The sequence below is a fragment of the Neoarius graeffei genome, chromosome 10 (assembly GCF_027579695.1).
Source record: "Neoarius graeffei isolate fNeoGra1 chromosome 10, fNeoGra1.pri, whole genome shotgun sequence".
Classification (NCBI taxonomy): Eukaryota; Metazoa; Chordata; class Actinopteri; order Siluriformes; family Ariidae; genus Neoarius; species Neoarius graeffei.
This window is the reverse complement of record NC_083578.1, coordinates 71,154,985-71,276,880: the sequence shown is the minus strand read 5'-3', so window position 1 is coordinate 71,276,880 and position 121,896 is coordinate 71,154,985. Positions and strand designations below refer to the sequence as shown.

General features: G+C 41.8%; 1 protein-coding gene across 1 annotated transcript; it reads right to left on the bottom strand.

Moving 5' to 3' along the window:
* Positions 1-661: 661 nt before the first annotated feature.
* Positions 662-95,735, bottom strand: sema3b (sema domain, immunoglobulin domain (Ig), short basic domain, secreted, (semaphorin) 3B). Its single transcript, XM_060930873.1, has 18 exons — positions 95,223-95,735; positions 35,522-35,793; positions 35,167-35,324; positions 31,534-31,596; positions 14,355-14,474; positions 14,063-14,156; positions 12,519-12,638; positions 12,246-12,388; positions 12,023-12,137; positions 11,845-11,914; positions 9,923-10,067; positions 9,557-9,776; positions 6,552-6,640; positions 6,213-6,254; positions 3,968-4,125; positions 3,764-3,819; positions 2,413-2,552; positions 662-1,446 (listed from the first exon to the last, which is right to left on the bottom strand). The coding sequence occupies exons 2-18, from the start codon at positions 35,649-35,651 to the stop codon at positions 970-972; spliced, it is 2,340 nt and encodes a 779-aa protein (XP_060786856.1). The 5' UTR covers positions 35,652-35,793; positions 95,223-95,735; the 3' UTR covers positions 662-969.
* Between the last annotated feature and the right edge of the window lie 26,161 nt (positions 95,736-121,896).

The window sequence follows — 121,896 nt, the reverse complement described above, 5'->3', positions numbered from 1 at the left end:
GGGAGTGTATAGAGCGTGTAAAGAGAGCAGTGAGAGTATGAAGGGAGTGTATAGAGCGTGTAAGGAGAGCAGTGAGGGTATGAAGGGAGTGTATAGAGCGTGTAAGGAGAGCAGTGAGGGTATGAAGGGAGTGTATAGAGCGTGTAAAGAGAGCAGTGAGAGTATGAAGGGAGTGTATAGAGTGTGTAGGATTAGCAGTGAGAGTATGAAGGGAGTGTATAGAGTGTGTAGGGATACTGAGAGTATGAAGGGAGTGTATAGAGCGTGTAAAGAGAACAGTGAGAGTATGAAGGGAGTGTATAGAGTGTGTAGGATTAGCAGTGAGAGTATGAAGGGAGTGTATAGAGTGTGTAGGGATACTGAGAGTATGAAGGGAGTGTATAAAGCGTGTAAAGAGAACAGTGAGGGTATTAAGGAGTGTACAGAGTGTGTATGGATAGTGAGATTATGAAGGGAGTGTATCCTGTGTGCATGGACATCAGTGAGTGTATCTATAGGCACATCCTCTTATATCCTTTATATATAATGAGAATAAAATTGATATATACTTTATGCTTTCTTCCAAGCAACAAAGGATAATTTAGTCGAAAGATTCTAAAGCGTGGAGATTAGGGTTGAAAATTCAAATTGAAATAATATTTGAGCTGTGAAATTGCTCCTGAGCACACGACTGTGTATGGGCCATAAAGGAATGTAACAGGGCAGTAGAGACTGATTTAGGGAGGTGTGTAACGGGCAGTGAGAATTGTATTTGGGATTATTAAGATACTAGAATGCTCTACTGATGGGGCAGCAGTGCAGTAAGGCAATGGTGTGTGGTAAATTGTACAATATGGGAAGAATGTTGTGAATTTGTAGTGTATAGCTCGTTTGTGTTGCTTGATAATTGTCACTAAATGCAATGCTGTGTGGTTTTGTCCAACTCCAGTGATCTCTCTTTCTTACTCTGTCTCTCTCTTCCATCCCTTGTTACTCTCCTGCACTCCGAGGCGCTCGAGGTGCAGGTTTTCCGTCGTGTGTTCTGCGGTTCCTCCCCTTCCTCACTTCCTTCAGATGCTTCCACTTTTTGTGGGTGGAGTGCAGAGGACTGATAGGCAGAGACACGTTGGCTGCGTCTGCCATGGCTTTGTCTGATTGGCTGTGCTTGCGTGACCAAATCTGCTCACAGATCTGGTCAGCGGTGCTCAGGTTGGGGTGATCAACCAACTGCATGAAGTCTCTGTACCACAGTTTCTGATTAGTGGACTGTGCTTGGCTTTGGGTGAGCCTGTGTCCTTGGCTATGGGCTGGGCCTCGAGTGGGGACGATCTCAAGCGTGATGCTGAGCAGCGTTTGGGTGAATCCATGCTCCATCGCGTGACACTGGTATACACCGCCATCCCTGCGCAACACTCGCCGCAGCAACAAGCCCCGATTCGTCTGAAGCACGCGATCATCCAGATGGACCTGAGAACACACACACACACACTGGAAAATTAGACTACCTTCTTTTATAAGTGTAATCACACTGATTATATGAAAGATCATTAATTAAAACAAAAGCATATTCAGAATTTTTAGCTCATCTGGCCAACAGGCGATGAGCTTATGCCTTCATGTGTTGTCTGTCTGGCGTTGTCCACATTTCATGAAAATCACTTCTTCTCTCTCAGTTCTTCACCGATTTTTATTCTTTTTGGCAGGAAGGTAGGTCTGCCTGGGGTGTATATAGCTTCTACCCAAATTTGCATAATTGCAATTAATAATGAAGATATGGAGTAATTAAGTCCTAACGAGCAGTTTCCACACAAATCGCTTCTTGTCCCTCAATTCTTCACCGATTTTGATTCTTTCTGACATGAAGGTCACCTAGGGTACATATAACTTCCACCCAGATTTGCTTAATTACAATTATTAATGAAGTTATGGACTAATTAAGCCTTCATGAGCAGTTCAACAAAAATCACTTCTTCTCGGTCAATTCCTTGCCATTTTGGATTCTTTCTGGCAAATAGGTCGGTATTCCTAGGGTGTGTGTAGCTTCTATATATAGCTTGTATATAGTGTATATAGCTTGCAACATTTATTGCGCAAGGTGGCCCACTTTAGATCGTTCCTTCTGGACTAGACGGGGCCGGAGTGAGCCACACTATCATTGACAGTGTCATTTATTAACACCGTCACATCTCTCCACCTATTCTTCCCCTTCCCATCTGTTTTTTTTTATCTCCCACATCTAATATCCTTCTTTCTTTTTTTGGCTTTGCATTCCCACCCATTTTTTTTTTTTTTTTGCTCTTTTCACATATATTCTACCATAGTCATTTGTTTCCCTGTTAGTTTTTTTTCTTCTGAAATTTCTCCTTTAACCACCACTTTCCACCATCTCTAAAGCCCCTCTCTCTATACTCCTCTTTATTTTCCCTTGCTCACCTCTTCTCGAGCATTGTTGGGGTGTCTCTGAGAAGTCCACGTGACTTGAGCCTGTAGTGATTTGGGGATGCACTCCAGGAAAGAACTGCTGCCCTCCACTCCATACAGCTTTTTCTCCAGAATGCGCTGCTTCTGGTGGTCTAAATGGCACAATATAATGTAGTAGTGTTAAACTCAATTTCTGTCTCAAATGGGCCACAGAGTTTAAAGTTAATTCATTCAATTATTATAATATTGTAATTAGATCTGTTCTAATGTAGAACATAGGATAAAGAAGGACTCTAGGACAATACTAAGAAACTACACTATTGATTGATTTTGAGGGTTTCAGTTTACCAAATTTCAAGAAGATTGTTATTTTTTATTGCTATTTTTATTGTTTGGAATTAATAAGACTGCTTCATTCTGGCTGGTCTTTCTGTGCTTTGTGCATTTTTTAAAAAAAGTTTTCTCCAACTTGAACCCATTTTTGATCATTAGTGCAGTGTAAATTGTATTCTTTACCGGCTGTAACGGCTTCTTGTGCTGGCTTATCTCCATTCAAAACAACCATTTCCTCCAAGAAAACTCAACTGCCTTTCCTCTCCACTAACTTTATTTTCTTTCTTTTCCAGGATGAATGAAATGAGCCAGCAGGTCAGACAGTATGTGAGTTATATTTCCACCTATAGTTGAAGTTGGAAAAGCACTTCAAATGAATTGGCATCAATCACTTCATTGTGTTTGGCCAGTAGAGATGAGTGAATGAATGGGGGTGAAAACCGGTGGGAGCTCTGACATCATGTCTCACACCCATTTTGTCAAACATGTTTATCACAGAAAGTGTTTCCCAGAGCTAGGTAGAAGTGTTGCTCCTTTTAAAGCAAGCAATTCCTAAATAGTGAAACTATTTCGACTGAGTAGCAAAGACAAACATTAGATCGTTTCATGTTCTGTAATTTTATCAGAAATGTCACACCTTGATGCTTATGATCCGCCCATTGGTTTGACTGACAGGCAAGGTCCTCCTACACTGTCAGAAATAAGGGTACAGTAGGAGTCCATTTCATGTCCCCAAGGCACAATCTACACCATTGTACCCTCCATCCTCCACCCACTGGGGCTCATTATTGGATATATTTTCCCAAGCAGTGTATAATGGGAACAAATAAGTACCTTTGAGCATACTACCCCAGTCACAAGCCGTTGTACCACTAAAAGTACAATAATGTACTTTATTTTCAAAGAGTACTTAAAAACAATGAAACTCGGAACTTTCATAAGTTCAATATAGGCGCTGTGTTTGTTTGACACGAACACTGAAAGATAATGATCTGTGGTGTTACACTGCTCCCTAGTGGTGCAAACTAACCTCCTGAACAAAGTGTATTAGGATCACCATTCCTCACGTCCTGGCGACGGAAGCGCCTACATGTCCACACATACACACACATGCACAAAAGAATAGAGAGAATCGCATAGAATCAGATAGTTAGTCTTAAACCACTGGATTGATATCATGAATAATCAGGATATGATGCAGGAAAAGTACAACATTGGTAATGAGTGTGTGTACCGTTTGGTGTTATGCAGGTAGCGTGTGCAGGTGTGTCCATCCCAGGCACAGTAGGGATCTCGAGCCAGGCAGCACTCAGCACATGCTTTACCATACATGTTGCAGCGATGCAGTGGCACCTGCGCCACACCTGTATCAGAGCCTACATACAGCTGTTGCTGCAGAGCGAGGTAAGAGAGAGAGAGAGAGTCAAATGAACTGCTAAGTTACAAAGACACGCAAGGACACACTGGTCTGGAAATCTAATAATCTGCACATATTATTAGATTTTAACTCCATGTTTTATCTCAAATCTTAAGCAATGTCATTTTCTGCACTGTTTATTAAATGATATAGCGTTATGAATTAAATTAGGAATTTTGCTGATGATATCATGTTGCTGTCAGTGTGAAAAATGAGACAGTGGACTCGGAGTTCATAGCTCCATCTAAACCAACACTACTCATACACTTCACACCATGCAAGTACAACCCCGATTCCAAAAAAGTTGGGACACAGTACAAATTGTAAATAAAAACGGAATGCAATAATTTACAAATCTCAAAAACTGATATTGTATTCACAATAGAACATAGACAACATATCAAATGTCGAAAGTGAGACATTTTGAAATTTCATGCCAAATATTGGCTCATTTGAAATTTCATGACAGCAACACATCTCAAAAAAGTTGGGACAGGGGCAATAAGAGGCTGGAAAAGTTAAAGGTACAAAAAAGGAACAGCTGGAGGACCAAATTGCAACTCATTAGGTCAGTTGGCAATAGGTCACTAACATGACTGGGTATAAAAAGAGCATCTTGGAGTGGCAGCGGCTCTCAGAAGTAAAGATGGGAAGAGGATCACCAATCCCCCTAATTCTGCGCCGACAAATAGTGGAGCAATATCAGAAAGGAGTTTGACAGTGTAAAATTGCAAAGAGTTTGAACATATCATCATCTACAGTGCATAATATCATCAAAAGATTCAGAGAATCTGGAAGAATCTCTGTGCGTAAGGGTCAAGGCCGGAAAACTATACTGGGTGCCCGTGATCTTCGGGCCCTTAGAGGGCACTGCATCACATACAGGCATGCTTCTGTATTGGAAATCACAAAATGGGCTCAGGAATATTTCCAGAGAACATTATCTGTGAACACAATTCACTGTGCCATCCGCCGTTGCCAGCTAAAACTCTATAGTTCAAAGAAGAAGCCGTATTTAAACATGATCCAGAAGTGCAGACATCTTCTCTGGGCCAAGGCTCATTTAAAATGGACTGTGGCAAAGTGGAAAACTGTTCTGTGGTCAGACGAATCAAAATTTGAAGTTCTTTATGGAAATCAGGGACGCCGTGTCATTCGGACTAAAGAGGAGAAGGTTGTTATCAGCGCTCAGTTCAGAAGCCTGCATCTCTGATGGTATGGGGTTGCATTAGTGCGTGTGGCATGGGCAGCTTACACATCTGGAAAGACACCATCAATGCTGAAAGGTATATCCAGGTTCTAGAGCAACATATGCTCCCATCCAGATGACGTCTCTTTCAGGGAAGACCTTGCATTTTCCAACATGACAATGCCAAACCACATACTGCATCAATTACAGCATCATGGCTGCGTAGAAGAAGGGTCCGGGTACTGAACTGGCCAGCCAGTCAAGATCTTTCACCCATAGAAAACATTTGGCGCATCATAAAATGGAAGATACGACAAAAAAAGACCTAAGGCAGTTGAACAACTAGAATCCTACATTAGACAAGAATGGGTTAACATTCCTATCCCTAAACTTGAGCAACTTGTCTCCTCAGTCCCCAGACGTTTACAGACTGTTGTAAAGAGAAAAGGGGATGTCTCACAGTGGTAAACATGGCCTTGTCCCAACTTTTTTGAGATGTGTTGTTGTCATGAAATTTAAAATCACCTAATTTTTCTCTTTCAATGATACATTTTCTCAGTTTAAACATTTGTTATGTCATCTATGTTCTATTCTGAATAAAATATGGAATTTTGAAACTTCCACATCATTGCATTCCATTTTTATTTACAATTTGTACTTTGTCCCAACTTTTTTGGAATTGGGGTTGTATTTCAGCACAGCCATTGAGTAGCCAGTAGGTGAATATGACTTTCATTATGAAGTATCACTCTAGAAACCTGAGCTTAGACACCTCGATTAGGGTCAGAGGTCAACCACAGAACATCTCAGCAGGCACCCAGAAAGCTGCTGTAACTAATTTCAGAGTTGTTGGAACAGAAAAGCGTGACTTACTCGTTTGGACGAGATCTGCATATTGATGATGGATGAAGAGTCCTGCAGAGCAAAGAACATACCGTACATTTGTGTTTGTTCACACATTACTTTGATATTTGAGAATTCACCTTGCTTTTGATTTTTTTGAAAAGTAGATACACAACTTTTGCAGTCTCTCTCTCTTTTGCACACACACACACACACACACACACACACACACACACACACACACACACTCCAATCTAATTGTCAGAGAGACTTTGATTTAGTAAATCAACATAATCGACTCACTCATTCAATACAATCAAACCATTAAGACACACACACACACACACACACACACACACACACACACACCTTGAAGACTTGCAGCTCCTCCAGCAGCAGCTCTGTGTTGCTCCAGCTTCCTTTGGGGAAAGAGATCACCTTCAGAACGCTGCCAACATCTATAAAGGATTAAAGACACACAAAATAGTACAGACACAATGGTATACAAAAGCTCATTTGAATACCATACAACCTTTGCATATTGTCGAAACACACACACAATCTCAAATAAGTAAAATAAAAATATTATATTTACTTACAGACAAAAAAAAACAAAACACCACCACCAACAACAACAACCAGTACAGCACAGAACAGTGAGTTACTGACATGTGTATATATATTATTTATTCTCTCCACATTCACTGGCTATGAGCAATAACAAGCTCTGATTGGCTACACTACTACTAGGATATCAGCTCATATACTGTGAGTAGAGAGAAACAAAATGGTGGCACGTGTTGCTGAACAAACCAAGGATGAAAGTAAAACTTTATTCGAAAGCAAAACCCCCCAAAAAATAAAAAAGCAACAACATATAGAATAAAAGTATTTGATGGTAAGAACGTATCTTTTTATTTTTCAAGAATAATTATTATAGCATTTTTCACAAATTGCTACAGTCATTTCACTGCTTTGTTTACATTCTGTTGGATGTTTTGCATAAAGTTTTTATTTATTGAATTTGCAAAAAATAAAAATGCTCTGTTTCTCAAAATCCAGTGAATGTGGATAGAATAAAACAGTTATTCCACTCAATCTCGACTTGGAGCTATACACCTTGTTGACTATCAGCTCATATATGACTCGATTTCGTGGAATAACTGTTTATATAACAGTTATTTGTTTTATTCCTTTTATTCTTTTAATTAATAAAAATAAAGAAAAAACATTGAACAAGGTATTGTACAGTACTCTATGTACTGTACCACACCTTCTTATTCAGTGGTTTTTCTTTATTTTTATTATTAAAAGACACGTTATGTCTTAAAGTAATGATGGATGTCGTTTCTCTTTACTTAGTTGTTTGGTTCTTGACATAATATGGATTACTACAGTTGTGGAATAGGGACATTTATACTGTATTTTTATTATTTACTGTTTACTGTTTCATCTCAAATGCATTAATAAGGCAAGAAATTACACTAATTAACTTTTGACGAGGAACCTGTTAATTGAAAAGCATTCCAGGTGACTCCTTCATGAAGCTGGTTAAGATAATGCCAATAGTGTGTAAAGCGTCATCAAGGTAAATAGTGTCTACCTTGAAGAATATAAAATATAAAATATGTTGTTTTTTTTTAAACACTTTTTTGTTTGTGACAGTTCTTCCTGCTGCAAGGTTTGTGTTAAAATGCTTGGTCTAGTATTTTATCATTTTTCAAATAACATCTTATAGAAGAACTTGTTTTGTGGACACTCCGTATCTAATTCAAATAATAAACATGTTATTTAAAAAAAATACAGTATATGATGATATGATGAAGTTTTACTTTATTTACTTTATTGAACCTTCATGGAAGGAGTCTCTAGTGTCAGCATTTTTTAAAAGTCAGAGGTAAAGCTGCAACTTTTACATTTTTCACCATTGTAAAATCTACAAATCTTTGCAGTTTCTTGGAAACAAGCTGCATTTTTTTGTCTTATTTACCTCAAGAGATAATAAAAACAGTTAAGTATGATTAAATATGATTTATATCTTTTTAACCAATTCAGTTTATAGCTCTGGCCAAATTGCTGTGGTATCAGAGGAATAAAACACTCCAGGATGTGCTGTCATAGGAACAGAATTCATTTTGCGATGGTAACTGTAATTCCACTTTGTATTGGGTTACATTACACCACCAGGTCATTGATTATTTTCCTATAACAGCACGGACCCATCATGTATTATTCCTTCCTTAACCCTTTGATGCAAAACATGGGTCAAAAGTGACCCGGCTGAGTTTTTATCTTCTATATCTTTGCAATAAATTAATTCCATCATTCAGTATTCAAGGTATTCCTCAATTAACTTGTTTTTGATCATCATACATCCTTATTTTATTTTTTCCTTTCTTACTTTTTGAATAAAAACCCTTTTTGTATCACTACCCTTCTAATGCACAACATGGGTCAAAGACGACCTGCATTCATTTTCCAGCTTATTTCATGTATGGCTGAGTGTTTCTATGATATACTTTTGAAATAAATTCATTTTGTCATTTAGTTTTCCAAATATGCAGTAAATATCTTGTTTTTGTTTAGCACAAATCATCATTTTTATTTTTCCTTTCTTAAGTTATGAACAAGCACAGCTTTTGTAATTCTACATCAAGTTTACACACATGGGTCAGAACCGACCCGCATGCATTTACTCCAGCGTTTGGTGGGAACTGTGAATTGTGCTCGTGTCAGACATTTCACAGCTCAGCACAGCGCCCTTTACCCATCTAATACATGGAAGTAATGTTTTTCAGTTGTTCTAACATTACCTTAGAAAAAATTTATTATGTTTAGTTTACCTTGAGAGTGAGTAGATTACTTGTCAGAAAGTTACAAGTAATTACTATTAGCTACCGAGCTGTTGACATATTCTAATTTAGTTAGCTAATTTTATTGTAGTTGACTTAGCTAACTACATAGTTAATAAATAAATAACTGGCCCCATTCACTGCTAAAGTAATTACTTGAAACAAATTATTATTATAGTATTAAGACATTTAATTTTAAATCACACTTGGATGACCCATGTGTAGTAATATAAAAAGTATTTTTGTTCATAAAGTAGGAAAGAAAAAATTAAATTAATGATTTGTGGTAATTAAAAACAAGTTATTTAAAGAATACTTGGAATATTCAATCATAAAATAAATTGATTTCAAAAGATAGAGCAAAGAAAAACTCAGTCAGCATGAAATAACCTGGAAAATGAATGCGGGTCATTTTTGACCCATGTTGTGCATTAGAAGGGGTGCATATGTTTTGCATCAAAGGGTTAATTTACTCTACTTTATCACGCCATTCTACTCTATAAAGACTGTAAAAGTGCTGACCTGTTCCAATGAACATGACGTCGTAGATGCCATCCGCAGCATTAACCCGATCCACAGCAATCTGTGTGAAACTGTATGGCATTCCTGTGCGTAGGAAGAGCGGACGGCCACCGAGCGGCGTCACTGGGTTATACATCAACGGGTGGTGACGTGCGAACTGGATCACGTTATCGGGGAAGCCTTTAGTGGACTCGAAACTTCCAAACGTCTTACTGGGACACTAAACAAGGGGTAGAGAAATGTATATAAAAGAATCCATTGTCATGTATCGTAGTTTGGCACACCACCCCCAACCACCATTCTGTCTTTCTTAAGAGATTAAAAAAAAACCCTAATAATAATGTCTCGATGAAATGAGGTGCTCACCATGCCTGGTCGAGGGTAAGGGACTTTGCCTTGGAAAGGCACCCATTGGTAATTGGGTCCTTCTTTATGGGCAAACGGCCCCAAAAATGCCCTGCGGATGTCGTTCATAGTGTACAGGCAGACGGCCGAGCCACGGAATACACTACTGCATGGAAGAAATACACACACTATTAATGCAATACACAGAAGCAATTTATAAACCACAGGCCCTGAAAATCTGAATACACTACCCAATCACTGTTCACATTATGTTGGTTGTTTATATTTTGGCTGGTTGTTAGTTCTGATTCCTGAAACCAAACGGCATCATTGTTTGCTGGGATAAGTAGTAAAAATACAGTACTGTTCAAAAGTAAAGAAATGCTGTTGACTAAAAATGGCTTAAAAATAGAAGAAACCTTTATTTGTCAAATGCACACTTCAATTCATCCTCTGCATTTAACCCATTTGAAGCAGTGAACACACACAGAGCACCCAGGGGTTAGGTACCTTGCTCAAGGGCACCTCAGCCCAAGGCCACCCCATGTCAACCGAACTACATGTCTTTGGATTGTGGGGGAAACTGGAGGAAATCCACACAGACAGAACATGCAAACTCCACACAGAAAGGCCCTCACCAGCCGCTGGGTTCGAACCCGGAACCTTCTTGCTGTGAGGCAACCAAGCTAACCACTACACCACCATGCCGCCCCAATTAATGAAATGAAATTTTTCAACATTTTAAAAATTACTATAAGCAGTAAGCCATCACACACATTATCTCTAGCCGCTTTATCCTTCTACAGGGTCGCAGGCAAGCTGGAGCCTATCCCAGCTGACTACGGGCGAAAGGCGGGGTACACCCTGGACAAGTCGCCAGGTCATCACAGGGCTGACACACAGACAACCATTCACACTCACATTCACACCTACGGTCAATTTAGAGTCACCAGTTAACCTAACCTGCATGTCTTTGGACTGTGGGGGAAACCGGAGCACCCCCACGCGGACACGGGGAGAACATGCAAACTCCACACAGAAAGGCCCTCGCCGGCCCCGGGGCTCGAACCCAGGACCTTCTTGCTGTGAGGCGACAGCGCTAACCACTACACCACCGTGCCGCCCGCAGTAAGCCATAATAAATTAAACAAAGTCAATATTTGGTGTGAGACGACCCTTTACTTAAAAAAAAAAAATAGTCTCAGGTACAGTGAGTGCAGTTTTATGCGGAAATGAGCTGTAGGTTTTACTGAGCATCTTGCAGAACCAGCCACAGTTCTTCTGGACACTTTGACTGTCACACTCGCTTTTTTGCACCAAAACCCAGCAGCCTTCATTATGTTTTCTTTTTTAATCTGAAAAGTCGTCTCTTATGTAATATGCTGCTCAGATACAAACTTTTTTTCCCCTGTAACATATTTAATTTTGTGCTGGAAAACGAACGTTTGGACTCTAAAATGTTTTTGTACTGACTCGATAATGTAGAAGTCATACAATAGAAATCTATAACAAAGTTTGTATGAAAAAAATAGGCTGCCTGAGACTTGCACAGCACTGTAGTTTCTAGTTCAATAGTTCCTACTGGTTTAAAAAAGTTGTGCTAATAGTGTAAGACGCAACTTCAAAAGGACAAAAGCAACACCATACTGAGTCAGTATCCAAACAGTTAACACTGCTGACACAGTGTAATAAAGCTGCGGTTTGAGCGGAATATACTGTATGGCAGTATAGCAGTAACACAAAATGTGCATGAAGAGTCGATTCAGGTTTCGCTTTTTATGCAAGGATTTCTCAAACAGACAAGCTACACTAAATTTCTTCAATTACATCAGTACACACTGGTACACCTTTTGACTATCTGGTCCAGTCCAGTGCCAAAATACAAAGCATTCAATTGTTTGACTGATGCATAAACGTCTGCCCAAGACTGCCTGACTTCTCACCTGGAAGTAGAGAAGACTGTGTAGACCAGCGGATTCTTCCTGTCTCGCGTCTGTAGCAGGAAGACGTCCCCTAAAATTGACACAAATGCTAAATAAATCAAACAAAAATAACTTTAAACTGACACTAAGAACACTTGAGTGTTTGAAGGGATTGGTTAACGTGTGTGTGTGTTCTTACTGAGCTCATCAAAGTGTGTTTCACTGCCATCTTTGCCTGGCACAGAGCAGACAAGTCGAGTCTTCAGGAACGTTGTCCACTTATTCACTAAACTACGCTGCCCTCCCATGTCATTCTACAACACACACATATCATATTTACATACTAGTCAAGGACTCACAAACCTTAAAAAAAAATGCTTTTGTTGCTATTAAATCAAATCCACCCTAATCATCCTGCTTACCCGGCACAGCTGGCCAATCCGAGCATAGGTGACCTTGCCAAAGCCTTGAGCTTCGACTGCAGTTTCTCGGAAGAAGAAGAAGACTTTATCATCATCAGGGTTCTCACTCTCCGGAACAGCAAAAGCACAGATGAACTTGGGCTCTGGAAAACATGTGCATCCAAACACACTTATGTCTGAAAACCACAAGCCTTATTGTGTCAACAGCTTTACTCATTTCAAGGTCAAAGTGAGTGAGGAATCCTTGGTTAGAGCTGCGGAATCCAAACATACCATTGAGCCAGCGCGAGTCGTGTTGTTCGGTCCGTATGGAGGGTTTTTGTCCCAGGCTCCGGAAAATCGTGAAATCCCTTCCCATCAGGTCAGTGGCTACACCTGAATACAGCTCATCACCTAGGAACCAAAACAAAATGATTATTTCTGGAAAAGTTGAAGCACATTATTGCAGCATTGCTTAAAAAAAAAAAAAAACAGTCCTGGACATTTCAAAATTCTGTTGTAAAGTGATTACTGCATTATCTATCAACTCCCAATTTAAAAATCCCTAGGTGGAAAAATTGTGTTTTAACTTTAACTGAAGAAAAAACCCCTCCTCCGTGGGGATTTATTTTACTTACAAGTTTTACGAATTATTCAAATTATCAGGCTCCTTATTTAAAATATGAACTATCATTTTATGGCTATTTATTGGACCTGCATAGCTTTTTATTTGATAAATTTCCACTTACAGAACACATTTTATTAAACATGGTATTTAAGTTGAATGGTTTGGATTAAACCCATCCAAATCATGTGACCAGTCAAACAGGCTAACAAGTGTAAGAAGCCACTAGTAAATATAACAACTTTGAAAATGGTGGATTGTGATTTCCAACGATGTAGTCTCATCTCATCTCATTATCTCTAGCCGCTTTATCCTGTTCTACAGGGTCGCAGGCAAGCTGAAGCCTATCCCAGCTGACTATGGGCGAAAGGCGGGGTACACCCTGGACAAGTCGCCAGGTCATCACAGGGCTGACACATAGACACAGACAACCATTCACACTCACATTCACACCTACGGTCAATTTAGAGTCACCAGTTAACCTAACCTGCATGTCTTTGGACTGTGGGGGAAACCGGAGCACCCGGAGGAAACCCACGCGGACACGGGGAGAACATGCAAACTCCACACAGAAAAGCCCTCGCCGGCCACGGGGCTCGAACCCGGACCTTCTTGCTGTGAGGCAACAGTGCTAACCACTACACCACCGTGCCGCCCCAATGATGTACGGTAGTATTGTCTTTAATTACTGACCCCTTGGGTATGCTTCAAAGACCCTAATTAGAGACCCACTGGTCTGGCCAGTCCCATGTTAGTCCATTAACGTTTTGAGAAATATGGTTGACCAAACTGTTGCTTTGACAAACCTGTATTGTGTTTATAAGTTATTACATGGATTAAAATGAACCAGGTAACATAACACGAATGCAATCAACTACTCTCGAGCTGCTGATTTGCTGGCTAATAAGGACAACAGCTTTAGCTAAATAGCTATACTGTATACTGCTGAGGTTGTTTGATAAATAAGCAAATAATAGTGAATAAATAAATGTTGTATGCTGTATCATGACCCTAAACGGTATCCTGAAAGTGATGGATGTGCTCCTTGGATGGATGGATGGATGGTTACATTTCTGCGAAAAAAATAACAGTATTTTTAAAATGATATAGCTACTAAGTCTCCAAAATGGAACACAGTTACTGTCTGTTATGTTTTGAGGTGTAATTGGACTGTTGGTGATTATGCAGTAAGAAGACTGACAGGTGTACTGACCAACCAGAACAGACGCTGCAGTATGCCGTGGGTCATATGGGCTTTTCCCTTTTCCATCTTCAACAAGAGATTGATCAATTCGGAACACATGATCCTACAAGCAGATGGAAAGAGAAAAAAAAAAGATAGGGTGAGAAAAGAAAGTCAGATACACACTGTTATTTTCCAATTCTCAACAATGTATTTTCCAATGGAAAACTGAAGTCCTTCTCATAGCTTGAAGGGTCCAGTTGCTTGCTGTTAGGTTACACAATCTCTCTCTCTCTCTCTCTCTCTCTCTCTCTCCTTTTACCTCCACCTTCTGTCCAACCTCCACGTAGGCACAGGTTGGGTGGAAGGCTCCTGTCCCACAGGCATACAGATGAGTTCGGTTAAAGTGATGTAAAACCTTCACATAATTAACACAATCCATCTGCAAAACACACACAAACACACACACAGTGGCATACAAATCCATCTTCACATAAATTTTTCACATTCTCAACACAGTTCATAGAAGTGAGAGACCCCATCTGATACATCTCACATTTTCTGACAAAGCACACACTCAATCTCGTCATACATGGCTTATAGCCAAGTCGGCGCTCTGTGCCTCGTCGGCTATCAGCTCAGGTACGACTTGATTTAGTGAAATAACTGTAAGTATGCCATTGTAAGCACATCCTAGCTTGTACAGAATACCCATAATGCACTTTTACTGTGGAAATAGGTAGTAGGGGGCCAATTCTCTCACACACACACACACACACACACACACACACACACACACACACACACACACACACACACACACACACACACTCCAATAATCACTTGTGAGTGCACTCACTGGAGCGTGCCATGTTTCCCAGGACTCTCTTAATTGCTATGACAACATGAGGGTATCAGACATCGAGATTGCACAGTGGAGAGGGGACACGATGGAAGGATATGGGGTGGATGGACGGGGGTTTAGAGAAGAGGAGTGTGGGAGAGATTTAGGAAGAAAGAATAGAACATGCACTGTCTCAGAGTTACTCATTAGTTTTAAACACTGCCATAACTCTTTAGTGCTGCAGAAGAGAAGAGAAGAGAAGAGAAGAGAAGAGAAGAGAAGAGAAGAGAAGAAAAGAGAAGAAAAGAGAAGAGAAGAGAAGAGAAGAGGTATCAGGAATCGTAAATTCCTCATCTCCCTCTTGTTTTTGTCGCACCTGTCCAGTCTGTAATTGTCTCTCTTATCTCTCATCATTTTAGACTGTGGCATGCCTCATTCTTCATTTTCGTACAAGGAACATTACCTGTAGCTAATGACCTGAACCCCCAACATCTGTTTAATTGGGGTCAGGACACACCTTCAGACACACATTGAAAACCAAGCGTCTGTCTGAGTACCCTGTGCCTCAGGGGAATAGCAAAGACACAGGATTGACCTTAAAATCTACGTCTTTGGAGTAATCAGGAAAGACGATCAAGACAGAATGAACAGGGACCATTACTTCTTTTTCTTTCTTTCATTAAACTGGGAATAAAGAAAGAAAATTCGTTTATAGTAAAATAAATGAATAGGTGAATTCGCATATCGTAAGATCAACTCTTATAGCTTTCTCCCTCTTTTTCTGTTGTGTCTCTGTGTCTTGTCATATCACTCTCTGCTTGGTTTCTGTTCTGTCTCTAATTTTCTCAAGGTTCTCATGGATAAGATTAAAATGGCCTACTTGGAAATAAATAAATAAATTAAACTATCTCATGGATAAGATTAAACGGGCTGCTCAACAAATTACATCATGATCTTTTCCTGTGTGTTGTGCACAATTTAAGCCAGTTCAGCCGACCTGCTCTGAACATCGCACAATGCCCCCTTACCCATAAAGAGACAGTTAGACAAAACATATTTGCTGTTTAGGTTTGCACTGCAGCTACGAGACATAACAAGCAACAGAAGCTTATAGGAGGCGGTTTAGTGTTGTGTAAACTCCATTTATAAGACATACACTCATCTCAAACCATTGTGATTTGTTCAGTATTTCAATGTTGCTTAGTGGTTTCTGACATTTCACTGTATAACACATGGCACGGAAGCGTATCGCTGCCATGCCAGAAAAAGAAAAATGCATCAGTATCATGTTATAACATGAACAGTTTATTGTCATCACAAAGATTTTTTTTAAACATTTTATCAAGATACATTTTCACTTTATTATGACATACAAACTTATGACGTGATAAATTATTGTTATGACATAAAATGTTTCAGGTTATAATGTGATAATCTCATCTCATTATCTCTAGCCGCTTTATCCTGTTCTACAGGGTCGCAGGCAAGCTGGAGCCTATCCCAGCTGACTACGGGCGAAAGGCGGGGTACACCCTGGACAAGTCGCCAGGTCATCACAGGGCTGACACATAGACACAGACAACCATTCACACCTACAGTCAATTTAGAGTCACCAGTTAACCTAACCTGCATGTCTTTGGACTAGGGGAAACCGGAGCACCCGGAGGAAACCCACACGGACAACATGCAAACTCCGCACAGAAAGGCCCTCGCCGGCCACGGGGCTTGAACCCGGAACTTCTTGCTATGAGGCGACAGCGCTAACCACTACACCACCGTGCCGCCCTAATGTGATAATGTACCTTGTTATAAAGCAAAATGTTTCACGTTATAACAAGATCAATTATATTGTTAACCCCGCCGACAGTAGTCGGAGGGGTTATTTTTTTTTTCACCTGCGTCAGTCTGTGTGTGTGTGTATCTGTCTGTCTGTCTGTGTGTCTGCAAGATATCTCAAGAACCAATGGATCGATTTGGACCAAATTTTGTACATGTGTTGCCAATCATCCAGGAAGGAAACCATTAAATTTTGGAGGTCAAAGGTCAAAGGTCAAGGTCATGGCAGAACTTCGAAATTTTTGCCCAATGTATTTTAATAGGGAAAAGGCGGGGTTTGCACTCGTTAGAGTGTCCCTGTCTAGTTAGACTTTAATGTGAAACTTGTGTGTGTGGAGAACGGATAAACTGAAGAATATGGTTCATTTACACAATTTGATTAAGTCCTACTTTGGCCCAAGACCAACTTATCTCCTTATAACGTAAAACTTTTCATATTGTTACAATACAAGTTATCACAAGAAAATTTTTCACATTATAACACGATACTCCCCCTCCTAGAACTGCCACCTTATTGTGGTGGAGGGGTTTGTGTGCTTGAATGATCCTAGGAGCTATGTTGTCGGGGGCATTATGCCCCTGGTAGGGTTTCCCAAGGCAGACAGGTCCTAGGTGACAGGCCAGACCAAGAGCAGTTCACCAAAAACCCCCTATGGAGAAAAAATCCAGGACCGTGACGTCGCCCGGTAGGACGCAGCCGGGGCCCCACATGCGAGCGCTTGGTGGCCGGGCCTTTGCCCATGGGGCCCAGCCGGGCTCAGCCCGAAGAGGTGACGTGGGCCCGACCTCCTGTGGGTTCACCACCCACAGAGGTAGCAGTAGGGGTTTGGTGCAATGTGGATTGGGTGGCAGTCGAAGGCAGGGGCCTCGACGACCTGATCCCCGGACACAGCGGCTGGCTGTTGGGACATGGAATGTCACTTCGCTGGGGGGGAAGGAGCCTGAGCTTGTGCGGGAGGTTGAGAGGTACCGGCTAGAGATAGTCGGGCTCACCTCCACGCATAGCTTGGGCTCTGGAACCCAGCTCCTCGAGAGGGGCTGGACTTTCCACTTCTCTGGAGTCGCCCATGGTGAGCGGCGGCGGGCTGGTGTGGGCTTGCTTATAGCTCCCCAGCTCAGCCGCCATGTGTTGGAGTTTACCCCAGTGAACGAGAGGGTCGCCTCTCTGCGCCTTCGGATTGGGGAGAGGGCTCTTGCTGTTGTTTGTGCCTACGGGCCAAATAGCAGTATAGAGTATCCGGCCTTCTTGGAGTCCCTGGGAGAGGTACTGAGGGGTGCTCAGACTGGGGACTCCATTGTGCTACTGGGGGACTTCAATGCTCATGTGGGCGACGACAGTGACACCTGGAGGGGCGTGGTTGGGAGGAACGGCCTCCCCGATCTGAACCCGAGTGGTGTTTTGTTATTGGACTTCTGTGCTAGTCACGGTTTGTCCATAACGAACACCATGTTCGAGCATAGGGGTGTCCATAAGTGCACGTGGCACCAGGACACCTTCGGTCGGAGGTCGATGATCGACTTTGTAGTCGTTTCATCTGATCTCCGGCCCTATGTCTTGGACACTCGGGTGAAGAGAGGGGCTGAGCTGTCAACTGATCACCACCTGGTGGTGAGTTGGATCCGCTGGCGGAGGAGGAAGCTGGACAGACCTGGCAGGCCCAAACGTATGGTGAGGGTCTGCTGGGAACGTCTGGCCGAGCACTCTGTTGGGGAGGTCTTTAACTCCCACCTCCGGGAGAGCTTTTCCCAGCTTCCGAGGGAGACGGGGGACATTGAGTCTGAGTGGACCATGTTCTCTACCTCCATTGTGGACGCAGCTGTTCGGAGCTGTGGCCGCAAGGTCTCCGGTGCCTGTCGTGGCGGCAATCCCCGAACCCGGTGGTGGACACCGGAAGTAAGGGATGCCGTCAAGCTGAAGAAGGAGTCCTATCGGGCCATGTTGACCTCCGGGACTCCTGAGGCAGCCGACGGGTATCGGCAGGCCAGGCGTGCTGCAGCTCGGGCAGTTGCGGAGGCAAAAACTCGGAACTGGGAGGAGTTCGGGGAGGCCATGGAGAAGGACTATCGGTTGGCCTCGAAGAAATTCTGGCAAACTGTCCGGCGCCTCAGGAGGGGGAAGCAGTACTCTGCCAACACTGTTTACAGTGCGGGTGGGGAGCTGTTGACCTCGACTGGGGACATTGTCGGGCGGTGGAAGGAATACTTTGAGGATCTCCTCAATCCCACCGTCATGTCTTCCACTGAGGAGACTGAGGCTGATGACTCAGAGGTGGACTCGTCCATTACCCAAGCCGAAGTCACTGAGGTGGTTTGCAAGCTCCTCGGTGGCAAGGCACCGGGGGTGGATGAGATCCGCCCTGAGTATCTCAAGTCTCTGGATGTTGTGGGGCTGTCTTGGTTGACACGCCTCTGCAGCATCGCGTGGCGGTCGGGGACAGTGCCTCTGGAGTGGCAGACTGGGGTGGTGGTCCCTCTTTTTAAGAAAGGGGACCGGAGAGTGTGCTCCAATTATAGGGGAATCACACTTCTCAGCCTCCCAGGGAAAGTTTACTCCAGGGTACTGGAGAGGAGAATTCGACCGATAGTCGAACCTCGGATCCAGGAGGAACAATGCGGTTTTCGTCCTGGTCGCGGAACACTGGACCAGCTCTATACCCTTCATAGGGTGCTCGAGGGTTCATGGGAGTTTGCCCAACCAGTCCACATGTGCTTTGTGGATCTGGAGAAGGCATTCGACCGTGTCCCCCATGGTATTCTGTGGGGGGTGCTTCGGGAGTATGGGGTTCGGGGCTCTTTGCTAAGGGCTGTCTGGTCCCTGTACGAACGGAGCAGGAGTCTGGTTCGCATTGCTGGCAGTAAGTCAGACCTGTTCCCAGTGCATGTTGGACTCCGGCAGGGCTGCCCTTTGTCACCGGTTCTGTTCATAATTTTTATGGACAGAATTTCTAGGCGCAGCCAGGGGCCGGAAGGAATCCTGTTTGGGAACCACAGGATTTCATCTCTGCTTTTTGCGGATGATGTTGTCCTGTTGGCTTCTTCAAACCAGGACCTTCAGCATGCACTGGGGCGGTTTGCAGTCGAGCGTGAAGCGGCTGGGATGAGAATCAGCACCTCCAAGTCCGAGGCCATGGTTCTCGACCGGAAAAGGGTGGCTTGCCCTCTCCAGGTTGGTGGAGAAGTCCTGCCTCAAGTGGAGGAGTTTAAGTATCTCGGGATCTTGTTCACGAGTGAGGGAAGGATGGAGCGTGAGATCGACAGGCAGATCGGTGCAGCCTCCGCAGTGATGCGGTCGCTTTACCGGTCCGTCGTGGTGAAGAAGGAGCTGAGCCAAAAGGCGAAGCTCTCAATTTACCGGTCGATCTACGTTCCGACTCTCACCTACGGTCATGAGCTTTGGGTAATGACAGAAAGAACAAGATCGCGGATACAAGCGGCTGAAATGAGTTTCCTTCGCAGGGTGGCTGGGCGCTCCCTTAGAGATAGGGTGAGAAGCACAGTCACTCGGGAGGAGCTCGGAGTAGAGCCGCTGCTCCTCCACATCGAGAGGAACCAGCTGAGGTGGCTCGGGCATCTTTTTCGGATGCCTCCTGGACGCCTCCCTGGGGAGGTGTTCCAGGCATGTCCCCCCGGGAGGAGGCCCCGGGGAAGACCCAGGACATGCTGGAGGGACTATGTCTCTCGGCTGGCCTGGGAACGCCTCGGTGTTCTTCCCGAGGAGCTGGCCGAGGTGTCTGGGGAAAGGGAAGTTTGGGCTTCCATGCTTAGACTGCTGCCTCCGCGACCCGGTCCCGGATAAGCGGAAGAAGACGAGACGAGACGAAACACGATACTCATCTTTACCGATTTCTCTGGTGTGGTATTAATATGGCAATCTTTAAAAATTGACAAAAATGTCAGAGAGCTGAATGCCGTCAAAGCAGCCATTGTGAAGCTTGATTTATTTTCTTCCCCAGAACATAGTTTAATGGTGGAATTGTGTGACAGAACTGTATTGGATGATTAATATATTATAATTATTATCGCATTATAAGGTTATAAAGTTCTCGCTGGCTTAAGAATGAATACACACACACACACATGCTTACTGCTCCCTATGCAGTGTGTGTGTGTGTGTGTGTGTGTGTGTGTGTGCACGTGTGTGTGTAAGGGTTTTGACACATCGTCAGCCAATTAAGTTAAAGACAAACTGTCTCTATAAAAGGGTCCCTCTCCTTTTCTCTCTGCTTTTCTTCTTTCTGTGTCCTCCCACTTTTCTATTTGATAGGTTTATAGCTTGCAATTAGCAAGGGGTAAGAGGTTGGGAAAACTCTGTGTCATGTCTGTCTGTCTGTCTGTAGGGCACAGCTGACTAGAAGACTGGAGCTTTTGAAGTGAGGCAATTAAACAAAGAGTGGGAGAGGAAAAAGAACACAACAAAAGAAACGAGGAAAGAGTCAGTCACTGATTTACACAGAGAGATAATGGGTGTGCCTCTGAGCTCTACTAAATTAGATACATGAACTTTAACCTCTGACCTTTATATTATACCGAGCATTACATCCTCGTGTGAATGTGCACATGTAGCTAATATAGCTTAGTCGAGCAGAGACTGCATGTTTTACGAAGCCATGAAACACTAAACGTAAACCAGTATAATGGTGATATAACATGGAGATACTGTACAGTAAAATATTAATTTGGAATAGCAATATCAGTCATGATAATAATATCTCTCAGTGGTTTTACAGTCAAATGATTAGGGCTGTACAATGCATTATATTATCATAATAAGGATAATGTGCGCAAATTATTACACAGAAAAACAGACAGGCAGCTGCATTTTTAATTACAAATTTAAAAAAACAACAATGTTTCAAGTCTATAATGACCTACAGGGTACCGAATTTAAACCAAAAGGTTCTAACCTTTCCATTCATTATCCATAACTGCTTATCCTGTGCAGGGTCACGGGCAAGCTGGAGCCTATGCCATCTGACTATGGACGAGAGGCGGCGTACACCCTGGAAAAGTTGCCAGATTTTTGTAGGGCTAACACATAGAGACAAAGAACAATTCACACCTACGGTCAATTTAGAGCCACCAGTTAGCCTAACCTGCATGTTTTTGGACTGTGGGGGAAACTGGAGCACCCGGAAGAAACCCACGCAGACACAGGGGAGACTCAGTGCAAACTCCACACAAAAAGGCCCCCACTGGGCTCGAACCCAGGACCTTCTTGCTGTGAGGTGACAGTGCTAACCACTACACTACTGTGCCGCCTCCTCTTCATGCAAGTGAAAATGAATGAATAAATAAATATATAGATAGGTAGGGGTTCTCTGTCCTTTTGTGTAACATGGATTTTGTTTGGACAATGTGTGTTGAACCTATTTATTTTCAGTTTCCCCACCAAATGCATTTTAGGAAAAATGATGAGTCAACAACTCCATTCACATTTATTACACCTGTGACTTTTGCTACTACTACTACTAATAATAATAATAACCTGAGGGTGGCACGGAGGTGTAGTGGTTAACGCTGTCGCCTCACAGCAAGAAGGTCTGGGTTTGTGGCCGGTGAGGGCCTTTCTGTGTGGAGTTTGCATGTTGTCCGTGTGGGTTTCCCCCTCACAGTCCAAAGACATGCAGGTTAGGTTAACTGGTGACTCTAAATTGACCATGAATAATTGTCTATGTGTCAGCCCTGTGATGACCTGGCAACTTGTCCAGGGTGTACCCCGCCTTTCGCCCATAGTCAGCTGGGATAGGCTCCAGCTTGCCTGCGACCCTGTAGAACAGGATAAAGCGGCTAGAGATAATGAGATGAGATGAATAATAATCTGATGTGGATGGCAAAATAAAAACTCATATTGATGTGGTTTATCTGTGAAACACAGGTGGATTTGGCCCTCCTAGTACATTTATACCAGTCACCCCATGGGCAATTTGATGGTATAATATTGTAATCATGATAACTTTTTTTTGGCATTAGGGAATATTTTCCTTACCTCGCTCATAATGACTTAAGCCCAGAGATTTAAACTGATTAAAACCAATTGCAAAATCAGTTACTGGGGCATCATATCTCTGCACATGTGTGTTTTGTGACTTAGTACTGTATGTGTGGGGAAGTATGGGTGTGGTCAGATAAAAAAAATTAGCATAATATACTATATTAAAACCTATTAGAAGTATGGAGAGAACTGTGCATGTAACATCATTGCAGTTAGTGCAAGTGTTAACACTGGGCCTTGTTTATCAAGGATAGGAATAAATTAATTTGTAAATTTCTTATGGGAGCATTTTCATGTGAGATATGGTATTCATAAAAGCCTGTTAGTCTGAGAAAAAAAAAAGTTCATATCCTACTTGAGCTTTGGGAAAATTTACATATAAGTAAACTCACTAACATGAACCTGAACAGATCATCTAATACCCCTTTTCCACCAACAGGGAATGGGTTCCATTCTGGTTCACTCCAGCTTCCCCAACAATTCAAAGATATGCAGATTAGGTACAAAGGGGACCACTGTAACTGGCGCAAGCTGTAATGGTTTCCCAGCCATAATATATATCACATCACAAAATTAATGGTGAAAATGTAGGCTGGCACAAAGGTTCAAAGAATCCTGAACGGAACCAGTTCAAGAACTCATTTCCTGTTTGTGAAAAGGGGTATAATTGTCATTGAGTTAATTAGCAATTTTTTTATACAGTTCTACACCGTTAAGTTTAAATAGCGCTTTCATTTTAATTGCACAAAGTAGAGTGTGCACAGTGCAGATTTGTATCAAGCCAGTGAAACACACACACACATCTATATTTGGGAAGTAATTCAATCATCTTCATTCCAACTGAGCCGTTTAGGATGAGTCACCTTACAGTGCTAATAGGATATCAGAATAATGAATGACTGTGCGTGCATGCGATTTCTAACTTTGTAATGTCACCCTTTGATATCCCAGAGTCCCAGAGAGAGACTACACACTTCCTTCTGTGTTTGGAAGCATGAGTAATTGCACTATCAGAGAAGAAAGAGAAAAGGGCAAGAAAGAAAGAAAAGAAGGCTCACAAAGTTGAGACAAAACAGGGATTTTGGGGATTGAAAGGAGAGAGAGAGAGAGAGAGAGAAGCCAGTTAGATTCTTAGCGTAAGATTCAGCAAAAGAAAAATAATAAAATAAACTGAGATGTAGCTGCACTCTCAGAAAACAAAGTACATTATTGTACCTTTAGGGGTACAACGGCTTGTCGCTGGGGCAGGACCCTCTAAGGTACTCATTTGTACCATTTATATACTGATTGGGAACATATACAGTATGTACGTTTTTGGCCCTATAAAGGTATGCATAGAAGTCCAATATTGAGCCCTGTGGGGTACATTAGTGTAGATCACGGGCGATTGCTCTAAGACAATGAGGGAGGCTCAGCCTCCTCTAAAAATGACAAACATCGTGTAGGATGAATTGCGCTAGGCTTACTGGTATGTTATAGCCGACCTTATAACATTGCTATTTCAGATCCAGAATCATAGAAATATATGTGCTCAACCCACTACATTGCGAAATCATTCCCTTATAACTTTAATGTGTGCGTGAGTTTTTCCCCCTTGTGACAGCGCGATGCAGCCCAGCCTCAGTGCACTTCAATGGCATTTGAGAGCTATGCGCTTTTCAATCTCAAAATGCAAGATGATTATTGGACAAATACTGCGAAACCGCCCGCCCACGGAGTCTCACGGACTCCCAGCCTCAGTGCACTTCAATGGCATTTGGGAGCTATGCGCTTTTCAATATCAAAATGTAAGATGGTTATTGGACAAATACTGTGAAAATGCCCGCCCACGGACTCCGAGCCTCACATGGGAGGGACATGGCAGTTTCCGCGAGGAGACTGGTGATTGGTGAAAGCGGCCGGATATTTTCTTTGATTGACAGCTCGTTTCAACTATAGACAGGCAGCGGTGAATCTCAGTTCAGTCCCATGCAGATTCGCAAGTGCTGTGGTGTATTGTAAGAGGTCAGCTTACATTTCGATTTCATTCATTACATACGGTTTCTACCAGCTTTTTTAGTTTGTATATATTTTCATTGTAAATATAGTGTTGTCAAGTTTGCTATCTTAGTTCCAGAAATGTCGTTTATTTGAGTGACTGAACTTGAACTTGAGGGGGCTAGTCAGCTAGCAAGAAAGCTGCGCATGGATGCCAAGCGTTGCTGATTTAATTTTGGCGAAGCCATTTGCCAGTCTTCCTTTCGAGGAAAAAATTAAAATTAAAGAGCAGGGTAGACCAACGCCTCAAATTGACTTGGTGAAAAAGGTAGGGAATAATACTCGTTCCTTTCAGCTCTCCTGGTACGAGAAAGTGAATTGGCTAACAGCAAGTGACCCACATCAACAACAGTAAATAGGCTACTTTAGTAATATGTCATGGATGGACCAAAAATATAGAATCTATTTAAAATGTTTATGCTGAGTATATTATATTGGAATATATATTTTTCTGGATATGAATTAAACACAGCTACAATTTGGAAAACATTTTTAAACAAAAACACAGCCGAGAACATTTCACACTACAGACCTGGATTAAAAGTGAAGGGTTATCAAAATTGTCAATAAAACATTTCTCAGTCAAAATAAGTAAAATATAGGGAAAGTGTCATTGAATGAAATGTATGGCACCCAGCTCTACTGCTGAGGTTCCTGACAAAGAGCTGCTTTCAATAATGATCAATTTTTAAACAACATGCCACAATTTTAAAATATAAAATGTTAAAATATACACACACACCCCAACACCACCATCATGTATATTGGACAGTAGGCTAATGGGCCAAAAGAACCTGTTATTTCACAGTTTGTGATGCTGCCAACAATCAGCCAGATCAGAGGCAAGAGTATGGGCAAAATTGATGTTTTTTCTTTTAAAATCTGGAAATATCGTAACCGACCAGCTTCCCCTGTTTGAAAGACTACCAGCCGCCACTGGTGTAGATTATACCTTGGGGAACAGAAATACACTCCTACCGTACTGTACCCCTATTTTTGATAGTGTGGGAAGTTTAAGACAGGAGGAGTGTGTAAAAGGAAAGTCTATTCTCCATGGTGGTCCAAATCTCTCTCTTGTCACCTGACACACACATCTACTTATAATGCAGGTCAAATCATGGGTCAGCTCACTGAATATGGACCCTGTGTGTGTGTGTGTGAGAGTGTGTGTAATTGCCAAGTCAAACTCCATTTGGATCTCATCATCAGCTGATTTTTGTCAGAAAACCCTTGCAGCATACATCCCGGACACACACACACACACACACACTCAAATACGTTCACATAAACACTGGATGACCTGAAACACACCCGTAACACGAAGGGGAGGTGAACACTCTCTAACATTCTCACACCCAACCCAAACACATCCATATTATACATATTCAATAATCAGTCTTTTTTTCCATCAGAACAATCAGGCCATGACTTTACTAGAATTTTTGCGTATAATACGATGATAAAAAGTTTGACTTGGCTGGAGGTTGGTGTTGAAATAAAGTCTGCTGATACACTGAAACAACATTAGATGGAATCAGCAAAAGAACATTGAGACAAATCGGATTAGACCAAGAGTCATCAATCCCAATCCTGTGGAGCTAGTGTTGACAATTTGGTGATTTCCCTCATCTAACACATCTAATAATGGCCAGTTTGAGCACAATTAGTTTCACTTGGGGAAATGCTGTCATTAAATTGAGTGATTAATCTGCGAATTTTGCAAATGCATTTATGTTCTCTGGAAGTCAAAAAAGTAACTGCAGAGCAGTACTTATATTTGATCAATGAGTTTAATTTTTTTTAATAAAAATCTAAACAAGGATGGGGCGGCACGGTGGTGTAGTGGTTAGCGCTGTCACCTCACAGCAAGAAGGTCCGGGTTCGAGCCCCGTGGCCGGCGAGGGCCTTTCTGTGTGGAGTTTGCATGTTGTCCCCGTGTCCGCGTGGGTTTCCTCCGGGTGCTCCGGTTTCCCCCACAGTCCAAAGACATGCAGGTTAGGTTAACTGGTGACTCTAAATTGACCATAGGTGTGAATGTGAGTGTGAATGGTTGTCTGTGTCTATGTGTCAGACCTGTGATGACCTGGCAACTTGTCCAGGGTGTACCCCGCCTTTCGCCCGTAGTCAGCTGGGATAGGCTCCAGTTTGCCTGCGACCCTGTAGAAGGATAAAGCGGCTACAGATAATGAGATGAGATGAAACAAGGATAGGGATCACGTTAACATGGAAATTGTGCATTTTTATGCACAAAAATGGCAAAAAAAAAAAATGCACGATTAGAATTTTAATGTGTCCTAGGACACAGAGCTCCTACTTGAGGAATTTTCCCGATTGCCTTGGTAAATCTGTTAGATTATGTTGTTTAACACGCAAAGCAAAAGTGAACAGAATGAAAAGGTCACATGATGTGACATCATTGCAACTGCAGATTTGTTTATGTGGCCATGTTGCCAGCCAAGCTTTATGCTTCCCAGTGACCGGCACAAGTGTACACGAGTGATTGTAAGCCAAATTCAGCAAACATCTACAGATAAACTTGTATAAATTGCATCTAAAAGAACAATGCCAGAGACCTGTAGTGCTTTTGGATGTAATAACAGATGTGGAGATAAGCCTAGTTTAACTTTTCACTGCTTCCCAGTGAACCCAGAAAGACGAGAAAAATGGTGAGCTGCAGTTAAATGGGAAGACTGGATGATAACCATCCCAGTGTGTGTGGAGAACATTTTATGTCAGGTTAGTGTGAAAGCTCTGTGCAACATTAAAATGTATATCTGGATGTTGGCTTTGGACGCATATTTTATGAGACTTAATGCTTGGCGAGACTAGCAGCATGTTTGTTATGTACTGATAATGTAGATTCGGCTAAACACCATAAAATATGCTATAGGCCCTGACTTCTTTATTACTATTAGAAGTCCACGTTTGAGCTTACCTTTGTCATAATGAGGCATTTTTCTTTATCTGGACTTTCCCATAACATTCCGCCATGCACGAAACCTGCCTCAAATATTAGTAGGCATCTGTACTTTTGTGTGCCTTTAGAAGTCCAAATATTAAATAGTTCAGGAAGTCATAGAATCCCAAATCCGGTAGCTGGTTTGACATATACGATGCTCTCATAGAGTCCATGCAAGAAAAAGATATAGACTGTGGAAGGAAACTTGTGGGATTGGGAAGTGACGGAGCTGCTGTTATGATGGGGCGGCACAGTGGTGTTGGTATACAACTGAAGTCAGTAGCTCCGTTTTTGGTTCATACTCACTATGTTGCTCACAGACTTGCTTTATGTAGTGGACAGGCTGCTAAATCAGTGAAGTTGTTTGATGAGTACCAAACATTGTTGACAAGCATTTTTAACTTCTGTTCAAACTCAGCTGTAAGGTATAATAAGCTACGTGAAATTCAAAGTATTCTAGAATTGAAGCCAATAACCTTGAAGCCTGCTGCCCCGACTCGTTGCCTGTCACTCCACAATGCTGTTGAGGCAATCTACAAATGCTGGTCGGCACTTCTGGACTGTTTGCATAATCAAGCGGCTGAAAATGATGCTGAAAACTCAGCAAAAGCTAAAGGATACCTGAGGCAAGTCAAGCAATACAAATTTGTTGCAGCAACTTGTATGATGAAGGATGTGCTTCCAACATTAATGAAGCTTAGTACGTACTTACAAAGAGAAAATGTTGACTCGTCATCTGTGGAACCCATGGTAACATCTACTTTTGTCACATTACGGACACTTTGCAATGACTTGCAAGGAGATCTTGTAAACCTCCCTAGACTTAAAGAACTTAATCAGCAGGTGGTCGGGGGGCACGGTGGTATAGTCACCTCACAGCAAGAAGGTTCTGGGTTCAAGCCTGGTGGCTGATGGGGGCCTTTCTGTGTGGAATTTGCACGTTCTCCCTGTGTCTGCGTGGGTTTCCTCCAGGTGCTCTGGTTTCCCCCACAGTCCAAAGACATGCAGGTTAGGCTAATTGGTGGCTCTAAATTGACTGTAGGTGTGAATGTGAGTGTGAATTGTGTCTGTATGTGTCAGCCCTGCAATGATCTGGCGACTTGTCCAGGGTGTACCCCGCCTCTCACCCAGCTGGGATAGGCTCCAGCTTTCCTGCGACCCTGCACAGGATAAGCTGTTACGGATAATGGATGGATGGATGGATGGATGGATGGATGGATGGATGGATGGATGGATGGATGGTCACAGGGAGTTTGTATTGTGAGAAAGAACTTCAATAGGCAGGTGATAATGCAATGCAAGTGTTTATTAATAATGGACAAGCATTTCTTCGTTAGTTAATTGAAAACCTTCAGGAGAGGTGTCCAAATGAGACACTAGATATCTGTAAAACTCTTGACCTTGTAGTCAACCCTCAATCACTTCCCCAGAGTGCTGCCGATATAGCTACTGATGGAGTGAATGTTCTGGACAAGCTGGTTGAGCATTATGGTCAGCAAAAGATTGTTGGTAGGGACAGAAATGTTGATCCACTGACCAACCCAGGAGTCACAAGAGCAGACTACCTGCAATTCAAGTACCTTCTTAAAACTCACTGTCTTTTGAACATGCAGGAATTCAGCAAAACTTTTCTAACTGATGAAGGACTCCGTGAACAGTGTCCAACTTTTGCAACTCTTGCTAATATTGCATTGACAAGTCCAGTATCTAGTGTTGCATGTGAACGGGGCTTTTCATGCCAGGACAGAATCAAGACAGGCCTTAGAAACAGACTGAATGAGCAAAACCCAGCCAACCTACTGAAAATCGCAACTGAAGGACCCCCACTTGCAGAATTTGATTTTCAAAGAGCAAAAGAAATCTTTCAACAGCAATGCCGTTGCAGGAAATAATGACGACAACCTGGTGTTCAAGTTTCTTCTGAACACTGACTCACCATATTTTGAACATGCAAGGATTTAGTGAAAAGTTCCAACTTTTCCAACTGTTGCTAAGGTTGAATTGTTATTCTGCTCAAACTTTTTTGAGTGTGTGTTAAAGTTTAAGTTTGTAAAGATGAAAACACCAATAAAGGCAAGTTAATACTGAAGTTTAGTGAGAATAATTTATTTGCCAGTCATTCTTTTGCACTTGAAATCTTACGGAAAGCTGTTAAAATGTTTGGGACCCACAAAAAATGTCAGGGATCACAATTTGGCCATGGGTCCCTGGACCCAGAACAAAAAATCCTAGTGTCATCCCTGAAGTAAATTAGATTTTTTTAAAATTGGAATTAATTTTTATTTACTCTGATGCTGATACTCATATTCTCTTCCTGATCTGAGTAACATCTTGTACATTAGCTCACAATCAGTTTGGAGCAAATTGTCAATTACTGTCACCTCAGGTGGGAAATAACAAAGAACATTGACTTTGATACTGTAATTAACCCCGTATTTTAAGTATCTGCCCTTTCTGTATCTCTTCAAACTGCTGCATCACAAGGCAGTGTAACTCACTGTAAGGAAATCACTATCCACCCTCTTCCACATACATGAGCTCACAGACGCCCGTGATTGGCTGGTAGTCTTTATGCTCATGTAAATTGTCATTTAATTTTTCCTTAACAGGCATCTTTTTCTTTTTCTTCCTTCTATGCTTTTACTTTCATACTAGGAGGTTGTATTTTAACTTGATTGAAGAATTTGAAGCTGTACCTCAACGTTTACCTGGATGAGTAGGTCAGGCCTGTCAGGTAATTCTGACATACAGTATACAGTACGTCCAGACTATCCAATTGAGGGAAATTATATAGATAATTTATTTTATCCTATTCAAATCAGGTGGCTAAATTCCCTTACAAAATCCCATACAAACCTCTTCTGGTAAAACTAATCCATCTTGAATAGTGCTTAATCCTGCTCATTAACTGTTGAGTTGATCCACCAAGCTGTGTTGGAGTCCAGACCCCAAGGGCTGCCATTGATGACTCTTGGATTAAGCAGGTTTTTACACATATACATTCAGAGCCTGAGTGAGACTTTTCACTAATTGATAATCACTAAAAACCACAAAACTGTGCATTTGTAGCTGACTTTCTGTAAGCTTCAGTATAAGTGTAGCCTAGTTCTATATTTCTCTGGTAGAGGAGCATGAGCTTATTAAAAAAAAATATCGTATGAATGTATTTCTAAACTAGTGTGGAATGTCCTACACTTCACATGCAATAGTAAATGGCAAAAAAAAGTTTGGATTTTGTATGATACTGATATAAGAGCTCTGAATGTCAGCCTGATCATGATCTTGAGGGTGGCATGGTGGTGTAGTGGTTAGCACTGTTGCCTCACAGCAAGAAGGTTCTCCCTGCATGTTCTCCCCGTGTCTGCGTGGGTTTCCTCCAGAGTTAGGCTAATTGGTGGCTATAAATTGACCGTGAGTGTGAGTGTGAATGGTAGTTTGTCTCTGTGTGTCAGCCCTGTGATGACGTGGTAACTTGTACCCTGCCTCTTGCCCATAGTCAGCTGGGATAGGCTCCAGCTTGCCTGAGACCCTAAACAGGAAAAGCGGCTACAGATAATGGATGGATGGATGGATGGATGGATGGATGGATGGATGGATGGATGGATGTGTAGTGCCATAGGCGTGACGATGAAATGATTCAACACGATGTGTGCCCTGTTTTCATCTACAGGTTCAGTGTTGTGTCAGTCAGTATCACTCCACTCATGTTTATGCAGTAAAATACCTCAGCTGGTCAGATCTGGTACTGATTCAGTTCATCAGGCTAGTTTGGATAGTTTGGACCATAGCACTGCAGTGGAGAAAGCAAGATGTTGTAACTGATAAAATCTTACATTGATATCCTTTCCTGCCCAGTTGCACTCTTCCCTCCACTCCACAGGTGCTGGCCAGTAAATCTAGAGAGAGAGAGAGAGAGAGAGAAAGGCAGGGGTTAAGGAATAGGTCATGACTTAGGCAGGGTTTGACTTGTCCAGTAGCTAGAGGGACATTCGATCTGGATATCCTGTTGTTAAAAACACAACCAGGGGCTGCGCACGCACACACACACACACACACACACACACACACACACACACACACACACACACACTCTAGACGGCCTAACAATGTCTGTGATAGGAATATCTACCAGATTTGAATTTGTGGGGACATTTGGCTGGTCCCCACAAGCAAAGATGCTTGTTTTTAACAAAAACTGCATCTTTTATTTTCGAAAACTAAAAGAGCAAAAAGCACACTGAGATTATTGCTGGGTTAAATTTTGATATACTGTTAATTAGCTCCATTAATATTACTGCCAATCCAAGGTCCTTACAAGGATAGTAAGAAATCTAAAGTCCTTCCCGTGCCATATGGCGCATCGGGCGGCGCCGATCTCCGTTTCTGCAGCCCTCGGCCTCTCGCCTATTACATAGCTAGGGTTACAGTGGGGGCCAGTCCTCTGGTAACCACGAGAGTTTAACTCCCCTACTCGCATCTGTATTGCAGCGTGCCTTGCTAGATGGTAGTAGGTACCATTTTTATGATGGTCTTTGGTATGACTCGACTGTGAATAGAACTCACGATCAAGAGGCGGACAATCTACCACTAGGCCACTAGCCGGTCATGACTTGTGAAAAAAAATGCATGTATTCTTCCTAGACAGCGATACTCTTGCCCTCAGCAGCGACCTCATCTCTAATGTTTCTTTTTACACTCTAGAGGAGATGAAAATCCCTCGCTCATTCGCCAGCACACTGGCCTTTATTGCCTTTAAGTCATCAGGTATCATCTGGAAGCCCTGCAAAGATTACCTTTAATACCCGTTTAAACCAACACTTATCATCTTTGCACTTTTAAACTAGAACCAGCATTTCTCCCTTGTGGTTAACACAGAACTAAATATGTACACACTGCATTCTGGAAAAGCACAGACAACTTAAAAGCTCATCTATCAGTCAGACATATTTTTGGATAATAATCATAGTTTTCCATTGGATTCCTTTTATCTAAGTCTCCCATCTTGGCTTTTTTCCAGGGCCAGCAGAGCCTCAGGATACAAACACACTGATTAATGGCTATAAGGTAAGTGAAAAGAAAGACACTCAAACATGTCTTTATACATGGTGTACTGTATTTATGCTGTCACATCATTTAGTTATCTCTACATCTCAGACACTGTACTGTCAGTCTCCCATTAAGCTAATATAAGCTGATCTGACTCTGATAGGTCTCAGCTCTTCTAATAAGTATGTAGTTATTCTGCTGCATTTTTACCTTCAAATCCATGCCACAGCCCAAGATTCACTCTCTGGAGTCCATGGCTAAATTTACGCCTTTAAAAACAAGTAGTGCAAATTGCTTTTTTCAACAGCAACATATTTAACTAGCATTAGCAAGCGACCAAACAAGAATCCAATAGTTTCAGTTTTGGAATTGGGCAATTCCAGTGTTATGGATGTGGCATTTGCACTCACACTGGTTAACAAAATGTCTGACAGCAGAGACAAGCTTAGGATCACTGCGCCTGTTTGCATATGTTGTTATTTAACCACTTGAGGACAACACAGACAAATCTCATCTGTAGCCGCTTTATCCTTCTACAGGGTTGCAGGCAAGCTGGAGCCTATCCCAGCTGACTACGGGCGAAAGGCGGGGTACACCCTGGACGAGTCGCCAGGTCATCACAGGGCTGACACATAGACACAGACAACCATTCACACTCACACCTACGGTCAATTTAGAGTCACCAGTTAACCTAACCTGCATGTCTTTGGACTGTGGGGGAAACCGGAGCACCCGGAGGAAACCCACGCGGACACGGGGAGAACATGCAAACTCCACACAGAAAGGCCCTCACCGGCCCCGGGGCTCGAACCCAGGACCTTCTTGCTGTGAGGCGACAGCGCTAACCACTACACCACCGTGCCGCCCACAGACAAATCTTTTTTTTTTTAAAAAGCGATATAAAATGGACAAACTTTTATTAGAGTGTATACATTTTATGCAACCTCAATTTTAAAGACCATCATAGAACACATCACGAACACAAAAATATAGAGTTAAAAAGATTTAATGTTTTGGGAATACGAGCGTAAGTCAAAAAGTTCTAAGACAGATGTTATAATTTCAAAAGGAATTCAAAAGAATTCAAAAAAGGAATACAACGAAGGAATTATCGCTTGCAGAAGTGTTTAGACTTAAATGGAGGATATGTAGAGAAATAGCTTTGTTATTTTCATAAATAACATTTTTTTTCATTTGTCTTAGAACTTTTTGACTTACCCTTGTACATCATTAAGGAACCCCCCCCCATTATAGATGTGATATTTTTGGGTTATAGCTATGACCTGGGTGGCACGGTGGTGTAGTGGTTAGCGCTGTCGCCTCACAGCAAGAAGGTCCGGGTTCGAGCCCTGTGGCCGGCGAGGGCTTTTCTGTCCGGAGTTTGCATGTTCTCCCCGTGTCCGCGTGGGTTTCCTCCGGGTGCTCCGGTTTCCCCCACAGTCCAAAGACATGCAGGTTAGGTTAACTGGTGACTCTAAATTGAGCGTAGGTGTGAATGTGAGTGTGAATGGTTGTCTGTGTCTATGTGTCAGCCCTGTGATGACCTGGCGACTTGTCCAGGGTGTACCCCGCCTTTTCGCCCGTAGTCAGCTGGGATAGGCTCCAGCTTGCCTGCGACCCTGTAGAACAGGATAAAGCGGCTAGAGATAATGAGATGAGATGAGAGCTATGACCTGTTTGAACCAGTACTTGATATTGTATATTTAACAGTTATTCGACGAAATTGAGTCGTCTAACTATTTCTGATTTGGGGTTGTACTTGACTACAGTTTTTGCTTACTCTGCCTACCTCTGACTATAATTTGGCACTCATTCCCAAGCCCCATTATTTTTCTAATCTCTAGAGATCCATCAAGTAAACTTTACAGCCACTGCTAAAAAACATATTCATTAGTCAGATTTTTTAAAAAATGCATTAAGTAGGTAAATGTACATTTGGGATACATTATGTCCACTAACACGTTTTAGTTAATTAGATTTCCAGCCAACCCAAACATGGGACTGGCCAAGAACCCTTGAGCATTCACTTTTCTGATGGTCGAGTTAATGAATTAATGGTTTGTCCAAACCCGCGTGTGTTTGCTGAGGTCATTAGCTAGGTCATGTGGTCATTATTCAGATGTGCAAAATTAAACTATAACCATAAACACATCAAATACTATCACTTGATGGTACCATTTACTGTAATTTTCTTTATCTCTTTTTCTTTTAACATATTTTCTGTTATATTCAGCATTTGTGTTGCACATTAACTCCTAAACCCCCCACCCCCTTTGCCTTCTTTTGTTTTCTTCTCCAGCATGCATTAACCTATTAGCACATTTGCAGAATTTGGTGCTAATAGATCTGATTCAACTCTTCAGCTAATTGTCACGCCTGCTATTCGTGTAATATGTCAGTAGGAGTAGAAGAGTGTTTACCTTTTGTTCTTGCTTGGCAATGTTGTCCAGGCTGAGCGACAACAGGTAGTTTCGTGCTCCTACAAAGAGCCGTCCCCTTTCTTCATCCAGTAGGAGTGATCCAAAACAGCACGAACGGTCCAACTCAAACCGCTTCACTCCATTAAACTGCTGTAGTTCTGAAACATAGATGCATACAATTACTCATAAATATGTACAGATTTCTAAATGAAAGCTAAAATAGGACAGCTGCATGCACAGCAAGTGAGACAAGTTAACAACCATCTCCCTCTCTTTCACTATCTCTTACACACACACACACACACACACACACACACACACACACACACACACACACACACACACACACACACACCTTTATAAGTAAACTTCATCCTTGGTGAAGAAGAGGAAGAGGTAGAAGTTGCAGATCCACCAAACGATGAGCTAACACTGATGAGGCCAAGCATCACAGTCATTACCACCACTATCATAGTCATCATCATCTTCACATGTGCTCAATGGTGATCAGAGATGGGCTTCAAGGTGATGGATGCACTGGAGATTGGTTGGTTGCACTGTTGCTTTGGCAGTGGTTTCCGTGATCGGGTTTCTGAATGTTCCAGATTGGACAATCCGATTGTAGAACTGGAAAAAAAAAGAAAGAGAAAGGTTTTAAGGCATAGCTAACAATGTTGGCTGAAGTTATCTCAATCTATCTGGTTTGAAACTCCAAATGCAAGCATACAAAGCACTCTATATAGTGTTCCATCTAAAGCCACGCCCACAAATCACTCTAAAGCCTGAATGCTAGTGCAAGAGGTGGAGCTTTCTGAACTAACAGGCATGCAGGAACACTTGGTCTGATTGGTTGGATGCTGGTAGTTAACAAAATGCATTGATTCATTCATTTATTTTTAACTCAGTCTGGCATGAAAACAAAAATAGCTTTTTTTTTCAAAGCAGATATTTTATTGACAGCAGTTTAAATGAAATTAAACCAGCATTAAACTGATCAAATTACGGACTCTACCTTGAAAATGAAAACTTTATGGTTCACATTCTTTCCTGTCTAGCATGAGATTCATTCATTCATTCATTCATTCATTCATTTATTTATTTATTAATTAAATAATAATAAATGATTACAAACAAAAGTAGGATGAATTACTGATAATTATTATATCTACAGAACACTTTTTCGATGGAATAAAAACGTGTTCTATTCCCTTCTCACAGGTTTCATTCATTTGGTTTGATAGCATGCAATATTGTTACCATATCGCATATCCTACATGTATTACGCCACTCTATCCAATGTAGAATGAGTGTTGAATATGGTTTACGATATTGCATGGTTGGGGCGGCACGGTGGTGTAGTGGTTAGCACTGCCGCCTCACAGCAAGAAGGTCTTGGGTTTGAGCCCAGCGGCCGGTGAGGGCCTTTCTGTGTGGAGTTTGCATGTTCTCCCCGTGTCCGCGTGGGTTTCCTCCGGGTGCTCCGGTTTCCCCCACAGTCCAAAGACATGCAGGTTAGGTTAACTGGTGACTCTAAATTGACCGTAGGTGTGAATGTGAGTGTGAATGGTTGTCTGTGCCTATGTGTCAGCCCTGTGATGACCTGGCGACTTGTCCAGGGTGTACCCCGCCTTTCGCCCATAGTTAGCTGGGATAGGCTCCAGCTTGCCTGTGACCCTGTAGAACAGGATAAAGTGGCTAGAGATAATGGATGGATATTGCATGGTTGTCAAGACAACATGACGTCACACGTCAGAGATGTAAAACTTCCATGCTAGCAAGCGACTGTGACAGTTTGTAAACAATCATGGCCGCCAGGTTTGCTTCATTAAATACAGAAGATTTTGAGAGGATTTTGAAAGAGAAAGACGTGTTGAACACCCGAAAGGAATGTATAATAATAATAATAATAATAATAATAGTGGCTGGCTTTTTTTGTGGTATATCAGATATATTCCATTCAGCTAGCATCATATTGAACGAATCGAAGACTCAATGCCAGCCAATATTATTTAATTATACCACAGTCCAACTAAATTCTCAAATTTGATTCCCAGGGTGTTCACTTGATATAATCTGAGTCGAATAATAAATGTGTTTTAAGATAAGATAAGATAAGATAAGATAAGATAAGATAAGATAAGATAAGATAAGATAAGATAGCCTTTTATTATCCCACAAGGGGAAATTTACATTGTTACAGCAGCAAAAAAGCACCAAAATATAGAAAGAAAAAAAGATAAGGCAGTGAAGGAGTAGTGCATAAAGTACTAAGTATACAAAAAAGGTACGTATAAAAAGAAATAAACTACAAATTTAAAGATAAAAATGAACAAATTTGCATAAATTAACAGGTTTGCAGATATACAGTTAACATAAGTGTATTACACAGGTGATATTGCACGTATAAGTAGGTATATCGCACATAATAAAATATAATAATGTATATTTAATATAATAAAAAAGGTGTTTTATTTTAACACCTTATTTAAGTGTTTTTTGTTAGAAGATGTTCATATGACAATTAGAGAAGGAGTCCCGAATGTGAGCAGTTTGTAATAGTCACAGTGCTTTGTAAAGATTCCCAGCATGCAGCATGGGAACATGGGAAAGTCTTCTGGACGGAGGAGTTTCTCTGTAAAATGTCAAACTGGGTGGTTGTTTTTTTTTTTTTGTCAAGGAGAAAAAGAGTTGTTGCTGAGTGAATGACTTTTTATCATTGTGATAACATAAGTAATAACAGGAACTAACTTGTCTCATGGATGTTCCACAGCATTTAATCAAACTATAAACAGTTAATCAGTATGACGTGCGGATAATTAATGAAATTTATGGTATAAATTGAATGACACATGTGCTGTTATATGAAAATAATACACTGTCTTGCATCAGGCCATAACACACCACTGTTAATATTAATCTATCTGCTGATGTCCCTTCATTCATCCACCTTGGTGGTGAATCCTAGATATACTGGGCATGACAGAGGAACACACCCTGGACAGGACACCAGTTAATCACAGATCTGCTCATTTTAATGATTACTATTTACTCATATGTTCAGAATTCTCTGCATCATTTTTTTCTGATGATAGTTTTCCAGAATCTTTATTAATTAAGCTTATACGCAGTAGTACAGTATTATTAATATTACACTGTCATTAAAACGCCTCTCAAGCTCACTTTCTCTTCATTCATAACATTCTTTCCCGATGTGTCCAACTAATATTAGGGCAGATTATTTCAGTCATGCACAAATGCTCTCTCTCTCTCTCTCACACACACACACACACACACACACACACACACACACACTTTCAGGAATGCACAAATGGGCTACTGCTGTTGCCTCTTCATTGCCTTCTATTAAACTAGGTGGAGCAATTTGATAATAGCCTTCCAGCACACACACACACACACACACACACACACACACACACACACACACACACACACACACACACACACTAAGCCACCAGTCGTGGACTTCTGCCACAGAATGGCCACTTGAACCACTGAATGGACAGAGTGGCCACAGTGCTGGTGACAGACCTCAGTCTCTCACACACACACACACACACACACACACACACACACACACACACACGCACACAATCCCTCCCTACCTCCATCTTCTTTTGCATATACAGAGAGGTTCCTCCATCCTTCCTTCATCACTCTCTATTCTATCCTTCTCTTGCTTTACCCACCATCTCCATCTCTCCATTTCTCTCTCCATCTTCTGTTTCTCTTTTCATCTCGTTCTCATTCCATTCCTCTGTTTTCCCCATCTCTCCGTTTCTCACTCTATCTCTCTGTATCTCCGTTTCTACCTCATCTCTCTGTTCCTCCCTTCATTAATCTGTTCTCACTCTATCCATATTTCTCTCTCTCCACCTTTCCCCCTCCATCTGTCTGTTTCTCCTGCTATCCATTTTCCTTTTCCTCTACCTTTCTGTCCCATTTCTCTGTTTCTCCCTCCATTCATCTCTTCTCTCTCCATCCATAGTTCTCTTTCTCCATCTTTCTCTCTCCTTTCTCATTCCTCTGTTTCTCCCTCTATACCACTGCTTATCCCTCTATCCCTTTGTATCCTTCATATCCATCCCACCATTCCTAACTTAATTCCCTTTTCTCCATCTTTCACTTCTCTCACTCCCCCAGTCCTCAGCAGCTTCCAAATGATTTCTCCATCCCTTCATTTCACTCTACTCTTCCTCCATTTCTCCAACTACTTTCCATTCCACAGTTTCTGTCACTCCATCCTGTTCTTCTTTGCCCATAGTTCAGTTTTCCTTTGTTCATCCTGGGGTCTCGTTCTCCATCTGTCCATGTCTTTACTTGCATCACTTTTTGTCCATTCTTCAATTGCTCTCCATTCTATCCTTCTTTCACTTCACCCACCACATCCCCCAGTCTCTTTCCCTCCTTCCCTCTATTTCTCTCTTGCCTTTTCCCTTTGGGCTCATTAAAGGAAAAGCAGATGTCCATTTCTTTCTCTTCATTTCTCTTTTCATTAAAGAGAGCTGTATATCAACAGTATTTCACCAGTAACAACATATAAAGTGTGTCTGTGCACCCATGCTTGCAAGGCTAGAAGAGGGGGAATAAATTGCAATCTTTTCATCCATTACAGCAACGACCAAGGCCAAAAGCATTTTGACTCACACACACACACACACACACACACACACACACACACACACACACACACACAGCTGCAGTGATGAATATTAAAGAGGTTTAATCTGCAGGACTGAAGAGGTGAGAGACGACCTACTGACTTAACGGAATATAGATAGCGTGCTCCCTAATGCGGTAGCACACACACACAAAGAGGCTATGCTGCGTACATATGCTGCATATTCAGCACTTCCTAATGCAGTCCTCTTTACACCACTAACACACACACACACACACACACACACACACTTACTTCCACCACTCCTCTATCTGAGTATCCCTCTGAGTCAAGTGTTGTTTCACAATTACTAGCTGCACACACTTTTTAATAAATAATGCATCACACACACACACACACACACACACACACACACACATCAGAACAAATACACTCTGTCACAAACTGTTGGTATCTGAGAGTGTTGTTCTATGTAAAGCACACACACACACACACACACACACACACACACACACACACACACAGAGTGAGAGACAAAGGCAGGTGTGGTTGGGTAAGGCAGAAACATTCCAGTCCTGAGAGAAAAACGAGTGCATCCCTCCGTCCTTCACAGCTCCTTAAACCCTGTGCCACTGCCTTACAATACGTCTTCATTAGAGCCGAGGCTAGAGCCACACACACACACACACACACACATGAAACAATTCATTTCAAACTCCTGGGACGAAACCCCTCCACATCAATATAGCTGTGAAAGTGAGAGAATAAGTATGAGCGAGAACACACCAAAAAGACGTCTTCTGGAAACTTCAGATATAAACTTTTGATGTCTTCTGTTTAATGTCACTTGTCTCTAACTTTACAGGATGTCTCATAAATCCAGGATCATAGGAGGAACACGAAAAGGGCAAAACATAGGAACTTAATATGTCCATCATTTTTCTCAGTCAGCTAATTTAGACATAATATCCAGTTACTCAACACAGATCTCAATAATGCGCTGATGCTGAATGTACAACTGTTCAACATTCGTCACTTTCTCTGTGCATGTGCTTTTAACCTGACTTTGAGTTTCTCTGAATAGAATTATTGTGATATGTCATGGCCTTTAAAACAGGCATGTAACAATTTGTGATATTTTTGAAAAAAAAATAAATGAAGAAAATTTGATTCCTCAAAAAATGCAACATTTATTTTCCTATTTTTTTGTCAACTTAAATATCCTTTTGTTAAATTAAAAAAAACAACAACTTTAGTTTCATTTTCTTAGTAGCCAACAGTAATTATTTTCCCACATTTGGAAAGGTTGGAGTAAAATACAATAGCACATTAACTAAAATATTCCTTTGATTAAAAAAATCAAAAAGTTAATAACAAATAGGCCTTTTCTTAATAAACATTTATGAATATTTGTACTGCCTTCATTTTCCTTCTCTTTTCCTTCTATTTTCTTTAGTTTCAGCAGTCTGTAAAAAGAAAGCTCTGATTTCTTGTTAAATCTGTTTGTCCAATCAATCGAACAACAGCTCTTTCCCATTTTAGATTGATTTTTTTGTATGTTTTTGCAGTATTAGAGCTGTATTACTTCTGCCTAGTGTGAAGTCACATGCATTCCCACTATTTTACGTTATTGTGCCGCCTGCTGTCTAAACAACACAATTACCGCGAGGAAAAACTAAGAGATTATGCAGGCTGATAATCATCATTATTCATTTTTTGTTTCAATGATTTGATTTGTCATAAATTTGTATCATGATTTATCATTGCACAATATATCATTACATGCTTACTGTAAAAAAATAAAAAAAAATATTGATCAACCCTGTAATACTGGACTTACAGGACACCCAGCATAAAGCTAACTGAATTCTTGGCAATTCAATGATATGTCATTTCCATCAGTTATAAAAATAAACAGCATGAGCTGCCCAGCAGCGTTCCGGAAACTTCTCTCAGCAAAATTCCAGGAACTCTCCTGGAAACTCTGGACTTCATAACAGATCCTTTCACAGATGCTCCTCTGAAGGGCTCTTGCAGTGCTGGACCTCTCCTGGACATGTTCTGCGAGGCGTTTTCTCCTGACACTTGTCTGCTGATGATGCAGAAGTTTCTTAATGACCCAAACCTCCTTGATGGTGTAAACATTTATTTTCTAATTCTCTGATTGATTCAGTAAATCACTCAAATCGAGCCTTTTCAGCCTTGTATCTATTCAATACTACTATAGTATTGATATAATGACAATGATGACATACAACATAGTTCCCTGTACTAAACGTTTGAGAAACGTACAAACTTCCACTTCAGTACTGACAGTTACAAAGCACAGACACGGGAGACTCCGTAAACGTTCAATAAATGTCTACTTATAGAAGACATTCACCATATTGATTATACAATCAATATATAATGATTATACAATTTTTCTTTGTTAAATAACAGTGCGTTTTTTTTTTAATTGTGTTATTGTTATTCATAGTATTATTAGTTCTAGTATTCTTAGATTATGTTTAGAACATGCAAGTCCCTCTGAATTAGTGCATTAATATAATCCTGAGATTTGCCTTATAGCTGGCAATATAGTCAGAGCTGCTGTTATCGGAAATTAATCAACACTTTCTGACCAATCAGAGTCAAGAATTCAACCACCCTTTAATCATACATTTTATATAAAATCTATATAATCCTTCCCTTCTAGGATTTATGGATCTATTTACACCATAGCTAGCTGGCATTAGACTTCCATGAAGTGAATTCTGAGACAGCTAGAGAGAGAGAGAGAGAGAGAGAGAGAGAGAGAGAGGTAATTACTGTGTCATAAGCCTCTTTGGGTTAAGCACAGCGACATGTGAAAATAAGGGTCGTGAAAGCATACAGAGCAAGAGGCCAGGGGAGAGAAGGAGTGAGAGACTGAAGGAGAACGAGAGCAGGAGAAAAGAGGTGATTGTTCCCGAGCCTCCTCCCAGCATGCCGAGCCTCCCATCACACAGCGGCGAAGAAAAGAAAGAATGAAAGGAGAAGAAAGCAGAGAGGCAAGGTCTGTGCTCACACAGGGAGGGAGAAAAGATAAAAAGAGCAAGAGACAGCAGGAGATCAGAGGCTTTTGCTCCTAGAGAGGCAGAGGGACACATTCATGGGACAGTCCCAGGAAAAGAGAGAGGGATAGATGTGCAAGCTCTCTCTCTCTCTCTCTCTCTCTCTCTCTCTGTGAGTTGTGGTCTTTCTAAACATCCTTCAGACACTCCTACAGGTCTAATGTTAAATCACCAACACACACTTTCACTTTCCAACCTTTTTAAGTTACTGTTTCTATAGTAACAAATTAGAGTTGTATGGTTGATGCTCCACACATTTAAAAAGTTTTTTTTAACAAAGAAAAAACATACAATCGTTGAACGTTATGAAGCTGATTGCTAGGAAATTGTTTAAGTAACACTTATGGAAGACACAGGAAAGTCTTCAGGACTGAGGACTTTATGTTTTCCAGTTTCTCTGTAATGGCGGGTGCCACTGGACTGTGCAATTTTGGGCCGTCCCAGATGAACACTGGCCAATGGGAAAGAAACATGGCGATGTCTTTAGTAGTGGCTCCAAAATGGTGGTCCTACATTGCACTGTGAAAGAGGTTCAAAGATGGTCATTGGCCTTGCAACCAAAGATAGCCTGGGACAATATTCTAATAAGTGTCAGAAATTTAGGATGACCATCTTACAATGTGACTGCTGCTACGACCTATGTCTACTAGCCAACCAATAGGAATGCAGCATGAAAGGATACACTGATCAATGCGATACTGGTGCCAAAACTAAATGTGATCGATCTCTGCAAAATTAGCATCCAAATTTGTTTCTCAAGCCACGATTGGGTCCATATTCTCCTCCTTGTCCTCCTGTTCGTTGGACTCTTTTCCATACCACTATTGCAAAGGCTCGATTCTTGCTTAGCTTTATTGTTTACCACTATAGCAGCGCAGATGGATGGCGCATGCTGATAATGCTTTATTCTTGTATATTGACCTGCGTCGTAGGTTTTATCATTGTACAGTCTACACAGCAAAATCCCCAGTGTTGAATTAACACCCAGAGTGTTGATTTAACACCCTACTGTGTTTATATAGGTCCAACTGGACACAAATTAACTCTTAAAGTGTTAATTCAACACTGAGGAATTTGCTGTGTACATACATCAAGCATGATGTCATACCCAAGTTTATTAGATCCATACGTGGCTTGGAATAAACTTAGATGATTGCTGAAATCTCATAGTCTGTAAGGCACTATAAAATAGCAAGCTGCAATGCTATAACAGGAGCCATAACAAGAACTAGCATGTCTTGTAGATGTTCCACAACATTAAATGTAATGATAAACTGTTAAAAAAAAAGTGATGTGTCACTCACTAATAAATTACAACTTGAAATAGTTGCCAGAAAATGTTGAAAACCCAGCACAGTGGTGGATGGTGTATATGGTATAATTATAAATTATTTTGTACAGTAATCGTTTTGGGGCGGCACGGTGGTGTAGTGGTTAGCGCTGTCACCTCACAGCAAGAAGGTCCGGGTTCGAGCCCCGTGGCCGGCGAGAGCCTTTCTGTGCGGAGTTTGCATGTTCTCCCCGTGTCCGTGTGGATTTCCTCCGGGTGCTCCGGTTTCCCCCACAGTCCAAAGACATGCAGGTTAGGTTAACTGGTGACTCTAAATTGACCATGAGTGTGAATGGTTGTCTGTGTCTATGTGTCAGCCCTGTGATGACCTGGTGACTTGTCCAGGGTGTACCCCGCCTTTCGCCCATAGTCAGCTGGGATAGGGTCCAGCTTGCCTGCAACCCTGTAGAACAGGATAAAGCGGCTACAGATAATGAGATGAGATGAAACATTTGTTTGAATTTCCCCAGTGATATTTCGTGGGTTTTTGTCCGTTAGCATGTTGGCATTTCTATAATATTGAAATGAATGCTGGCTTTGAGGCTGATCTCAAACTAACTCCTTACAGATACCTTACCTTACCTTGTACCTTGGTCAGGTCTTCGTCCATCTTGTGACAGGTCTGCCTACTCACAATTTCTTAATTGTTGTTTGGCGGAACGTAGAATTCGGTGCCATTTAGCTCAATCCAATGTACAAAGTTTCCCCATCGCAATATCGCAATCCTCTCCTGGATACAGCTCAAGATCGTTAGCCAGTGTCTTCAGGATGTTTAGTCTTGGGCATCCAACACCTCTAGAGCCATGGGTGGGAACCCAATCTAGCAGGAATTTAGGGAGCCTGCCATCTGACCCAAAGTACCAAAGAACCCATCTGAGCCTGCCACATGCCCAAAGTAAAGGAAATGGCAGTAACTTATGCTAATTCCCAGGCTACAGCAACCAGTTCTCCTTATCTCAAGGTTTGAAATGTGATCGTGGAACTGTACATTTAGGATTTTGCGCAGACAAATATAATGGAAGGCATCCAGTCGATGTAACTGTTGTTGTTTAAGTGCCCAGGTGACACAGCCGGAGAGAAGCATTGGAATAACTCCACACTCATATATTTTGATTTTGGTATCAAGCGATATCCCTCTGTTCTTCCAAATGTTATTGAGTGTGTTGAAAGCACTCAATGCTAGACCAAACTTGACATTAAGTTCTTTATCAATGGAGCCATTGCTGGAAATAGTGGATCCTAGGTAGCGTAAATGACTAACTTGTGCTAAGTGTTTTCCATCATTTTCTATGTCCAGCATCTCAGAGAAGTGATAAGGGCACTGGTTATGGAACGTTCCATATGGACAACTTTCTATGGAAGAAAGCCTCTTGAAACAGATTTCTCCTGAATGGCCCGTTGCATTACCCAGCTCAGAACAATGTTGAAGATGTTGGGCGGCACGGTGGTGTAATGGTTAGCACTGTCACCTCACAGCAAGAAGGTTCTGGGTTCGAGCCCAGCAGCCGGTGGGGGCCTTTCTGTGTGGAGTTTGCATGTTCTCCCCGTGTCTGTGTGGGTTTCCTCCGGAGGAATATGCAGTTAGGTTAACATGGGGTGGCCTTGGGCTGAAGTGCCCTTGAGCAAGGTACCTAACCCCCGACTGCTCCCTGGGCGCTGTAGTATGGCTGCCGTTGCTTTGTGTGTGTGTGTGTGTGTGTGTGTGTGTTCACTGCTTCAGATGGGTTAAATCTCACTGTGCTTGAAGTGTGCATGTGACAAATAAAGGCTTCTTCTTAAAAAAGAAGATTGGCAGGGCTTAAAGGCCTTGCCCCATCCCAGTCTTAACCTCAAGCCAGTCTGTTCGCTCATCTCTGACACGCACGGCGCTGACTGTATTGCTATAAAATGCTTTGAAGATATTGATGTACTACTACTACTACTTACAAATACATATCTTCAAATCAATGGAAACTGTCTTCTGAGATACTGATTTATATTACAACAGAAGCATCAAAGCAACAAGGCAGCTGCCTTCTGTTTTGGACACACCCTAATATGTAGGCACTTTTGCAAACACAAAAATAGTTCTAAAAGACCATTAGATTATACCCTATGTAGCAAGCATGTCTAGTGACATGCATAAGGACAAACTCTGTGTATGGTGTTGCCTCCTCATGATTTTTTAATGCAGCATAATTTAATCTGATACACAGCCCGTGTGTACTGTAGCAATATTACTAATACATTCCAGACGCACTTAGAAAAAAAATGAACTAGCCTGGGGATATAAGGTACGAATGCTTGTTACTAATTGTGGTCTCCTCAAGGCTATATCTTTTTTTACTTTAATGAACAGGTTGTCTTTACTTTTATATCTCATTTCAGAAACTGTACATAATTAGACCTTATGGGCTTTTGTACCTTGGAGAGTATTGTAGAAATATTGTAGAAAAATAAACAAAAATGAAACTGTACTGCACTTTTTATTTTTTAACTTTTACTCTTTTACACCTGAACACAACCTCAGTTTCGGAGTAAACCCCACACACATACACACAGAGTCCAAACGTAGAGCACATAGCAGTTTGTAGTAACTGTGGAAGACAGAGACAAGTCCGTGTGTGTGTGTGTGTGTGTGTGTGTGTGTGTGTGTGTGTGTGTGTGTGTGTGTGTGTGTAAAAAGCAGTAATCTCTGCACTCTGCACCCGGCCACAGGCACTTCAGTCCACTTTGAAAAGCACACAAACTCCTCCACAAGTGCACTGCATAATGGTGGCGCACACACACACACACACACACACACACACACACACACACACACACACTACATGACACTCATGGACAGAAATAATGGACTTAACTCAAGAGCAATAAGAGAAGGAGGGAGAGGGAAGGAGAAGTGTGGTGAACAGGGCAATAAAATATGCTAAACATCGACAAGATATTTCAGCTGTCTCTCCAACCGCTCTGTGTGTATGCACACAATGGGTGTCACTACAGCCATCAGTGTGTTATAAGCCAAGTTCAACTGATGGCCGCCAAACCACCCACACACATAAAACCAAGGAAAACTGGAGTGCCTGATCACTCTCTATGTATGGGCACGGTTCCAGGGTTGCCAGGCGCAACCCAAAACCTCAAATCCCTCTTAAGGAATGGGTCATGAACAAACCAAACAGACAAGAAGCCTTTACCTTTTACTATTGTAAAGACAAGCATGCGTTCTTATAGATAATGAATGCTTGTTAATGTACAGCATGGTTATCAGAGTTTGACATGGTACAGTACACGAAAAAACGAAATGATAACAAATCAGTGCTAGAGGCAGAAAAGGAAGCAGTGGTGCAAACAGTGGATTATTTATGATTGTACCTGATTTTGTGGGCATGTGCACACACACACACACACACACACACACACACACACACACACACACACACACACACTCTTAGAGTAATAAGATGTAGCCCTGGGCGACAACATCCTACTGTTCTAAACAAACTAACATGACAAAAAATACACTGAAAACACACACACACACACACACACACACACACACACACACACACACACAGAAAACCAAGGAAAACTGGAGTGCCTGATCACTCTCTGTTCATGGGCACGGTTCCAGGGTTGCCAGGCGCAACTCAAAGCCTTAAATCCCTCTCAAGGAATGGGTCATGAACAAACCAAACAGACAAGAAGCCTTTACCTTTTACTATAGTAAAGACAAGCATGAGTTCTTATAGATAATGAATGCTTGTTAATGTACAGCATTGAGTTTGACATGGCACAAAAATGAAATAATAACAAATCAGTCCTAGAAGCAGAAAAGGAAGCAGTGGTGCAAACAGTGGATTATTTATGATTGTACCTGATTTCGTAGGCATGCGCGTACACACATATACACACACACACACACACACACACACACACACACACTTGATACAAGGTTGTCCAATAGATACACAGCGATGATGACAGCTCTTCCTTTCATTTGGAGACAACAGAGTTTTCTTATTGGGGAAAATAAATAAAAAACTAAGGGGGTTGTGATGGTGCTCAATATGTCTACAGTATATTCCTTCTTGAAGACTGTTTCTAATGGAAAGTGGAGTGGTTTAAAGCAAATAAGTTCACGCATAACATTAAATAGCATACAAACATAAAACAAATTACATTAATTCATTTATTCATTCGTTCATTTGTTGGTTCATACATTATATTTAGGCTAATTCTTGGCCAAAGGTATTATGTTTAGCAACATTTATGGAGTAGCTCAGCTATGCAGCTCAGCTTGCAGTGACAAAACATGTTGATTACATTTAGGTAAGACATGATGGTATTTAGATAAGCGTAGATTACTTTTTGTCGAGGCCATGCCTTGTTATAAGCAAAATAAATAAAGAGCCAACAGAATGTCCTACATGTAAAACACACACACACACACACACACACACACACACACACACACACACACACACACACACACACACACGATTCATGGTTCTCTGTGAGCTAAGTGCATTTGGAACATGAAAAGTACAAAGTTGTAAGATCCTTAAGTTAGAGTCATAAGTGTAGTATATCATGAGTAAAGATACTATTCATAACGAACCTGAGAAATGAAAACCATGTACTAAGAAATGAGCCCATGAGCCCAAAAAGATAAAAGTGACTAGTGTGTTTGTCCATTTTGTTGTCTCTACTCATAAACTTGTTCTGTTTCAAATGAGTTAGTGAAAAAACCAGCTACCGTCCAGGATAAGAGATGTTAGATTAATAATGCTAACTTTTAGTCTTTCTGTCTGTTTTTTTTTCCTCCCACGATTAAGCACGAAGTTCAAATTAATATTAGTATCTAACGACCACCCCAAATCAGAAAAAGTCGGGATGGTAAAAAAATGCACATAAAAAAATAAAAGTAGTGATTTCTAAATTTACTTTGAAATGTATTTCATTGCAGACAGTTTGAACTCAAGATATTTCATGTTTTGTCTTGTCAACTTCATTTCATTTGTTAATATACATCCATTACAGCGTTTCAGGCCTGCAACCCATTCCAGAAAAATTTGGGACGGGGGCAATTTAGAGCTAGTAATGAGGTAAAACAACAAATACATTACATTACAGTACAGGCATTTAGCACATGCTCTTATCCAGAGCAACATACAACAAGTACACACACATACCCAGCCTGGGGAGCAACTGGGAGTTAGGTGCTTTGCTCAAGCGGACTTCAGCCATGGATTTTCCTGCCGGCCTAGGGCATCGAACCAGCAACCCATTGGGGCCAAGGCTGGTTCTCTAACATTTAATCCATCGCTGCCCCATGCATGAGAAAATGCATGAGAAAATTGTTGAAATGTTGAAAAACAATGTTCCTCAAAGAAAGATATGAAGGGATTTGGTTATTTCACTCTCTATGCTATAGAACATCATCAAATGATTCCAGGAATCTGGAGGAATTTCGGTGTCTATAAGGCAAGGGCACAAGCCTAAGCTGAACACCTGTGAAGTTCCGATCCTTCAGACGGCACTGCATCAAGAATCGTCATTCATCTAAAGCTGATATAACCACACGGGCTCGGGATTACTTTGGCAAGCGTTTGACAAGCACTACAGTACGGAGTTACATCCACAAATGCCAGTTAAAACTTTTAAAATGCATTGAGATTTTGGAACAACATATGCTGCCTTCAAGATAACATCTTTTCCAGGGAAATTTCAACAAGACAATGCAAAACTACATTCTGCACACATTACAAAGGCATGGCTGTGGAAGAAGAGGATGTCTGTCCCCTCTGTCCCTCACAGAGAATATGTGGTGAATTTTGAAACAAAAAATATGGCAACGACCCCATACTGTTGCACACCTTTAGATTTGTTTGCACGAAGAATGGGACAAAATAACAACAAACACTTGATCACTTGGTGTCTTCAGTCCCTAGACATATTTTAAGTGCTGTCAGAAGAAATGGCAACATTATAAAGTGGTAAATGCTTTACGGTCCAAGCTTTTTTTGACATGTGTTGCAAGAATCACAATTGAAATGTGTTTATTCTGAAAATATAATAAAATTCATGAGGTAAAACATTAAATAATGTGCTGTTGTTTTGTTTTGACTGCAAGACAGGTCAAAGATTATTTACAAATCATTGTTTTCAGTTTTAATGTCAATTTCAACATAACTTTCCAACGTTTTCTGTTGTAATTTGGGGTTGTAGTTACTTTTAATTGTTACCTTTCCTCACAGTAGCTAGCTAGCTAGTAATAGAAGCTTCACTGTTGGTGGTGTTTAGCCTACATGAAGCACTCTTTTAATTAGCTGAGCACTGTACTGTATTTTTTCTGTCATTTAACTCTGATTCAATGTTGAATCTGAGTTAAGTCTTGAAATGTGAAAAGGAGACTCAACGTCATGTTATTATATTAGCTAGCTAGCTGTAGCATAGAGGACAAGTATCAACTTTCCACTACATTATATGTAATGAAAAAATAGCCGTCATCTAGGTTAAGCTGTGTTAAATTAATGCTAGCTGCTTAATTAATTGATTGATTGATTTCGAACAGTAAAGAAGATAAAAAATAAAAAATAAATAAAAAATGCAATAATCAAAACATCGTCATAAACAAATTGTTAGCTAATTAGATTAATGCTCACTGAACTTTTCTTTCTCCCACTATTAAGCATTTAGATCAAATGATTTAGTGTCTAACTAGCTAGTTTCTAGAATAAGAAGTGTTTGTTTTCCGCACAGTAAGTTGCTAGCAAGCTGTGTAACAGTAGCTTCATTGCTAGTTGTGTCTTAGCCAAAATGAAACACTCTTTTCATTCCCTGAGTACTAAAACGTGATTTTTCTGTCACTTATTTACATTCGGAGTTGATTCTTTTAAAACCGAGGTAAGTTTTATGAATGTAACGCACACACTCAATGCCATGTTAGCTTGCTAGATGTAGCATGAAGAACAAGTAGGGTATCACTTTAAAAATATTTATGGCTATAGTGAATAAAAACCTCCAACAAAACAAGACCGTAAGTTAAAGAGAAAAAGAAGTGGAAGATTAAAACACACATTAGGTCATCATAAGCTCTTCAGTGATTCAGTGGATTTGGAAAATCAGAAGACCACAGAAAAATGATCCAGATGTGTAGGAAGAAATACTGCCTGACCTTAAATACACTCTCACTTATAAGATGTACAGCCATGGAATTCTAAAGTCGAAATGTGTGTGTGCGCACGTCATATTGACCATGAGAACTCTAGCTAATCCCCGTGACAGCAGTCAACACAGCAACATGACATAAAACAAATTCCTGCACTGAGAGGTTGATTATCACTATGGCGACCATCACTGTGTCACCCATAGTAGTTCTCCAACCTGATTGTCCAAGAGCCCAAAAGAACCTGTTTGTGATTAGCCAGTAATGCCATGTTTCATTTACAACCCCGATTCCAAAAAAGTTGGGACAAAGTACAAATTGTAAATAAAAATGGAATGCAATGATGTGGAAGTTTCAAAATTCCATATTTTATTCAGAATAGAACATAGATGACATATCAAATGTTTAAACTGAGAAAATGTATCATTTAAAGAGAAAAATTAGGTGATTTTAAATTTCATGACAACAACACATCTCAAAAAAGTTGGGACAAGGCCATGTTTACCACTGTGAGACATCCCCTTTTCTCTTTACAACAGTCTGTAAACGTCTGGGGACTGAGGAGACAAGTTGCTCAAGTTTAGGGATAGGAATGTTAACCCATTCTTGTCGAATGTAGGATTCTAGTTGCTCAACTGTCTTAGGTCTTTTTTGTTGTATCTTCCATTTTATGTTGTGCCAAATGTTTTCTATGGGTGAAAGATCTGGGCTGCAGGCTGGCCAGTTCAGTACCCGGACCCTTCTTCTACGCAGCCATGATGCTGTAATTGATGCAGTATGTGGTTTGGCATTGTCATGTTGGAAAATACAAGGTCTTCCCTGAAAGAGACGTCATCTGGATGGGAGCATATGTTGCTCTAGAACCTGGATATACCTTTCAGCATTGATGGTGTCTTTCCAGATGTGTAAGCTGCCCATGCCACACGCACTAATGGAACGCCATACCATCAGAGATGTAGGCTTCTGAACTGAGCACTGATAACAACTTGGGTCATCCTTCTCCTCTTTAGTCCGAATGACATGGCGTCCCTGATTTCCATAAAGAACTTCAAATTTTGATTCGTCTGACCACAGAACAGGTTTCCACTTTGCCACAGTCCATTTTAAATGAGCCTTGGCCCAGAAAAGACGTCTGCGCTTCTGGATCATGTTTAGATACAGCTTCTTCTTTGAACTATAGAGTTTTAGCTGGCAACGGCGGATGGCACGGTGAATTGTGTTCACAGATAATGTTCTCTGGAAATATTCCTGAGCCCATTTTGTGATTGCCAATACAGAAGCATGCCTGTATGTGATGCAGTGCCGTCTAAGGGCCCGAAGATCACGGGCACCCAGTATGGTTTTCTGGCCTTGACCCTTACGCACAGAGATTTTCCAGATTCTCTGAATCTTTTGATGATATTATGCACTGTAGATGATATGTTCAAACTCTTTGCAATTTTACACTGTCGAACTCCTTTCTGATATTGCTCCACTATTTGTCGGCGCAGAATTAGGGGGATTGGTGATCCTCTTCCCATCTTTACTTCTGAGAGCTGCTGCCACTCCAAGATGCTCTTTTTATACCCAGTCATGTTAATGACCTATTGCCAATTGACCTAATGAGTTGCAATTTGGTCCTCCAGCTGTTCCTTTTTTGTACCTTTAACTTTTCCAGCCTCTTATTGCCCCTGTCCCAACTTTTTTGAGATGTGTTGCTGTGATGAAATTTCAAATGAGCCAATATTTGGCATGAAATTTCAAAATGTCTCACTTTTGACATTTGATATGTTGTCTATGTCCTATTGTGAATACAATATCAGTTTTTGAGATTTGTAAATTATTGCATTCTGTTTTTATTTACAATTTGTACTTTATCCCAACTTTTTTGGACTTGGGGTTGTAAAACAAAAAAAAAGATCATCTTACACAAAAGTTAACAAATACGCAATACTTGTTCTTAATGTAAAACACAAGAACTGCAAGGTTACTAGATATGTTTTGTAATTTCTTTTGTATTGATTTTGTATTATAAGACAAAGATTTTTACTATAAGTTCAATAATTGATTTTTTTAGTCTAACTTTCATCCCCTCATAAAAATATCATCTCTTCCTCTCTGTGGGTCACTCCATCATGAAGTTAATCCCCATCAACATTAATCATTTCTGTCTTTGATGTAGGCATCTCTCACCCCACCCAAGTGCCAGAGTCACAAGGGGTGTACACACACACACACACACACACACACACACAGAAGGATGACTGAACATTTATCGAGTTTATACACATAATTGTCATTACAGCAGATCCCACACATGCATTTCTTAAATCAATCTCTGCCACTATGCTAGCTGAATACTAGCTGCAGCAACAACAGAGAAGCCACAGTGTAATGGTTAGAGAAGCAGCTTTGTAACCAAAAGGTTGTTGGTTTAATTCCCTGAACCAGCAGGAATGGCTGAAGTGCCCTTGAGCAAGGCACCTAACCTCCAACTGCTCTGGATAAGAGCGTCTGCTAAATGCCTGTCGTGTATTGTTTTTCTTTGGAATAAATTCCACAAAATTGAGTCGTACATGAGCTGATAGCTGATGAGGCGTGTAGAGCCAAGTCGGCTATAAGCCATGTGTGATGAGATTGAGTGGAATAATTGTTTTATTTTATCCACATTCACTGGATTTTGAGAAACAGAGCATTATTATTTTTAATTTTTACAAATTCGGTAAATAAAAACTTTGTACAAAATGTCAGACAAAATCATTTCCGCTTAGAACGTAAACAAACTGGTGAAATGACAGTAGCAATTTGTGAGAAATGCTATAATAATAATTCTTGAAAAATAAAAAAGATATGTTCTTACCATAAAATATTTTCATTCCATATTTTGTTGCTCTTTTTTTTTTTTGCATTTCCACGGGTGGCATGGTGGTGTAGTGGTTAGCACTGTCGCCTCACAGTAAGAAGGTCCTGGGTTTGAGCCCAGCGGCCGATGAGGGCCTTTCTGTGTGGAGTTTGCATGCTATCCATGTGGGTTTCCTCCTGGTGCTCTGGTTTCCCCCAAAGACATGCAGGTTAGGCTAATTGGTGGCTCTAAATTGACTGTAGGTGTGAATGGTTGTCTGTGTCTATGTGTCAGCCCTGCGATAACCTGGCGACTTGTCCAGGGTGTACCCTGCCTTTCGCCCATAGTCAGCTGGGATAGGCTCCAGCTTTCCTGCGACCCTGTACAACAGGATAAGCAGCTACAGACGATGATGACGGATGGATGGATGGATATTTTTTTTTTTGTATTTTTGGGGGTTTTGTTTTGGAGTAGTTTTTATTTCATCCTCGGTTGGTTCAGCAACACGTGTCGCCATTTTGTTTTTCTCTACTCACGGTATATGAGCTGATATCCTAGTAGTAGAGTAGCCAATCAGAGCACATGATTGTTCATGTCCAGTGAATGTGGATAGAATAAATACAGATATCGGTATTGCGTTACATCCCAAACTTATATATATGTACACACTCAAGAACTCACCCAAATGCACACACTTATTTTGGGAGAGGAGTTCAAAAGGAGTCTCACACCATCCCATGAGCCCACTTTGACCTCTGGTAGAAAGAGAGTGTGAACCCCCTGCTACACACAAACACAGACCATGGTGCCATGCTGAGGCAGGATTATAGATGACAGACAGTTGCTTTCTAGATGAGATGACACTAATTAAGGCAGGGTCAGCTTGTTCTTTTTGTTCCAAGTTTCTCCCTGTCTTCCTTACTCTCTGCAAATCTCTTCCACGCGGAGCAGCACTGCACAGCACATTAAGAGTACAATCTTGCTAAAGTGATCCTTCAGTGTGTGTTTCTTGCTCTGTCATTCAAATATTTCTCTCTCATAACACTGATATCAGACTGGATAATCTGATTTTTCAAGCTGTCACCCCATACAGCCGTTTGCTTTATTTCACATTGTACCTGGTAGCTAATTCCTTGATGTCTTACCAAGTTTACGCTATATGGAATTGTTATAACACCAGCGATCACTTGTTATGTGAGTAGGACAAGAGCATATACAAGCACTGACAATTATAAGCTATGTTAAGTTATGAGTTTTTTAAGTGTTGGCACCCACTGTCATGGACACTTATAAACATTCTGAACCATGAAATAGGAAATGCACAAACAAGTGTCCAACGTACCATCAATAAGATGTAAAGTTGGTCAGTGTGTGGGAGGGGTTTGGACACTGGCTTGGTGTTTGTTCACTGTCTGTGTTGCACTGGTGTATAGTGTACGTTGTTGGGTTTGGTGTTTGGGTGGTGTTTGGAAAGTATCTATGTTGTAGATGTTCAGTCTTTGTGTGTGTGTGTGTGTGTGTGTGTGTGTGTGTGTGTGTGTGTGTGTGTGTGTGTGTGTTTATTTTCATTGATCAGGTGATGGCTGTTCTTTGGGTAATGTGTGGATGGGCTTTGTTTGGTGTTTTGGCATAGTGTCCGTGACGTTTGTCTGGAGTAAGGAAAATGTGTGGGGTTGGATTAGTTTGGCATTTTGGAGCTTGTTGATTGGAAAATTGGTGTGGTTTCACTTTGAAGCATGTACAGATGGTGTTGGTTTGGTGCTTGGACAGTCTGATGGTTGGATGAGATTTTTTGGTCACTCTGTAAAGGTGTGCTTGGTTCAGTGTGTGGGGGGGTTGGTTTGATGTGTGGCTTTTATAAGTTGTTGTGTTTGGTTTGGTGTTTAGGTACTGTGTGTGTGTGGCATTGCTTTAGTGTTTGGGCACTATGGATTTGTGGGTGGGAATGGTTCTGCAGTTCAGCAGTGGGTAGAGTTTATTGAGGTTTGGGCAATGTGTTATTGGAGTTGGTTTTGTGTTTGGTAACGCTGTACAAAAAGTTTCCTTTCTAATTTAAGCTGTTTGAGTGCTTTTACAGTATATCCTACTCCCACTATGTTTTCCCCAGATCTTACTCAAAACCTATTTCTTTCACATTCTGTCTTTCTTCTTCTTCGCTCCCTGTCATTTCTGGACACTCACTCAGCAGGACATGGAGAAAACTCTCTTAGTATTAATACCTGCAGAGCACATCCATTTGCACATCTGTCCCTGGAAGAGCTGCATTAGCAGGATTCTTCTCCCAGGCTAAAGTTGACTGATGTATATGTGTGTGTGTGTGTGTGTGTGTGTGTGTGTGTGTGTGTGTGTGTGTGTGTGTGTGTGCAATGCTGAGGCATGCTGCAGGGAGGCTGTCAGGCCTCTGGTAATATACTAATAATGCGCACGCACACACACACACACACACACGAAAGAAACAGAAGTCTTTCACCAGTTCTTTCTAGGTTGTTGAACACTGCCATTAGCCGAGTAACAGTGCATGAGTCGGAAAATCATATGTAGCCTATAGATAATTAGAAACTTAGACAGAGAGAGAGAGAGAGAGAGAGAGAAAACCTTTTATCCTATATCAATTCATCTCTCTTTTATCAGCCAATAGGACTTCAAAAAAAGAACAAAGAGAAAGTAAAAAACCAGCATCCAGTTTAGAACCCACTTTTCCTAGATGTGCGCACTAATGCATCATTTCCTTCAAACAGGAGCCACATTTAAGAGTGTATATCAAACCACACACACACACACACACTGCCTTGACCAGAAGCAGATGGAAAAACTCTTTTATCACTAGCAAGTTAATCCTGTGTTCAACCTTTACTGCAGCCCCTCATTTAAAGCTCCTTGCGCACACGCGCACACACACACACACACACACACACACACACACACACACACACACACACACACACACACACACACACATATACACACACCCTCCCTCTTTAGGTAAGCTGTCTCATCAGTTGAAAGGGCAGAAATCCCCTCATTTTAGGGTAATTGAAGGCAGAAACACATGGAAAAGGTGATAGATGGGTTTAACACGCACACACACACACACACACACACACGCACACACACACGCACACACACACACACACACACACGCACACGCCTAGTACAGTTAAAGTAGCAATCCCACTTCTAACACCAGACAGCGTCTGCAGGTGGGCCATTTACTGTTTCCACGGAAACGCCCACCTGGGAAATCACCAGTACCCACATGTTCACCCACTCACATCCATGCTCTCTCTCTCTCTCTCTCTCTCACACACACACACACACACACACACACACACACACACACACACACACACTTAAAGCACCTGGAATGCATTGTGCTAAAAATATAAATTTTGTTTAATAAACTGCCAAAAGGTATGTGGTCAAAAAGACAACAGTGTACGGCTCTGTTAACACTAGCACTCACTTACAGACACATATGACGACAAATGTTTTTCTTCATTTTGTGCCACTAGTGCCTTCGTGCCCTTGTCAGCATGGACATTTAATTACTCTGCTGCTGTTCCAAGCCAGCTCCCTGTGCTCCCTCCTTCTCATTCTCGATCTCTTTCTGTGTGTAATCGTTTAATTTACCATGTTTTGGGCAGATTTGTATCTTGTCAATAAAGCAAAAGGTCAAACTGAATTACAGAAGAAAGCAGTTAAACAGTAACTGAATCAAAAGATAATCAGTTGTTCGTAAAAGTAGTAGGACGATTGTAAGCATGGTCATTATCATAGTTAATACTGCTTAATGGCAGCATGAACATAAAACTTGTGAAGATCTCATCTCATCTCATTATCTGTAGCCGCTTTATCCTGTTCTACAGGGTCGCAGGCAAGCTGGAGCCTATCCCAGCTGACTACGGGCGAAAGGCGGGGTACACCCTGGACAAGTCGCCAGGTCATCACAGGGCTGACACATAGACACAGACAACCATTCACACTCACATTCACACCTACGCTCAATTTAGAGTCACCAGTTAACCTAACCTGCATGTCTTTGGACTGTGGGGGAAACCGGAGCACCCGGAGGAAACCCACGCGGACACGGGGAGAACATGCAAACTCCACACAGAAAGGCCCTCGCCGGCCACGGGGCTCGAACCCGGACCTTCTTGCTGTGAGGCGACAGCGCTAACCACTACACCACCGTGCCGTGACTTGTAAAGATGTAAATGGGAATTTGTAATTGTAATAATCCAAAGATCTCATACTGTATATAACAATCAGAACTGTTCATTTATGTCTGATTATGGAGCGCTTCGACATAACGAAATGAAAACAAATGTTCTTTTGTTCAGGTCTGAGAAAATTAAATTGTGTGTGGAAAATAATGAAAGCATGTTAAGGTTTATTTAGTTTACTTGTCTTGCTGAGTAACTACAGGTTCTGCACTTCTCATGATTTTGATACCATGCACACATATTTATGTGAATGATTTCTTTAAGAGCAGAAATAATCCATCCTTGCATGTCGAAAAAGCAAAGATACCTCCACAGCTTACACATTACTGCATGTATTCACTTCTTTTCACTGTTAAACATTTATTCCAGCAAAAAGTACTTAATTTTAATCCCAGCAACCAGAGAGAGAGAGAGAGAGAGAGAGAGAGAGAGAGAGAGAGAGAGAGAGAGCATAAATAAAAACATCCCCTAAAGCTATTGGACAAGTCAAACCTTGCCGACTGATACATAACACTTGCTATGCCAGAACTGCAAACATCTTAAGACCACTCTGTGAGGAAAATATATATATGATAATGCCAACCAAACACTGTGTATATGTGTATATATCAAACATGCTCAGTAAGTCAGCATAAATCTAAGCACACACATACTATATACACACTCATGGGTTCCTTTAATAGGAACTTGTTCTTGATTCTAAGATTCCTGTTCTTGGCTGCAGGACTGGAACCCAATGTATTCTTCTGCTCTTGCATGCTGAGATGCTTTTCTGCTCACCACGGTTGTAAAGAGTTGCTCTGAGTTGCGATATCCTTCCTGGCAGCTCGAACCAATCTGGCCATTTTCCTCTGACCTCTCTTATCAACAAGACGTTTCCACCCACAGAACTGTCGCTCACTCAATGTTTTTTGTTTTTTTGCACCATTCTGTGTAAACTCGAGAGACTGTTTGTTGCATCTGAAAACCCCAGAAGATCAGCAATTTCTAAAATACTCAAACCAGTCCATCTGACTCAAACCAACACCCAGGCCACAGTGAAAGCCACACGTGGAGATCACAATTTTTCCCATTCTGATGTTTGAAGTGAACATTAACTGAAGCTCTTGATTTGTATCTGCATGATGTTATGCATTGTGCTGCTGTCAAGGGATCGGCTGATTAGAGAACCGCATATTTGGTAAGCAAAAAGTGTGAAAAAACAAAATATATTTCATATTTTAGATTCTTCAAAGTAGCCAGCGTTTACCTTGATGACACTTTACACACTATTGGCATTATCTTAACCAGCTTCATGAGGTAGTCACCTGGAATGCTTTTCAATTAACAAGTGCCTCGTCAAAAGTGAATTAGTGTAATTTCTTGCCTTATTAATTACAGTACATTACAGGCATTTAGCAGATGCTTTTATCCACAGTGAGGTACAACATACCCAGGGCAGCCTGGGGAACAGTTGGGGGTTCACTGTAAAAAATTATTTGTTGTTTTAACTTAAAAAAGTTAGTACCCGGGCTGGCTTAAAATTTTGAGTTCATTGAAATTAATATAGTAAGTTAACACAATGAGGCAAACAATTTAACTTACTATATGAATTTCAGGGCGGCACGGTGGTGTAGTGGTTAGCGCTGTCGCCTCACAGCAAGAAGGTCCTGGGTTCGAGCCCCGGGGCTGGCGAGGGCCTTTCTGTGTGGAGTTTGCATGTTCTCCCCGTGTCCGCGTGGGTTTCCTCCGGGTGCTCCGGTTTCCCCCACAGTCCAAAGACATGCAGGTTAGGTTAACTGGTGACTCTAAATTGACCGTAGGTGTGAATGGTTGTCTGTGTCTGTGTGTCAGCCCTGTGATGACCTGGCGACTTGTCCAGGGTGTACCCCGCCTTTCGCCCGTAGTCAGCTGGGATAGGCTCCAGCTTGCCTGCGACCCTGTAGAAGGATAAAGCGGCTAGAGATAATGAGATGAGAACAAATCATTTTTTACAATGTAAGTGCCTTGCTCAAGGGCACTTCAGCCATTCCTGCTGGTCCAGGGAATCAAACCAGCGACCTTTTTGTCCTAAAGCTGCTTCTCTCACCTTTAGACCATGGCTTCCACTAATTAATTCCACTAATTAAGGCATTTGAGATCAAACAGTGAATAGTAAATAATAAAAAGACAGTAAATAGCCCTAATCCACAAGTGTAGCAATCCATATTATGTCAAGAACCACTCAGCTAAGTAAAGAGAAACAACATCCATCATTACTTTAAGATATGAACTGTCTTTTAAGTAATACAAATAAAGAAAAAAACACTGAATTAAAAAGTGTGTCCAAACTTTTGACTTGTACTGTATATGCTTTCATTAGTGTTTCCAAGTGTGTGTATGTGTGTGTGAGAGAGAGAGAGAGAGAGAGAGAGAGAGAGAGAGAGAGGATACTTTATGTGACAAAGTGAAGGAATGAAGTCTTACAGAGACTCGGGCACTGCTGTCACATCTCTGTGTGTGTAATGTCAGGATATGTGTGTGATACATTTGTTCTCTGCAGGCTCTGTGTGTGCACAGACAGACGCACCAGGACTGGTTGTCTGTCTAACAGAAGGAATGTGTGTACTTAAGTACATGTTGTGTTCCTAACACCCCACTGTTCACATATTGACAAAATACACATATGGAGCCCCCAAACACACACAGAGTTATCCTAGTCTGGTTTTTCTGTGGCCATTTTTGCAATTCTGCTCTACTACAGTTACGACGCTGACCCAGTTAGCCTCATCTCATCTCATTATCTCTAGCCGCTTTATCCTGTTCTACAGGGTCGCAGGCAAGCTGGAGCCTATCCCAGCTGACTACGGGCGAAAGGCGGGGTACACCCTGGACAAGTCACCAGGTCATCACAGGGCTGACACATAGACACAGACAACCATTCACACTCACATTCACACCTACGGTCAATTTAGAGTCACCAGTTAACCTAACCTGCATGTCTTTGGACTGTGGGGGAAACCGGAGCACCTGGAGGAAACCCACGCGGACACAGGGAGAACATGCAAACTCCGCACAGAAAGGCCCTCACCGGCCACAGGGCTCGAACCCAGACCTTCTTGCTGTGAGGCGACAGTGCTAACCACTACACCACCGTGTAGCCTGATTTGTTGTTTTAACTTTAAAAAAGTTAGTAACCGGACTGCTTTCAATTTTTGAGTTCATTGAAACTCATAAGTTAATTTGATTGACTCATCGTACCTCAAATTACTGTGAGTTTCAGTCCACTCAAACTGATGCATCCAAATACAGATCTACAGTCTACACCGATCATGTGCCCTCTCCCTTTCTTTCTCTGTTTCTCCTGCGCTCTTCCTCTTTTTCAGACAGCACACACACACACACACACACACACACACACACACACACACACACACACACACACACCAATCTAATTGTCAGAGAGACTTTGATTTAGTAAATCAACATAATCGACTCACTCATTCAATACAATCAAACCATTAAGAGATTAAATGAATGCTCGTGCATGCACACACACTCACACACTGTCCTGCATACAAACCTGCGCTAATGAGACTCATTTATGTTCACATTCACAATCTCTTAATTACAGCTTCATTACACTTCGGGTCTGTTTACACATGAAAATGTGCAAGTGTGGGCGTGAGAGAGATTCTTTTCATTCAGTGAAACATTTTGCTGCATACAGTGTAATAAGATGAGAATTCACATTTATACTCTATTTACAGTTTAATCACTGGTTCACATACGCACTCTTGCAAGTACTGTCTGTTGGATGATTTCCAAAACATTAAAATGCCTATTTAAATATGAACATTAACCAGTCCACAAAGACCTTAAATATATTTAACAGTTATTCCATAAAATCAAGTTGTATAGGAGTTGATAGCTGATGAGGCGCAAAGCACCGAGTTGGCTATAAGCCATGTATGATGAGATTGAGTGGAATAACTGTTTTATTATGTCCACATTCACTGGATTTTGAGAAAAAATCCGACAAAATCTGAAAAAATAATTTCCGCTTAGAATGTAAACAAATTGGCGAAATGACAGGAGCAATTTGTGAAAAAATGCTCTAAGAATATCCATCCATCCATAATCTGTAGCCGCTTATCCTGTTCTACAGGGTCGCAGACAAGCTGGAGCCTATCCCAGCTGACTACGGGCGAAAGGCGGGGTACACCCTGGACAAGTCGCCAGGTCATCACAGGGCTGACACATAGACACAGATAACCATTCACACTCACATTCACACCTACGGTCAATTTAGAGTCACCAGTTAACCTAACCTGCATGTCTTTGAATTGTGAGGGAAACCGGAGCAGCTGGAGGAAACCCACACGGACACGGGGAGAACATGCAAACTCCGCACAGAAAGGCCCTCTCCGGCCACTGGGCTCAAACCCAGGACCTTCTTGCTGTGAGGCGACAGCGCTAACCACTACACCACCGTGCCGCCCCTGCTCTAAGAATAATTCTTGAAAAATAAAAAAGATATGTTCTAATATCAAATACTTTTTTTCCATATTTTGTTGTTGTTTTTTTGTATTTTGGGGGGTTTTGTTTTTGAGTCGAGTTTTTATTTACTCCTCGGCTGGTTCAGCAACATGCTCTGACATTTTGTTTTTCTCTACTCATGGTATATGAGCTGATAGCCTAGTAGTAGAGCAGCTAATCAGAGTGCACAATTGCTCATATGCAGTGAATGTGGATAGAATAATTTGTATTATCTCATCTCATCTCATCTCATCTCATCTCATTATCTCTAGCCGCTTTATCCTGTTCTACAGGGTCGCAGGCAAGCTGGAGCCTATCCCAGCTGACTACGGGCGAAAGGCGGGGTACACCCTGGACAAGTCGCCAGGTCATCACAGGGCTGACACATAGACACAGACAACCATTCACACTCACATTCACACCTACGCTCAATTTAGAGTCACCAGTTAACCTAACCTGCATGTCTTTGGACTGTGGGGGAAACCGGAGCACCCGGAGGAAACCCACGCGGCCACGGGGAGAACATGCAAACTCCGCACAGAAAGGCCCTTGCCGGCCACGGGGCTCGAACCCGGACCTTCTTGCTGTGAGGCGACAGTGCTAACCACTACACCACCGTGCCGCCAATTTTTATTATATTTTAATTACCGTATTTTCTGGACTATAAGCCGCTACTTTTTTCCTAGGTTTTGAACCATGCGGCTTATACAAAGGTGTGGCTATCCTGTGGATTTTTCTTCCACCGCTAGGGGCGCTCTAACCGGAAGTAGAATCAAAAATAAGATAGACGAAAAATCAATGCAAAGAAGAATTAGCAGATCTTTAGCAGATAGAACACGCACGACAAATTACTAACTGGTAATTATTTTCAAATCCAGCGAAGATGATTAAAGTGACTTGTGGTTTCAAACACAGGAGAAATGAAGGTAAATAAATACCGGTTATTTTCTCTTGGTTCTGTTCCGTTTTAATCAGCAAAGTTGCTGCCGTGTTAAAAGGCACTGTTCGGAAAGAATCTGTTCAGGTACATACATGTACATTTACAGTACAAAATCGTTCTGTACATGCAGTAAATATCTAATTTTTCAACATAGATATCTGCGGCTTATAGCCCGGTGCGGCTTGTATATCTTTTTTAAATTTTTTTTTAAAAATAGAGCGGATGCGGCTTATATACAGGTGCGCTCTATAGTCCAGAAAATACGGTAATTAACAGTTAAAGATTGAAGACTTGATGATGCTAATCCATTCTTTAATTCTCCAGTTTTGGTATGTGCCCACTGTAGCCTTAGATTCCTGCTCTTGGTGAACAGAATTGGAACTCAGTGTGGTTTTATGCTGTTGCGGCCCATCTGCCTCAAAGTTCAATGTATTGTTCATTATGAGATGCTTTTCTGCTCACCACGGTTGAAAACAGTCGTGCGTTTTTTGTTTTGTTTTTTACCTCCGCCAACTTTGTGAGAGGAGGTTATGTTTTCGCCTCCATTCGTTTGTTTGTCTTTTCCCAATGTAACTCAAAAATAGCAAGCAGATTTTGATGGAATTTTGAGGAAAGATGAACCACGAGCCAAGGAACAATTGATTAGATTCTGATGTAAATGCAGATATGTATGTTGATCCAGGATTTTTTTTTGTCTTTCCCCAATGTAACTCAAAAAGTAGTGAACGGACTTTGATGAAATTTGGCGTACAACTTTAGTATTATCCGAGGTTCAAGTGATTTGATATTGATGTCGATAATATGTGGCTTGGTAGAAGTATGCACTCTACCGAGTTCCCTTCTACTTTAGTTATTGTATCCTTCCTCTCAGCTTGGACCAGTTTGGCTATTCTCCTCTGACATCTCTCAGCAACCAGGTGTTTTTCACAAGCAGAACTGGAAGTAGTCAAGATGACCACGCCCCTTTGGGGTGAAAACAAGTGCTGTAAAAGTGCTGGGAAAACTAGTGACATCATGCCTAAGGCTGCTGCATTGCATTTTGCTGATCAAATAATAAAAATAACCCCAACATTATGATTTTGATTATTTCCCCAAATGGCAAATGACAGCAAAAGAAGAAATTTGTGTCTTCAGGCCATCTACAGAGAGGATGAAAATGGTAAACTCAAGGGGTTGGGGCCAGCATATCTCCAGAGTCCGTTCCACCCCTACACACCACCCAGATCCCTATGATCTGCTACTACTGGTCACCTGGCCCCTCCTCCTCTCCACTCCTGCCCAGCCAGCTCAAGACTGCTGTCTGTCCTGGTCCCCCGTTGGTGGAATGACCTTCCCATTGAGGTTGGAATTGCAGACTCCCTGACCACCTTCAAGCACAGACTGAAGACTCGCCTCTTCAGGCTGCACCTCTCCCCTTCTTCCCTGCCCACTATGTACCGTAACTGCATATTGGTCTAGACCAACCCAAGCTGTGTACTATCTAGCCTGGGGTTAGCCATTCTGAGTTCTCTATTAAGTTGTACTGTATATGGTTGGTTTGTTTCCTTGGCTGTTTGAGTATTGGTCTTTCAACAGAATATTACACTCGGTATTATTGTCACTTGTTCAGTTGGTACTAGAACTTTCTTGTCTAGAAGTTCAGCATTTCGTGTACCTGACTTTTGCACTCGTTATACGTCACTCTGGATAAAAGTGTCTGCTAAATGCTATGTAATATAATGTAACGTTAACTGTGGGACTGAAAGGACACTCAACCCCTATTTATGATATTTTTTTCTATATAAATTCTGTCAATCATTGATCAGCAATGACATAATTGTTTACCTGACGTAAGTGACAAAATAACATAATTCTTTGCCATATGGTTTGGCAAAAAATAGCAAGATGGTGTTCTTAGTTTAGACTCTTAAATAGGCAAAGACTGGGGAATTTGCATTTACTGCCAGTCAGATTATATGTGCTGTTTTCACCCAAAAAGGGGTGGGGGAATTACACAAGGGCAAAGTACCCAAATGTGTTGAATTCTATGTAAACTCTAGAGATTATTGTGTTTGATTCTCCCAGAAAATCAACTAACCATGTTCATGGCTTAACCTGGTTAACCCAAGTGGTAAAGAATGTTATCTTATGAAACATTAATGGAAAGTGTTCCCATAATGAAATAATACATATAGCTTTATGTATCTGTTCAGAAATCTTGGGATATTTAAGTAACATTGGCTGACGGAACTTCAATAATAATGCATTATTTTTGTTACGTACACACTATTGTACATATTGTACATTCTCAAATGATAACAGCAGCATTATACAGGTAGATGTACAGTAGTTCATCAATAAGTGTGTGTGTGTGTGTGTGTGTGTGTGTGTGTGTGTGTGTGTGTGTGTTGGTATTCATGGACACTGCAAAGGAATGCCGACAAGAATTCTCCTTATTGTCTGATCTTTGCCTCACTGAGCACTATTCTTTCTCACACACACACAAACATGTTCTTTCTCTCTCACACACACTGTTCTCAGTGCCGCAATGCCCTACCACCAACACCCCCCCCTTTACAGAAGCCAGACCTTTGTTCTTTCCTGCAATGTACCCTGTATCCCATACCATTCTATTCAAACCACCACATTACTCGAAGCAGCAGCATGAGCTAACCTGACTCTTGCTCCATCTGAGCTCTGTGTGGATAGCGTCTTAGAGTGCGAGGTCAAACACTCCTGGCCTAAGTAGTGCTTTACTTTCAAGTGACCCTATCATTGAGCTCCAGCCCTAATAAATAATCCAATCGGAGGAGTATGGCATGAATGTATGCCTTAAGGCCAATTTATGCTGACAACCCAGTCCTCGCAGACGGCGTCGCAGATAGCGTCTGCGTAGCCCCCCCCTTCGCAGACGCTCTGCGCGCACCTCCCAAAAATTGTGACCACCGCAGAAGCCTCGCAGACAGCGTCGCAGACAAGAGGGCTCTGATTGGTCCACTCTACATCCACTGTACACGCACTTCCGCTTCCCTACTTTCCCGGTTTGTTTTGTTTTCACGACCGCCATTTTTAAAAACACGAGCGAAGATGGAGCAGCACGAAGAGCGGTTGATCGAGGAAGTGAGGAAGTACGTACATCTATACGACTCCAGTTCTAGTCATTATAAGTAACCGGAGGATAAACACTCCACTAACCACACCCACCAACTACTCCTAGCGATTTCGCGACTTCGCGCCCCCTTGCGTTGTGGCGGTGAATAACATCACGCACGCCTATTACTCCCCGCTCAACGATGAATTACAACTGTCTGCGAAAAGCTATCTGCGAAAGCCTTGTCGCAAGAGCATGCAGAGGCCTTTAGATTTAACTGATGAGTGCTCAGAATTTTTAGCATATGCCCTTGTGCTACACTGAACATATTGCTACAGCTACAGCACAACTGCATTACTACTAGAGGGCTATTTGAGGTGCCTTTGGGCTGGAGGAACTTTTTCATAGTTCTTAGAACTGTTGGAGGAAGTTCCCACTTTTTTGTGTGTCTGTACCACAGGAACTGGGAATGATCATAGTTCTTAGAATTCCATTTTGAGGGACTTTTAACTCCTACTTCAGAGTAGATACTCTCCTAGCACAAGATGAACCATGAGTGATGTAAGTGTATGCTGATTGGTCAATACCATTTACAAAACACGGACAAGTCATGGAATACGGATTCACGGAAAATAAAAAAAAATAATAATAATACAACCCCAATTCCAAAAAAGTTGGGACAAAGTACAAATTGTAAATAAAAATGGAATGCAATAATTTACAAATCTCAAAAACTGATATTGTATTCACAATAGAACATAGACAACATATCAAATGTCGAAAGTGAGACATTTTGAAATTTCATGCCAAATATTGGCTCATTTGAAATTTCATGACAGCAACACATTTCAAAAAAGTTGGGACAGGGGCAATAAGAGGCTGGAAAAGTTAAAGGTACAAAAAAGGAACAGCTGGAGGACCAAATCGCAACTCATTAGGTCAATTGGCAATAGGTCATTAACATGACTGGGTATAAAAAGAGCATTTTGGAGTGGCAGCGGCTCTCAGAAGTAAAGATGGGAAGAGGATCACCAATCCCCCTAATTCTGTGCCGACAAATAGTGGAGCAATATCAGAAAGGAGTTCAACAGTGTAAAATTGCAGAGTTTGAACATATCATCATCTACAGTGCATAATATCATCAAAAGATTCAGAGAATCTGGAAGAATCTCTGTGCGTAAGGGTCAAGGCCGGAAAACCATACTGGGTGCCCGTGATCTTCGGGCCCTTAGACGGCACTGCATTGCATACAGGCATGCTTCTGTATTGGAAATCACAAAATGGGCTCAGGAATATTTCCAGAGAACATTATCTGTGAACACAATTCACCGTGCCATCCGCCGTTGCCAGCTAAAACTCTATAGTTCAAAGAAGAAGCCGTATCTAAACATGATCCAGAAGTGCAGACGTCTTCTCTGGGCCAAGGCTCATTTAAAATGGACTGTGGCAAAGTGAAAAACTGTTCTGTGGTCAGACAAATCAAAATTTGAAGTTCTTTATGGAAATCAGGGATGCCGTGTCATTCGGACTAAAGAGGAGAAGGACGACCCGAGTTGTTATCAGCGCTCAGTTCAGAAGCCTGCATCTCTGATGGTATGGGGTTGCATTAGTGCGTGTGGCATGGGCAGCTTACACATCTGGAAAGACACCATCAATGCTGAAAGGTATATCCAGGTTCTAGAGCAACATATACTCCCATCCAGACGACGTCTCTGTCAGGGAAGACCTTGCATTTTCCAACATGCCAATGCCAAACCACATACTGCATCAGTTACAGCATCATGGCTGCGTAGAAGAAGGGTCCGGGTACTGAACTGGCCAGCCTGCAGTCCAGATCTTTCACCCATAGAAACCATTTGGCGCATCATAAAACGGAAGATACGACAAAAAAGACCTAAGACAGTTGAGCAACTAGAATCCTACATTAGACAAGAATGGGTTAACATTCCTATGCTTAAACTTGAGCAACTTGTCTCCTCAGTCCCCAGACGTTTACAGACTGTTGTAAAGAGAAAAGGGGATGTCTTTTTTGAGATGTGTTGTTGTCATGAAATTTAAAATCACCTAATTTTTCTCTTTAAATGATACATTTTCTCAGTTTAAACATTTGATATGTCATCTATGTTCTACTCTGAATAAAATATGGAATTTTGAAACTTCCACATAATTGCATTCCGTTTTTATTTACAATTTGTACTTTGTCCCAACTTTTTTGGAATCGGGGTTGTACAAAGTACGGATCTTTTATTCACGGTTATGTGATATTTTCTGTGAAATATCAATAGTAAATTAATAAACATCTAAGATATTTTAATTATGAACTTTGGCAGTCCAAACATTTCATTGTTGAAATGTTTAATTTGTTTTATCCGTGATGCATCATCCATATGAAATCTGTAACCAATCTGTAATATACTGAAACATCTATGACCAATCAGTAAGTTACTAGCATCTGTGATGCATCCGTATTAAAATCTGTAACCACTCTGTATTTTATATCCTTTTTGGCTCAGCTTTTGGTTGAAGCCTATAGAGGCACCTGTCTGTATGTGTATGTTTAACTGAGTTTGAGCGTGTTTAAGAATGTAACTGGCGTGTCAGCCTCAGGTAGCGATTCCACAGTCGCGGTGTGGCGCCACCGCATACTGACTATAAGTGCCACGTTACATAACCTCAATTTGTGATGCAATCCTCTGTGGCTGTGCGGTCTGGAGTGCTGCCTAGGAAAGGAACAGATTTTGCAATGTTGGTTTGAATCCTGGCATCAATGTAAAAGGCTGAGCTCAGACCTGCACAAGTCTGTAGTTATTATAATTTACCTGTGACCATCTGCTACCCAATCCTTACTTTCTCCATCAGTCTTTGGATGAAATACGTAAACTTCACCCCCTTTTGGTAAAAATGGCATTTCAGAGTTGCGTTTTCTGTATATTATTAGATGTTTCACATCTCTTATTGAAAGACTCATCCGCCGATTTGTTAATATTGGCTCAACTTTATCTGGCACTTGTACCGCCATCATGTAGCTACCACTGGTAGATAATGTCACCATGGAGACCATCTTTGTGACGTCCATGTCATTGTTCCATAGGCTCGTAGCAACGTCCGTAAAATTAACCATCCGTGATACATCATCCGTATGAAATCCGTAACCAATCCGTAATATACTGAAACATCCGTGACCAATCCGTAAATTACTAACATCCGTGATGCATCCATATTAAAATCTGTAACCACTCTGTATTTTGTATCCTTTTTTATTATATTTCCGTAATCCGTAGTCCATGACTTATCTGCATTTTGTCAACACAAACCAATGCAGCACTGGCAACCACCATTTTAAAAAATCAATGTAAAAACACAGACAACTGGACTGACAGAGAAGTCCAGGCTTTATTGAGTGTAAAGGCAACAGAAGATTTTGACACATCTAAGTGAAATATAAAAATCTTTGCTAGCATTTCCTGCTAAGGTCATGCTAACAAGCTGGCTTACATCACTTCAGCGTTCCCACTGGCAGTGCGAATGCAAATAGAAAAAAGCCCTTGAAGGTACAGTATGTAGTTCTCGGGGGAACTCCCCAGTGGGTAATTCCTCTAAATACTGTAAGTCCCTAGAACTGTTTGGTCTGAAAGTGCTTATATATCAGGAGTGATGATGATGGCTGGTTTAGCGGGATGGATCTGTTACAGTAGTTCCTGCTACGGCTACAACGATATGCTACTACAGTATGATAGTTGCTTTTGCATGACAGTTACAGTACTACACAATAATAATACATTACTACATTATTACAATATAAAAGTCATTACAATACAAAAAGTATGATAACTGCTACACTACTGTAGTACAACTACCTCATTACGCAACCTCAGTTCCTACACGGTGATGTTTATTACACTGAATCAGCTGCTACACTACAACACAATTGCAGTTACGACACTACACTACTTTAACAGGTACACAATAGTTACCTCAGGTACTACAATATAACAGTTATTACACTTCTTCCATTGCTACACTATTCCAGTACTACAGTTACTAGACTGCTGCAATTACATTACAGGCATTTAGCAGACGCTTTTATCCAGAGCGACATGTAACACACCCAGAGCAGCCTGGAGCAGTTGGGGGTTAGGTGCCTTACTCAAGGGCACTTGAGCCATTCCTGCTGATTCAGGGAATCGAACCAGCGACCTTTTGGTCCTGAAGCTGCTTCTCTCACCTTTAGGCTATGGCTTCCCCAATTACACCATAATGACCATTATTACTGTACACCGCTATAGTTACTATCATTCTCACTTGCTACGGTCTCATCTCATCTCATTATCTCTAGCCGCTTTATCCTGTTCTACAGGGTCGCAGGCAAGCTGGAGCCTATCCCAGCTGACTACGGGCGAAAGGCGGGGTACACCCTGGACAAGTCGCCAGGTCATCACAGGGCTGACACATAGACACAGACAACCATTCACACTCACATTCACACCTACAGTCAATTTAGAGTCACCAGTTAACCTAACCTGCATGTCTTTGGACTGTGGGGGAAACCGGAGCACCCGGAGGAAACCCACGCGGACACGGGGAGAACATGCAAACTCCACACAGAAAGGCCCTCGCCGGCCACGGGGCTCGAACCCGGACCTTCTTGCTGTGAGGCGACAGCGCTAACCACTACACCACCGTGCTGCCCCACTTGCTACGGTATGATGGTCATTATACTGCTTCAGTTTCTACAGTTCAGTTGGATTGCCATTGTGCTATTTTAACCAGAAACAACCCCTAACAACTGTTAACAGATGTTCTAGGTCTTTATAGTGCAAATGTTCAAACATACAGTACCTAATAAGTCATGTATAATACACCATAAATGACTCATGTTAACAAGCATGACTTGGCTGATCTACACTAACAAAGGCAGAAGAAACAAAAGAACTTCTGTCTCACTCACTCACCCCCTAACCAATACCAGCTCCCCTTACACACACACACACACACACACACACACACACTACCCCATTTCTTGCTTAGAGGTGCCCCGGGGCGATTACCCATTAGTGGTGTATACAGATTCAGGTGTGTATGAGGAATTCAGGAGGAGAGAGAATGATAAAGATTGACAGGTATTGGATTACTGAAGTGCCCCAGGGTGGCACTGGTTAGACCATGGGTGATTTGTCGTGACATACACTCAATACCACACACACACACACACATACTATATATGACTACTTGACATCTTACACAATCTGTTCTAATATCGCTCTCACGGTCTAAATTCAAAGCTCAGATCAGTATAATTTTAATTATAAGATTAACAAAATTAGCTTTGTTGCTCTCTCTCTCTCTCTCTCTCTCTCTCACACACACACACACACACACACACACACACACACACACACACACTCTGATAGGCAGCTCCTCTTGTTAGAGGTTACCAGAGTGAAGACTCCAGATAGCCCTGTCTCTTCTCATCCAGATATTACAACGTATACACACACACACAAAATCAATTAATTAATTAAAAGTACATATACTTGGATGCAATACAAGAGATGCTTGGGCGCACACACACACACACACACACACACACACACACACACACAGCAGCAGCTCTCCATGTCCAATCTCCTCTAGCCTCTTTTATTATTTACAGAGTTCCTGCTGCATGCACACGTTTTCCTTTCAGAGTGGGGAGAGGTGTCACAGGACACTAGACAGAAGGAGCAAACACACTCACACACACAGACGCAATCAATTAAAAGAAAGTACATATACTTGCATGCTATGGGTATATGCGTGCAAACACACATACACACAGCTCTGATGAGCATTATCTAACTCACACTGACTGCCCTGCTCCATTACCCACAACCCTTAATGCCTTTTTAATGTGTCTCTCTTGGTCTCTTTCTTTTCCTAACTCTCCCTTTTTCTCTCTTCACTTGAACCTGGTGTCATTAACAGATTTTTTTTTTTTTCATTTGAACAAACAAGTGCACAGTCCTTGGCTTTTTATTTGATAAGTTGTAGAAAAGATACAAATGCTAACTCCACCCATAATCACAATTTTTGTGATTTTGCATACCAGTTGAGTTGAGGAATTGTTATAGATTTGCAAATCTGACACCACGTGTTCCCTCTCACACGCAACTTTGTAGCAAACAAATTAAATAGTATTGTAATATTGACGAGCGGCACGGTGGTGTAGTGGTTAGCGCTGTCGCCTCACAGCAAGAAGGCCCGGGTTCGAGCCCCGTGGCCGGCGAGGGCCTTTCTGTGTGGAGTTTGCATGTTCTCCCCGTGTCCACGTGGGTTTCCTCCGGGTGCTCCGGTTTCCCTCACAGTCCAAAGACATGCAGGTTAGGTTAACTGGTGACTCTAAATTGAGCGTAGGTGTGAATGTGAGTGTGAATGGTTGTCTGTGTCTATGTGTCAGCCCTGTGATGACCTGGCGACTTGTCCAGGGTGTACCCCGCCTTTCGCCCGTAGTCAGCTGGGATAGGCTCCAGCTTGCCTGCGACCCTGTAGAACAGGATAAAGCGGCTAGAGATGATGGATGGATGTCACGTTGGGGGCGGCACAGTAGTGTAGTGGTTAGCACTGTCGCCTCACAGCAAGAAGGTTCTGGGTTTGAGTCCAGTGGCCAACGGGGGCCTTTCTGTATGGAGTTTGCATGTTCTCCCCGTGTCTGCATGGGTTTCCTCTGGGTGCTCCGGTTTCCCCCACAGTCCAAAGACATGCGGGTTAGGTTAACTGGTGACTCTAAATTGAGCATAGGTGTGAATGTGAGTGTGAATGGTTGTTTGCCTCTGTGTCAGCTCTGCGATGACCTGGTGACTTGTCCAGGGTGTACCCCGCCTCTTGCCCATAGTCAGCTGGGATAGGCTCCAGCTTCCCCATGACCCTATACAGGATAAGTGGTTACGGATAATGGATGGATGTAACGTTGAGAAGCAGGAGTAGAAAAAGAATAGAGAATTTGGCTTGTTGGTTAGGTTATGTTTAAAGTTTTAATGTTATCTTTAATAACAGGTTTGGAATGAGGGCGGCACGGTGGTGCAGTGGTTAGCGCCGTCGCCTCACAGCAAGAAGGTCTGGGTTCGAGCCCCGTGGCTGGCGAGGGCCTTTCTGTGTGGAGTTCGCATGTTCTCCCCGTGTCCGCGTGGGTTTCCTCCGGGTGCTCCGGTTTCCCCCACAGTCCAAAGACATGCAGGTTAGGTTAACTGGTGACTCTAAATTGACCGTAGGTGTGAATGTGAGTGTGAATGGTTGTCTGTGTCTATGTGTCAGCCCTGTGATGACCTGGCGACTTGTCCAGGGTGTACCCCGCCTTTCGCCCGTAGTCAGCTGGGATAGGCTCCAGCTTGCCTGCGACCCTGTAGAAGGATAAAGCGGCTAGAGATAATGAGATGAGGTTTGGAATGAATGCTGATTTTCATTAAAAATAAAAACAAAATGTAACTAGCTAGCTAATTTACCAAACTAAATTTGCAAAACTTAACTAGCTAGCTACATTACCGAATTAATTTACAAAACTTAACTAGCTAGCTAATTTACCAAACTGTTACAAAACTTTTCTGAAGCAGATGCAAGCGTGGGTCAGTGCTTTTATTTAAAAAAAAAAAGTTCAGCAAACAAATCCAAAATGTGAATCAAACTCAAGGTTAAGTTCAGGCAATCAGCAAACATCAATATTAGGGCAATATCCAAAATAGCAATAAAACAAACAACAAAACCAGATCACAAACTGAAGACTTGGTATATAAAGGTTTAAATATAAAGGCTTGGTAAGTTAGGTAAAGGCACACTGAGTGTTACTTCACACAGAGGTATTGTCCAAAGTCTCTTTATATAGTGTTTGTGTGATGAGGAGCGGGTGTGGATAATCAGTGCTCAGGTGACTGTGAATGTGCATGATGGGAGTTGTAGTTCACGGCAGCCATATCTGTAGGCTGTAGCGTGTTCCAGGAACCAGAGTCCAGAATGGGATCTGGTGCTGATGTGACACAATCTAATTTCCAAAATTTAACTAGCTAGCTAACTTACTTCCCAAACTAATTTATAAAACTTAACTAGCTATCTAAATTAACTAGCAAATGATTCATCATCCTGTATGAATCAGTAAGGCACTTGGAAATTTACCAAAGTAAGACAACAAGTAAATTTCAAGAATATTTGAGTAAAGTGCAGGTCTTCCAAAATAGTGCTTAAAGTGCATATCCTGGACCAAATTCATTTTTTTTTTTAATATGAAAGTATATCCCTTTACACACTCATCCAGATGAGTAATTTTGCACAAGGCCATCTGTCTACAGCAGAAAAAAATAAAATAACAAAATGCGTCTGGAAAAATCCCAAGGGAGTCTGGAGCCAGATTCATGACGTTACCTGCGGAAGCGCCAGCAGGCTGTGCGAGCTTGCACGGTTTCAGTGCACAGCCTGTGTAGACCAAGTTTAGCAGCTAGCGATTTTGCACTGAAATATGGAATTGTCACCTGAGCGCAATGTAGGAAATGATGAGTACTAATCCCATCAAGATTGGTGTTGCTACACCCTCCTACGATACATCTGTTAACCATTTTAATAATTACGTGATAACGTTGAAGAAATTTGCAGAAAACCACCAGGTCGTTTTCTGATAAACAAACCAGCGCTGACGTAGGATTTAGAAGGAGGCGTCCCGCACGTGACGTCACAAAAATCAATGTTTGCCGGGAAATCCAAATGCCAAGTTTTTTCAGAGGCGGACCAATTCAACTCAAATGGCTGGATTTCAACTGAATTTTTCTGGTATTGCGCAAGGTAAAAAATTGCACAAAATGCAAAATGTGACGGATATTTGACCAAAGTTTAATATAAAATAGGAGAATTACATTGATCTTGCTCCTGAATTTACCCGTGATATGCACTTTAAGTAGAACACTATAGTAATTTTACTTAAGTGTTTTCCAAATTGGCCTATAAAGTGCAAGTCAGACATTTTTGAATATAATGTATTTTGTTTTTGTCTAGTCAACATTAGTGACACACAAAACAGAACATTACATAATTAAATAATATTGGCTGGTGTTGAGTGGTATATCACAAATATTCCATTCAGCCAGCATGATACTGAACGAGTCAAAGATGAGATGTCACACATCGGAGCTGATGCGAATATTCACTGAGAAAGTTTTCTGCTGTGCATATACAAAAGCATTTCTTTGTTTGCAAGGAAAGAAAAAGATGCGTTGAACACCTGCAAGACTACCAAAACTTCATTAGATATTCTTCACGCATATTTACAAGCAGTGGTGAACCGTTACTATTAGATCTGGGACTTCAGCTCAGCCAAAACTAACCCAGACACACCAAAATGCAACAGGGCAAAGGATTTTGTAAGGGATTTGCAACATGCTGCCAGGTAGCTCCGTTGTGTGTAGCTGTCGATGTTGATTTTAAAAGTAACTAAGTAAATTACAGAGAGAAATTAATACTTAAGACTGAGTGACAAAATACTGTGGCGAGCGTGTGTGGAAGAAGAGTCTGGAGACAGAAATCTTAGTTTCTTGGTCGTTAGCCTGTGCTACTTGCTCTCGATAGCACTGGCTTGACCGCTTTATTAACATTCACTAATGCTACTGATGAACACTGCACCGGCTAGAAGATGACTTCACTGCTGTGCTGGCGGTGCTGACTCACTGTTAAGCTAGCATTAGCCTTCAAGAAGGCTGACGGTGATTAAATTTTTGGTCCCTCCCACTATAAATCAAAATCTGATTGGTTAATTCATCTGTCACTTCCTACATAAACATACACTGCCATGGCCTTCTGTCCCGGCAATGAAGTCCTAACCAATGAGTGAGCCGGCTCTAAACTCTTCTCTGCCTAGAGACAACAAACAAACAAACAAACAAACAAACAAACAAACAAACAAACAAACAAACAAACAAACAAAATCTCGCTGGATAACTCTGTTTTAATGTTTTCAGGACAGTAACCCTTTCATTTCTGAAGCAAATTTGATAGAATATGAGGCCAAATTAAAATTACAAGAGACTAATTATAATAAAATTATGAAATAATGAAAGCAATTAAAGCAATTAAAGAATTATACTAGTTTTATTAAGAGCATTTTCTGAGCAGCGTCTTTTATATCATTTTGTAATATAATTTTATAATAATTTGTTTCTTATTTATATCTATTAATATGATTATCGTATTGTTTTTATTGTAATTTAGTGTAAATAGTTTTTATAGTTTATATTGTATATATTTATTTTAGGGAGGGCCACAAGTTCATTAGCATCGCTATTTAGTGCTACCCTCATTATAAATAAAGTCTGAGAAAAAAAAAAGCGTAAGTCATGGTCGTACTCGACGATCAAATCCATCTAGTGATGTAAAATACTTAGAAACGCCCTTATGCAAATCAGTTACTTTTCAGGCCTCTTTCATTAATCGTAGTATTAAATTATGGAATTTAATTTGTAAATCAATACAACCAACTGATTTTCTAAGTATAAAGACCTTTAAGACCGCTATCATTAAAGTCTATAAAGACGAATTGATTAATGTTTTTGATGCCAATAATGTTTGTACTTGGGGTTTGGCCCGCAATTGTGGTTGCCATTGGCAACAATAGTTTTGAATGTTTAGAATTTTTTTTTTTCTATTTTATTTTTTTAAGGATTATTTTTAGGTTTTATCTGGAGGGTGCCTTGCATGGGACTTTATGTCCCGTTTGTACCTTTCCTTTTGGCCTGCTTTTCAAAGACAATCCAAAATTGTTCTGGAGTTACCATAAGGTGATTTTCGTATCAATTTGGGTGATTGTTGTTAAGTATATGATGTAGACCAATAAAGTTAAAAAAAATGAAAGAATGAAATTAAATATAATATTTGAAATGCTGATATGTTTTGGGCCTTTTCTGAAGGCCAAAAAGGCCCTGACGGTTCCCCACTGTTTACAAGAGAAAAACATACCAATGGACATTGAAAAACTGGAAAAGTGTGTGTGTGTGTGTGTGTGTGTGTGTGTGTGTTTAATAATAATAATAATAATAATAATTTTTTTTTTCATGGTCTATCAGATATATTCCATTCAGCTAGCATGATACTGAATGAGTCGAAGACGAGTTCAATATCATGCTAGCTGAAGGGAAAATATCTGAAAGACCACTGAAAGCCAGCCAATATTATTAAATATGCAAAAATTTGCAGACAATTTTTCATTCATACTCTCTCTCTCTGTGTATCTTTCAGTGTAACTCAGTTCAGACTAAGTCACCAGTGTCACACACACTCACAACAAGGTGTTAAGATGTACTCAACTCCCTGTGACACAGATTTAAAGATGAATCACAGCGTGGCCCTGTGTGTATTTATGAACTGACCTTACAACATGAGCCGTTAATTTATTTTCGGTGTGGTGTGATTAATCTTTTTATAGAATATATCACTCTTTCAATTCTAAACAGAGATTACTCTCATTCTGTCAGTCTGTCTCGCTGTCTCTCTCTCTTTCTCTCTCTACACATGCGCGCACATACACACACACATCACTTTGTCCTCTCTGTAAATTAATCAAACCACTAGAGCAGCCACATAGAACACACAATGAATGACACATTAATATGTATGAAGTTAAACTATTTAGTCCGCACATGCACTCACGCACACTCCCTGTTTTTTAATTAACATTAGTTATCTCTGCCCTTAGCTTCTGTACATGGTGCACTGTATGGAACATTATACCAACACACACACACGCACACGCCTGCCTGTGGATCATGCTTAACGAAATTGCTCCTCTATAGAGGCTTGCTCGCCAGTAAACAGACATTCACTGTGCAACACACACACACACACACACACACACACACACACACACACACACACACACACACACACAGGTTCTCTGTAATGGATTTGCTCACAAAGCTATAATAGTACTTAAAAACACTCTGTGATTTACACAACACATGCACAAACAAATATTTAAGATGGACGTGTATGTACTGGATCTATATGTTGCGTACACACATGCAAATTTGCATGTTTATCACATTAACTCAAGACTACCCACAATGCAGGAGGAGAGAGAGAGAGAGAGAGAGTGCAATGGAGACAGTACTATAATACTATAAAAGGCTATGACAAAGACCATCGTCAAAACACACACACACAAAGAGAGAGAGAGAGAGAGAGAGAGAGGTCTGTTCTAATAGTGTGTTCGAGTTCAAAAGTGCTATTCACTCACACACACACACACTGACATGAAAGATTTGTCATGAAGCACATCAACTGATTCTTCACAATGGAACCTTGTATATTTAACTGTATATAAGCTTAATTATTGGATCTAATTATTTTATCTAATCTAAAGTACACATTACTTCTGTGTTGAAGCATACTTGAGTCAACCAGAATGCTGACTGGCTGAGCCGGGAGGTGTTTCTGGATGTGTACCTGGAAACATTGTGACATTTTTCTGTGGGCTATATCAAGGGTTTCAAAATTATTATTCTATGATCCACTCCAAAGCAGAGCTGTAACAAGCACAAAGTAAAACATCAAAAGTGTTGATGTGGAGAGAGAGAGAGAGAGAAAAGTATCCAGCTACCTTCTATATCGTGGTCAGGGTTGTGGTGGATCTAGAGTTTATCCCGGGACAATTTTTCTTAGCCAACCCACCTACTGCCATGTTTTGGGAGGTGGGAGAAAACCTGAGGACACTCATGTACAGTGGTGCTTGAAAGTTTGTGAACCCTTTAGAATTTTCTATATTTCTGCATAAATATGACCTAAAACATCATCGGATTTTCACACAAGTCCTAAAAGTAGAGAAAGAGAACCCAGTTAAACAAATGAGACAGAAATATTATACTTGCTCATTTATTTATTGAAGAAAATGATCCAATATTACATATCTGTGAGTGGCAAAAGTATATGAACCTTTGCATTCAGTATCTGGCGTGACCCCCTTGTGCAGCGATAACTGCAACTAAATGTTTGCGGTAACTGTTGATCAGTCCTGCACACCGGCTTGGAGGAATTTTAGCCCATTCCTCTGTACAGAACATCTTCAACTCTGGGATGTTGGTGGGTTTCCTCACATGAACTACTCACTTCAGGTCCTTCCACAACATTTTGATTGGATTAAAGTCAGGACTCTGACTTGGCCATTCCAAAACATTAACTTTATTCTTCTTTAACCATTCTTTGGTAGAACGACTTGTGTGCTTAGGGCCGTTGTCTTGCTGCATGGCCCACCTTCTCTTGAGATTCAGTTCATGGACAGATGTCCTGACATTTTCCTTTAGAATTCGCTGGTATAATTCAGAATTCATTGTTCCATCAATGATGGCAAGCCATCCTGGCCCAAATGCAGCAAAACAGGCCCAAACCATGATACTACCACCACCATGTTTCACAGATGGGATAAGGTTCTTATGCTGGAATGCAGTGTTTTCCTTTCTCCAAATATAACGCTTCTCATTTAAACCAAAAAGTTCTATTTTGGTCTCATCCATCCACAAAACATTTGTCCAATAGCCTTCTGGCTTGTCCACATGATCTTTAGCAGACTGTAGACAAGCAGCAATGTTCTTTTTGGAGAGCAGTGGCTTTCTCCTTGCAGCCCTGCCATGCACACCATTGTTGTTCAGTGTTTTCCTGATGGTGGACTCATGAACATTAACATTAGCCAATGTGAGAGAGGCCTTCAGTTGCTTAGAAGTTACCCTGGAGTCCTTTGTGACCTCGCCGACTATTACACGCCTTGCTCTTGGAGTGATCTTTGTTGGTCGCCCACTCCTGGGGAGGGTAACAATGGTCTTGAGTTTCCTTCATTTGTACACAGTCTGTCTGTCTGTGGATTGGTGGAGTCCAAACTCTTTAGAGATGGTTTTGTAATGTTTTCCAGCCTGATGAGCATCAACAACACTTTTTCTGAGGTCCTCAGAAATCTCCTTTGTTCATGCCATGATACACTTCCACAAACATGTGTTGTGAAGATCAGACTTTGATAGATCCCTGTTCTTTAAATAAAACAGGGTGCCCACTCGCACCTGATTGTCATCCCATTGATTGAAAACACCTGACTCTAATTTCACCTTCAAATTAACTGCTAATCCTAGAGGTTCACATACTTTTGCTACTCACAGATATGTAATATTGGATCATTTTCCTCAATAAATAAATGACCAAGTATAATATTTTTGTCTCATTTGTTTAACTGGGTTCTCTTTATCTACCTTTAGGACTTGTGTGAAAATCCGATGATGTTTTAGGTCATATTTATGCAGAAATATAGAAAATTCTAAAGGGTTCACAAACTTTCAAGCACCACTGTAGACATGAAAAGCACACAGAGCTCCACACAGACACAGATCCAATAACAGTCCCAGGTTCAATTTGTGTTATAAGGAAATGAGCTGTAGGTTTTACTGAGCATCTTGCAGAACCAGCCACAGTTCTTCTGGACACTTTGACTGTCATACTTGCTTCTTCATTTTGCACCAAAACCCAGTAGCCTTCATTATGTCTTGGTCTCTTACATAATATGCCACTTTCTTTACTGACAAGCAAAATTTTTCTGTAACACTTAATTGTTTGTTTGTTTGTTTGTTTGCTGGAAAACTAATGTTTGGAACTCTAAAATGGTTTTTGTACTGACTCAATAATGTAAAAACCATCAAATAAAAATCTATAACAAAATTTGTACAAAAAAAATATGGTGCCTAAGACTTTTGTACTGTACTGTATAAACGAAATACAAGTCAAAAGTCTGGACACACCTTCTAATATAATTCTCATCTCATCTCATTATCTGTAGCCGCTTTATCCTGTTCTACAGGGTCGCAGGCAAGCTGGAGCCTATCCCAGCTGACTACGGGTGAAAGGTGGGGTACACCCTGGACAAGTCGCCAGGTCATCACAGGGCTTCTAATATAATTATTTTTCTTTAATTTTATTCATTAAAAGACACTTCATGTCTTAAAGTAATGATGGATGTCGTTTCTCTTTACTTAGTTGAGTGATTCTTGACATAATATGGATTACTACAGTTGTGGAATAGGGCTATTTACTGTCTTTTTATTATTTACTATTTACTGTTTGGCCTCAAACTCATTAAGAAGGCAAGAAATTGCACTAATTAACTTTTGACGAGGCACCTGTTAACTGAAAAGCATTCCAGGTGACTACTTCATGAAGCTGCTTAAGATAATGCCAATAGTGTGTAAAGCGTCATCAAGGTAAACGCTGAAGAATCTAAAATATGAAACATACTTGTTTTTTAATACTTTATTATCTCATCTCATTATCTCTAGCCGCTTTATCCTTCTACAGGGTCGCAGGCAAGCTGGAGCCTATCCCAGCTGACTATACGGGCGAAAGGCGGGGTACACCCTGGACAAGTCGCCAGCTCATCACAGGGCTGACACATAGACACACACAACCATTCACACTCACATTCACACCTACGGTCAATTTAGAGCCACCAGTTAACCTAACCTGCATGTCTTTGGACTGTGGGGGAAACCGGAGCACCCGGAGGAAACCTACGCGGACACGGGGAGAACATGCAAACTCCACACAGAAAGGCCCTCGCCGGCCATGGGGCTCGAACCCAGGACCTTCTTGCTGTGAGGCGACAGCGCTAACCACTACACCACCGTGCCGCCCTAATACTTTATTATTTACCACAAAATTCCATATATATTCCAGATGTTACTTCATAGTTTTGATGTCTTCGGTATTGCTCTACAATGTAAAAATAGTCAAAATACAGAAAACCTATGAATGAGTAAGGGTGTACAAACTTTTGACTGGTACTGGAGAGAGATAGATAGATAGATAGATAGATAGATAGATAGATAGATAGATAGATAGATAGAGTTTTTAAGAGTCATTTTTAATTTTCTTTCCCTGAGCTGACACGTTCACATTATGTGCAATATGAATAACCAGATATCTGTGTGTCTATAGCTACTCTCGCACCATGCAACTTCCTCCCATTATTAAATCAGACTTCTTTTTAACCTAAAGGGACTTTGTATGCTGTTTGATGAAAACGGCACTCCCAGAATTCTGTTCAGCACATGAGAAGTTGATTAAAGACCTATCAATCTCACTGAGTAGTAATATTTTCGCAATATATTTTTATTAAAGATATCATGATAAAATGAAGTTCGAGCATTTTACCACTGGCAGTATAATATCAGCACATGCTTATCTGTAACATACCTCTGTTCCAGTGATCTTCACACAAGTGGCCACTTGCTATGTGAAGAGAAGTGAATGCCCTACAGCTACACCGCACCTGGAACTGCACTGCATCACCTGTCCAAACAGCTAACAAGCAGACAAAAGACCTCAAAAAACATGGAGGTGCTGCATGTGATGGTACATGTGATCGAGTTTGAACAAACTTATGACCAGCTGGAAAATCAAATCCACAATCTAATCCAGAAGCATTCGTCATTTTTAGGCTACATATACAATCTACAGTCCACAAAACGTCCTCAGATCTTTTCCCAGGAAGTAACCATGAATTTGAGGACCAAAAAAAAAAAAAAAGCCCCATTGAAAGGAGTGACCTTGACTTCAAGTGACACCCGGGTGAGATTAAGCGTGGGCTGTTGAAATTTAAATGCACAGTGGCTGCATTGTAGGCAGATCAGGATCTATAAGAAACCATTGTGGCTTCATGCTGGAGTCTTTATGAGGCCATACAAAATGCAGAAAAGAACATGATCAGTTGTAATGGCCTCAGATTCTAACAGCTGGAACTCAGTAGGGGCTCCATTTTTCACTCAAATGGCTACAGACGTGATTCCACCGTAGTTCCAGAAGTTTTCTGAGAAGTGAAAGAGTTCTGGGCCTGGGAGTCCTCTGAACAAGAACTAAATGGTTCCTGGATGGGTTTCTTGTTTGACGTTCCCAAAAACAACAGATGTGATGCAAGCTAAGCAGCTGTTACATTTCAGAATGCAGGAAAAGACAGAAAAATGGAATATGCTGAGTTTAAAATTGTGTGGTTGCTTTAAAAAAAATCATAGTTTCAGGTACAGTGAGTGCAGTTTTATAAGGAAATGAGCTGTAGGTTTTACTGAGCATCTTGCAGAACCAGCCACAGTTCTTCTGGACACTTTGACTGTCACACTCGCTTCTTCATTTTGCACCAAAACCCAGCAGCCTTCATTATGTTTTCTTTTTTAATCTGGAAAGTACTCTCGTATGTAATATGCTGCCCGGATCTCATCTCATTATCTCTAGCCGCTTTATCCTTCTACAGGGTCGCAGGCAAGCTGGAGCCTATCCCAGCTGACTACGGGCGAAAGGCGGGGTACACCCTGGACAAGTCGCCAGGTCATCACAGGGCTGACACATAGACACAGACAACCATTCACACTCACATTCACACCTACGGTCAATTTAGAGTCACCACTTAACCTAACCTGCATGTCTTTGGACTGTGGGAGAAACCGGAGCACCCGGAGGAAACCCACGCGGACACGGGGAGAACATGCAAACTCCACACAGAAAGACCCTCGCCGGCCACGGGGCTCGAACCCGGACCTTCTTGCTGTGAGGCGACAGCGCTAACCACTACACCACCGTGCCGCTTGCTGCCCGGATACAAACTTTTTTTTTTCTGTAACATTTAATTTTGTGCTGAAAAAAAAAAACATTTGTAACTCTAAAATGTTTTTGTACTGACTTGACAATGTAGAAGTCATAAAATAGAAATCTATTACAAAGTTTGTATGAAAAAAATTGGGTGCCTAAGACTTTTGCACAGTACTGTATATATATATATATATATATATATATATATATATATATATATATATACACAGTTTTGCATACTCATTACAGTATTCCTCCTGTAGCATGGCTTGATTGGGTTTTACATCATGCAGAAATACATACAAACAAGGAGATGATCTTGTGTCAGAAGACTGTGAGCCATGCAGGACGGGACGAGACATGCAGCGTTTTTAAAAATAATTTTTATAATTTTTATAACGCTCTCAGTGCAAGAAGTTACACCACAAATTGAAATGTACCATTACTGTAAAAGTCTGTAAAAGTCTGGCATCTCCACGTGATCTACGTACTGGAAAGGCATACGGCATGATCAGAGTTACAGAACTTCTATATGCTGCTGAAATTGTTGTTTTCTCCGAAAGCATAAGTGAGCTTCAAGAAATACTTGAGATCTACGATAATACTTTCAAGCGATACGGCCTATGTATGTCATACAAAAAAACTGAGACCATGGCTTTTAATGTCAGTGAGAGTTTGAAAGACCAGAAGAGCCTTATTATGGTAGATGGGATTCCACTGAAAAACGTAAGGCAATTTCGCTATCTTGGACACATGATAACAAACACCAGCAATTCTTCAGCCTTTCTTCACCAACGCATATCCTCGGCCCTTGAAAAATGGAATGAACTGAAACAATTTCTGACGGACCATGAGATATATCTTTCTACACGTATAAAGATATTAAACGCGTGCGTACGGAGCAGATTATTATATAGTGTCCAAGTATGGCAACTCTCATCAGCAGAGGCCAAAAAATTGGACGTTATTTGGAACAGTTTTCTTAGGAAAATGGTTGCTGGCGGGTTTGCCAGGAAGAACACAGATCCTACTATAGGAGAAGTGGACTTGGCCTTTAAAATCTCTAACTCCCGTCTCCATGAGATGACCCAGAGCCAACAAATTGAAGAATTTTGCCATATTCAACATCTCCACTATATTGGTCATCTACAGTGGTGCTTGAAAGTTTGTGAACCCTTTAGAATTTTCTATATTTCTGCATAAATATGACCTAAAACATCATCAGATTTTCACACAAGTCCTAAAAGTAGATAAAGAGAACCCAGTTAAACAAATGAGACAAAAATATTATACTTGGTCATTTATTTATTGAGGAAAATGATCCAATATTACATATCTGTGAGTGGCAAAAGTATGTGAACCTCTAGGATTAGCAGTTAATTTAAAGGTGAAATTAGAGTCAGGTGTTTTCAATCAATGGGATGACAATCAGGTGTGAGTGGGCACCCTGTTTTATTTAAAGAACAGGGATCTATCAAAGTCTGATCTTCACAACACATGTTTGTGGAAGTGTATCATGGCACAAACAAAGGAGATTTCTGAGGACCTCAGAAAAAGCGTTGTTGATGCTCATCAGGCTGGAAAAGGTTACAAAACCATCTCTAAAGAGTTTGGACTCCACCAATCTACAGTCAGACAGATTATGTACAAATGGAGGAAATACAAGGCCATTGTTACCCTCCCCAGGAGTGGTCGACCAGCAAAGATCACTCCAAAAGCAAGGTGTGTAATAGTTGGCGAGGTCACAAAAGACCCCAGGGTAACTTCTAAGCAACTGAAGGCCACTCTCACATTGGCTAATGTTAAGGTTCATGAGTCCACCATCAGGAGAACACTGAACAACAATGGTATGCATGGCAGGGTTGCAAGGGGAAAGCCACTGCTCTCCAAAAAGAACACTGCTGCTCATCTGCAGTTTGCTAAAGATCACGTGGACAAGCCAGAAGGTTATTGGAAAAATGTTTTGTGGACGGATGAGACCGAAATAGAACTTTTTGGTTTAAATGAGAAGCGTTATGTTTGGAGAAAGGAAAGCACTGCATTCCAGCATCAGAACCTTATCCCATCTGTGAAACATGGTGGTGGTAGTATCATGGTTTGGGCCTGTTTTACTGCATCTGGGCCAGGACGACTTGCCATCATTGATGGAACAATGAATTCTGAATTATACCAGCAAATTCTAAAGGAAAATGTCATGATATCTGTCCATGAAGTGAATCTCAAGAGAAGGTGGATCATGCAGCAAGACAACAACCCTAAGCACACAAGTCATTCTACCAAAGAATGGTTAAAGAGGGATAAAGTTAATGTTTTGGAATGGCCAAGTCAAAGTCCTGACCTTAATCCAATGGAAATGTTGTGGGAGGACCTGAAGTGAGCAGTTCATGTGAGGAAACCCACCAACATCCCAGAGTTGAAGCTGTTCTGTGTGGAGGAATGGGCTAAAATTCTTCCAAGCCGATGTGCAGGACTGATCAACAGTTACCGGAAACATTTAGTTGCAGTTATTGCTGCACAAGGGGGTCACACCAGATACTGAAAGCAAAGGTTCACATACTTTTGCCACTCACAGATATGTAATATTGGATCATTTTCCTCAATAAATAAATGACCAAGTATAATATTTTTGTCTCATTTGTTTAACTGTGTTCTCTTTATCAACTTCAAGGACTTGTGTGAAAATCTGATGATGTTTTAGGTCATATTTCTGCAGAAATATAGAAAATTCTAAGGGGTTCACAAACTTTCAAGCACCACTGTATGTAGAATGGACAATACTTCCCTTCTTAAACAGGTCCTATTCGATAAAAGGCAAAATTGGGGTAAAATGGAGAAAATATGGAACATTGAAAAAAGACAATTGATAAAAACATGCATGGACAAAAAGGACATCATGCAACTTATACAAATATAACCATCTTATTAAGTTGCAAGCCCCATGACTGTCCACGTGTCAAGTGGGAAAATCTGATGATGATGATGATGATGATGATGATAATTAATATATCAGAAACCATAACATCCCTTTCCCTGGCAATATGAAGTAATGTGACAAATTCCACACTTGATGTGAACCATGCCATGTTTTGGGTCAAGTGAGCTCCAGACCACTGTTTTAAAGAGGACAAGGGATCAGATCTACAGTATGGACCACTCCCAAAAAAGTCCAGTCCCAGTTAATTAATAGTACTGAACCCAGGGCTCAAACAGCACGAGTCTGGTGGTGGTGGTGGTGGTGGTGGTGGGGGAGTTTGGAAACAGCCTGAAAAGGTACACTGTTTCTGAAAAGGTTCCTTGTACTGGCATTGTAAAAGTAAAAAGTGTAGTTTAAATGGCAAACCCATGCATTAAATGAAGATTAAACAAAGAGAAAAATGTTCTGATTAACTACTCTGCAATTCTTCAATGACAGACCTGTGAAGAAAAACTTTGTCAGGTTTTTTTTTCGTTATTTTTTTTTATCAGAAATTAGAGGAAAAATTCCAAAGTGTCAAAAGAGAACAGGAAACACTTGTAGGAAATTAAATATTTATACACACACACACACACACACAGAGAGAGAGAGAGAGAGAGAGAGAGAGAGAGAGAGTTGCCATCAGTGCTGTTTTTCTCTATAACAGCTGGGTATCAGACAGCACTAAGTGCTCCTGAGGTCTGGGAGATTGATATGGACTGTGTGTGTGTGTGTGTGTGTGTGTGTGTGTGTGTGTGTGTGTGTGTGTGTGTGATAAAGGGGAGCCAAATTAATCTGGGGTCTGATACCCCCCTTCGGGTTCAGCTCAATTAACGACCCATACCGGCTGAGGCACCCGGCTAAAAGCCATCCGCTCCCTCCCTCTTTCCCTTTTCACCCACTCCATCCCTTTCTTTCTTTCTTTTTTCTTTCTCTGCACCATTCCTACACATCGGATCACACGCTTCCTCTTTTCTGCTGTTCTTCTATCAATTCCCTTTTCTTATTCCATCCCAAATCCAGAGAAGAGAAGAGAAGAGAAGAGAAGAGAAGAGAAGAGAAGAGAAGAGAAGAGAAGAGAAGAGAAGAGAGAGTGTTGTAGGATGTAGGGGGTCACTGTGTATAAGTGTGCGTGGAAAATCATACAGAGCCACTGAATGACAATCCAGAACCGTGTGTGTGTGTGTGTGTGTGTATGTGTGTGTGTGTGTGTCCATCATGTGCTTTGCAGCTGTATTAGCAATCTATGTTCCAAAATCTCAGTGTGAACGTTTTTAACCACCAACTGAAACTCAAAACACACAGAAAACACACACTCTTGTAGCAAATCCTAACATATACACAGTAATACACTCATACACTTAGTCCTACACACCGACACACCAAGTCTTAAGCACTTAAGCCTTAGAATTAAGCCTGCTTAATTCTATTCATTTATTAAAAGACAGCACTGATTTCAGATTTGTACACACACACACACACACACACATACACACACAGGATACAAGAACTTTGCAGCTATCATGGCATCCTAAATGAACCCTCTTCGCAAATAAGACAGCAGATGGCTTTTAAATCAATTAGCGGCCATTATAAAACACTCAAAACAATAATTAACACTAATGGCAAGTAAAAGACAGTGCTCTTTGATTACAGAAAGAAGAATTAAGTCAGGAGCGCACACCCAGACTCTCTACTTCTCTCCTCCTCACACACACACACACACACACACACTGAGCTTTTGTTCACCATGCAGCACACTGCAATTAGCTTAACTAAGTTATTTTAGCATTTAGTATTGTTCACAAATATGCCTCTACACACACACACACACACACACAGGCGTCCACCATCACCCAGTTTATGCCCTACAGCCAGCAAAATACTAATTAAGCTCACACACAGTCAGCTGTGTTTATAGGCAGTAAAAGAATGTCATGTTATTTAAGTGGAGAGACTGAGAGGACAAAGTCATAGTGTTTCAGCCAAAGGCCTCTGTGTGAGAGCATGTGTGTGTGTGTGTGTGTATGTGTGTGTGTTAAAGGAATAGTCTAGCATTTTTCAAACCAATCTACCGAACACATCTGTGATGCATGTGACATCACCCATCAATTTTGACACATTTTTCAAAGAACAGAAATAAAATCCTCATAACGCAAGTCTAAGGGTATTTGAAAAAAAAAAGTTTGCATGAAAGTGTGACCCATTTTCTTATATCTGTATAATACAGCCATAACATGACCACTGACAAGTGAAGTGAATTACATTGATTATCTCATTACCTTGGCAACTGTCAAGGGGTGGGGCATATTAGGCAGCAAGAGAAGATTCAGTTCTTGAAGTTGATGTGTTGGAAGCAGGAAAAACGGGCAAAAGTAAGGATCTGAGTGACTTTGACAAGCGCCAAATTGTGATGGCTAGATGACTGGGTCTGAGCATCTCCAAAATGGCACATCTTGTGGGGTGTTCCCAGTATACAGTGGTTCGTACCTACCAAAAGTAGTCCAAGGAAGGACAACCAGTGAACCGGGGACAGGGTCATGGGTGTCATAGGCTCATTGATTCGCTTGGGGCATGAAGGCTAGCCCATATGTTCCAATCCCACAGAAGAGCTACTGTAGCACAAACTGCTGAAAAAGTTAAAGCTGACACCTTTCTGTTTTAGCCAGCATTAACTTTTTCAGCAGTTTGTGCTACAGTAGCTCTTCTGTGGGATTGGACCATATGGGCTAGCCTTCATGCCCCATGCGAATCAATGAGCCTATGGCACCCATGACTCTGTCGCTGGTTCACCAGTCGTCCTTCCTTGGACCACTTTTGAACACCCCACTGGATGCACCATTTTGGAGATGCTCAGACCCCGTCATCTATCCATCACAGTTTGGCCCTTATCAAAGTTGCTCAGATCCTTACACTTGCCCATTTTTCCTGCTTCCAACACATCAACTTCAAGAACTCACTCTTCTCTTGCTGCTTAATATATCCCACCCCTTGACAGGTGCCATTGTAATGAGATAGTCAATGTTATTCGTGTCACCTGTCAGTGGTTTTAATGTTATGCCTGACCGGTGTATATAAGTTATTTTCTGAATTAAGTCTCAATGTGTCAATTACTAACCAGACATACTTTTTACTCAAAGCTGTATGATGGTGTAAGGAATAAAACACAATACCCATATGTCATGCTGTTACAGGAGAATAATCAACATCAAACAGGGTGGTGCATGCGGCCCAACATGAAGCAGGAAGAGTTGCTGTTACACCGAAAAGCTGATTCCTTTCCTGTAACATCATGTCCTGGAGTGTTTTATTCCTCTTATGGCATAGCAATTTGCTGACACTAACAACTGTTAATTTATTCATGAACGACACGCCACGCTTTAAGTGTTTATCAAATTAATCAAAGTCCTTCCCACACCATGTGGCGCATAGGGCGGCACTGATCTCCGTTTCCGTAGCCCTCAGCCTCTCGCCTATTACATAGCTAGGGTTACGGTGGGGGGCTAGTCCTCTGGTAACCACAAGAGTTTGACTCCCTACTCGCATCTGTATTGCAGCGTGCCTTGTCAGACGGCAATAGGTACCATTTTTATAATGGTCTTTGGTGTGACCCGACCGTAAGTAGAACCCGCAATCTCCCGATCGAGAGGCGGACACGCTAACCACTAGGCCAACTCGCGGTTTTAAGTGTTTATAGTTACATTTAATGCTGTGGAGACTAGTAGAAATTAGTTCCTGTTGTCACTTAAAGTACTTTCAGAGCAAACCGTTCCAGGGACTTATGGAGAGGAGTTATCTACTGGGAGTTCCTCCGGGAACTACATACCTTCAAGGGCTTTTTTTTCTGTTTTCACTTGCACCATCAGTCGGAACGCTGAAGTGACATTAAGCTGACAGGCTTGTGTGCTGTGAGCAGGAAATGCCTGCAAAGATTTTTTTTTTAAATATATTTTGCTTAAATGCATCAAAATCGGTCTGTTTTTCCTCCATCACATATAGGATCAATAAAACCTGGACTTCACTGTCGGTCCATCTGTCTGTTTTTTTATTTGTTATTTTTTAATGCCAATGTTAATAGCTGTTGTTTACACTCCTCACACGGGCAGCACGGTGGTGTAGTGGTTAGCACTGTTGCCTCACAGCAAGAAGGTCCTTTCTGTGTGGAGTTTGCATGTTCTCCCCGTGTCCGCGTGGGTTTCCTCCAGGTGCTCTGGTTTCCCCCACAGTCCAAAGACATGCAGGTTAGGCTAATTGGCGGTTCTAAATTGACTGTAGGTGTGAGCGTGAGTGTGAATGGTTGTTTGTGTCTATGTGTCAGCCCTGTGATGACCTGGCGACTTGTCCAGGGTGTACCCCGCCTTTCGCCCGTAGTCAGCTGGGATAGGCTCCAGCTTGCCTGCGACCCTGTAGGACAGGATAAGCGGCTACAGATAATGGATGGATGAATGGATACACTCCTCGCACTTTACACACATTTTTAAAAATGGCTCTTGCCAGTGCAGCATTGGCTCATGTTCGACCAATCAACATGCACTTACGTCTGGACCAATCACCGTACACTTACAACACTCATGGCTCCTCTTGTGCTGGGAGAAAACCTACCCTGAAGTAGGAGCTAAAAAATTCCCTCAAAAGAGTGTTCTACAAACTGTAATCATTCTCATTTTCTGCACATAAAAAAAGGGGAACTTCCGCTGACAGTTCAAAAGTCCAAAAATGCCTTTACATTATAGCAGCTATAATGTAAATAGCACCTTCCTTCACCAGCCTTTCATTTTTTCTCTCTCTTATGCCAACATCAGATGACACAAATTCAGCCTGATTTTGATGTGATTTTGTCCTGGGCGAAAATGTCCAAGGCCTGAATATGAACGTCAGGAACGATGTCCAGGCCTTGTAGAGTGACATAATCAAAGAAGACCAGAACATCAAGGATGTAATCGCTCAACTGGCCTGCCATTAATACAACCACGACTACCAAAACATCAAACAGAACTGAAATGTGACAATGTGAGAGAGGACCAACCTCCATGACAAATTGTTTACAACAGAAAAATCAACAAAGGACTACATTTTGTTCCCTAAGGGAAGATCTATTCAAAACATCAATCAGAACTGGAGATACAATTCTAGTGGAAAGTCCGAAAACTCATTAAAGTCACCTAATTAGCAGTTCGTTAGCAAAAATTTGACAACACAATGACCAAGTGTTGTGCAGAAGGAGTGGTTCTTTCAAACAAAACACTCAGAACTGAAATCCATTGAGAACTAAGGGAGGAGATATGATTGAACTGAAAATAAACAAAGTTGTAAACAAATTGTTTACAACAGGAAAATCAACAAAGAAACTACCAAGTTTTGTTCCTCAAGGGAAGATCTACCCAAAACATCGATCAGAACTGAACTCGGATGAGAAATCAGAGAGGAGATACAATTTGAGTGAGAGGCCTGGAAAATTCCTTAATTTGACAGAATTAAGTTGAGTCAAGTTTATTTGTATCGCGCTTTTAACAATAAACATTTTCTCAAAGCAGCTTTACAGAATTTGAATGACTTAAAACATGAGCTAATTTTATCCCTAATCTATCCCCAATGAGCAAGCCTGTGGCGATGGTGGCAAGGAAAAACTCCCTCAGACGACATGAGGAAGAAACCTCGAGAGGAACCAGACTCAAAAGGGAACCCATCCTCATTTGGGTGATAACACACAACAAGATTATAACATTAACAGTTTTAACATGAAGTCAGTTTCATTGATGTTATAACTCTTCATTGATGGAAACTTGAGTGCAAAACTGTTCATGACAACTGCAGTCCTAAAGTTAGCAAGTCAACTGTAGTCGTCAGCCATAAAAGCATTACTGTAAGTGTCCAGAGCGTCTTCCAAATGTGACTTTCAACTGTCCACATGGAGCTGTCCTCTACAGGAGTGATATAATGAGACTCCAACCAGACACAGGGCATCAGGATGGATCAGGCAGGTCTGGAGAGCAGAAGAGTTCAGCATCTCGATCTCAGGATTACTAACTTGTTAGCAAAAAAAAAAAATTGACAAAACAACGACCAAGTTTTGTGCGGAGTGATGAGTTCTTTCAAACAAAACACTTGGAATGGAAATCTGTGGAGAACCGATGGAGGAGATACGATTTAACTGAATTGTGGACGATGGATGATGGACGCCACGCCATGGCAACAGCTCATTGATCAGTCTTATGGCCAGATGAGCTAAAAAGCGATGTGGTGTCTGGGACGCCCCACAACATCCTGACAAATATCTAGCATGTCAGAATGTTTTGTATTTTCTCACCTAGTCTGAACTCCTACGGCGTGTTCCTTGATTGACAACTTCTTGACCCTCCTCCCTGACAACATGCAAGGACATGAACGATGAACGATGATTGGTCAGGGTCAAACTTGTAGTGCTGCCAGTCTGCCGACCAAGACACAGCAAGAATTTGCAGCACTATGATTGATTAATCTGACATGGTGAGCATTGTGAAAGACAAAAATATCATGGAGTGTGATCCCGGCTTCAAAGTCAATGTCATGAAGACTCTCCTGTGACTGACACTCACACTGGAGACTCCTTCCATAAAGCTTCACCATATCAGCGATGATCTTTTTTCTCTTTGTTAAATAACAATATATTTATTTATGTGGTGAAGCATCCAGTAAACAAGTCCCTGTGAATCATTTGTTACTATAGAAACAAGCAATTAAATAAGCGTATAAACCTGTGATTTGAGTTACAGCTGGAACTTGAGCTGCTTTTATGCTGGAGAAATTTAATCAACACCAATTAGATTTGAGACTTTGACAGCACTGTGGTTTCAAACTTTATAAGAACAGCTTTGGGAAGAAGAAGAAGAAGAAGACGGGGTACGAACTTAGTATGCAGCCCCATATGCTGTACGTATCAGTAATCTTTCATGCTTCAGGATGAAAATAAAAATCTCATAAAACGTTGATGATGACAGCCTTTTGCTTTTTGCTCGGACACGAGAATGACTTTTCACTTTTCTTCCTCCCTTGCCACTTTAGAAAAGTCGATATTTCAGCCCAGCAGCATGATGAGGATAAATATTTCAGACAAAAGAACTTGACAGAGATCCTTGATTTACTACTACTCTCGCTCACTCTCTCTCTCTCTCTCTCTCTCTCTCTCTCTCCAATATATCCACGCAGGCATTGTGTCCATGTCCCAGACTAATTGTGGAGTTAAAGGACATCAGTGCACAAGCTATAAAAACATGGTACACACAACAGGGATATCACAACACACACACACACACAGTACACTCAAATTATTATCACATATCATACAAATATACATGGCATAATGATCTGTTCCAAAGAAAACAAAATCATGTCCAGAGATGGAACATGTGCAGAAAGTGTCAGAAGAAATAGAGGATACAAGTATAAGGAAAGTGTGTACCTGTTTCAGCGAAAAAGAAATGGATCAACCACATAAATTCCAAGAAACCACACATGGTTCCATGTTTCGCCTCATCGCTCTCATAATATAATCATTTTGCACTCTTTAGTGTAGTTTTTGAGTAATGTAAAGAGCATTTACACATTTACAGGTGTGTGTGTGTGTGTGTGTGTGTGTGTGTGTGTGTGTGTGTGTGTGTGTGATTTTTCACTTCATGAGAATTACACACGCACAAACACACACATTGCAGCTTGTAAGAACAACCAATAAAAAGCCTTTCTCACCTTTGTACTGCTAATCTCTCGGAGTGTGTGAGTGTGTGAGTGAGTGTGTGTATGTGTCTTCAGCTGAGCACCACTGCGTCTCTGACAGGTGCCATGGTCCCGTAGACTCCAGGGGAACGGCAGGCTCTCTCACTCACACACACTCTCTCTCTCACTCTTTTCGAGCTGCAGGGAGGAATAGGGATAGATATGTCCTGCTGCAGCAGTGTGTGTGTGTGTGTATGTGTGTGTGTAAGGGTGTGAGAAAGAGAGAGAGAGAGAGATGGTGTATGGAAAAGTGCAGAATTCCGAGGGTCCTTCTGGAAAACACGTCTTATTGTTCCTTCTTGCTTCTTTCTTTCTCTCTGTCCTAGAACAGAAAAGCCCCACACACTGCACTTCTCTTTTTCTTTTTTTCTTTCTTTATAGTAATATCTAATCTATCTTTTTTTTTGTTCTCAGTCCACAGTTCTTTGTGTACCACTTGATGTATCGTGTGCGTTAGACTCCTCTGTCGCCACGTCTGACTCTACTTTGGCTCCTGCACCGTCTGAATTGGTCCCTGCTACTGCGGAGCGCTCCTGTTCTCTCTCTCTCTCTCTCCCCCTCCCTCCTTCCCTTTCGCACTTCCACCCCTCCCTCTTTGGGCCACTCCTTCTTAGAAGGCAGAATGCTCGGGGTGGAGACTGGACGAAAGTGAATGACTGCATCTCTCTCTCTCTCTCTCTCTCTCTCTCAGTGCAGGCCTGTGATGCTGAACTGGTTTGGTTCTGACTTCCCTGTGTGTGTGTGTGTGTGTGTGTGTGTGTGTGTGTGTGTGTGTGTGTGAGATTTAAAAATAAGGTGGACTTGACAAATGAATGCATTATTATGTCTCACATTTTCATCATTGTAAGTGATATATGATGTCTTTATTGACTGAAATCAGTTACACACAATGTAAAGGCCAAGAATACTTTATTCCACTGTAATGATTGAACAGATGCCACCTCTTATGATTGCAGCACAAATTAATGTAATCCGTGTGATTCAAATGAACAGTGGTGATAAAAATTTTACACACCCCTTTTAAACTTGCAGGTTTTTGTGAGGGAAAAAAAAACAACATCAAAAAGATAATAAAAAGTATGATCCTTCTAGTTTGAAAAGAACTCCAGTCCCAGCTGAAGGGATGCAGCCCCATCGCATGATGCTGCCACCACCGTGCTTTTTTTTCGGGGGGGGGGGGGGGGGGGGGGTTGGTTGGTTGGTATAATCTTAGAGTTATGGCCAAAATGTTCTATATTGATCTTATCAAAACATTAGTCATGATTTGGGGCAATTGTGTGTATGTCTTGCCAAAAAAAAAGTAGGCAGGCTAAAAAATTTATTTATTTATTTATATACTTATTTTTAAGCATAGCTATGCCCTATTAAACAAAGAGCAAACACATTTGTGCAACCAGGTAATTAGAAGAGGGTGGTTTTTTTTGTTGTTGTTGTTGTTGTCCCATTTACACACATGAAAAATGTTTCTAACTGTTATTTACTTGAAGTTTGTTGGTTGGCATATTGGCATATCACAAAGTTGGAAAAGGCTAAGTTTGATCTGATTTATCTTGGTTTCTTTTTTTTGTTCACAAAAACCTGCCATTTTAACAGAGGTGTGTACTTTTTATATACAAATGTTACACACAGATCTAATATACATATAAGTGGGCGGCACGGTGGTGTAGTGGTTAGCGCTGTCGCCTCACAGCAAGAAGGTCCGGGTTCGAGCCCCGTGGCCGGCGAGGGCCTTTCTGTGCAGAGTTTGCATGTTCTCCCCGTGTCCGTGTGGGTTTCCTCCGGGTGCTCCGGTTTCCCCCACAGTCCAAAGACATGCAGGTTAGGTTAACTGGTGACTCTAAATTGAGCGTAGGTGTGAATGTGAGTGTGAATGGTTGTCTGTGTCTATGTGTCAGCCCTGTGATGACCTGGCGACTTGTCCAGGGTGTACCCCGCCTTTCGCCCGTAGTCAGCTGGGATAGGCTCCAGCTTGCCTGCGACCCTGTAGAACAGGATAAAGCGGCTACAGATAATGCGATGAGATGAGATATATATAAGCAAATTATTTGTATAGACTGCATTCCAAATTTTCAAATTGATTAACATTGATTCAACACTGATAAAACATAATTTTCATTATTGCATTATTTTTTTTAAATGATGTAATACAATGTATGATTTCATGCTAAGAGACTTTTTGAACCCGTACTGCAAGTGGACTTTTGAACCCTACACACTGTACACACTGTAATCCCTAATCTCAATTCCTAAACACTTCTGTTTTCACCCTTGCACCAGCCAGTACTCCAACAATCACGTCAGCCAGCTCTTAATGATTCATACTGGCAATGATGCTGTCCCACTAATGGGCAATCTCTGAGCGAGCCTCTCTCTCTCTCTCTCTCTCTCTCTCTCTGTGTGTGTGTGTGTGTGTATGTTTTCCCAAGCCACGTTATTTGATACTTTGACCAAGACTATGAACCCCTGATGGTGTCACTAGTTCATAATCTACACCCTTATTATGAATTTGTCACACACACACACACACGGGGCGGCACGGTGGTGTAGTGGTTAGCACTGTCACCTCACAGCAAGAAGGTTCTGGGTTCAAGCCCAGTGGCCATCGAGGGCCTTTCTGTGTGGAGTTTGCATGTTCTCCCCGTGTCCGCGTGGGTTTCCTCCGGGTGCTCCGGTTTCCCCCACAGTCCAAAGACATGCAGGTTAGGTTAACTGGTGACTCTAAATTGACCGTAGGTGTGAATGTGAGTGTGAATGGTTGTTTGTCTCTATGTGTCACCCTCTCACCCATAGTCAGTTGGGATAAGCTCCAGCTTGCCTGCGACCCTATAGAACAGGATAAGCGGCTATAGATAATGGATGGATGGACACACGCGCACACACACAAGTGCATCAGAACAACCATGTCCCAACTCCTTCCCCTTCCGCAGACACAATCTTTGGCCTTTCTGCTGATCAAAATACAAACATGTAGGTCCTTTCAACACATGCCAAAACCTTAAACATCCTACTTCCCTGAACACGCACACACGCACACAAAACAAACAGTAACTAATGTGTGTGTGTGAGAAAGAATAATAAAGGCTTGAACTGTACAGGTGGATGAACCTCTCACATTCAGGAGTCAAGTTATGGAGTTCACAATAGCCACTGAGCACCTCAAAATCTACGACAATTAAACACATCACACAAAACCACACACAGACACAATCATGCTATAGCTAGATAGATGATCATTAAAACATATACAGTGAAAAATTTAGTGTTGAGAAAAAATGGAATACAAAAAGACATCTTACTAAGTGAAAATATTTTGAATATAGTCCAATTTATCTTGTATTTACTATTATAAATTTACTCTAGACAACATATAAGATAACTAATCCTATTTGTTTGTTTGTTTGTTTGTTTGTTTGTTTGTTTTTACAGTTTTCTAGTTTTCAATAATTTCACGCTGTATAATGTGGCTTCTTATTAGAAATATATACAGGCAATTCTTCAGCAGAGAGGCCACAATTATGAAATTATTAAGATTGCCTTAATTTGTCAGCTCAGTGATACTGCTAAAGTATGGAATCCAAGGCAAAATGTACTGAAAACCGTATTTAAAAATCATCACCCCGATTACAGCAATGTCGCTTCAGAGAAATCTTGGTTTGAATTTTTTCTGACGTAATTCCGTTACTGACTTTTCTTTCCTCATGAAAGAGTTTGTGTTCCGAGTTAAACACAGGCAATTTTTCTGTGCTTTTTTATGGTCAGAAGATACCGCATACGGCGTAAAATATTTATTTAATACCCTCATCTTGAGTACTGCAACTAAAAAAGTTACCACATTTTGCTGTGAATGTAATTCTGTTACCTAAGAACGACCCATGCTTTTAGATAATAAATAAATCTGCCAATAGAACAAGACTTTCAAGAATTTCAAGCATGAAATTAGTTTTAAAAAAGTCTAGAAATAGTTTAAAATTCTTATATTTTGTTTCTTATAACCTTTTAATAGGAAGTACTATGAATCTGACTTCTCTTTCTTCGTCTTCTTCTTCTTCTCCATGTGCCAAATCAGAGTCTGACGTTGGTGACCATATTTTTGAAACCAGTTCTGTCCCATGCCAACGATAACAGGTCCACAGCTTTCATACCCATTTCCAGTGCCAGACTCTGCAGAAGGTTTTGTCTTTGTCTTCCTTGGCTTTTTCTTCCCTCCACTCTTCCTTCGATGCATAATTTTTCAGTTGGGTTTTCTCTGACTATATGTCCAATGACTCTCAATTGTCTTTGGCAGATAGTTCGAATGAGGTTCCTTGTTTTGTTGACCAACTCCAGAATTTCATCATTTGTTCTTTTTTTCAATCCAGGATATTTTCTACATTTTACAGTAAATCTGCATCTCCATTGCTTCCAGGTGATTCATATCTTGTTTGCTCAGTGTTCACGACTCATATCCATAGGTCAAGGTGGACTATATGTACAGTGGTGCTTGAAAGTTTGTGAACCCTTTAGAATTTTCCATATTTCTGCATAAATATGACCTAAAACATCATCAGATTTTCACACAAGTTCTAAAAGTAGATAAAGAGAACCCAGTTAAAGAAATGAGACAAAAGTATTATACTTGGTCATTTATGTATTGAGGAAAATGATCCAATATTACATATCCGTGAGTGGCAAAAGTATATGAACTTCTAGGATTAGCGGTTAATTTGAAGGTGAAATTAGAGTCAGGTGTTTTCAGTCAATGGGATGACCGTCAGGTGTAAGTGGGCACCCTGTTTTATTTAAAGAACAGGGATCTATCAAAGTCTGATCTTCACAACACATGTTTGTGGAAGTGTACTGTACCATGGCACGAACAAAGGAGATTTCTGAGGACCTCAGAAAAAGGAGTGGTTGACCAACAAAGATCACTCCAACAGCAAGGCGTGTAATAGTCGGCAAGGTCACAAAGGACCCCAGGGTAACTTCTATGCAACTGAAGGCCTCTCTCACGTTGGCTAATGTTCATGAGTCCACCATCAGGAGAACATTAAACAACAATGGTGTGCATGGCAGGGTTGCAAGGAGAAAGCCACTGCTCTCCAAAAAGAACATTGCTGCTCATCTGCAGTTTGCTAAAGATCACGTGGACAAGCCAGAAGGCTACTGGAAAAATGTTTTGTAGATGGATGAGACCAACATAGAACTTTTTGGTTTAAATGAGAAGCATTTTGTTTGGAGAAAGGAAAACACTGCATTCCAGCATAAGAACCTTATCCCATCTGTGAAACATGGTGGTGGTAGTATCATGGTTTGGGCCTGTTTTGCTGCATCTGGGCCAGGATGGCTTGCCATCATTAATGGAACACATCACATCACATCACATTATCTCTAGCCGCTTTATCCTTCTACAGGGTCGCAGGCAAGCTGGAGCCTATCCCAGCTGACTACGGGCGAAAGGCGGGGTACACCCTGGACAAGTCACCAGGTCATCACAGGGCTGACACATAGACACAGACAACCATTCACACTCACATTCACACCTACGGTCAATTTAGAGTCACCAGTTAACCTTACCTGCATGTCTTTGGACTGTGGGGGAAACCGGAGCACCCGGAGGAAACCCATGCGGACACGGGGAGAACATGCAAACTCCACACAGAAAGGCCCTCGCCGGCCACGGGGCTCGAACCCGGACCTTCTTGCTGTGAGGCGACAGCGCTAACCACTACACCACCGTGCCGCCCCAATAAATAAATGACCAAGTATAATATTTTTGTCTCATTTGTTTAACTGGGTTCTCTTTATCTACTTTTAGGACTTGTGTGAAAATCTGATAATGTTTTGTGTGAAAATCTGATGATGTTCATATTTATGCAGAAGTATAGAAAATTCTAAAGGGTTCACAAACTTTCAAGCACCACTATAGCATTTCATGAGTCTTTTCTTTGTGTTCCTTGATGGGTTTTTGTTTGTGAGGGTAACTGACATGTCTGTAAATGTCTTCTTTGCCAGTTTCTGATCTCAGTGTTACATCTGCAGTCTTGGGTGAGGATGCTGCCAAGGTAGTTGAACTGTTCCACTTGTATTTCTTCGCCATAAAGAATGATTTTGCATTTTGGGGGTAGATTATTGTATGAATCTGACTATAGTCACTATATACGGCAATTGCTAAGATGTTATTTTTTACAGTGTGGTGGTCTGGGAAAAACACATCAGGTGTCACTTTATTGCTGAAATCTGTCAAACAGCCAAAAGAGAAAAGCGGGTTTTGGCTAAAATTGATGTTTCTTTTTCTGCTCATAACATACAGTATTTTGACATCCGGTGTTTAAGGAAACCGAAATAAATTTCCATCCATCACTGTTATCCTGTGTAGGGTCATGGGCAAGCTGGAGCCTATCCCAGTTGACTATAGGCAAGGTACACCCTGGACAAGTCACGAGACACAATCAACCATTTACACCTACAGTCAATTTAGAGCCACCAATTATCCTAACCTGCATGTTTTTGGACTGTGGGGGAAACCGGAGCACCCGGAGGGAACCCATGCAGACATGGGGAGAACATGCAAACTCCACACAGAAAGGCCCTCGTCAGCCACTGGGCTCGAACCCAGAACCTTCTTGCTGTGAGGTGACAGTGCTAACCACTACACCACCGTCCCGCCCCGTGTGTGTGTGTGACAAATTCATAATAAGGGTGTAGATTATGAACTAGTGATGCCATCAGCGGTTCATGGTCTTGGTCAAAGTATCAAATAACGTGGCTTGGGAAAACACACACACACACACAGAGAGGCTCACTCAGAGATTGCCCATCGGCCACTGGGCTTGAACCCAGAACCTTCTTGCTGTGAGGCGATAGTGCTAACCACTACGCCACTGTGCCACCCTGAAATAAACTTCACCAAAACAGAGTGGAAATGTTTTCCTTAACTTATTATTCTTGCTGATGTTTCCTGGGTAAGGGTCCAGTTTAACAAATGCAGAAGTTAAAAGAATCAAATCTGCCTCAAGTTCCCAAAAACCTTGCTAGCTAAATGTGATTTCCTCACACGGTAAAAATCATGCTTTGATAAAGTTGTGCATAGTTATATGTAGTAACAAAATGGCCATATGCATCAGCAATCTGTTTTGTACCAGCTGTCAAAATCTCCCTGATGCTCCTGTATCACAGTCAGAATTGATTCTTTAAAAGCAATTTTCTCCCTTTTTTATCTTTCAAACTAAATAGAGCTTTCTATTTTATATAGTAAACAATGTCAAACTTGTAGGGTGAACCATATGAAGGGTTTCGAAAGAGGAGATGTTACTGTACAGCTCTGTCTTTTTTTCGTTTTTACCTAAATTTATTATAATAATTGCGAAGCTCCATATTTAAGAGGATATGGTAATGCATCAACCTGATTTTTGATGGCTTTTGTGACCGTACGACATCCGAATGTCAGAAAACCCGCTGGTGAAGAGCTGACTATAAACATGGACAGCTCAAACTACAACTCCCAGAACACACAGCGCCTTCTGTCTCCCGCCTTCTAACACACAGCTGACATCCATTTCCTCATCACCTGCCTCTGCATATAAACACCAGTCACACATGCACTCAATGTGAAGTATCGTTCTGGTTCACTGAGCATACCAAGTCTTGTTATTGCTCTGACTGCCTTTCTACCATTCTGAACTTTGCTAGTGTTTCTCGTTTCCTCGATCTCTGTTTACCTCTGATATTCTGTTTGCCGATCGCCCGACCCTAGTGTGTTTACTGACCTTGATTCCTGTCTATCGATTTGGCTTGGTTTGCTATTCTTAAGCTGTCTTCCGCCGCACATACATCCCTAAGTGCCTGCGTACTCACACTGTACATGTACCACCACAGGGAACCTGATCGGAAGTACAAGGCAACATATCTCAAACACTTGACCACCAGACAATGAAATTTGTATCTTTATTTACATAAGATAGAAGGGTTTGTATCCGGCACTTATTTTTAATTTGCTTTCTAAAAACTGTAGCTAACACTGTAGCAGCCCTTGGCATTAAGAACAATAGCAGAGAGACTCTCACAAGTGCAGATGTGTTTTATTCCTCTTGAATACGAGTATAGCATCGAACGCTAGATATCAAACACCATACGCCGTACACAGAGTGCTGTGAAAACTAAAGAAAACAACAAAAATAATTAATGTAACATGGTTGTAAACAAATACACACACAATTTTCAGAGTAATTTTCACAGACTGGCGGCACGGTGGTGTAGTGGTTAGCACTGTCACCTCACAGCGAGAAGGTTCTAGGTTTGAGCCCAGTGGCTGACAGGGGCCCTTCTGTGTGGAGTTTGCATGTTCTCCCCATGTCCACGTGGGTTTCCTCCGGGTGCTCCGGTTTCCACAGTCCAAAGACTTGCAGGTTAGGCTCATTGGTGGCTCTATTGACTGTAGGTGTGAATGTGAGTGTGAATGGTTGTTTGTCTTTGTGTGTCAGCCCTGCGATGACCTGGTGACTTGTCCAGGGTGTACCCCGCCTTTCACCCATCATCAGCTAGGATAGGCTCCAGCTTGCCTGTGACCCTGTACAGGATAAGTGGTTATAGATAATGGATGGATGTTTACAGACTATGCTCTGAACATTACACATCTTGCTCTGCTCAACCAAGGGTGCAAACCTGTACAAGTTAGCCAAACGTGCCCAATTATCCTCTGTGCTCAAAGTCTCGTGCCAAACCACAGTTCAATCAATGTACCAAACACAATCAAACCCACTCAATAAACAGCACACACAAACTTTACATTGTTTATGAATGACATATCAGGATGACAGAGATCAAAGCTTTATAACATACTGCGCTAATCATCTGACGGAGGCACATGGTGAATATAAACACAGCAGCGAGCATCTGTAGCATAACAAATGCAGATTCCTGGGCTGGCAGTTCTGCCTATAGCATGAGTAATGAGGGCCAGCTCTGGCTGCCACTTACAGCCATTTTACACTCATCGGGAGCTCTGATTTTAGGCAGTGCCTATATATATATATATATATATATATATATATATATATATATATATATATATATATATGGGTCTGTCTCAGAAACTGGATACTGTGGGGGTACCCCACTAAATATACTCACAGTTAATAAACTATACAGTTTTGAATGGTGGTGTTGGTTTTAATTTGAAATAAAATGATGAAAGAAATAATACAGATAAAACTAAATCTTTGATGTGAATACTTTATTCAGAATTTGGCAAAATTTCTGCAAATTTGTGGAAAAATGGCGGCTTGATCTGGGACATGATAAATGGTTGACTACATCGCATTCCCTTAAAAAGGTTGTAGTCCACTGAAAAGTCTACAGTTATCACTAATTGTATTTTAAGTTGTAACTTTATACTCCTAAGGATTGGTGCGCTCACAGAATAATCATAACCGTAATAAAACATCATGCAAAATATTTGATCACTGTCGTAACTCCATTTTCCACAGACCCAAAACCAATACGATCGTGTGTTTTGATCTAAACGGAAAGCCTCAGGGTCAAGGTCACGACCTCACCAAAAGTAGCAACTTAAAATCACTACGCCGTATAAAAATTTAGTTATAAATCTGCAATTTTGTTTTTTAAAATGAAAGCTGAAAGTTAGGTATAGAATATGTTTCTTACAGAATATGTTACAATGGTAGCTGGTCTTGTATGAATTTCTGAGCTATAAAATGAGTTGTGGTCTATTTTTTACCGTAGCGTGTTATTTGTGTTCGGGGAAGGACACACATTAACAATTTGCATGTGTAGAATGGAATTTTCCACTCCAACAGTTAGAAGTTGATCATGCTTCCATTTGCGGTCTTTCTGTTACGCGGGTGATCTGTTCAGACGTTATCTCTGAAAAGGTGAGTTTTGACAGTTTTATTTTGTTTTAGTCTTGCAGTATAAGGCAATAGAATGCTTCTTTTTCATCTTACTTTCATATTTTGTAGTGTTTGCATATTTTTGGCCAATATTTTGCAACCATGGTCAATTTAGATCGAACTTTTGATAGAATCTACGACCAGTCATTTTGCCCCGCCCCCGCCTCATGCTCCGTCCGGTGCGGTAGTGATGTCCCGTTGCACGCACACCGCAGCAGAGACCCACGTGACCTTCAGCCGGTACAGTCGCTGTTCTTTTACCAGCGCCGTTATTCTCATCTTTCCAGTGTGTTCTTGATTTTTCCATTGTGTCCTATTTCGCCATATCAAATACCCAAAATATATCATATTATTCATATTTAAGTGAATAATCAATTCAGTCATCATAACTTGTCATTTTTAATCCAAGCAATCAAAAAGAGGAAATTTATTCAATATTTTCACTCAACTGTGAAGGAGGGGCTTTAATTCTTCATGATGTAGTTATTTTATATATACAACCCCGATTCCAAAAAAGTTGGGACAAAGTACAAATTGTAAATAAAAACGGAATGCAATAATTTACAAATCTCAAAAACTGATATTGTATTCACAATAGAACATAGACAACATATCAAATGTCGAAAGTGAGACATTTTGAAATTTCATGCCAAATATTGGCTCATTTGAAATTTCATGATAGCAACACATCTCAAAAAAGTTGGGACAGGGGCAATAAGAGGCTGGAAAAGTTAAAGGTACAAAAAAGGAACAGCTGGCGGACCAAATTGCAACTCATTAGGTCAATTGGCAATAGGTCACTAACATGAATGGGTATAAAAAGAGCATCTTGGAGTGGCAGCAGCTCTCAGAAGTAAAGATGGGAAGAGGATCACCAATCCCCCTAATTCTGCGCCAACAAATAGTGGAGCAATATCAGAAAGGAGTTTGACAGTGTAAAATTGCAAAGAGTTTGAACATATCATCATCTACAGTGCATAATATCATCAAAAGATTCAGAGAATCTGGAAGAATCTCTGTGCGTAAGGGTCAAGGCCGGACAACCATACTGGGTGCCCGTGATCTTCGGGCCCTTAGACGGCACTGCATCACATACAGGCATGCTTCTGTATTGGAAATCACAAAACGGGCTCAGGAATATTTCCAGAGAACATTATCTGTGAACACAATTCACCGTGCCATCCGCCGTTGCCAGCTAAAATTCTATAGTTCAAAGAAGAAGCCGTATCTAAACATGATCCAGAAGCGCAGACGTCTTCTCTGGGCCAAGGCTCATTTAAAACAGACTGTGGCAAAGTGGAAGACTGTTCTGTGGTCAAAAGAAACAAAATTTGAAGTTCTTTATGGAAATCAGGGACGCCGTGTCATTGGGACTAAAGAGAAGAAGGACGACCCAAGTTGTTATCAGCGCTCAGTTCAGAAGCCTGCATCTCTGATGGTATGGGGTTGCATTAGTGCGTGTGGCATGGGCAGCTTACACATCTGGAAAGACACCATCAATGCTGAAAGGTATATCCAGGTTCTAGAGCAACATATGCTCCCATCCAGACGACGTCTCTTTCAGGGAAGACCTTGCATTTTCCAACATGACAATGCCAAACCACATACTGCATCAATTACAGCATCATGGCTGCGTAGAAGAAGGGTCCAGGTACTGAACTGGCCAGCCTGCAGTCCAGATCTTTCACCCATAGAAAACATTTGGCGCATCATAAAACGGAAGATACAACAAAAAAAGACCTAAGACAGTTGAGCAACTAGAATCCTACATTAGACAAGAATGGGTTAACATTCCTATCCCTAAACTTGAGCAACTTGTCTCCTCAGTCCCCAGACGTTTACAGACTGTTGTAAAGAGAAAAGGGGATGTCTCACAGTGGTAAACATGGCCTTGTCCCAACTTTTTTGAGATGTGTTGTTGTCATGAAATTTAAAATCACCTAATTTTTCTCTTTAAATGATACATTTTCTCAGTTTAAACATTTGATATGTCATCTATGTTCTATTCTGAATAAAATATGGAATTTTGAAACTTCCACATCATTGCATTCCGTTTTTATTTACAACTTGTACTTTATCCCAACTTTTTTGGAATCGGGGTTGTAAATCAATTTTACAAAAGCATTTGAATTGTAATAAAAAAAAATTTCCACAGTGGAGGCCAGATAAAGCAAGATACTATCTTTAGTCTTATTAAACATGACAAAAGAAACATTGAGTATTAGGTAAATGCAAAAAAAAAAAAAAGTAAAATTAGAAAATTTATTTTTTGACCATAATGTCCCAAATGCAAGACCAGTTTCTGAGACGGACCCATATATATATATATATATATATATATATATATATATATATATATATATATATATATATATCAGTGCTGTTATAATCAAACATTTCTGTTGCTTCTCTAATAGACAGCAGGTCTCTGATACAGCACCAAAAATGTGGGCTGGCTTCCCAGTGGATTTTCCGACACACACACACACACACACACAAATGTTTTATCACTTTAATAACTAATCGCATACCACTGTTCCTTAGTTACCAATACACACCCCGCCATGATCACACACTGCTCATCTCTGACCTCATTAGGGGGACACATCACATACTGATCTTACTTAACACACACACACACACTCTCTCTCTCTCTCTCTCTCTCTCTCCAGCCAACAACTGCAGAGGAATTCCAGCCTTCAAGCCAAACACACAGGCACATGAATGTGTGTGTGTGACAGAGGATGGATGGATGGATGTGTTCATGTAAGTCTAACCAACTGACATCCTAGAATCTGTCTAGTCAGTATTGATTTTGCCCAAATGACCCTTGACCTTCAGCAAGCTTTTGTGATCTTGTTGATTTAGACCAGATCAATGTCTCTGTGTGTGTGTGTGTGTGTGTGTGTGTGTGTGTGTGTGTGTGTTGCCACAGTATACAAAAAAAAATTCCAAAACACACACAGCTGAGATAATCTTAAATAAAAAAAATAGAGAAGTGGAAGGATGGATGGTGAGATGAGTGAAGAGAGAGAGAGAGGATGGAAGATTCTTTAATGTCTTTAATTTTTGAAAAGTATGCACTTCAATTGAACATAATTCTAGTCCTCGTTACTTCTTTCCTTTCCTTTCCTTTCCTTGACACGCACGCACACACACACACACACACACACACACACACACACACACACACACACACACACACACACACAAGGAATTTATTGACTGAAATAAAAAAGGGACTTCCCTTTACTTCATGTTGCCTTTTAATTCCAACAAAGTCCCTGTAGTTTTGGGTTTTCCCTCCACACATAGGCTACTCACACACACCCTAACAGTTTACAAGACTCTTCTAAGATGTTTTAAAGCTTAAGGGTTAGTTTTAGTGTCGTACCATTCCTTACGACTGTAGAAAATTCAAACAACATCCAATCACATCACACTCACATCCTTTGAATTTGCACAAATATCTCCGATGATCATGTTCACCTGTCCTGATTTCTAAATTGATTTCTATATTAAATGAGTAGTCGTGAATTTTTAGAGCCTTTTACTACACTGCCAGGTGAATCGCAACTGCAATAAAAAAAATAAAAATAAAAAATACAACAACGAGCCTTTTCCTTGCTCCTACCCGACCCTGATGAAGGTACATATGGTTTGCCTTTTATGGTAGAAGATGGGAAAAGCTGAGCACACTTGGGGGTGGAGTTCATTTCCAAAAGCGTGAAATGATCAAACTAGTGAGCTTTATTGCACTGAAATATTGCAAACTCTACTTTCCTATGATCCTTCTGAATAAGACAAACTGCCTTTTTTTTTTAATTAGGTAACCAAAGCAGTTCTAAGGACAAGGCTACTCGGTTCCTGAGCTGCAGGGTAGCTGGACATGAGCCAATTTCTCCGCATGCCATGCTGCAGTGTCAGGCTCTTCATTCCATAGCAACAAGAAAAGTGCAAACTCAGGAATTTAAAAAAAAAAAAACAGGGATATGGTGCAAAAGACATTGGAGCTCACACTGTCCATAACACTACTCTACATGGAATTTAGTTCCAGAATATACACGACTGTGTGAGTAAACTGTATAAGCTTGAGAACATACTGTATGTCTGTGTCGGCTGTGTGTTGTTGGAATGTGTCTTGCTGTAGCATGACAGTCAATTTACCTTTATTCTATCCACATTCACTGGATATGAGCAATCGCGCGCTCTGATTGGCTACTCTACTACTAGGCTATCAGCTCATATACCGTGAGTAGAAAAAAACAAAATGACGGAGCTCATCAAGTCAGATATATCACTTTGTTATCAAGTATTTGAAAGAAACAAAAATGGCTAAAAGAATATAGTTCCCCCCACCAAATATCTCCTGTTCCACTCTCCAGCCCAGTCGGTGGCGGTAATGCACCGTTAAGTTGGTTTGCCAACCGCCCAAAAAAACCCGAAAGAAGAAGAAAATGGCAGCGCATGTTGCTGAACTAACCAAGGACGAAATAAAAACTCTATTCAAAAACAAAACCCCAAATAATACCAAAAAAAGTGCAACAAATATGGAATGAAAATATTTCACGGAAAGAACGTTTTTTTTTTTTTCCAAGAATTATTATAATAGCATTTTTCACAAATTGCAACAAATTGCAATTTTGTCGGACATTTTGTATAAAGTTTTTATTTATCGAGTTTGCAAAAAATAAAAATAAAAATGCTCCGTTTCTCAAAATCCAGTGAATGTGGATAGAATAAAACAGCTATACGCCTTGTCAGCTATCAGCTTATGTACGACTCGATTTTGTGGAATAACTGTTAATTATATGATTTGGATTTAGTGATATTTAGTTTCATATAAATTAAGCTGTAAGAAAATTCCCACACTCTAAATGCATCTTTGGTAACAGTTCAGAGAAATTATATTGTGTTCTTAATTTTACCCATTTATACTTGTCGTATGTAACCAAACCAAACCAAAAAGCTCCTCATACAATGAAAATATCCTCAAAGTGTGCCAAGTATTATCATGGGGGCATTTTATCTTCAACAGGAGCTAAATGCATCCCCTTGCCCTCCAGCTCTAAAATGTTAAGCGTATGTCAATCTTTTTTCTCTTCATCACTTTGTTTTGACTTCCATCTGTTCACACTGTCTCCTCACCATGGGTTTTTCCCCAAATTCCTCACAGGTCTACCTGCTCCTTCTCTCCTTCTCTTTGTCCTTTTTTTTTTACCCTTCTCTCTGTTCGAAACCCATTATCTACTGAATAAATGTGTGTGTGTTTTCCCATTACTCCAGTGACAAAAATCTTATTTCATCAGGACTACTAACAATAAAATGAGGTGAACATATCAAAATGGGGGCGGCACGGTGGTGTAGTGGTTAGCGCTGTCGCCTCACAGCAAGAAGGTCCGGGTTCGAGCCCTGTGGCCGGCGAGGGCCTTTCTGTGCGGAGTTTGCATGTTCTCCCCGTGTCCGCGTGGGTTTCCTCCGGGTGCTCCGGTTTCCCCCACAGTCCAAAGACATGCAGGTTAGGTTAACTGGTGACTCTAAATTGACCGTAGGTGTGAATGGTTGTCTGTGTCTATGTGTCAGCCCTATGATGACCTGGCGACTTGTCCAGGGTGTACCCCGCCTTTCGCCCATAGTCAGCTGGGATAGGCTCCAGCTTGCCTGCGACCCTGTAGAAGGATAAAGCGGCTAGAGATGATGAGATGAGAGATATCAAAATGGGTCAACAAACAAAGGTGTTCACGCTTTATTTAAATAATATTGGCTGGTGTTGAGTAGTATATCAGATATATTCTATCCAGCGAGCATGATACTGAACGAGTCTTCGACTTGTTCAATATCATGCTAGCTGAATGGAATATATCTGATATACCATGAAAAAAAGCCAGCTAATATTATACCGTACATACGGTACACATTCCTTTTGGGTGTTCAACGCGTCTTTCTCTTTTAAAATTCTGTCAAAATCTTCCATATTTAATGAAGCAAACCTGGCAGCCATGTTTGTTTACAGATTGTCACAGTCGCTCACTTTGGCTGCCCTAGGCGAGATTGAGTTTTGGCGCCCCCCCCAGAAAAAAAACCCTCGAATAACATCTAAATAACACTTTAATCTAATCACTCTATTCTATTACTATTAAACAATGTACGGTGCATGGACAATAAACAAGAAGTCATTTTTATCTTTTTCATTATTGTTATTATTGTTATCATTATTAACAATAAGTGTCACAAAGTAAAATGACCACACAAATTCAATACATATCTCCATATAATGGGCAAAAACTCTTCTGCACCCTGTTCAAAGTGTAGTGCATGGACAATAAACAAGAAATTATTTTTAGTTTCTTTTTTGCTATTAAAAGTTAAGTCATCTCTGAAGAATTAACAAATTAAATGAATAAAAAATTCTACAATTCTAAATTGTGCAAACTTAAGCACCCTGTTAGGACATCAATGGGCTGTATTTTCAAACAAAAGTGCTATTATGGGTACTTTGTTATTGAAGTCTATTGCTGTTTGCATCTAGTTAGCTAGGCAGACATTGATTCAGGCATCTAAAATATTAATTTGCCACTATAATGGTTGATATGAGAGATTAGATCAGACTTACCTCTATACTTGGCTCTATTTGTTTCTTCCTGTAGCCTTCGTTTGCGTCCTTGCGCACCCGAAAGTTTGGATTTCTTCATTTAAGCACTTGTAGTCTGGGCTACTTTTTGCAGTGGATAGCCATTCTCATTCCCCGATGAGCACCGCTCCCCCCGCCCCCCTTATAACCTATCATTGTGCATTTTTAGTAGGCATAAGGAAATCACCGACCACTACTGCGTAGGCTACACTTGTTTTCAACCTTTTTGAGCCAGGGCGCACTTTTTTCAATGAAAAAATCTCAAGGCACATCACCAATAGAAAATGTTGACTGAAACTAAAACACTGTTGCCAATATTTACAATATACACTCATTTTATAATTTTCCACGGTACACTTGGTGATCTCTCACGGCACACTAGTGTTCCGCGGTACTAGAGTTCGGCAGCACAGTGGTTGAAAACACTGTACACCACTGATGCACTTGGTAACATCTCCATTCAATAACTCCATCCCTGCTTTTTGGTGGGGTTTTGGTCGCCCTTGGCGCCCCTGGGCACACTTTGTGCTCTAGGCAATTGCCTAGGTCGCCTATAGCAACCCCCCTCCTAGAACTGCCACCTTATTGTGGTGGAGGGGTTTGTGTGCTTGAATGATCCTAGGAGCTATGTTGTCGGGGGCATTATGCCCCTGTCAGGGTTTCCCAAGGAAGACAGGTCCTAGGTGACAGGCCAGACTAAGAGCAGTTCACCAAAACCCCTATGGAGAAAAATCTGAGGACCGTGACATCGCCCGGGATGACGCAGCCGGGGCCCCACCCTGGAGCCAGGCCCGGGGTTGGGGCTCGTATGCGAGCGCTTGGTGGCCGGGCCTTTGCCCATGGGGCCCGGCCGGGCTCAGCCCGAAGAGGTGACGTGGGCCCGACCTCCTGTGGGTTCACCACCCACAGAGGTAGCAGTAGGGGACTGGTGCAATGTGGATTGGGTGGCAGTCGAAGGCAGGGGCCTCGACGACCTGATCCCCGGACACAGCGGCTGGCTGTTGGGACATGGAATGTCACTTCACTGGGGGGGAAAGAGCCTGAGCTTGTGCGGGAGGTTGAGAGGTACCGGCTAGAGATAGTCGGGCTCACCTCCACGCACAGCTTGGGCTCTGGAACCCAGCTCCTCGAGAGGGGCTGGACTCTCCACTTCTCTGGAGTCGCCCGTGGTGAGCGGCGGCGGGCTGGTGTGGGCTTGCTTATAGCTCCCCAGCTCAGCTGTCATGTGTTGGAGTTTACCCCAGTGAACGAGAGGGTCGCCTCTCTGCGCCTTCGGATTGGGGAGAGGGCTCTTGCTGTTGTTTGTGCCTACAGCCCAAATAGCAGTATAGAGTATCCGGCCTTCTTGGAGTCCCTGGGAGAGGTACTGAGGAGTGCTCAGACTGGGGACTCCATTGTGCTACTGGGGGACTTCAATGCTCACGTGGGCGATGACAGTGACACCTGGAGGGGCGTGGTTGGGAGGAACGGCCTCCCCGATCTGAACCCGAGTGGTGTTTTGTTATTGGACTTCTGTGCTAGTCACGGTTTGTCCATAACGAACACCATGTTCGAGCATAGGGGTGTCCATAAGTGCATGTGGCACCAGGACACCTTAGGTTGGAGGTCGATGATCGACTTTGTAGTCGTTTCATCTGATCTCCGGCCCTATGTCTTGGACACTCGGGTGAAGAGAGGGGCTGAGCTGTCAACTGATCACCACCTGGTGGTGAGTTGGATCCGCTGGCGGAGGAGGAAGCTGGACAGACCTGGCAGGCCCAAACGTATGGTGAGGGTCTGCTGGGAACGTCTGGCCGAGCACTCTGTTGGGGAGGTCTTTAACTCCCACCTCCGGGAGAGCTTTTCCCAGCTTCCGAGGGAGGCGGGGGACATTGAGTCTGAGTGGACCATGTTCTCTACCTCCATTGTGGACGCAGCTGTTCGGAGCTGTGGCCGCAAGGTCTCCGGTGCCTGTCGTGGCGGCAATCCCCAAACCCGGTGGTGGACACCAGAAGTAAGGGATGCCGTCAAGCTGAAGAAGGAGTCCTATCGGGCCATGTTAACCTCCAGGACTCCCGAGGCAGCTGACGGGTATCGGCAGGCCAGGCGTGCTGCAGCTCGGGCAGTTGCGGAGGCAAAAACTCGGAACTGGGATGAGTTCGGGGAGGCCATGGAGAAGGACTATCGGTCGGCCTTGAAGAAATTCTGGCAAACCGTCCGGCGCCTCAGGAGGGGGAAGCAGTACTCTGCCAACACTGTTTACAGTGCGGGTGGGGAGCTGTTAACCTCAACTGGGGACATTGTCGGGCGGTGGAAGGAATACTTTGAGGATCTCCTCAATCCTACCGTCATGTCTTCCACTGAGGAGACTGAGGCTGATGACTCAGAGGTGGACTCGTCCATTACCCAAGCCGAAGTCACTGAGGTGGTTTGCAAGCTCCTCGGTGGCAAGGCACCGGGGGTGGATGAGATCCGCCCTGAGTATCTCAAGTCTCTGGATGTTGTGGGGCTGTCTTGGTTGACACACCTCTGCAACATCGCGTGGCGGTCAGGGACAGTGCCTCTGGAGTGGCAGACTGGGGTGGTGGTCCCTCTTTTTAAGAAAGGGGACCGGAGAGTGTGCTCCAATTATAGGGGAATCACACTTCTCAGCCTCCCGGGGAAGGTTTACTCCAGGGTACTGGAGAGGAGAATTCGACCGATAGTCGAACCTCGGATCCAGGAGGAACAATGCGGTTTTCGTCCTGGTCGCGGAACACTGGACCAGCTCTATACCCTTCATAGGGTGCTCGAGGGTTCATGGGAGTTTGCCCAACCAGTCCACATGTGCTTTGTGGATCTGGAGAAGGCATTCGACCATGTCCCCCGTAGTATTCTGTGGGGGGTGCTTCGGGAGTATGGGGTTCGGGGCTCTTTGCTAAGGGCTGTCCGGTCCCTGTACGAATGGAGCAGGAGTCTGGTTCGCATTGCCAGCAGTAAGTCAGACCTGTTCCCAGTGCATGTTGGACTCCGGCAGGGCTGCCCTTTGTCACCGGTTCTGTTCATAATTTTTATGGACAGAATTTCTAGGTGCAGCCAGGGGCCAGAAGGAATCCTGTTTGGGAACCACAGGATTTCATCTCTGCTTTTTGCGGATGATGTTGTCCTGTTGGCTTCTTCAAACCAGGACCTTCAGCATGCACTGGGGCGGTTTGCAGTAGAGTGTGAAGCGGCTGGGATGAGAATCAGCACCTCCAAGTCCAAGGCCATGGTTCTCGACCGGAAAAGGGTGGCTTGCCCTCTCCACGTTGGTGGAGAAGTTCTGCCTCAAATGGAGGAGTTTAAGTATCTCGGGATCTTGTTCACGAGTGAGGGAAGGATGGAGCGTGAGATCGACAGGCGGATCGGTGCAGCCTCCACAGTGATGCGGTCGCTTTACCGGTCTGTCGTGGTGAAGAAGGAGCTGAGCCAAAAGGCGAAGCTCTCAATTTACCGGTCGATCTACGTTCCGACTCTCACCTATGGTCATGAGCTTTGGGTAATGACCGAAAGGACAAGATCACGGATACAAGCGGCCGAAATGAGTTTCCTTCGCAGGGTGGCTGGGCGCTCCCTTAGAGATAGGGTGAGAAGCACAGTCACTCGGGAGGAGCTCGGAGTAGAGCCGCTGCTGCTCCACATCGAGAGGAATCAGCTGAGGTGGCTCGGGCATCTTTTTCGGATGCCTCCTGGACACCTCCCTCGGGAGGTGTTCCAGGCATGTCCCCCCGGGAGGAGGCCCTGGGGAAGACCCAGGACACGCTGGAGGGACTATGTCTCTCGGCTGGCCTGGGAACGCCTCGGTGTTCTTCCCGAGGAGCTGGCCGAGGTGTCTGGGGAAAGGGAAGTTTGGGCTTCCCTGCTTAGACTGCTGCCTCCGCGACCCGGTCCCGGATAAAGCGGAAGAAGACGAGACGAGACGAGCCTATAGCAATCACAGGCTATGATTACATGGCCAAAACAGAGAAAATCCGCGGATGCGCACTTGTGCGCCTGAAGACACACTATAGACAGGGCGAACCACTGTTGAGCGCTTATTGTTTCATGATTAACAACCACCACCCCACCCCACCCCACCACACCCCGCTTTTTTTGACAAATCACACCCTGACTACATGCTTTGCTGTACAATTAAATTAGGCTAAGACATTATAATGCTGACTCGTTTTCAGAATAGTGGAAGTCATAATTTTTCTCCCCCCGTTTCTGCGCCCCTGGATGAACGCAGCGCCCTTAGCATTTGCCTATATTGCCTATGCCACGGGCCGGCTCTGCTCACTAGTGTGGAAGTTTTACGTCTCCGACGTGTGACGTCATGTTGTCTTGACAACCATGCAATATCGTAAACCATATTCAACGCTCATTCTCCATTGGGTAGAGTGATGTAATACATGTAGGATAAGCGACATGCTAGCAATATTGCATGCTATGAAACTAAATGAATGAAACCCGCTAGAAGGGAATAGAACACACGTTTTTATTCTATCGAAAAAGTGTCCTGTATGGACAATAATACCTAATATTGTCTGATTATCCATCAACTTTTCATCCATTCCTCTAACCATGTCATATTTGAATCTCCAATTCACCCCAATATGTTAGTAAAAATGCAGGATCCAAACATGCACACACACACATACACACACTACCTTACCTTAGTTTCTATATTCATTACTCAGTATGTTAGTAGTGACCATAGTATACTTAAGCCCCAACACACACACACCTCCAACCTATTATGGGGGGAAAAGTTATTATCATTTTATATGTGACACTGATTTATTACTACTTACCATATTTTATATCATTCTTTCATTACACAGCAGTACTCATTAATAATCCATTCATGTTGTTGATCAGAAGGTCAGAGGTTCAAGCCTCAGCACTGCCAAGCTGCCACTGTTGGGCCCTTGAGCAAGGCCCTTAACCTTCTCTGCTCCTCAGGCGCTGTATCGTGACTGACCCTGCATTCTGACCCCAACTTCCAAACAAGCTGGGATATGCACGGGAAGAAGACAAAGCATTTCTCTGTGCTATAATGTATATGTGAAAAATAAAGGCTTCTTCTTATGTTTCCTTTACAAATGTTGTCAGTTTGGATCTTGTTGCTTGGGTACCCACCCCCTGCCCTCTAATTTATCATACTAATAATGTTTAGACAATTATGAATTGAAATGAAGATCTGAGCAATTGGATGTATTCAAAGAATGAGGTAGGGGTTGGGATGAATATGGGGATGGGTTTGATACATGAGAGGATGTAATAGATTGAATTGAATTGAATTGAATTGAATTGAATTGAATTGAATTGAATTGAATATGGGTTAAGTGGGGAGAAAGGCTATGTGCATTTGTTTCGAAAAAGGGTCTTCAGTGCTAGAGCACAATGGACAGAGAGGGTTTTGTGAGAGAGGCCATCTATGATGCATGAGACAAAGAGAGAATGTGCAATCCTATAGAGAGAAAATATCTGTGATCCTTCAGAGAGAGAGACAGCATCTAATATCTTTCAGAGGGTGAGACTTTCGAAGGAGAGTGTCTGTGATCATTCATACATGTAAGGATCTTTCCAAGGTTAGAGAGGCTGTGATCCATCAGAGATAGGAAGGGCGGGTATCCTTTGGAAATAGGAGCATTAAGGCCTGATACACACGAGAGGATGTTCAACTCTTAATCGATTTTTAAAACATGGAAGACCATAGACATAAGGACAGATTTAACCGATTTGTAATATCTTAAATCATAAGAACCCACACATCAGATGATTCAATTGAGATGCAGGACCACACACTTGGCGATTATAGTGGACGATTTCAGAGTGTTGATTCTGGGGACTTGGGATATCACAGAAACGTGCTTTGAGACAAAAAAAACACTTGAGTGCAGCACACACTCTCCTTATTGGGAACAACTGAGATGCTGGCACTCGGGGGGTGCCCTTACACCCGCCCTTACACATTTTTCAGCGTGAGATGGAGGTGAGCCAGTGCAAGCCACTGCTACAAGCTCACACTGTTGTGTTCATCTAAATCAGGGAAGCTCTGATCCAGTCACTGACCTTAAGATCATGTCTGTAAATCCCTCACACTATAGGATTATTTGCACTGATATTCGCTTCCAACGAGTCTTGAATTGGGAATAATCCCATGATTATCAGAAAGGGCAAATCAGATGCAAAATCGGCATGGTTATGCTCTAACATGGGGGCAGACTAAGAGATGGGTGAGGCTGTGAGCACTGATAGGCAGGAGGGTCTGTGAGTATTAAGATGTCAAGGTCTTGAGTATTGATAGACAGAAGGGCTGTGACCATTTAACTGTGTCAAATGATATACAGCCATGAAAGACAGAAAGGCTGTGGTTACTAAGAGACAGAAGGGTTGTATCTTCTTCAAATCACTGCTATGTGCTGATAGAGGCCAAGTGTTGTTTACTTTTTGAGGTGTGAAGGTAGCCTGAAAGGCTCTTGGGTCAAACTTCACGTTCGACTGGGGCCTTTCTGTGTGGAGTTTGTATGTTCTTGCTATGCCTGCATGGGTTTCCTCCTACAGTCCAAAGATGTGCAGATGAGGTCAACTGGCTACTCTAAATTGCCCATAGGTGTAAATGTGATTGTGAATGGTTGTCTCTGTGTTAGCTCTACGATAGCTTGGCGACCTGCCCAGGGTGTATCCCGCCTCTCGCCCAAAGTCAGCTGGGATTGGCTCCAGCTTCTGTGACCCTGACGGATAAGCGGCATAGGAGCCTTTCACATGACATCATCGCAACTGTGGATTTGTTTATTCGGCCATGTTGCCAGACAAGCTTTGTGTTTGACAACAACCGGCACAAGTGTATGTGAGTGATTTAAAGCCTAATTCAGTAAACATCTACAGGTAAACTTGTAGAAGTTACATCTAAAACAACAATGCCAGAGACCTGTAGATGTAATAACAGACGTGGAGATAAGCCTGGTTTAACTTTTCACCACTTCCCAGTGAACACAGAAAGACGAGAAAAATGGCCAGCTGCAGTTAAACAGGAAGACTGGTTGCCAACAAAGCATTCCCATGTGTGTGTGGAGAACATTTTAAATCAGGTTAGTATGAAAGCTTTGTCTCATCTCATCTCATTATCTCTAGCTGCTTTATCCTGTTCTACAGGGTCGCAGGCAAGCTGGAGCCTATCCCAGCTGACTACGGGCGAAAGGCGGGGTACACCCTGGACAAGTCGCCAGGTCATCACAGGGCTGACACATAGACACAGACAACCATTCACACTCACATTCACACCTACGCTCAATTTAGAGTCACCAGTTAACCTAACCTGCATGTCTTTGGACTGTGGGGGAAACCGGAGCACCCGGAGGAAACCCACGCGGACACGGGGAGAACATGCAAACTCCACACAGAAAGGCCCTCGCCGGCCACGGGGCTCGAACCCGGACCTTCTTGCTGTGAGGCGATATTGCTAACCACTACACCACCGTGCCGCCCTGAAAGCTTTGTGCAATGTTAAAATGTATATCTGGATGTGGGCTTTGGATGCAATATATTTTATTAGACGTGATATATTTTATTTTGGACATGATATATTTTATTAGACCTAATGCTTGGTGAGACTAGCAACATGTTTATGTACTGATAATGTAGACAAAGCTAGACACCATAAAATATGCTAGATCTAGGCCCTGGTGTGTTTATTACTACTAGAAGTCCATGTTTGAGCTTACCTTTTGCCATAATAAGGTATTTTTCTTTATCAGGAATTTCCCATGACATTCCGGCATGAAACGTGCCTCAAAATATTGGTAGGCATCTTTTGTACTTTTGTATGCCTTTAGCTTTCTCCAGTGTTGTTAGAAGTTCCAAATACTAAATAGTTCAAGATGTCATCGTATCCCAAATCTGGTAACTGGTTTGCCGAACACTTTTCAAGTAGAATAAATACATTTATGGGTAAATTAAAAAGATGCAGCCTTTATTTTTGTCACATGTAAACTCAAACATAGCGAAATTTCTCCTCTGCAGTTAACCCATCTGAAGCAGTAAACACGTGCACACAAGTGAGCAATGAGCGCATGCACACACACACACAGAGCAGTGGGCAGAATAAATATTAATTAATATATTTGTGGGTGAGCGGCATGGTGGTGTAGTGGTTAGCGCTGTTGCCTCACAGCAAGAAGGTCCGGGTTTGAGCCCCGTGGCCGGCGAGGGCCTTACTGTGCAGAGTTTGCATGTTCTCCCCGTGGGTTTCCTCCGGGTGCTCCGGTTTCCCCCACAGTCCAAAGACATGCAGGTTAGGTTAACTGGTGACTCTAAATTGACCGTAGGTGTGAATGTGAGTGTGAATGGTTGTCTGTGTCTATGTGTCAGCCCTGTGATGACCTGGCAACTTGTCCAGGGTGTACCCCGCCTTTCACCCGTAGTCAGCTGGGATAGGCTCCAGCTTGCCTGCGACCCTGTAGAAGGATAAAGCGGCTAGAGATAATGAGATGAGATGAGATGAGATGAGATATTTGTGGGTGAGCGGCATGGTGGTGTAGTGGTTAGCGCTGTTGCCTCACAGCAAGAAGGTCCGGGTTCGAGCCCTGTGGCCGGCAAGGGCCTTACTGTGCGGAATTTTGCATGTTCTCCCCGTGTCCACGTGGGTTTCCTCCGGGTGCTCCGGTTTCCCCCACAGTCCAAAGACATGCAGGTTAGGTTAACTGGTGACTCTAAATTGACCGTAGGTGTGAATGTGAGTGTGAATGGTTGTCTGTGTCTATGTGTCAGCCCTGTGATAACCTGGCGACTTGTCCAGGGTGTACCCCGCCTTTCACCCGTAGTCAGCTGGGATAGGCTCCAGCTTGCCTGCAACCCTGTAGAACAGGATAAAGCGGCTACAGATAATGAGATGAGACGAGATATTTGTGGGTAAATTATATGGATCTGTGATGCCTGCATGTTTCAGCTTTTGGATGTAAAACGATCTGCTGGTATAATCTAAATTTGTAACTGTTTCAGAGAGATTGTACTGACTGCAGTTGTCTCAATTTTCATTATTAGCTGTCGCGGCTATGTTTCTTTGTTTGTCCGGCAATATGGCAGACGCTGCGTGATAAACAAAAATCTTTGATGCCGGTGAAAGGCCTCTATAGATAATGGATGGATGGAGGTAGCCTGAAAATAACTTTTTTTTAAGAGCAATTTTACATCAAAATCAAGTGGGAGTACTCATTCTTTCTGTGGTGCTGTGTGAGGATATCAAATGGAGAAACAAATAAACATTTGTATTTGGTGCAATTGGCACAAAGCCTCATCGTGGAGAAACTCAAGTCATGTCATGAGTAGAGTATCAAGGAGAGGGGAATTTAGAGGAAATTATCTAGGAAGAAGCTATCTTAAGGTACGATCTTTCTCGCAAACAGCGATGTGATAACTTTAGTAAAAGCTATGGAAATTAATTTGACTCAAATACCAATATATAGTATACAGTCTACAAATAAATCCATCAATCCAAACAGTTTGGTATTAAAATCTCTTGTAAGTCTGATTTCAGATGAATGGTATTGTGATGTAAGGCAACCTGTTAACGTTGATCTCAGCAGTGTACATAAGCTCTAACACAGAGAGATATGATCGTACATACAGTATAACAGTGTAGCTGCCTGCTTTTTTCATCAGAGCACCTGCCCCTGAAGATTTTTCTGCACATCCCTGATACCGTACGTAGTCCTCGACAAATAAGATCAGTGTAGCTTATTCTCAAAACAGATGTTTGTCTGTTAGCTGCATTAGTGAGAAATGTTCTCTGTGTGTGTGTGTGTGTGTGTGTGTGTGTGTGTGTGTGTGTGTGTGTGTGTGAACCAAGAATGTACTAAAACGCATGGGACCTCAAGCTGTACGACTGAAGTCTCAACAATGGAATGTGCAGTAGTAAATCTGTGCAGTCACCAATGTGCACGAGTGCATGCATGTGTGTTTGTGTGTATGCGGATTAGTATATATTTAATGGCACTCCCTTAAGTGAATAAAATATACATTGTGAGGGGTTGATCAAAGGATTCACACAGCTACAAACCCATGCAAATAGACATACTCATTCAGAAAACAGATTTACAAACAGGAGTCAACTCCAAAATTATTGGCACCTTTCAAGTATAAAGTTAAG

Excerpts from the sequence above, each read along its gene's own strand:
- sema3b (XM_060930873.1), bottom strand. The coding sequence starts at position 35,651 with ATGATGATGACTATGATAGTGGTGGTAATGACTGTGATGCTTGGCCTC. Across the intron at positions 12,639-14,062 it reads TGCAGCGTCTGTTCTGGTTG|GTGATGAGCTGTATTCAGGT; the intron begins GTCAGTACACCT and ends TTTGGTTCCTAG. Across the intron at positions 2,553-3,763 it reads TAATACACTTTGTTCAGGAG|ACCACCAGAAGCAGCGCATT; the intron begins GTTAGTTTGCAC and ends TGTGCCATTTAG.